The sequence below is a fragment of the Trachemys scripta genome, chromosome 1, assembly GCF_013100865.1.
Source record: "Trachemys scripta elegans isolate TJP31775 chromosome 1, CAS_Tse_1.0, whole genome shotgun sequence".
In the NCBI taxonomy this organism is placed as follows: domain Eukaryota; kingdom Metazoa; phylum Chordata; order Testudines; family Emydidae; genus Trachemys; species Trachemys scripta.
The window spans coordinates 48,374,279-48,509,401 of record NC_048298.1 but is presented as its reverse complement, the minus strand read 5'-3'; the positions used below and the strand labels follow the sequence as shown (position 1 = coordinate 48,509,401).

The 135,123-nt window shown below is 41.8% G+C and overlaps 2 protein-coding genes and 1 long non-coding RNA gene across 4 annotated transcripts; 1 reads left to right on the top strand and 2 right to left on the bottom strand.

Annotated features, from left to right (window-relative positions):
* Positions 1-23,022: 23,022 nt before the first annotated feature.
* LOC117876786 lies at positions 23,023-27,213 on the top strand. Its single transcript, XR_004645545.1, has 3 exons — positions 23,023-23,255; positions 26,202-26,321; positions 27,193-27,213. It is a non-coding gene; the product is annotated as an uncharacterized LOC117876786 (long non-coding RNA).
* Positions 27,214-43,511: 16,298 nt separating this feature from the next.
* Positions 43,512-73,532, bottom strand: TMEM168 (transmembrane protein 168). 2 transcript variants are annotated; one of them, XM_034769142.1, is made up of 5 exons: positions 73,383-73,532; positions 67,224-68,491; positions 56,943-57,085; positions 53,967-54,241; positions 43,512-49,618 (listed from the first exon to the last, which is right to left on the bottom strand). In XM_034769142.1, exons 2-5 carry the CDS (start codon positions 68,358-68,360, stop codon positions 49,071-49,073), a joined length of 2,103 nt encoding a protein of 700 aa, XP_034625033.1. In that variant the 5' UTR covers positions 68,361-68,491; positions 73,383-73,532; the 3' UTR covers positions 43,512-49,070. The 2 variants fall into 2 exon arrangements, with proteins under 2 accessions (XP_034625033.1, XP_034625042.1); XM_034769151.1 differs by lacking the exon at positions 73,383-73,532 and adding an exon at positions 72,753-72,885.
* Positions 73,533-76,722: 3,190 nt separating this feature from the next.
* On the bottom strand, positions 76,723-124,173 carry BMT2 (base methyltransferase of 25S rRNA 2 homolog). Its single transcript, XM_034758274.1, has 6 exons — positions 124,032-124,173; positions 120,395-120,454; positions 117,245-117,386; positions 109,285-109,458; positions 84,053-84,167; positions 76,723-80,098 (listed from the first exon to the last, which is right to left on the bottom strand). Exons 1-6 carry the CDS (start codon positions 124,171-124,173, stop codon positions 79,469-79,471), a joined length of 1,263 nt encoding a protein of 420 aa, XP_034614165.1. The 3' UTR covers positions 76,723-79,468.
* Positions 124,174-135,123: the final 10,950 nt, after the last annotated feature.

Here is a 135,123-nt window from a genome sequence, read left to right as displayed (position 1 = left end):
ATGCAGGCCAATGCCATTGGTTAAATGTTAGTCTGAATGTTCCCAGGAAAGCTCAGATGTGGATTGGCATCTCCCAAAGTCCATTGTCAGTTAAGTGATTCTTAATTGGGCACTTACTGAGAATAGTCCTTTCCCAAGAAGCTGACCAAATGCTTCATTGAGACTACTTAGAATCAAACACCTTGAGATACAAGTACATAGCCAATATTTATAACTTCAAATACAAAAATGATACACACATACAGACTGCATAATCATAACCAGCAAACTACAACCTTTCCATAAACACCCCACTTGATCTCCCCTGTACAAGACCTGGTGTAACCATAAAACCCTGGTTGCAACAATGATCTCTATGGTCACAGTTCATGTCACTAACGTCACAAGGCATGGTGAGGGGAATAACTAGAATGATGAAAGGAAGAAGCACAGATTAGATGTGTCCAATTTTTTTCCACCTCACTGACATGTGCAACCTGATATGAGCTTCATTTCCCTAGCACTACAAATCTGAATTCTGCTGTCACAGCGTGGGAGAATAAACCCAGCAGGCCTTGCAGAATGAACAGACTGTAGCTCTGGGTGGGAGGAACAAGTTCCAAAGTAGAGAGCCACTCATCATAAATCTCCTATTGCCACCCTCTTCCTATTTAAATTAAGGAGCTGTTGGCTTGGGCACCTCAGCTGAGATCAGTGACCAAGCTATTACAGAAGAAGAAAGGCAGTCTTTAAGGCCACACCCTTTAGAGCAGAGGTTCCCAAAATGAACTATGGACCACCAGTAGTGGACAGTGATGTAATAACTACCCATCGGGGAAGTTTCCTTCTAATCCCCATCAGTTAGTGGCCAATTTATGCCCTGAAGGATGAGGGCTTATAGTTCTTATCATTTTTTTAGCCTTTCTAAAGTAAATGCAGATGTTCTCATTATCCATATAAATATATAATCCTTCTTTAAAACCTACGAAGCTCTTGGTTTCAGTGTTATAGTGTGGCAATGAGTTCCACAGGTGAAATATGCCCTGGGTAAAATAACATTTCTTTTTATCAGTTGTAATTTGTTCCCTTTCAGTTTTTATGAGGCTATTATCAACCCTGCCTAAGAGATTTGGGTGCTCAATTCCCATTAAAATTATTTTGAAAATCCCACCCAGAATGTCTGCTAGTTCTTCTTTGAAAGATTATCCATGTGGATTCCACTTCTGGTGCGCACGAGCCCCAGGCATGCAAGATTGGATTATTTTGGCCATCCATGTCTGTTGCAGTCAGGAATGAGAGCCAAGGGAGGCGCAGCACCCCCGTGTTGAACACTCACAAGGCTGCTGTGTTTGGATTCAAGCACTAGATCTGTGAGCTTTTCCACTCCCTTGGTTCTGGTCTAGGATTGCCAGGCATTCGGTTTTCGTCTGGAACATCCGGTTGAAAAGGGACCCTGGCAGGTCTTGTTAAAATCTGTTAAAAGCTGCGATCTGTGGCAGCAATTGGAAAAAAAAAAAAGCCGCAATCGGCGGTGGCGGCAGTTCAGCGGCAGGTCCTTGGCTCCTAGAGGGAGTGAGGGACCTGCCGCCCCCGAATTGCCACACATGCCGCCTTTCTCCGTTGGCCGCCCCAAGCACATGCTTGTTAAGCTGGTGCCTGGAGCCGGCCCTGGTCTCCTCATCTGAGCATTCTTTGAGATTTGGTCAGTGTCCTTTCAGGATCTCATATCTCTTTTGAACCTTACTCCTCCAACTCGGGGTTCTTGTCCAGATCATGGAGTCTGGTCTCACACCTGCCCTAAGCGCCGTTTGTGTTTCTAACCCTCCCACACTTTGTGTTCTTAAAAGCTAGCACTAACATCTTGGTTCATTGTTCCTTCTCTTGTTTTTTGTTTCCTTTTGTTTTTTCTTTCTCTGAAGACAAGTTGGAGATAACTGGTTTGATCTAGATAGATTGCAGCCGCCCCATTGTTCTGCTAGGGCAAGGCTTATTCAGTTGTTGTTGGTACTTAAGGCCATCCATTCTGAGGCTAACCCCCAGGGGCCACACTCCCTCTCTTTAACACAAGAAATGTGATGCAAGACTACAGTACAGGCAGCCCATAAGGGCATAAACATACACGTAGTTCATAACATCAAACAGATTCCCCAACTCCTCACAGATTCCCCAACTCCTCCTAGTTCTTTGGGTCCACCCATTGGCAATAAATAAATATGTACATAGAATAAATCAAAATTAGAAAAGTTTAGGTGGGGAGGGATAGCTCAGTGGTTTGAGCATTGGCCTGTAAGACCAAGCATTATGAGTTTAATCCTTGAGAGGGCCATTTAGGGATCTGGGGCAACAAAAACTAACTGTCAGGGACAGTACTTGGTCCTTCTAGTGAAGGCAGGGGACTGGACTTGATCACCTTTCAAGGTCCCTTCCAGTTCTATTAAATAGGTATATCTCCATATATTATTTTGTATTATTTTGTTAGGGGATACACCATGGTACCAGGCCACTAGCCGCTCTTGCTAAAATAAAATTCCTGAGATTTAAAACTTTCCCCTTTTGTGAGGCTGCTATCCTGATCAATGATGGGAACTCTAGATGCCTCTTTCACCTCAGCAGGAGACCCATCCCTGAGAGATGCTCCATCTGTTGCTCCTTCTACAAAAGGACACAGAAAATGAGGAAGGCCCACCTCAACTTTTCTCTACTGGAGCTCTCAAATGAGGGCTCTTCAGAGCTGGAGACAAAAGATCCCAAGCCTGAAAAGTCAGTTTTGACTAGTGCTCCTGTGAGTTGCAGCTCAACACTGGACTCCTAGGTTCATTTTTCTTCAAAGAGATCAAACCTCTAGACTACTTAGTCCAGTAGAACAGTCAAGACTTTCTCTGCTCAGTCATCATCAGAAGGTGCTAAGAAGGAACATTGCTCCCAGAGCGAACGCAGACTTTCTTTGGTGCCTAGTAAAACAAGACAAAAGACCCATCATGTCTCTGTTCAGTTGGAAGGCAGCACATGACTCTCTGATGCCATAGAACAGGCTGCTCACCAAGTACTCATGATGATACTGCCAGAAATTGTACAGTTCTCTCAGTATTAACTCCTCAGTACCTGTGCTCTAGGTACCAAAAACCTCAGTGCCTGCATAAGCCTCCATAGTATAGGTGTTTCTTGTGCTGACTTTCTTAGTATCAAAGATGCTCTTGGTACTCTGAGTGATCACTCGGTGACTGCACCATCAGTCACCCTTGCGTCCTTATCTGCTGTTCTAACCTGCCCTTCTAGAAATGCTACTAACTTGGTACTTCTCACTAATACTGCCCTGGTACAGAGGAGCTTTCCTGTTTAGGCCATGAATGGTATGTGAGAGCTCCCTAGCACATCTGGTAGAGTATCTACCCCATGAAATAAGTATATATATTTTTTCACCTCCCCTTCCAAACATAGGAGGGAGATATCCTTCATTCATACACCTCACGCTCCTTCATATGAGCCGTACTGGTCTACTGGGGTATCCAGCAATCCCCCTTACAAACCAGACCTCAGGGATCTAATGGAGAATAATCATTCTGGTTTCCACTGCTATGATCCCCATCCACTTACACTTACAACATACAGTCTTGAACAAATGGACTCCTTGGAGTGTGAAACCTACTAGGAATCCTTCCTTCACTACCTCTGCTCCAGAGTTAGAGCTCCCTCCCCTACAAGGTATCATAGGTCTACTCAAGAGGGTTTATTCGTACTGTATCATGGTCTGTTCCAGCAGGAGCATCAGAGCAATGAAGAGTGTCAGGAGAGGGCAGAAGATCAGTTGATTCCAACAGCAATATCTTCCTTCCCTGCCTGAAGAGGCAGTTCTCTCTTTTACGAGCCAGGTGGATGATTTTAGGATCTTCCAAGACCTCTTGTGATGCATGGCAGACACCTTGGAGATTCTGGTGGAGTTAGTGCAATAAAAATCCCTCAAATTACTGCTACTAAATTATTTTGCATGCCCACCTCCGACCCACGGTCGCCTGATAGGCTTGCCATGCCTATCAACGTGGGGTTGCTGGAACTAGCTAAGGTTCTGTGTCAGACTCCAGCATCCATGGCACAGTTCAAGTTCCCTCTAAAGTATTTCAATATTTCTACTTCCACCCAGTCCCAAGGTAACTGGTGATGGTAGTAGTGCATGAAAGATCTAAACAGCAAAAGCCTTCAAACATGATCCAAGGGAGAAGGACTCTAAAAAACTTGAATTGTTCAGCAGAAAGATCTACTCCTCCATTAGTTTTCAGATGTGCATTTTGAATGATCAGGCCCTTCTGTCAAAATAGTGACTATCTGAAGTGGAACAAAGTGTCGCAATTCATAGAGGAGCTTTCAGAGGAACATAGAGAGGAGTTGAAGTCTCTAGCATCTAAAGGACAGTTAGTGGCCTGAACATCTCTCCGCTGTTATATGCAGGGCTTCGTAGCTCCCATCTTCTAGAATACTCAGTGAGGTCCAAATGACCATTGTGAATCGGCCACTTGTAAGTTGTGAACCACTTAATGCACAAACCAATGAAGCCCTTCACAAGATTCAAGAGATATCCTCCACTTGTTGAGTGTATACCAGGGATCTCAAATTCAAATGACCACGAGGGCCACATGAGGACCAGTACATTGGCCTGAGGGCCACATCACTGACACCCCCCCGCACTGCCCCCCGCCCCACCCCAACTCCACCCCTTCCATGAGGCCCCACCCCTGCCCCACCTCTTCCCACCCCTTCCCCACCCCCATTCCAACCCCTTCCCCAAAGTCCCCACCCCAACTCTGCCCCCTCCCTGCCCCTATTTCAACCCCTTCCCCAAATCCCCGCCCCTGCCCCACCTCTTCTCTGCCTCGTCCCCTGAGTGCATGGCTCCCTGCTCCTCCCCCTCCCTCCTGGAAAGCACTAAACACTGCCAAACAGCTGTTTGGTGGCGGGAAGCGCCTGGAGGTAGGCAGAGGAGCGGGGATGCGGTGCGCTGGGGGCAAGGGGGGGGCGGCAGGTGAGGGAGCTTGGCAGCCACAGGAAATAACTCAGGGCAGGGGGTTTGACCTGTTTCCTCCTCAGGGCTGAAGTGTATACACTAGGGGTCTCAAACACGCGGGATGCATGCGGCCCAGGGAGTTATTTGCTGCGGCCCGCGGGCCACGTATTTGAGACCCCTGGTGTATACATTCCAGCCCTGAAGAGGAAACAGGCCAAACCCCAAAGCTAGAGGCCTCTGCTTAATATTATTATAACCCCCAGAAGACAGTTGGAACCACCAAAGAAGAAAGTTCCAGTGCAAAAGGCTTTCTGCCTCTTCCTCCTCCATCAGCTTGGAGGGTAAAGGGAAATTCAGGCCTTTACGGCTGGTCCACCTTACACAGTATTTCCATAAAGATAAGGTGACTCTTAGGGCTTGTCCCACGTTCTTTCCTAGGTTGTTTCTGATTTTCATTTAAATCAGTTGAGTTGCCTCCCAATGTTCTTTCCCAAGCCCCATTCAAAAGGGAAAGCCAAACTGCACACACTTGATGTGGACAAGGCTCTTTCATACTCCTGGACAAGACAAAACTCTTCAGGAGCTCCCCATGACTGTTATGGGTCAAAACAGTTCTATTAAAATAACTCTATAGTTCTTGAAGGATAATGTGCACTGAGAACACTGATATATACCTGTAGCCATAACTTCACCATAACAAAGTGTTATGCTTGGAATTATGCAGTATGTTAAACATTTTGTATCTTCTCTGTGAATATTACTAAGTTAGAAAAATCCTGTCCTTATTCTTACTCAGAAAAAATGGGCTTTGAGATTTTATGGCTTCCATGCTAAATCAGCCCCTGTAGATGCCTATTCTAAATAATTCTGCTAATACAACATCCAGCCTTCCAGTCTCAGATGAATGATTTGAAATTCAGTGTCTGTAAGTGTCTCTATTAAAATATCATTATTGACTCAGTAAACAATATTATCAAAGGAAGCTTTGCTTCATTCAAATTCATTTATATATAATTGTAAGGTGGAACAAATTGAATCTGGAGTTTGGTAACCAAATGCTGATGCTCCATTTCCCCTATTCCAGCATAAGACCCTGATCTAGGGTGACCAGATGTCCATATTTTATAGGGTCAGTCCCGATATTTGGGGCTTTTTCTTATATAGCCGCCTATTACCCCCCACCCCTGTCCCGATTTTTTACTCTTGCTGTCTGGTCACCCTACCCTGATCTTGCACAGACTAATGCTCAAAAGCAGTATTTACATTCTTAAAGTTAACCATGTACATATTGTGACAGTGTACCCCATAAGGCTTTATGGGGAGGGGGTGCTTATAAATGTAGGTATGACATAACTGGAATATGTTTTGTGCTGCCTGTGCCATGTAACATATCTCCGTAAGGGTTATGGTCTACTATATCTATTTATCTTATTTGTACATATATATCATTTTTTACTCGAGGTTAAGAATATGGGCTGTATGCTTGCCTGATTTCTAAGTAAGCTTTGTGAGGCATTTGGTCAGCTTCTTTAGGAAGGAATTTGCCAGGTTAAGTACCTGATCAGGAGACACTTAGGGAACAATGCATCTTGGAATGCTCCAATCCACATGAGAAGTCTTCCTGGAGACATGCAAGATGCCATGTGGACAATGGCGTTGGCCTGCAAAGTCTGAGTCACGCAGGGGCATGTGACTTGCCCAGGTGACTCCAAAACTCCATCTTGGAGCTGGGCTTTGCATAGGAGGGAGGTCTCCACCCACAAGAGAGAGTCTACTTAAACCTGTGGGAGACCCCTCCATTTTGTTTTCAGCTGGCTAAAGAAGGAGCCTCTCCACCCCCCCCAGGATACTTGAAGGAGACTGAAACAAAGGACAGTAACTGCAGGGGGTGTGAGTGATTGCTGGACCCAGGCTAAAAGGAGATTAGCCTGTAAAAGGGAGCACTCTGGAACTGGTGAGGAAATTATTTGTATTCAGTTTGATTAGGCATAGATTCGCGCATTTTATTTTATTTTGCTTGGTGACTTACTTTGTTCTGTCTGTTACTACTTTGAACCACTTAAATCCTACTGTTTGTATTTAATAAAATCGCTTTTTATTTAGTAATTTACTCAGAGTATGTATTAATACCTGGGGGAGCAAACAACTGTGCATATCTCTCTATCAGTGTTATAGAGGGCGAACAATTTATGAGTTTGCCCTGCATAAGTTTTATGCAGGGCAAAACGGATTTATTTGGGTTTGGACCCCATTGGGAGTTGGGCATCTGAGTGCTAAAGACAAGCACGCTACTGCGAGCTGTTTTCAGGTAAACTTGCAGCTTTGGGACAAGTGATTCAGACCCTGGGTCTGTGTCTGGAGCCAGACGAAAGTGTCTGGCTCAGCAAGACAGGGTGCTGGAGTCCTGAGCTGGCAGGAAAAACAGAAGCAGGGGTAGTCTTTGCACATTGGGTGGCAGCTCCCAAGGGGGTTTCTGTGATCCAACCCGTCACACATATGTTCTTGCAGGATGAGGCCAAAGAGTGCCCTTCATACTGTAAATGTACTGTCCACAGTTACTCTTTGTGTAAATATTTACTTGGAAGATTTGTGTTTTCTCTTTTAGCTCAAGTATGTGGTTAATCAGCATTAGACATTTTGATCCCTCAAATAAATTTTACAATGAAGACATTTATTGCAGATCGAAGCACTTTGAAACACTGCACATTTAGGTCCAATTGGGTTCCCATTTAAATCAGCAGCAAAACTCCATTTGACTTCTATAGATACAGGATTTGGCTCAGATGCTCTGTTTGTGTTACGCAAACGTTGGTCTCTATGTTTGCACCTTTTTTGGAGAGCAAATAACATTAAAGAGAACTAATAAGCCTGGTAGCTTTCCAAACTGTGGTTCAAGGTACTCATTGAATGGTTAATGGAATTATCTTTAGGAAATGTCATCTATTAAGAGGAAATCTTTCCTCCATTATCATTGCATAGATTTAGTATTATATGCCCTCATTTTCACAATTAGATAATGCTCTTGGAAACTCATTAAGTCTATTTATGTTTGGTTTAGATAGACCTGATTTGTTTTGTAGGTGAAGTACAGAATTTATGAACACTTGTGAGATATGAAATCAATAGCCAACAAAGTAATATTGGTTAATTGGTCATGTAACTTTTCAAGATAACCCACTAGCAGGGTGGTGCGGATGATTTGGTGAGCAAAAGGTTTTGTGGAAGTTATGTTATTTTATATTTTAAGGTTCAGTCTCATACACAGTAAAACTGTCACTTGTCCTTAATGATAAAATAAAACATTGTTTATATATTAACCTTTGCTGATCAATTAATTCGCTGTATAACAAAGGAGGCTGTTTTGTCATATTTTTATTCTCAGTGGACCCAAATGATCCTAACTTCCCCAAAGGCTGAGGGTTGTTATTGTATTTCTGGTCTCTATCTTTATAGTACCCAAAACATGGATTGGAACACATCCACTTTGTGGCAGTTAGGATCTGAACTTTGTGGTTGAGGGTGATCTGGAGTCCTGAACCTGTGAGATGTGGAGCACCTTCAACTAAGTACAGTTAAGGGCACTCAATGCCTTGCAGAACTAGACCCCCAGGTTTGTGTCTATATATTTAGAAGTCAGATTGTTTCCCCCACATATGACATAGTGGCTTATTATCATGTAGCTAAGTGAGTATTGCTATATATTTTTTTAAAGTATTACCCCTTCTCTTTCACGAAGTTCAGTAGCAGAATGTCTCTTATTTAGTCTAGTCTAATACTGTTGGTGATTTAGAACTTCTCCATCTTGACAGTAATTTTCATTTAAAACTTCAGACAGTTATGCATTTCAGAATGATTATCCGATATGTAAATCCTGCAGGACTGGGCTCCTTCTTAATTGAATAGTTTACCAGATTGATGCGATATATGAACCCAATCCTGCAAATTGCTGCATTCCTCTTGCAAGCTGCTGAGATACTCAACTTCTGCATGCAGCAAGTTGTATCACTCCAATAAATACTAAAATGAGAAAATGGATTGCAAGAAGAAACATCATTGAAAAAGGACCCAATCTAGGGGAATTCAGGGCACTTAGCATCTTGTAGGATGTGCTAGTGCTGTCCAGGATTGGGTTCAAATTTTCCCTTTGTGTGAATCATCTCCTTAAAGGGGCATGACTGCCCTCAACTCCAGCGGACTGAGGGTGGCCAAGATCTAGCAGAACTGGTTCCTTATAGGCTGTTTACAAGTCACATGCTCTCATTTCAAATTGATTCCGATTGTGGCTGTATAGAAAGTATTTAAAATGACAGCTAAATTTAAAAATTAATAAAGAATTTAGGTTTCTAAGCAGAAAAAATACCCATTGTGCTTGCATTTCACTAATCCTTGGGCAGCACATCCACCTGTGATGACACAAAACAAGAAAAAACCAACTCAATAGCTAATCTTCTATCAGTCCCTGATCACATGTATCTTGTTTTACTAGGTGTGGTTGCAGCATAATGCACTAAAGTCTAGCGATGATCAGTTCTGCACCTGCAGAAAATAATCAATGGAAAATAATATGGTGGGGATGAAAAACAGGGGCCATATAAATAAAATGAACTTGTTTTGTATTTTTATTTTGGCTGCTTTGCTGATTCAGATGACACCTGGTTACTGATTTTTTTTTTTTAATCATCGCTTTCCTTCATTCCAGCACATGCACCAGTTTCATATAACTACCCACATCACAGAGCCATAATAGGTAGGGGAAAAGAGGGTTGAATTGAAGATATGACATACTACACTCTGAATATTTTGGTTTTTGTAAGTACCTCAACATTGGCAGACCCATAAAATCATTTTAATGCATTTTTAGTGTTTAGTTTCTTTTTTTTATTTTAGCAGCAGGAAAGCTTTACCTTGAATTTTTATTTTGCTATATTTAAAGGATTCTCAGACTTCAATCCAAATTTCTGTAGCATCATGATTTTATATCATAACACCATTCTGAAGAGCCCTATACAGACTTGCATTGGAATGCCTTTTATATTTAATAGTACTTCTTAGCCAGTAATGCCAAGTTTTTCCAAACTGAGGGCATCTAAAGATAAGCACCGATGTAAATGGCCTGATTCTCAATGGTGCTGAACAGCTGCAGTGCCCATTGCAGTCCAGGACCACAAAGTTTGCAGCAGGTATTCAGAACCTGGATTTAACAGACTTATCAGACCAGGAAGTTTCCAGAACTCTTCAGGCAAAGCTATGCTTATTACACATTAAAGAAAAGTAGATGTGAAGCTAGGGGCAGCGAATGTCATGCTAACGTCTGGGCATCTACAAGATATCAGGTGACTCATTTGACCAATTTCTTTAGCTGGCCTGGAGTGTTAGTCTTACTGGTCATTTTTGCAACATTATTTTATTTTCTAATACAAGGATTTACTGTACTTTGGTTTGAAAACTGAAAGCCTGTTTCTCCCAGTAGTGGTAATGACAGCCTATGACTGGAGAAGGGCATACCTTTTGAGTTGGGACGGCTCAGGGCAACACAAATATTTTACTCACAGAACTGTAAGCTGGGGAACGTGCTGCTTTATTCACCTGCATCATAGACAAACTGAGTATGTGTAGGGGGGAAACTCCCGGTAACAAACAGGGAAATAGTGAGGGATGGAGCATGGCATGATCCCCTAATACTCTGAGTAATCCAGTTAACCCCATGATGACCACTTTACTATAATACCCACAAGGTCAAATTTTCTAACATGGCCTCTTGTTTTGTAATCCTCCAGAACTGTTTATATCACACCTGCCGGTTTGTTTAAAAAGCAATGTTTTCCACCTCTGGTTGGTGCAAATGCAGAAATAAAAAGTAGTGAATGAAAATGTAGGTGTATAATCTAAACCTAAATTAGACAGTAGAGGCCTGTCAATTTAATGAGACACTACTGTGAGAAATCACATAAAGGGTGACATCTTGGTCTCGTTAAAGTCGATGGAAATGTTGCCATTTGTTTCCAGGCAGCTAGTGACATCACAGGAATTGTACACTGGCACTGCACTCATAATGGCTTCAGGCACAGCTGCTGCTATGTAGAAACGTTGTTTTTAAAGAAAGTATCGTTGAATACTAATGGGGATTTCTAAATACTCAAATATATTTATATATAAATATAAACACACACTAAGATGCCTTCTTTCCTATGGCCTCCTATGAACCATGTGACCTCACTGAGTTCATCCACTAGGCCCCTACCCTGCCAACTGTAAGTCCCTCTTAAAAACCCACTTACTGTCAGATTGCCTACAGTGAGTCTTGTTAACCTGTATAAAATTCCTTATTTTCCTCTTCCCTTAACCCTTGTTTACTTGTGTGTTTGTCCTTAAACCATGAGCTTCTTGGAGTAAGGACTGTCCTCTTCTGAATGCCTGGAAAGCACTTAGTGCATGGTTGGCACTGCCATAAATCATAATGATAGTAAGAGCTCTGCCACATGGGTCACTTTTTATATGTCACAGGCTGGAGAACCCTTGGTTCCAAAAAGTGGCCATTTCCAAAATGGTGGTATTGAAAAGCAGAAAACAGGCCGATATTCAGCTTTCTCCAACAAACCATTCTGATGTCTCTGCATGGGATAGGAGTGGCTTATGGAAGGAGCTTAGCGGTACTATGGTTCCTCCTGCTATGCGCAGTTTGAAAGTGACTCACTTTAAAGATACAATTTTGTTCATGCCTACCTACATAATGTCTATCGTATACTTACAGTGCATAGCAGGGCCATTGGCTAGAAAACCAGACAACTTTCTATCGCCAATGTAACATAAGCTCATCTTAGGCAATACAAGAGTGAATCCATCACTCAAAAACTGGCCTTTTAATACTAGCAAATGACAGCATAGTTTGGGAAAGAAGCCAAGCAGAGATGAGAACCAGATGATTTCCTTTTCCTTTCCCTGCCCCACGAGGCTCACTTACTTAGGATCCTTTGGGAGCCAGGTTGTTGTTGCCACAAGCTGATTTGGGGAGGTTGGCGGTGTTGCCAGCTTGCCAGCTTACAGATGGATGAACCCTAAGAATGACTGTGCTTTTAATAGAGATCTAGTGTCCGTAGGCCTACCTGCATTTCGTTGGGAGATTTTTGATTGAGTGGGTCGAGGTGTTGACTTGCTTACACCTGTTGTCTGCAGGATACTTTGTGTAAGCAGAGTCAGGATGAGCTCTACCCTGACATCTGGTGGTGAATTGTGGCGAGTGTGGAAAAGAACTTCAGGGGCTGATCTTGTTTGCATAGGCACACCCACGCTGCCTAGCATGAACCCAGGGCAGCCCAAAATGGTCACTTTGGCTGCTGTGTGATCCCCAGTTTCTCTGTTATTGGGGCAGGAGCAATAAAGTGTTGTTACACTGATTATGTGAATCAAGGACAATGAAACTGTTTTATGACAGAGGGTCTCACCATCAACTAAGTAGCACTCCTTAGACAAGGGACATGGGTTCCAAAACCCAGTGAATTGAGAGAGGTTGGGGGATAGGTGTGTATACCTGATGGGATGGGTCCCCTTTGAGGGCCTGGAACACCAATTGCACTGCCCTCTCTCTCTCTCCACTGTTGAATAGCAGAGCTAATTTTGATTCTATTAAGAGTCTAGCTAGAGACTGCTGAGCTGAATTCACTTTGGGCCAATGGTGCACCAGCACTGGGGCTCCCCTACTACAAGCTGAAATCACTAAAAGAGCTAAAGTTACTGAGCTGAGATCACTGAGTGCTGTGTTAACTAGTGGGGGAGCCGGAAGATATATTGCTAAGCAGCTGGCAGAGCGGAGCAGTTTGTGGGACGGTTGGCGTGGAATGTGGAGCCGAGCAATTTGCAGGGACAGCTAGAGCGGGACAGCTGGTGGAGTGGAGCGGCTGGCAGTGCGGAGCAGTTTGTGGGACGGTTGGAGTGGCCCATGGAACAGCGAGTGGAGCGGAGCAGTTTGCGGGGACGGCTGGAGCGGCTGGTGGAATGGAGCCGTTCGTGGTGAAGGCTGCAGCAGAACTCCACGGAGAGGCGGGGCAGTCGGCCCCAGACCACGTAAGGTGCCCCTTAACATCCCGTGTGTGCCCCCTCCCCATTTCCACCCAGGTTGGGGGGATAAAACTCTGCAGATAAACTTTTGAACTCTGGGGCGGCACTGACCAGGGACAGAGACTTTTGGGTTGTTGGACTTTGGGGTGATTGGATTTAAGACCCTAAGGGGAAAAGGACACTGCCAAACTTACTTGGAGGTGGGTCTTTTGCTCATGGTTTGTGTTATGAATCCTGTTTGTGGTGTTTCCCCAACATAATGCCGCATTGTTTCCCTCCTTTATTAAAAGGCTTTTTGCTACACTCAGACTCCGTGCTTGCGAGAGGGGAAGTATTGCCTCTCAGAGGCGCCCGGGGGTGGTATGTAATTGTCCCAGGTCACTGGGTGGGGGCTCAAGCCAGTGTTGCATTGAGTTATTGAAACGGAACCCCCTAGATACTGAACCCGGCCCTTGTTGCTGCCAACTCAGAGGGGCAGAAGGGTTACATTTGCATTGTGGGATGTGTTTGATCCTGGCAGAGACCAGCACCTTGTCTGCTTTTCTTATTAATTGGACTGAAACACAGTCTTTTTTTAAAACAAGCTGAGCATGACTGAGAATCTAGTTTTTTTCCTTCTTCTGATTGTCATGCGTAAGCAGCTCAAAAATTAAAAGTGGAGACTGTCTAGAAATTACATTAAAAATTGTATCACCTATAGAGAAATGAGAGCTTTACTGAAGCTTTAAGATGTTGTTTTTAGCCCTTCAGCAGAGCTATGGTAGACAACTAGAGAGAGAGAAACCTATATAAACAATAATATTAACTATATGCTGGGAAGGTGATACCAAAAAGGCAGATTAAATCCAATTTGGGTCAGTAACTACACTGGCAAAAATAACACATCTTTACGTGCTGGCGGACTCCAAAGCTATGGGGCCTTCTGAGGAAAAAGAGTTGGGAGTCATTGTCATGGAGAGGTTACTGCACAGTACAAGGTAACCTCCACCTTGCTCTCAGAGAGTGTCCTTCATATTTTTTCTATGGGAAAGAAAGGAGAAGGCTGGAGATACTTGCAAGATTTTTTGTGTTGTCAGGGATTTCCTTGTCAGCTGTGGCCATAGGACACACTCCAGAGGTTGGGGAGGAAATGGGAAATGAAAATGGGCACATTCATACTGATTATAGAGATATTCAGTATTGCACTCATAATATCCCAACCCTCCCCTCCCCCCAGACTAAGTAAGATCTATGTTAGCGGATAGCAATGAACTAAGGTCATCGTTTTCAAACCTAAAGCCAGACAGCAGTTTTGCAGTGCAATGTAGAAAAAATATAGATGAAACTGACTCTGACTAGTACAGTATTACCTGAACTACTTTCTATGCTGATCCGAAGAGCAGAGAGGATATCAAAGTCAATCCATTTTATGACTGTCTAGGATGATGAGCTAAAACTCTGCAACTTATTTAAGCCTAAATTATAACATTTGTGTGCTACAAGGCACTTAAATATGTGGCTTGATTTTTGGACATTCTACAGCGCCCATTGATTGAGAAAGTACTGGTTACATTTGTAAATTGAGAGACAGTTAAAGAAATACTAATGGCATCTAGTGTTTCATCTATTCATTATACTGCATAATATCTGTCTGAACATAGACAGATGCAAATGTCCTACTTAACCATAAAACTAGCTTTCCCTCATTCTTATACACATACAACGGTGTCCTAACAAGACAGCTTTGTGTTAAAAGGTTTGGGAGATCTTGCTAGTAGCACAATCTATTCAGAGCATATACAGAAGAGAACAGCAAAATCCCATTTAAGTCTGACATGGCAGGGAAAGATAAACAGACCCCCCTCTGACTAATGAATTCAGGAGCAGCTTTGACTCAGTGCAATTACTAAAGACTCATTTTTAGCCAAGGTATTGAAGACTTAATCGCAGTGCAATTTACCTTATCAGCTTTACCAGATGGTGTCATTTACTTCGGGAAGGTCCGTATCTGTGACTGAGCTTTATTTACCTCACTGCAGTGAATTGTTGTACCTTTAAAGAGGAAAAACTGTAGAATGCCGTAAAGACAAGCAGGGTCACTCTCTAGACACTGCACCGGCTTACTAGAACACCTCTTTGAAATGTATGGATTCTCTGGGTCAGCCTAATCTGCTTCGCTTGACAACACAGAACAATTGTCAGATCCCTACCTTCAGGTAGCTATATATTGGTTTGGACTGTAGTTCAAGTGTCAGTGCTATATTTTGTGTCTAATGGTCAAAAAAGATACAGGTTTTGTAGGCAATTTAAACCGCTGTCAGATACTGAGGCAATGTGTTTTAGTAGATTAGACAAGGGACTGGAAGTTGGGAATCCTGGGTCCTACGCCTTCTGCTACTAAGTCACTTGACTGTCAATCTCTCCATCTTTAAAATGGTGATAATAAAACTACAATGAGGTGTCGCTTCCTGGGCCCCTTCACAGGCGCTCAGGTTGCTTGGGAGATAGAAAAGGGAGAATGGCTCTGGGAAAGCAGGAATCCAGAACCAGGCCAAGGAGTTTCTGTTATTCTTTGCTTATGTGAACCTGTTTTTGATTTCCGGTACTGTATTATCTATTGAGTGAAATCCCTAGCTGACATACACCCATTTTGTTTCTGCTGCGGCATTTCACAGGGTTACATTTCCTACCTCACAAAGGTGCTTTGAAGATTACTTAACTTTGCAAAACATGTCAAGCATGCAATACGCTATATAACTGCTTAAAAGTGCCATTTCTATTAGCATTTTACAACAGCTAATTTCCTTCAGCATAGCTGTAATTTGACTATGACAATCCTGGATTAAACTCTTTCCTCTGGGTTATTTTTAGGGTTACCATATTTCCACAATCAAAAAAGAGGACACGGGAGTGGGGGGGAGCCCCGCTGTAGCCCCGTCCCTGCCCCGCCCCATCCACTCCCTCCCACTTCCCACCTCCTGACTGCCCCCCTCAGAACCCCCAACCCCCCTTGCTTCTTGTCCCCTGACTGCCCCCTCCTGAGACCCCCCCACCCTAACTGCTCCCCTAGGATCCTACCTGTCCCCTGACTGCCCCGACCCTTATGGGTGGCAGGTTTGTAGAAATTTTGGTGGTGCCCAGAACCCTCCCCCCAACTCTGTCCCCCCACCTGCCTAAGGCTCTGGGAGGGGGGTTGGGTGGGGGGAGGAGATCTGGGGTGCAGGTCCTGGGCTGGGGATTAGGGTGCAGGAGGGGTGCAGGGTGCAGGCTCTGGGATGGAGTTTGGGTGCTGGGTGCAGGCTCTGGGCTGGGGTAGGGGGTGGGTGTGCAGGAGGGGGTGAGGGGTGCAGGCTCTGGGATGGAGTTTGGGGGTGGGAGGCAGTGCAAAGGGAGGGGGTGCAGGCTTTGGGAGGGAGTTTGAGGGCAGGAGGGGGTGTGTGGGAAGGGGAGGGAATTTGGGGATAGGAGGGAGTGCAGGGGTGAGGGCTGTGGGTCTGAGGATGAGGGGTTCATGATGCAGGAGGGGGCTCAGGGATGGAGCAGAGGATTAGGGTGCGGGGGGCTGAGGGTTGGGGCTGAGGATGAGGGGTTCATGATGCAGGAGGAGGCTCAGGGCTGGGCAGAGGATTAGGGTGCGGGGGGATGACAGCTCTGGCTGAGGATGAGGGGTTTGTGATGCAGGAGGAGGCTCAGGGCTGGGGCAGAGGATTAGGGTGCGAGGGGATGAGGGGTTTGGGGCATTGGAGAGGCTCAGAGCTAGGGTGGAAGGGCAGGGTAAGGGCAGCCTGCCTTGCCATTGGTGGATGGGGGGCACTAGGACCCTGGGGCAGCAGACAGCAGTTGCTGCCGGGAGCAGGGCTACTCCGGCAGCACAAGCAGGCACGGGAGAGGCGCGCACTGCTTTCTTTCGGGCAGGGACGGGGAGGACCCACAGTGGGGGAACGCCTGGGGGTTGGGGTGGCAGGTGGAGGCTGGAGCCCGCTCCAGGCAGGGCCGGGGGAGAGACCCAGCTCCAAATATTGCTGGAGCAGGGCCCCCGGCCCTGGATATTACTGGAGCTCGGGCACCACAAAAGAGTATAACCCGCCGCCCCTCCCACCCCATATTCACACCCCCACCCCCAGAACTCCCGACCCATCCAACCCTCCCCCTGCTCCCTGACTGCCCCCCGGGACTCCCCTTACCATGCCCATGACGGTCAGATGCTGGTGCCTCCATGTGGAGGCAAAACACGCCTCCCCCACAGAGTGCTGAGGCAGCAGGGGGGGGGAGCAGGGGAGGGGCTCTGGCTGCTGGAGGCCAATGGGAGCCGCTCAATCAGGCCCAGCCGCCCAATCAGCCACGCTGCACTCTGCATGGAAGGGAGGGAGGGGAGGGGGAAAAATCCTGAACCTTTTAACCTTGTTACCAATTCCTCCCAGATGGCTATTTAAAGACGAAAAAGCCGGACATGTCCGGGGAAATATGAACGGATGGTAACCCTATTATTTTCTCTGCTGATTTTTTTTTCAAAATCTCTTTATATACTGTGCTCCCATGACACACTGTTTGTGCCAGGCAGGATGGTAAATGTGTAACTAATTCTGAATGTCATTCTAATCACACAGTGCTAAGTCAGTAAGAGAGTCAGGTTTGCCAGTAAGAGGAAGCATTACATTTTCCTAGATACTTTAGGGATGACTCTTGGAGGTCCTTACTGAGTTTGCTCAGTCCTTACTCAGGAAATCTCCCTCTGTAGGTGTTTGCTTGATGAATAGTCTCAGGATTTGGCTTATAGTGAGGGGAAGAAGCATCGACTTTCAAATTTCCCCAGGAGTGCTCGACACCCCCGCTCTGCCCCAGACCCTGCCCCCACTCCACTCCTTCCCCCAAGGCTCCATTCCTGCCTCTTCCCACCCCCGCTCCACCCCCAACATGCCTCTTCCCACCCCATTCCGCCCCCTCCCCCTCACGTGCCCTGCCCTTGCTCCACCCCCTACCCCCAGCACCTCTTGCCCGCTGCTAAATAGCTGATCTGCTGGTGGGCGAGAGGCACTGGGGGAGGGAGGAGGAGCTGATCGGGGGGGCTGCTGCTGGGTGCTGAGCCGCCACTATTTTTTTCCCATGGGTGCTCCAACCCATGGTGAGGGGCACAACAGATGGAAGATAGTGGTGTGGTTTGTCATCTTTTTTTGGTGTTTCCTGATAGGAGGGGGGCCTTTCCCAGCCTGGTGAGGTGTCCAAGTGTCTCCTTCAAAGGGCTGAAGACCCTCAATTCTCAATGGGCCAAAGAGTGTGGTCCTCAGCTTTTCCTAAGGCAATGGAAGTTTGGCTAACAACTGAGTAAGGACCTCAGGATTTGGCTGGGTCACTGACATTAATGGCTGTGGAAGGTGCTCAGCACCTTGAGGAATCAAGCCCACATAATTCCAGGCACTGTTAGGTTTTCACTCTTTCTTTTATAGACTTTATCCTGCACCAGTAAAATGAGTGGGAGTTTTGTCATTGATTTCTGTGGTGCAGAATTGAGTCTACATTGCCTGCCATTTCCCTCTCAGTGGAAAATGGTGGGCCATATAGCTGTAACATACATATTTTATAGTAACAACACTATCTTTCTGGGCATAATTGAGCTGAGGAAGATGTATGGGAAGGACCTTGGGTTTCTAACAGTGGTGATATGTCTGTTTGAGGCGAGAAGAAAGTGTAATCCTCACTTTTGGAAAAAGTTAGGAATACCTGGGCTGCTATTTAAAAACAGTGTAGTCCCAAGGTAATGCTGACGAATCACTGCCGCTCACAAGATGTCCCTGTGAAGTCATTTTACAACACTGATTAGAGGGTTTCAGTGAGGGTGGTTGGTGCAAATTAGATTTTATTTAGAATTAGACACCGTACAGCTCTTGGCAAGAAATGAACTTGCAGATTAAACTGTCTTGTAATGTAATTACATGGCTTCGTACTATGAATCAGTTTAGAAATCGAAACGCTTATTTGAATAAAGAATAAAGGTGGTTTTTTTTTTTTTAAAGAAATGCGCCATTCAGGGAATAGCATCAGTGTACAAATAAGGGGCAGTAGTGATGTTTTGGTTTCATCTAAAGAGGTATTTCATTCTAAGCCCATTTTCAGGTGCATAAATCTTCCATTGCCAGGTTTCCAGTTATTTGAGTATTGGAAGATATTTTTCAGGCTTAAATGTTTTTTGTTTTAACCCTTCTTCATGTGGGAAAATCAAATGACTTCATATTAAATATTCATACTTGCCACGGGCTTAGTCCTCAGTTATATCGTTTGAAAAGTGTAGCTTAGATGGCACAAAGTTGTAATTTTTGGAGTCCTGTGGGTTGTGCATGAGATTCTCCTCTAAATGTTTAATGACGCACAGGGCATAGCTGTCATTATACTCTCTCTCCACACACAGTGAAATAAACACACGGCCAGTAGTGCATTTGCTGATGTAAACTACCCACTCTAGATTTGGCTTGTTTCCTAAAGTGACTGTCATGCTCTTGAAAAGAGATGCATTGACAGCCCTGGAGACTAAAGTCCTGGATTTAACCACAGAACAGCAATGATAGTGTAAGTTTACCCAGACTGTCCCCAGATTGGGCCTCCACTCAGACTTGAAGGGGCAACCTCTAGGCATGGGCAAGAATCTCCATGCCTCTTCAGTCTGCGGCCTTTGACACGTAGGCCAGCTACACCTAGTTTGCCGGGACAGGGGAAGCTGCATATAGCAGAGTTCTGAAAAATCAAGCCTCATATGTCTACCTCTAGCCAGGAAACTCTGGCTATGCATTGAACTATTCCTAGAGAATCTGGTCCACTTGAATTAGCATTTTACTTGTCTTTTAGTGGAGAGGATTAGCTTAGCCAATGAGCTGATGGGTTGGACAACAGCAAGTCATGCGCTATACTAGAAATTAAAGGACAGTGATTCACTTAGATTGTTGTCCTAACCCCCATCAGGGTATGTCTACACCCAGCCGCTAATTCGGCGGCTGGCAATCGAAGTTCTGGGTTCGACTTATCGCGTCTTGTCTGGACGTGATAAGTCGAACCAGGAAGTGCTCGCCGTCGACTGCGGTACTCCAGCTAGACGAGAGGAGTACCGCGGAGTCGACGGGGGAGCCTGCCTGCCGCGTGTGGACCGAGGTAAGTTCGAACTAAGGTACTTCGAACTTCAGCTACGTTATTCACGGAGCTGAAGTTGCGTACCTTAGTTCGATGTGGGGGTTTAGTGTAGACCAAGCCTCAGTTAAACGTGATACAGATAGATAGGTGATGGCACGTTGTCTAGAGAAACAAACAGGGAACCAGGAATTGACAAGTTCTAAGCATGGCTCTAAAATTGGCATTGAGCTACACACTTAAACTACCTGGGCCAAACTCAGGCCTGGCTTAAGCAGGTTTAAGTTCAGTAAACTGAATGGCATTGCACCCACTTACACCAGGCCTGTGTTTGCTTCTCTGCACCCTCTTTCCTCCTCCATACACTGGGCATAAGACTTCACAAGGGGGTTATGAGCGTTAACTAATGTCTCTCAAGTGCTTCAGTGGAGCACTATACAGTAAGTGCTAAGCACTCTTATAACCCCAAGTAGCCAGCTATAACTCTGAACCTGCATAGAATTGGGAAATAAAATGGTAACTTGTTTATAACATGCCATAATTTGTGAGGGTGGGCCAGATTCAGACGAGTGGCTGTCCCATGGCTTTTAGTTACAGTCCAAGGTTGTGGAAGTGCAGGGAAGGAAACCAATTGGCCTTGCTAAGATAATGTGGGGGGGGGGAGGAGTGTGTGGATGGAATTATGTTACAGCTTTAATTATGTGTAATATAAACAAATATTCACATCATTTCAGAACTGGGCTAACGTCATCTTTGGTGTAACATTAGTGAAGTCAACAGAGCAGTTACAGCAGTTACGGATTTGTCCAAGCGCCTTTGCACGCTGATTACTCTGAAGGTGTTGTTTGCACAGATCAGCATACTGTACTGTCAGTCCCCAAAGCAACACCAGCTGGCAGCTGCTAGGAACACACATGCTGTGTCACACTAGAGAGGATGATGAGTGTCAATTGTGTAGTACCATTAATCAGATGAAATGGATTTGATTAATTAAAATGTTAATTCAATCTAAAATGATGGGCTTTTCATAGCGTGTATCTGTAAAATGTCAGTGGAGAGGCAGGCATTAGTATTTTGGTGCTTGACTTGAAGTGTGTGGTTCGGGAAAGGGAGAAAGAAATACCAGCAGTAATTTAATATCTTCTGAAATTAGATTATTCTTGATGCTGGGGGCTCTTTCTGGGCTGGAAAATCTCATCATCAACAGCCTGTTAAAGCTAATTGTGATATTTAACCCCCCACTTGCTGCCCTGGCGCACATGCATGGTTTCCCGAGATGAAAGGAAGGTAAGTAAACATTCATGTACTCCTACCTACAACAGGAGGACGTACAGGACAGAATTGACTGTACAGAGACAATCTGTTTCAAACACTGTTCCCTGCCCTGAATACTGGTGAATTTAGTGCTTCCCTTGACTGAACTTAGAAGACATACTGTGAAAAGGGGCAAGAAGCCTCCTAGTGTTCAGCTACTACAGGGAGGAGTGCAGTGGAAATGCCTAGATAAGTAGACGGTGCATGGCTGAGCCAACTCACTTCGTCCAGAGCGGATACTGGTAAACTGGAAGATCTAGCCAGGTTATCGCCCCTTTTGGTGTTTGCCTGTCAGCTGTCACTCAGGTGCCCATCCTGGGGACACTGTAGGGGCCCCATTTGCTGTTGGATGGTCACACAGCAGCAGTATCCAGGAAGGCTTTTCCTACTTGTGCCTGGCCAGAAGATTGTGACTGTTTCTGAAGGGCAGGACTTAGGGCTCAGAGCCTCAAAGGTATTTAGGCACCTAGCTCCCATTGATTTCAGCTTTGGGTGCCTGACTGGCAGGCCGGAGGGAGGCACCTATCTCCACTCAGGATTCACATACATGAACCCACGCCTGGAGTTAGGCACTCGGGTCAGGTCAGCCCTTTCTCATGAGCAAGAGAGCTACCCACCCTGCTTATAGCCAATGGCTCAATTAGTACTCCCACCTGGGACGTAAGAGAGTCAGGTTTAAGTCCCTGCTCCAATCAATATTTATTTATACAATGTAGAACATCAACACCCACACCTGCCAGCCTAGAATAACCAATAGTTTGATAGTTGGAAACTCTGCTGGAATATAGGAGACTTAGGTTCAAGTTCCTGCTATGAATCCAGCAGAAAAAAGATTTGAATCTGGGTGTCCCAGGTGAGTGCCCTAACCCCTGGGCTCTTGCTCAGATCATGCCTACCATATTGGACCCTTCAGGTAAGATAGGCAGGGAACACCTAGTTTGTGAATCCCACCAGGAGTTAGGTGCCGAGCTGCTTGGTGGTGGCAGAACTTAGGTGGCTGTGTGCATGGCCAGGGGCAGAAATTGAGGTGTCCAGGGGACTTTAGGCACCTACAGAGTTAGGTGGCAGCTGAGAGGTGGTTTTGGGAATGCCACTAAATGCTGGACTTAGTGGCAGTTAGGCACCTAGGCCCCCTTTGTGACTCTAACCCTTAGTGGGTGGGTTTTAAGCTACAGTGACTGGTGATCAAATGATGTGTAGCAGGAAAAGACAGCTACCTTTTCCGTAACTGGTGTTCTTCAAGATGTGTTGTTCATGTCTATTCCACAGTAAGTGTGCGTGCTTGCCACGTGCACCGATGCTGGAAGTTTTTCCCCTAGCAGGACCTGTAGGGGAGCGCCCCAGCAACCCCTGGAATGGCACCCCCATGGTATGGTATAAGGGGTGCTGCGCACTCCCTCCCACCCCCACCCCAGTTCTTCTTGGCAGACAACTCCGACAGAGGGGAAAGCGGGCAGGATGTGGAATAGACATGAGCAACACATCTCAGAGAACACCAGTTATGGAAAACATAACTGTCTTTTCTTCTTCGAGTGATTGCTCATGTGTATTCCACAGTAGGTGATTCCAAGCTATATCTGTTGGAGGTGGGTAGGAATTCACAAATTCTCGGGATGGAGCACAGCCCTGCCGAACCGAGCATCATCCCTGGTCTGGGAGACGATCACATAATGCGAGGTGAAAGTGTGAACAGAAGACGACGTAGCAGCCCTACAAATGTCCTGGATGGGGACATGGGCCAAAAAGGCAGCCGACAAGGCCTTGAGTCGAGTGCGCCTTCACAATTGGTGGCGGAGGGATTCCCGCCAGGCCATAATAGGTAAGGATGCCCAAGGTGATCCAGTTGGAGAGCCGCCGACCTTTCATGCGCTCGGCCAAGGAGATGAACAGTTGCGAGGACTTTCTGAATGGCTTAGTCCGCTCCAGGTAGAAAGCCAGAACCCGTCTCACATCCAGCGTGTGGAGGTGGCGCTCTTCACTGGACGCATGGGGCTTGGGGCAGAGGACCGGCAAAAAAAGGTCCTGACCCATCTGATAGGCAGAGGAGGAATGAAGGGTGTGGGCGGAGCTGGACCTTATCTTTATGAAACACCATGTACGGGGGCTCGGAGGTCAGGGCCCTGAGTTCCGAGACCCGCCTAACTGATGTGATCGCAACCAGGAAGGCCACCTTCCATGAGAGGTGTGACCAGGAGCATGTGGCTAGTGGCTCAAACGGGCTCATGAGACGGGCCAACACCAGGTTTAGGTCCCACTGTGGAACAGGGGGCCTAACATAAGGGAAGAGACTTAAGGAATCCCTTAAGGAATCGGCCAGTCATAGCATGGGAGAATACGGTGTGGCCCTGCACCGGCGGATGGAAGGCTGATATGGCCGCCAGGTGCACCTTGACTGATGAGGGCACCAGGTCCTGGGCTCTAAGGTGAAGGGGGTAGTCCAGAATAAGCTGGATCGGGCGGCCACCGGGGAAACGCCCCATTCGTCCGCCATCTGGAAAACCAAGACCACTTTGCCAAGTAGGCTCGGCATGTGGGGGGCAGCCTGCTTTCTAGGAGGACGCGCTGAACCCCTTCTGAGCACCGCGAGGCTCGTGAGGGTCCAGTACCAATGCTGTCTGGGCCATGCTGGGGCAATTAGAAGGACCCAGGCCTTGTCCAGCCTTATCTTAACCAGGACCTTGCCGATCAGTGGGAACAGGGGAAAGGCATAGAGAAACTGGCTTGATCAGGACAGGAGGAAGACATCGGAGATTCCGCCCTGTCCCAGCCCCCCCGGAGCAGAACCAGGGACAGCGACGGTTCTGCCGAGTCGCGAACAGTCCACCTGGAGAGTTCCTCACACTTGGAAAAGTCTGTGTACCACCTCTGGGTGGAGAGACCACTCGTGCTGAGAGAAGTCCCTGCTCAAGCAATCTGCCCACGCATTCTGGGTGCCCGGCAGATGGAAGGCCTATAGGCAGATGTTGTGTGCTATCCAAAAGTCCCACAGCCTGAGGGCTTCGTGGCAGAGGGCAGAGGATTGGGCCCCGCCCTGCCTATTCATATAGAACATCGAGGCCGTGTTGTCCATGAGGACCCTGACCACTTGGCCCTCCAGGTGTAAGCGGAAGGCCATGCGCCGCCAGCCATACCGCCCTGAGCTCCTTGACATTTATGTGGAGGGTCAGATCCTGAGCCGACCACAGACCTTGGGTCTGAACGTTCCCCACATGGGCCCCCCATCCCAGGTCCGACGCGTTGGACACCAGTTCCAGTGATGGGAACCTGCCTCTGAACGGGACCCGTTGGAGCATGTTCCTCGGGGAGGACCACCACCGTGGGAGGTGATCACTGGCTCGGGTACCGTGAGGACTTTGTCCATCCTTTCCCTGGCCTGGGAGAACTCCGAGGCCAACCAGAGCTGGAGGGGCCTCATCCTGAGTCTGGCATGACAGACCACATACGTGCACACCGACATGTAACCCAAGAGCTGGAGGCACACTCGGGCTGTTGTCAATGGAAACCTTGTGACCATGTGTGACAATGCGGTTCTGGCGGAACCCAACTGAGAGTGCCAACTCAGGACAAATTGCTCAAATAGGGTAGTTACAGCCCAAGGCTGGGGTTTTTTCCACCTCTAAGGCAAACCAAACCAGCCAGACTAGGAGGACTTCGGTCTCACCCCACTGGCTAACCGCAAGTCTCACAAGCAATCTCCTTAGACACTCCAGTTTCCCAGTACTCCCACCAGTGCCACTCGTTATGGGGACAAATGGTTATGAAAACCAATATCCCAGTAAAAGAAAAAGGTTCTCCTGATCCCAAAGGACCAAGCCCCAGACCCAGGTCAATATACAAATCAGGTATTACCCACAAATCACGCTGCTGCCAATCCTTTAGAATCTAAAATCTAAAGGTTTATTCGTAAAAGGAAAAAGATAGAGATGAGAGTTAGGATTGGTTAAATGGAATCAATTACATACAGTAATGGCAAAGTTCTTGGTTCAGGCTTGCAGCAGCGATGGAATAAACTGCAGGTTCAAATCAAGTCTCTGGAATACATCCCCCGCTGGGATGGGTCCTCAGTCCTTTGTTCAAAGCTTCAGCTTGTAGCAAAGTTCCTCCAGAGGTGTGAAGCAAGATTGAAGACAAGATGGAGATGAGGCATCAGCCTTATATAGTCTTTTCCAGGTGTAAGAACACCTCTTTGTTCTTACTGTGGAAAATTACAGCAAAATGGAGTCTGGAGTCACATGGGCCAGTCCCCGCATACTTTGCTGAGTTACAAGGCTTATCTGCCTTCTCTCAATGGGTCCATTGTATAGCTGATGGTCCTTAATGGGCCATCAAGCAGGCTAGGCAGAGCTAATCTCAGCTTGTCTGGGATGTCACCCAGAAGCATAGCATAAGTTTGCCATACAGACAGTATAGAGCCAATATTCGCCATACAGACAGTATAGAGCCAATATTCATAACTTCAACTACAAAACTGATACACACATATAGACAGCATAATCATAACCATTAAACCGTAACCTTGTCCTAGACACCCCATTTGACCCCCTTTATACAAGATTTGGGTGCCACTACAGGACCTTGGTTGCAACAATGATCTATACGGTCCCAGTTTATGTCAATAACGTCACACCATGTCGATGAGTCCCTTCAGGGTCTCAAACCTGTATGGCGGGAGGGAGGCTTTGGCTGATGAGGCGTCCAGGACCACCCCAATAAACTCTATGCGTTGTACCGGAACTAACGTGGACTTGGTGTTGTTTACCAACAGGTCCAAAGTGGTGCACATGGACAGAAGGAGTACCATGTGATCCTGCACCTGCAACCAAGAGCTGCCCTTGACCAACCAGTCATCCAGATTGGGGAAGATCTGGACCCCCCGGCGCCTGAGGTAGGCTACCACCACTGACATACATTTTGTGAATACGTTGGGGGCAGTGGACAGGCCAAACGGGAGGACCGTAAATTGGTAGTGTTCCTGCCCCACCATGAAACGGAGGAAGCGTCTGTGCCCCTTGAATATATGAATGTGAAAGTACGCGTCCTGCAGATCGAGGGCGGTGTACCAGTCCCCAGGATCCAGGGAGGGGATGATGGAGGCCAGGGAGACCATGCAGAACTTGAGCTTCACCATGTACTGATTGGGCCTGAGCCCCCCTTTGGCATTCAAGATAAGGAAATAGCGGGAGTAGCATCCTTGCCTTTGAACTCCCCCAGTACCACTTCCACCGCTCCTAGGCCCAGGAGCTGCCCCACCTCCTGCTCGAGCAGAGTCTCATGCGAGGGGTCCCCGCAGAGGGCCGGTGGTGGGGGGTGGTTGGTGGTTGGGCAGGAAGGAAGTAAACTGGAGGGTGTAGCCCCGGGAGATGGTGTTGAGGACCCATCGGTCTGAGGTCAGCCGCGACCACTCCGGGAGGAAAGCACACAACCGATTGGAGAAAGGAAGTTTTATTGAGGGTAGATCCCTGATGAGAACTGGCAAGGCTCCCCTGGGCATCCCATCAATACTGCCTTTTCCCTGCTTGCTTGCCCTTGGAGGACCCAGACTGGTGGGCAGGCCGAGACTGCCTCTGTGGGCACCTCTTATACTCCCACAACTTCTTATAAGCGGTCTCGTATTTTGACTGGGTGGCCTGAACAGGAGTCTGTTGCGGCTTGAACTTAGGTTTAGCCAGAGCCAGAACATAGAGACGCAGAGTCTGGAGAGTTGTGCGGGAGTCTTTCAGGCCATGCAGCTTTGTATCCGTTTGTTCCGCAAACAGAGCTTTGCCGTCAAACGGGAGGTCCTGCAGGGAGGTCTGCACCTCACTGGACAGCCCAGAGAGCAGGAGCCATGATGCCCTTCTCATGGATACCGCGGAGGCCATGGATTGCGCGGCCGTGTCCAGTGCATCCAACGCTGCCTGTAGGGTTGCCCTGGCAGCCGCTGTGCCCTCCTCCACCAGCGCTTTGAACTCCTTCCTGTCGTGCTCCTGGAGGGAGTCCTTGAACTTGGGCAGAAAACCCCTCAGATTAAACTCATACTGGCCCAGGAGAGCCTGGTGGTTCGCCACCCATAACTGGGAGCTCAAGAATGAATAAATTTTCCTTCCAAATGAGTCCAGTCTCCTTGAATCTTTATTTTTTGGGGTAGCGGCTGATTGGCCCTGCCATTCCCTGTGGTTGACTGACTTGACCACCAGGGAGTTAGGAGCAGGGTGGGTGTATAAGTATTCATGCCCCTTGCTGGGTAAACAATATTTGTGTTCCGCTCTCTTAGAGATGGGGCCAATGAGGCCAGGATTTGCCACAGGGCATTTGAAATTTTGGCCACCCCTTTGGCCACCCCAGAGAGGCAAGGCTACCCTGCCTGATGCCGAGGAGGACAATACATTAAACATGGAGGCCGAGGCCTCCTCCATCTCCTCTGCTTGGAGGTGGAGGCTTGATGCCACCCTTTGTGGGCCCTCAAGTCTTCCTGTGGGACGGAGGGAGGAGGGGCCATAATCGTCTCATCCAGGGAGGGGGAGGAGGCTGCGCGGTACTTTGGGTGTCCACTGGTATCGGAGGGTCCACCACCTGGTCGGTCTCCGGGCACAGTGCCGAGGATGTACGTCCCACCTACTCCTTCCTCGGAGGTCTGGAGAGGGAGGCCGATGGTCCTTCTGAGGCTCTGACCACCGAGTGAGCCCCCACTGGGGGCTGTGTCGGGGACCACGGTGCCCACTGGTACCATTGGGCTGGCCACGGGGCCCAGTGCCACTGCACCTTCTGTGGCACCGGCAGAGCCGGCTGTTCGGCCTGGCCCATCGATGGATGACTACGAAGGGAGGCCGGGCTGATATACGACCTGCTGCTGTCCCTGGACTGGGACGAGCAGTTGCGCCATGGGACCGTGATCCTGACGTGGAGGACTGGTACCATCGGTAACAGCTGCTCCGCGATCAGCTCCAGTGGGTGACCCGCGACAGCGAGACGCTGGCGATTGATGCCCGGGGCTGCGGAGGCGGTGACATGGCGGGGTCCTGGAATGGGATGCCGAACAGGAACAACATTGACGTTCGTGCTGTGACTGGCTGCGTTAGCCCCTCCGAGACGAGGACCTTTGATGTCATCTGCCTCGGTCCCATCGCTCCTCGAGGTGGAGTGGTGCCGAGCCGAGTGTCTTGGTCAGACGGATCCCAACCAGACAGCCTGGTGGGCGTCGAGAGCGATCCATGTGGACTTTGCCCTGAACAGTCACTGGGCGGCGAACGGGCGTCGAGAACGTTCCCTCGACCGAGACCGGTACCAAGCTGGGGGTGACTGTGGAGATCCCAGCGGCTGCTTGCCTCTGGAGCACGGGGCTGACATTGGCCGTGCTCCTGATACTGGCATGGACATAACATCCCGGGCTGTCTGCAGGGCCTCTGGTGTGGAGGGCATCCGGACATCCAGGGAGGCCTGCTCTGAAAGGGCCGGGCTACTCCACTCGACTTGAGTTGGAGGCCTAGAGGATGGTGGGAATTGAGGACTGCCCGACATGGGTCTAGCCTCTGTCCCGGGTTTACTCTGGTGCTGCGGCGAAACAGGCCTCTTTCTAGCCTTCTTGGCATGCCCCATGGACAGGGAGCGGTGCCGACTAGGTGATGGTGCTGAAAGGTCACCATGCACCGATATTGCGGTGCCCGGTGTCGACTTGGAGCGGAGCACCGGAGTCGGGGTCAGCGCCGACTCCATCAGAGCCTAACGTCCCTCTATCTTGGTCCAAGGCTTAAACAACTTGCAAATCTTGCAGCGATCGCTGAGATGGGTTTTCCCCAAACAGTGCAGACAGTCCGCCTGCAAATCACTCACTGGCATAGATTGCCTACAAGTGTCAGATGACTTAAAACCCGGGACACAGGGCATAGCCCTGCCCAGGCGCTCTAGCTAAACTAAACTAACTACAGGTACCATACACTGAATGAACAAGCAGTTTGGGGATGAACTACAGCAAAGCTGGAGCAGAGCGGTTCCGAAGCACCTTCACTGGTGGCAAGAAGGACCTGAGGGTGGGGGGAGCGTGCTGCACCCCTTATACCATGCCATGGAGACGCCACTCCAGGGGTCACTAGGGTGCTCCCCTATAGGTACTGCTAGGGGAAAAACTTCTGACACCGGTGCACGTGGCGAGCACGCACACCTACAGTGGAATAAACATGAGCAATCACTCGAAGAAGAAGAAATGCTGCTGTTCTGGTTTATTTTATTTTTGTTTTGCATTGCCTAACTTTGTGTGTTTTTAAATGTATGTCTTGAGTGCCCTTTGGAGTGAAGTTTGCATAAAGCTGAAACAGAAATAAACCAATGACTGGTATCATGGAGCAGGTTGGTTGACAAAAATGCTTCATAGGCTGTCAAAGCAGATATCCTGAATTTTATGGCTATGGCATGAAAACTATAGTTCATTCTGCTATACACTTGCTGTTGAATTAGACCTTTGCTAATTTGCTAGACCCTAATGACTTGTTCATTACTACTGAATATCAATGGTCCTATACATTAGATAATATCATCCTGACAATCAGTATCATTCTGAACATGTTACAGTGGTAAAACCTAACAGCCAGAACTAGGGATTGTATTGTTATGTGAAACCTGACATGTAGAACTAAGATTTTTACTCAGCAGAAATAAAAGCATAAATGAAAGATGGATGAGCCAGAATGATCTAAGACAGGGGCGGGCAAACTTTTTGGCCCGAGGGCCACATTGGGGTTGCAAAACTGTATGGAGAGCCGGGTAGGGAAGGTTGTGCCTCCCCAAACAGCCTGGCCCCCGCCCCCTCCCTCTTCCCGCCCCCTGACTGCCCCCCTCAGAACCCCTGACCTATCCAACCCCCCCTGCTCCTTGTCCCCTAACTGCCCCCTCCCAGGGCCCCCTACCCCTAACCGCCCCCTGCCCCCCCCCATCCAACCCTCCTGCTCCCAGTCTCCTGACTACCCCGACTCCATCCACACCCCCGACCCCTGACAGGCCCCCTGGAACCCCACGCCTATCCAACCACCCCTGTTCCCCGTCCCCTCCGCCCCATTCAACCATCCCCTCCTCCCTGTCCCTTGACTGCCCCCTGGAGCCCTCCGCCCCTTATACAACCCCCCGGCCACGGCCCACTTACCATGCCATGCAGAGCAGCATGTCTGGCTGACACACCAGCCAGAGCCAGACACGCTGCCACTCTACTCAGCAGGAGTGCGCAGCTCCACCGCCCAGACCGCTGCCCGCGCGGCGGCGTAGCTCTGCAGGGGCCGGGGGGACAGTGGGGGAGAGGCCGGGGGCTAGCCTCCCCCGCCGGGAGCTCAAGGGCCGGGCACAACAGTCCCGTGGGCCGTAGTTTGCCCACCTTCTGATCTAAGAACTGACAGCCCAATGACTAGTGATAGAACGACTTTTCTATTTGTGATTTAAGCATGTGTCTGATATAAAGACAGAGCATGAATCACTAACATAGGCCTGTAAATATCCTAAAACCTTGGGAAATTATAAAGGACAGGAGCTGCAACTGCCAAACAAAAGAAGTGATAACAAACATGGTGAGAGTGTTAAAGTACTGACTCATCAGAGAATAAAACGCATTCTTGGTTACCCAGGATAATTCTGATGTAGTAGATTAAACCAGCATTATGGGTGCAATTTTGAAGATTTCTCTGTTAATAGAGTGATTGTCTCTTCAGGTCTAATGTGGGCTTGCAACCGTAATTTTCACATTGGGCAAAATAAGAGTATCATCAATAATAACTTGACAGTCTATGATACTGAGACTTTTTTAACTGGTTGGCAGATATCTTAAAGGAAATTGACCTTAAATGCGTAAGAAATAATACTCTATTATGCTTTCAAAAATGAAGGCAAAGATATTAGATGCTATTGAGTCAGCAGCCTGCTAATTGGCACTCCTCACTATGGACCGCCTCCTACTTTCAGAGAAGTCAATAATTTCCAGGGACCAGACTGACTGTTCCACCCTGTAATATCTTATGTCTCTAGCTGATTTCATTATACACATCAATAATGACTCTCCATTCGCTCAGTCCCTTTGTCTTCATAACAACCACGGAACTTTCACGCGTCGGTTAAAGGGTCTGAAATTTGGGAGTTTGAAGAGAACCCGGCAAACAGGTCGATTGCAGTCTTTTTAGTGGAGATACTACAGCTCTGCTCCTCTCGGCTTAGTGTGGCTGACTGCTGGGAACTCTGATGGCAGCAGGTTGCCGAGCTATCACACAGCAACAGAGTTACTTTCTTATTGCTATTTTCTCCTTTATTTTTTTGCCTCACCCATGCCTTACTACCCGCTTCCTACTTTTACTTGGCTGGCTACGGGCACAATAATAACCCAGCAAATACTTTAGAAATTTAGAAAACCACCAACCACCATGAATTGTTTTTTGTTACATCCCTTAGCAATCTGTCCCTTGCTGCAGCTGTTCCTTTGGGTCTGCAAATACAGGATCGTGTGTCCTGTATTTGCAACATTCATGAAAATAGGGCAGAGCTCTAGTCTTCTGTCAGAGACAGGGGACACAAAAAAGTGCAGTGCAGATTTGTGGGACTTTTTTTAAAAAAAAGATAAAAAATTATGGGCTATAGAGGGCATGAGATGGAGAAACTTGCATGCCGGGAACATGACCCTTTGCTCCCAGAGATCCCTGGGTGAGTCATTTTTATTCCACAACAAATTGCAGACGTCTTAGTAAATTTATATTGAAACTGAACTTTTTAAAAAAAGTAGATTGAGACTTCTTCAAGCTTTAACTGCAGCTGAGGAAACAGAGGAAAAGGATCAATAACAAATTATAATGAATGACATTCAAATCTCGGCAGTTGGCATTCCATAGGGCATCACTCCGGTTACTATCTCCTACGTTTGGAAAGTTAGCATGGTTTCAAGGTAAAGGCTGAATTTGTAAGGGTGTCCACTGTATAGTGAGAGACTTTATACCTACTCTGCATTTCAAAAAAACAAAACAAAAAACAGAAGCCCAAGACACCAAAGCTTTGGGGCAACATTGATTTGCTTCAGTTAGAGAAGCGAAAACAAAAAAGAGCGGAGGGTGTTGCTGCAGATAGAAAAGGTAGTAGGTGAACGTACATCAGAAGCTAGCGATGAAGCAGCTGGGAGACAAATACCACCCAGGCATATTATCTGATGGAGAGGTGGGGGGTACCAGAAGAGGGCTTTTAAGTCATTGAAAGCATTTTAGTGAGGACGTATGGTTAGGGGAAGTATACTGCCGCACAATTGTACAACAGCCCCATTAATTGCTGGGCTTTGCTACTATTGTTCAAGCAGGTTAATGTAAAACAGAGAATACACAAGACTATTTGGCACAGACCTAACTTACATCACTCTAAAAGTCTGGCATATATGAACTTGTCTATAGCTTTGAAATATTGCCATCCAATGTTTTCCTAAACAACACTGAGTCCTCACTTCGCCCTGGCAAGAGGCCTGACATAAACTGGCCTACATAACCACAGGTGCTAAATTTCTCCTCACTTAAACTCTTCACTAGATATCTCTTGCCTTAGGGCTTGTCTACACCGTCAGTTTATGAGCAGTGAGCTAGGGTGTAAACCTACAGTGTAGTAGCCTGCTGTGTGGCCGTGTGGACCCTGCCAATGTGCACTAATAGTACAACAGTGCATTGTAACATACTACTGTTTTGAACCCTACTGCACACTGTAAGTTCCATAGTGTTTCAGAGAAGTAGGTCAAAGCACTCTATGGTACTATTAGTACATAGTAGCAGGGTCCATATGGTGAGTTAGTGTGTTACCAGGCTAGTGCACCGAACATTCACACACTGGCTTGCCGTGCACTAAGTCTCTGTCTGGACAAGCCATTTGTCACTTAGAAGACAACAATTACATCTAAACATCATGGCAAAGCTTGGAACTAAATTACATTCTAGCCCCAGTGGTACTGAGATACCAAATGAGATAGTTGGCGCATTGTGCAGGGCTTTGTGTTTAAGCTTGTAAAACATCATTTTATTAGTAGCACAATTAATTCTGAATGAATAAATGTATTGTCCCTAGTTATTGGAATACATGCCAGCAGCAAGCAGTCATTTTTGTTTTCTCTTTACTGTGTAGTGTGGTCCAGAATGCGTGGAGCAGAGGTGGGAGCGAAGACTTGCGTTCTGGTTCTGCCATCAACTCATTGTGTGACCTTTGGAAGGTCCTTAACCAATCTGTGCCTCAATTTATCCTTCTATAAAATGGGTATCATTTACCTACCTTACAGCTATGTTCTGAGGCTTGATTTTATATATGGAAAGTACTATACAGATCACTTTAAAAGCCATTTGCCCAAGTAATGTTAGAAAGTAGAGGCTAGAGCCTCAAATGTTTGAGGGCAAGATGTGTCCCCCTTTGCTGGCACAAAGCAGCCTCTGGAGGATTTCCCAGAGTAAGGGAAACCTCAGGTGTTATAGAGCCATCTGTGGCAGGATGGCTTAGGGGACTGGGAAGGGGCTCCATGGCCATTTGCCTGGGGGCTTGTCTGCAGGAAGTGTCTTGTGAGTAAGAGGCTGGACTGCAACGCGGGAGACCCAAGTTCAATAGGGGGAAGGGATAGCTCAGTGGTTTGAGCATTGGTCTGCTAAACCCAGGGTTGTGAGTTCAATCCTTGAGGGGGCCACTTAGGGATCTGGGGCAAAATCAGTATTTGGTCCTGCTAGTGAAGGCAGGGGGCTGGACTCAATGACCTTTCAAGGTCCCTTCCAGTTCTAGGAGATAGGATATCTCAATTAATTAATTAAGCAGATCCTGTCTCCTCCCTCAACAGCCAGCACAGAGGTGTGGACAGGATGTCTTTATATGCCATGGATCACTAGCCTGGGGGACCTCAGGAGCAGAGAGGAAGAGATGGGACAGGACACACTGGCTGAGTACGGATGGAGCTAGGATTAGGAGAACACAAAGATAGCTTAAATCCACATTTGCATCCCCCTCCCACACTGTATCGATCTCTTTTTGGCCTTTGATTACATTTCTTTTTCTACTTCCTATTCCTAGATTTCCTGCCCCCCTCCCTCTGGCTGAAAAACTTGGTAACCTTTATCTAAGGATAAGCTCTTCAGCCTCTTTTTGTAAAGGAGAAGGAAGTGTTAGGGCTTTCAGCCATATAAATGTAGTTTGCCACCCCCACCCACTTTCATCTCTTAATGCATCTGTCTTATGCATTTATAATGCACCCAGCATCATTGTATCTAGGGCCCTATACATAATTTATAAAGCAGCATTCATCCAAAAAGTTTATTCTCCTTCTGCTTCCATAGGTGTTGCCACTCTAAACAGGGCCATTCTTTTGTTTGCAGGGGAGGCATGTTCCATTGTTGCCCCTAGTGCAAGGAAGTTTGTACAAAAGCTGGAGCCTTGCAGCCTCACAGGGACAGAAGTCAGGCTCACCCTGAGCACTGGCTGTAGAACGCCCTGCCATCTCCAGTGCCTGTCTGTCTCTCCCAACAGTTTGGTGGAGCTGTGAGCTTCAGCATTGTCATGGATCACAGCTGTCTGGGCAAGCTCAGAGATGTGGTTTGAGGGAACAAACCAGGACATTGATGTCTTCAAGATCCTGAAGCTAATCTCTGAAGTGGATTCTTCACTGGTTGGGATAGCAATATAGCACACTGGAGGATGCATTCCTCGCTGTAGGCTAATATTGTCTAATAGATAGGAAGGCGCTTCTCCCTTCATTTCAGAGAGAGAATGCTATAGTAGTCTAGCCTAGAATTGAGGAATACTTGATTACCATGCCTATGTCCGCATCTGCTAAGGGAGTACAGCCTCTCAGCCAGCTGAACGGGACAAGGATCACTGAACGATTGAGTCATTTCTCACCTGTTTGCTTGTTAAGCACTTACCTTACCCTTGTCTCTGCAATTGTTCACTACTTTTGCTTGCCTTACTCACTTTTTTAAATGTCTTTTGAGCCCTTCATGCTGGGAGTAGATTTTCCGTCTATGTTATCAAGAAGATGACCAATGTTATCAGCGAGGCAATTGGATGGTACAAGTACTAGCCCCGCAGTCAGTTCCTGCATTGCTGCAGCCATTCTATGAGACCTTAGGCAAGTCGCTTAGTCTCTTTACCTGCAACACAGGAACAATAATACTTCCCTACTGCCCAGAGGTGTTGTGAGCATAAATTATTAAAGATCATCAGTTTCAGAGGGGTAGCCGTGTTAGTCTGGATCAGCAAAAACAACAAGGAGTCCTTGTGGCACCTTAGAGACTAACAACATTTATTTGGGCATAAGCTTTTGTTGGCTAAAACCCACTTCATCAGATGAATGAAGTGAAAAATACAGGAGCAGGTACAAATACATGAAAGGATGGGGGTTGCTTTACCAAGTGTGAGGCCACTCTAATGAGATAAATCAATTAACAGCTGGATACCAAGGGAGGAAAAATAACTTTTGAAGTGGTAAGAGAGTGGCCCATTACAGACAGTTGACAAGGTGTGAGTAACAGTAGGGAGAAATTAAGTTTAGGTTTTGTAATGACCCAACCACTCCCAGTATTTATTCAGGCCTAATCTGAGGGTATCCAGTTTGCAAATTAATTCCAGTTCTACAGCTTCACGTTGGAGACTGTTTTTGAAGTTTTTTTGTTGAAGAATTGCCACTTTGAGGTCTGTTATTGAGTGACCAGAGAGATTGAAGTGTTCTCCTACTGGTTTTTGAATGTTATGATTCCTGGTGTCAGATTTGTGTCCATTTATTCTTTTGTATAGATCCAGAATTCTTCATTGCCCTTCTATTATTCTATATATTGTTTGGTTTTATGCATCTTGCATTTTATCTAGGTGTTATCAAATATGGCTGTTTCTGAAAAACTTATGAGAGAGAGTTTTGCATGCTTCCTCTGTATTTTTTCAGTCTCTTAACTTCCTAATCAAAGGCTGGATTATTTTTTCAACTGCCTTTTCTGAAATACAAGGGTAGAGCTATTTTAACCTGCTGTTCAAATTGAATGCTCTCCCTGAAAGTCATTTCTGTTTACATTACTGTGCTATTAGCTAGGTATGCTTTTATGTGAAGGATACATTTGCTTTCCAATTGCATAATATATTTAACAACATCTAAGGAAAAAAAAGAGAGAGTTACCTTTTCCGTAACTGGTGTTCTTCGAGATGTGTTGCTCATGTCCATTCCATATTAGGTGCGTGCGCTCGCCACATGCACCGGTGCCAGAAGCATTTCCCTTAGCAATATCCATAGGGAACCGGCTCTGGCGTCCTCTGGAGTGGTTCCTGCATGGCGTGGTATAAGGGGCCCCCCCACCCTCAGTTCCTTCTTGCCAAAAACTCCGACAGTGGGGAAGGAGGGCGGGTTATGGAACGGACATGAGCAACACAACCAGAACAGTAGTTATGGAAAAGGTAACAGTCTTTTCTTCTTCGAGTGCTTGCTCATGTCCATTCCATATTAGGTGACTCCCAACCGGTACTCCTGGAGGTGGGTAGGAATTCATGGACGTGTAGATTATAATGTTTAAGAAAAGTTTTGTAAATGAGTTCCAATAGTTCATGGATTAGGGATCCAATTTTATGGGGTTCCAGGGGCTTCTGTATAGATTATTTAGGTTAATCTTTCTATCTACCCAATGGGACTCAGTACTCAGTCTAGAAGATACCATCAGAGATGCTTAGTTTTGCAGTTCTCAAACTGTGGATTTGTGTCTTCAGAGATAACATGCTTGTTAACAAAAATGTTTTTAAATACATAAATAAATAAATAAATGAAATATAGAGGTGAGAAATAACAGACCTCAACCCTACTTTCCCTCTGCAAATTTGTGTACACAGAGTCAATCCCTTACCTCTCTCTGTGAAAAGTGAAAAGTTTCAGAAAGTTCAATGAATAGAAGATTGTTGGGGGCGGAATAGATCTGGACAAGGAGAAGAAGTCTGGAGATAAATGTGAGAAGGGAGGGACAGGCAGTAACAAAAGTGAAACTGTTTGAGCAGCATATTCCAGAAGTCTTGAGGTCTTTCTGAGTGTAGCCTTCACTGATTTGAGATCTGCCACACCATTCTCTCACTAGAAGGGAAAACCTATCATGGCAGCAGGCCATAAAAGAGACCTAGTTTGGGAATATTTTAATGAAGTTCCTCTACCTGTAGGTAAGACAGGCATGCGTGCAAAATGCAAACAGCGCAACAAAGAAATGTAAGACCTGGTTGCTCGAATGAAACAAAATAATCAGAAGTGTTTCTTCTCAGGAGAAAGCTGCGTTGAAGATGATGAAAGGATCTTATGTGAACATGCAGGATCTTCAGGCTGGTAAACTTTTTTATTTCATACTTCTTTCTTAAGGACTGCCTGTCTTCCTTCTGGACTATTCTTGAATTCTCATGTTTGAGCAAAAAATATAATTGTTACTCTATGGCAGTGTTTCTCAAACTGGGGTCGCCGCTTGTGTAGGGAAAGCCCTTGGTGGGCCAGGCCGATTTGTTTACCTGCCCCGTCTGCAGGTCCAGCCAATTGCAGCTCCCATGGGCTGCGGTTCGCCGCTGCAGGCCAATGAGAGCTGCTGGAAGCAGCAGCCAGTATGTCCCTTGGCCCACGCCGCTTCCAGTAGCTCCAATTGGCCCGGAGCAGCGAACTGTGGCAAGTGAGAGCTGTGATCAGCCGGACCTGTGGACAGGGCAGGTAAACAAACTGGCCTGGCCCGCCACGGGCTTTCCCTACACAAGTGGTGACCCCAGTTTGAGAAACACTGCTGTATGGGACTATCATTTTAGATGCAGTTGAGATAAAAAAATAAATAGCTGAAATAGGCAGATCTTCCTTTTACAATTTAATCTTTAAAATAGTACTGAGTGTCAGTAAATGCAATGAGTAATACTAAATGAACAGTATGGTGGTAATTAAATAACTGCATTGACTTATTTTGTTTAGGAGAATCCATCCTCAACATACAGGATTCTGAAGACTATCCACCTTCAAGATCACCATCATTTGCTATAGTTTTAGAGTTATCTGCCAATGATAGTGTTTCAGTCACTTCATGTACGTCACATAGCCACAGTATATCACTTGTAGCAAAAAGAAAAAAAACCTTTATCATCCAGAAACAACCATAAATAAAATAAGATAAGAACCAGCAGATTACAAAAAGCGGTAATTGATGAAAAAATTGCCCGGTTTGTTTATGCAACAAAAACTCTCCTTTCCGTATGATTGAAAACCCACACTTCATTAACATGGTTCAGTCATTAAGGCCAGGATACAGTCCACCCAATAGAGCAGATGTCACAAGAAAGTTGCTGGATAAAGTGTATGAAAGAGAAATTGAGCAGTGTGCAAAAGGTCTAGAGGGTAAAACTGTTAACCTGAGTCTTGATGGGTGGAGCAATGTCCACAATGATCTTGTTGTATGTGCTTGTGTGACAACAGAAGAAGGGAATGTCTTCCTTACGAAACAATTGATACATCAGGAAATGCCCACATAGCAGAATACCTACAAGAAGTAGCAGTAAAAGTTATAACAAACTGTGAAAAAAAATTTAAAATGTCTAGTATGCAGATTGGTCACAGACAATGCTACAAATGTATCCAAGATGAGAAGAAATTATTTAGAAGAGAGTCCCAAGCTAACAACATACAGTTACAGTGGTCATTTGATGCACTTCGTAGCCAAAGACTTCAGTGTTCCAGAAATAAAGGCTAATGTTGTTGAAATTGCAAAATACTTCTGTAACAACCACTTTGCAACAGCTGCTCTGAAAAATGTGGGTGGAACCAAGCTAACTCTCCCACAAGACATGCGATGGAAGTCAGTAGTGGACTGTTTTGAGCCCTATATCAAGAACTGGCCTAATCTGGTGACAGTTTGTGAACAGAATCGTGAAAGAATAGATGGCACTGTCACAGCCAAAGTTCTCAACATTGGGCTTAAGAGAAATGTTGAACACATGCTGAGTACCCTGAAGCCTATTTCTGTAGGCTTGAACAAAATGCAGGGAAATAGCTGTTTTATTGCTGATGCTGTTGAAACTTGGAAGGAACTGAGTGAGATCTTAAAAAGAGAAATATGCAATGACAGACAGAGTTTAATTACAAACATTAAAAAAAACAAATGGAACAAGCACTATCTCCAGCTCATTTTCTTGCAAATATTCTCAATGCTTGGTACCAGGGTCAAACCTTAACTGCTGAAGAAGAGGAGTTGGGTATGACATGGACATCCAGCAATCATCCCTCCATAATGCCAACTATAATAAACTTCAGAGCGAAGGGTGAACCATTCAAGAAATATATGTTTGCTGATGATGTTTTAAAGAAAGTGTCACCAGTGAACTGGAGGAAGTCACTTAAGCACTAGGATTCAGAGACTGTTGAAGTGTTAATCTCACTTTTAACAGCAGTAGTTTCTTCTGCCGGTACAGAAAGCTTGTTTTTCTTTTCCAGATTATGAACAAACAGGAAAATGANGCAGGGAAATAGCTGTTTTATTGCTGACGCTGTTGAAACTTGGAAGGAACTGAGTGAGATCTTAAAAAGAGAAATATGCAATGACAGACAGAGTTTAATTACAAACATTAAAAAAACAAATGGGACAAGCACTATCTCCAGCTCATTTTCTTGCAAATGATAAATATTCTCAATGCTTGGTACCAGGGTACCTTAACTGCTGAAGAAGAGGAGTTGGCTATGACATGGACATCCAGCAATCATCCCTCCATAATGTCAACTATAATAAACTTCAGAGCGAAGAAATATATGTTTGCTGATGATGTTTTAAAGAAAGTGTCACCAGTGAACTGGTGGAAGTCACTTAAGCACTAGGATTCAGAGACTGTTGAAGTGATAATCTCACTTTTAACAGCAGTAGTTTCTTCTGCCGGTGCAGAAAGCTTGTTTTTCTTTCCAGATTATGAACAAACAGGAAAATGAAGGTGAAGACGACTGAGTTAGCCGCAGCAGCCAATATTTTAAGTTTCTCATGTTGACCTGGCTACCATAGTTGATTTAATTTGGTGTTTTTTTTTTAAATTCATTTAACTATTTTAGTTAAAAACAATGTTAACAAAAATAAACCTGATTTTAAAAAACTTGAATGTTTAACTAAATTCAAAAAATTAATATGTTTGTTTTGTTAAAATATTTTATGTTGAAGAAAAAATCCAGAATACATAATGTTGTTTTATTTAACTAAAACAATTTAAATGTCTGGTGATATTCTCCTCCTAATACAGCATGGCAAGAAAATCCTCCAAATATTAATCTGTTGAATAGTTCACCTCTCAATGACTTCATAAATATCTGCTTCAATTACCTTTGGTAAATGAAATAACCAATCATTCATTTTCTGATATAGCTGTAAAACTAATCTGAAAAGTTTTAAAAATAAATCACTTTAAAATGTATAGTGTACACCTTCTAAAAATGAAACCTACATCTATCTCTGAGTTGTGAAGAATATGTATTAAGGTTATAACAACCAACAAGAATGTGCTTTTATGTAGAAATCCATGATTATATCGAGCCTTCCTGACTAGTGATTTAAATAATGATTTAAATCAAATCCACCCTGGGCCGAGGCCATGGTGCGAGCCATGGAGTCTGCTGTGTCCGAAGCTGCTTGGAGGGCCGCTGTCACTGCAGCAGTGCCCTCCTTGAGGATCACCAGGAATTCCTTCCTGGACCCTTTGGGCACCGAGAGCTCGAATTTGGCCATAGACTGCTACATATTGTAGTCATAGCAGCCAAGGAGGGTTTGGCAGTTGGCCACTCCCAACTGAAGGCTTGAAGATGAATAAACTATTCACCCAAACAGATCCAGTCTCTTCGAGTCTTTATTCTTGGGCGTAGCCCCGGACTGACCCTGCCTCTTCTGGTTAATGGCCTCAACTACGAGGGAGTTTGGGGCTGGGTGAATATACTCATGGCCTTTAGCTGGCACAAAATATTTGCGCTCAGCACTTTTTGAGATGGGTGGCAGGGAAGAGGGGGTTTGCCATAGGGCATTAATTATTAATTAGTGGGGTAAAGCCACCCTAGCGGGTGCTGTGGAGCAAAGTTTGTCGAACAGTGAGTCCAGTGGCCCCTCAAGTTCCTTTGCCTGGAGCCCCAGGTTAGAGGCGACTCTCTTCAAGAGCTCCTGATGAGCCTTGGCATTATCTTGTGGAACTGGGTGACCCGTAATAGCTTCGTCCGGTGATGATGAGGATGAAGCCAGTGTCAAGGGATCCATCACATCCCCTGGTGGTCCAACTGGCTGCTCCCCTAGGTCCACATGGGCCTGGGGGGTCTTCCCCTGTGGGGCCTCCACCTCTGGAGGAGGGTGGGATACTGCAGCCAATAGCCTGAGGCCCCCGCCACTGATTGGGAGGCCTGGAAAGACTGGGTGAACCCCCCTGGGTTCCAGGGGTACCATGCTGCCAACCATTGGGGTCAGCTGCGGTGTCAATGAGGTTGATGGTACCACTGGTGCTGGCACCTGGCCTGCTACCAGGGACCCCTGATCAGCACCAGGGTTGTAAGCGAAGCGGATGCTGCGGAGTGACCATGACCAGCTGGCCCAGCGGCCCTCCTCCCCCCCTCCCCCGTGTCGGCTGCTGTGCCTTGACATCGACCTGTCCGACTGGGATGTGTTCCTCCCATGGGACCCCGGGGATCTTTGGTGTTCAGCGGATCTGCGTCGGTAGACCGGCGATCTATGCCTCATGCAATTTGACCTGTACTGGGATCTAGAGCAGGACCGGGACAGTCATAGGTAGAATCTCCTTGATCGAGGGGATTCGCATCTCGGCGATGGCGGGCTGGTGACTGATGACCCCCTTTCGCCAATCGGCCACAGGACCAGTGTCGAGGTATTGGAGACATGATGGGTCAGTCTCAAAGCTCATACCGGGGGGCATGTGCCTCCGGAGGTCTGTGCCAGGTTACCAGCGAGCAGGAGACTGAAGAGGGCTTCTTTGAGCCTGCCTTCCAAAGTCCGAGTAATGACAGCTCCATGTGGGCAAGCGCTGGTGGGATGTTCCCCATGATAGGGAGCGGTGCTGCTGAGGCAGGGACACTCAGATCGGTCCCAAGGCAGGTTTACCCCTGGGCTCGGGTACTGATGGGAGTCGGTGTGGGCAGCACCGGTAGCTTCAGGATCTCCTGTGCTGCCTGCAGGGCCTCGGGCATCGACAGGACTTTGAGCTGATGAAGGCCCTCATCACTGTCTGGTGTGGCAGGCATAGTACAGAAGGGGCTCGACATTAGCTGAAGCCCGACTCTCTGATGGAGGTGTTGAGCTGCCCAGCACGGGTCTTGGCTCTCCTCCAGTCCTCTCCTTTCCCTTACGGGAAGTGGGAGATCTTCCCCTCGCAGACCTCTTGGGCTTCTTGGCAGGGGATAAGTGCTGGCTCGTAGACGGCACCAGCGGGGCACTCTGTACCGAAGCTGCGGTGCTCGGGGCCAAATCGGACCTCTGCTCCGGTGCCAGGGTCAGCGCTGACTCCATCAGGAATGCCCTGAGACGGATGTCTCTCTCCTTTTTCGTTCTGGGTTTGGACGTCTTACAGATGTGACACTTATCGCTTAAGTGTCCTTCTCCTAGACACCTTAAACAGCTAACGTGCAGGTCGCTGATGGGCATGGGGTGCTTAGATTGCATGGTTTAAAGCCTGGGGACCGGGGCCATGCCCTGTCCCTAGGCTGAGTCTGTCCGGGACCAACTAACTAAAGCTAACCCTAAGGGTTATACTAAACTATATACAACTATTTTACAAGAAACGTTCATGGGACACACTGAACTAAGCGAAAGCTAACCAAAGCAGCAGAAGTTCCAGCACCATCACTGGTGGAAAGAAGGAAATGAGGGTGGGGGGAGCTGGTGGCACCCCTTATACCGCGCCAGGCGGGTGCCACTCCAGAGGGCGCCAGAACCAGTCCCCTATGGATACTGCTAAGGGAAAAACTTCCGGCACCGGTGCATGTGGCGAGTGCACACACCTAATATGGAATGGACATGAGCAAGCACTTGAAGAAGAACATACAATTTTAAAGTTCAAATAAGAATTAAGGAGGGTTAAATATGTGCCATTTCCTACTAGAATCATGATCAGAAGACTTGAGTTAGGTTATACTATTTTCTTTTTATTACATTGATGTAGGATCTCTCATTCCAAAGTTCTTTAATAAATGTAAAAGCCTAAAATACAAACTGTAGAGATTGTGTCACCATTGAAATGCAGTAATCAGCAATACTAAACAGAAATTTAGAATAAGAAGCGCAGGATAATTAAATGAAATTACAAAGCAATGTAAGGATTGCAGAATGTGATTACCTGAGTTAGAATTTAGTCATGACACCTACATTAACATCTTTATTTTTGCAAGAAATGCCATTGGATCTTTAACAACACAAATAGTCAGGGTCTTAGCTATAGGTGTCTCTGAAGCATGGCACTTCCAGCAGCTGGGGATTGTTTTAGTATTAGTTCAGAAGGTAGAGTGCTGTGCAATCTGCCAAATCACCAGAAATACATCCTGCAGAACTTACATGTTCCACAGAAGTCTCCCATCCAAGCAGAGCCCGGTTCAACTCTGTTATTTTGTCAACGAGCAATGTGGTATGATCTTTGTTACAAAAAAGTACTGTCGGAATCTCGTCAGTAGATATTGAGAGACTAGTACGTACACGGTTTTGATTTCTTCAGCATTCTGTAGTGCCACTGTCTCATGATTTCTACACAGTCTCCTAGGCTTGATCCAACTCAAATAGGAGTCTCTCTATTGACTTTAATTGAGAGATGGGGTAGGCTGTTAGTGAAGTAGAGGTGGAATAATCAATCAGGCTAAATAAAATTGCTCATGCAGATGTAGCCTTTGAGCATTCATATTAGGCTGTCTACTGAGAGATAAGGAGGGGAAAAAATAGCCCAAGATAAAAAGATTCTTGTGTCAATGTTTAATCTAGTAATATTACTTTTAAAGTATCAAATTTCAGAGCATCCTTGGGTGATATATTTTCAGTCAGTTCTGCTGTGATTTTTATCTACAGTGCACTGAAACAAGCCATGTTTAAAACCATGTAAATCGAGAAATTACAGTAAATGGAAGATTAATGCATGACAACAAAACTAGAGTGTCAAACCACAAACAAAACAAAAGTGAAAAAAAATTAAATGGAGATGAGCATCCAAAACAGCAAAATATATTTCAGCAATAATATTACAACACACAAATATTCATTTACAGAATCTAAAACCAACTATGTAAAAAATCTCCCCAAACAAAAATTCTAACACTTATAAACAAGGCATTTCACCCAATTACACTATCAAGCGCAGGCAACAAACTGAAAATGCCATCTAACCACTCAAGTGTAGCACCCCGTTAGATTATCACCTTGCAAACTGAAGGGAAGAAGAATTTGTAAATTAAAAAAAAATCCTAGGAAATGTTTTATCTGAAGACAAGAGAACAAAACCAAAACTCCGAAAGCACAAACAAAAAAGTGGAGATACAGAAGTGATACTGCAAACATTTTAAAAAAGGAAATGGATTCATCCTGTGTTTAGTCAGAGAAAAACATCAATGTATATTTTCAATATGCAGTCCATTTCAAGACAATTGTTTTCAGGAGTCAGTGCATCTGTATGTTTCAGCAAGGATGTTCCTGTAAAGGAGGTAACTGAAATGTAAACCAAGCCAACAAAGTGAGCCCACAGCTGTGGTAAAAATACATACCTTTGAACGAGTGGCTGAATGTACAGCGCAGAAGTCAAATACCTGCAAAATAAGCTCAAATCTTGAGTCACCTGCTGACTCCATACTGCTCATTCCTAAGCATTTGCTCAAATGAGATACTCTTTGGAATCAGATTTAAATAGCACCTTATGGCACTGAGATTCAAATATGCCCCCAACCCTGCACCAGGATCAATTTAGGCAGAGTTCCATTGAAGTCAGTCTCACTGAGGTTTGCCTGCATGGACCCTGTAAGCAGGGCTGGAGCTTGCAACTGCAAATGTTCCTAAAATCACTTCTGCTTAATACTAGGCAGGTCACAGTTCCACAGGAGTGTCATCATGCCGTCTATGCTCCAGTATCTGTCAACAAAATCAATAACTTGAGGTACCGTTAAATGTTGTCTGTTCAATCCTGACCAACCTTAGGGATAAGTCATTGCCTCAAGCAGTTTCTGATGTATTACCCCCTCCAGAGGGGTTTGCAGCCACATGAAGTTGGGGCATGGCCCTATAATTGCTTGGATGCCACAACACCTCTAGAGAATTCCAGCTGCATCCCCGCTGATCTTGTGGCACCTGTACAGAGAGCCAGCCACAGAGGTATGGAGTTCTGCAGTCATTGGTGCTGCTGGATAATGGGGGGTAGAAGTTAGTGCCACTCAGAATTAATGTGTTTGAGTTCTGTAGGCTCCCAACCCCTGTGGTTCTTTTTTTGATTAAAAACAGATGGACAGCATGTTCTTTTGGACAATGGGAAAGGAAGATTCCAGACAAAAAGCCCAGTTAGTATGGCTATAAACAGATCTTTACATTTAAAATAGTATTATTAGAATACTATCGTTATTCTTAAAAAGTCTGAAAGTGAGGGACTTTTGAGTTCAGGTTAAAAACACAAGTATTTGAAACTCAGGAAATTAGAATGTTGTAGTTAAAACAAACACATGGGAAAATATAGAGATACTCAGTTAAGTTTCCAAACACCAACTTTACCTCTGCCTTCTTAATCAATGGCAATATCCCCCATCCATCTTTCAACTACAGGCTAAAGACCATCCCCACTATCCTAGAGATAACGCAGCAGGCCAGTAGATAAACTGTAAACCCATCCACTAAATAGAGGCTATAGGATCAGCCCCTTCCTTGCCTTCCAGGTACATGCCACAGCAGACATTATTTGACATATTACCCTCTGTCCCTGCCCATCATTGTACTATGGACTGGCTGCCCCACACTAGGCCATTCACGCTCCCAGCATAGGTCAGAGATCTCACACTTTCATATGCAGGCACAATATCAACATTTCTATATCTTCTCACAACATATAGGCCACAGACTTCTAATATACTCTCCAATGATGGGCTCCCTCTGTAACCAATACTGGCTACAAGGATGAAAGCCAGTTATATCATTGGACAACAGCAGAATATACTGATGTAGTTCATATAAACACAAGATTTCTCCAGTTGCAACTAGAGAGTAAAGGATCGTCCACCAGTCCATAGTGAATAAGCAAGAGGCAGAGATAAGGCTGGTGATGAAATCAACAGTATTTCCAGATTCATGTTTATGTTTTTTTGAATTACAATGTTCTAATTTCTTGACTTATAAAGTTTGTGTTGTAACTATTATGTCCTAATAATGGGGCTTTACAGAGACATAGTTAACTATTTAAATCTGTCATTACACATTTACATTACATTACACCCACATTTGTCTGGGTACTATGAGCCATCTAGATGGAGCCGTCTATTATTGCAACTAAATTGTTACCAAAACTGCAGCCAAAATAATGATCATTTTACTAAGACAAATAACTGTCTGTGTGAAGATCCCTCCCATCCAGACCCAAGGTTTGTCACTCAGAAATAGCTGAAAAATACTTTTGTAGACCAGCTCGGTAAGATCAAGAGAGTGCTTCCCTTTTGGGAACACAGTGTTCTCTCTTCCTCTATTGCTTTCTCTTTGGAATGTCTTAGCTACCATTAGTGCAGTAGTTATTTTGAAATAGTTGAATGGAATGAAACTTGACAGTTTATTTGATTTGATTTGTCCCTCACCCACCGTAGCTCCCATCCCTTTTTGTGGCAGGGAGGGAATGGTGATTTTCTTGCTAAACTAACTTGCACAACACAGGATAATAAAGGAAATTTAGGAAGGTGCCCTAATTTGCCAGTGAATTTAACACGTTGGAAGTGATAGTTTGAAGGAACAATGGAGTTATTGGGATTGCTGGTGTGCCCAGCAATTACTAATAGAATATTTTCTCTCTTGTAGCGTTTACAAATTAATATGTACCAGGATTGGCAAATTATCTAAATGAGTTGACCATTAAGTTAAAAAACCCAGCAGGCTACGAACCCTCAGAAGTCAAAGAGTTACAGAGTGCATAACAATCTTTTTCAGATGTTTAAATCACAGCTACATTTCAGGCAACTTCCTCAGCTAATGTCTTATTTATAAAGTGACTTGCATTTTTACTAAAATGCTGGTGAACAAATGATGTAAATCCCAAATCTTATAAATTATACACACACACACACACACACACACACACACTTATTCTGAAACAACATTAAGTGGATCCACCCAGCAGCCTACAACTCTTGGTTTCCGGCACTTCAGGTGAACAAGGGCTAAGAGTACATACTGTGGTGCCAGAGAGTTCTTCCCTTGGAGGGAGTGTTACCTCATATTAACTGACAAACATCTCTGACTGAAGGAGCAATGCTGACAGGTCCCCCAAAAAGAGGGATACTCAGGGCTGAGAGGACTCATTTCCCCAACAAAGGGAAAACCCAACTCTCCCTGTCAAACTGTTTGGTTTCAGTTTGAAAAAAAGAGAGAATCAGCCCCCTGGATCCAATCCTATACTCAGCATTCCACAGGCCTGGGGTCCTAGGCACAGCAGAGATTTCAGATAATAAACCTGGGGGCAAGGTTACCTCTGAACTTCCCGTTTTGTTATTCATACATATGTAAACTTTGCATCATTTCTTTCTAAGTAGCTTCCTTTATTTTGAGTTTTTCTGCAGAGGGAATAATTCAAAAGCCAAACTAATGGAAGTCCAGGAGATCTGATGGGACAGCCACTCCCCTCCCTTCCCACCCCCCAACCTTTTAGCACATTTAATATGCCTTATATCTATTAACTCTTTTTAAAAAGAAAATATCACCTGAGAAATTGAATTTTTTTTTTTGAAAAAATATGGAACATTTTAAAAATCACATTTGAAAACCTCTCTTTGTTGGCTGTCAAGAAGAACATGGTTGGAACCACAAAATGTTCTAACGAAGACCCATTTCATTCCCTCCCTCTGTGTGGGCAACTCCTATTGTTGTCAATGGGAGCCTCAGGCGGGGACTGAGAATGCTAATGTAAATGAATCTAAATACCCTTGCAGCTACCTACCTACAGTGCTTTTTGAGTTTTTTATTTTTTGACTCTGTGTTTTAGAATACTCTGAAACCCATCATAGAAGTGTGAGGGCATAATAAAGTGATCTGAACACTGGCTTGTTTCCTTTCCCGTATTTGATGTTTGAGAGGGATATAATTGCCACCTATCATCATATGAGCCATAGCTATTAAAGCCTGTAATTTGTTGGTTCTGAACACAGGCAGCTTTCTGTTTAGCACATATGAACATGCAAACTGTCTCCAAAGTGCATGGTCATATTTAATAAATCTTTTACATGTTTATATACAACTCAGTAACAAAATTCAAATAGTATAATCTTCTCCTCCTCATTTTAGAATGAAGTTCCCAACCCTTTGCATATACTGTAATTGCTCAAAAAGATGAACACAGTGAGTATAGCTACTGAAGTAGCAAGATTTCTTCAACAGAGAAAACTGTTACATATAAAAAATTGCAAGTCAATCAAATTTGAGAGTGGGAAAGTTCCCAGAGCTCCCACTTCTACTCATCTTTGGTTTTTAAATTATGATTTGACAAGTTTGAAACCTTGTCCTGTGTCCAGCACTGTGGGAAGAAACCAATTCATTTTTAATCTTTTCAAGCATCTAAAACAAGCCTTACAGACCCAGAACAGATTGAGACCACAAAACCAGTTTGCCAAATGCACCAATGGATAGGTAACACGAGGGAAGTACATCATCCAGTGTTTGGCAACATCACTTTCTGTTGGCAAATGTAGAGTATAGTCACTCCAGCGTTTTGATACACCGTACACTGCTTTCACCACACGGCCCTTTTCAGACCAGCTGATGCTATTGTCAGGGTTACAATTGTATTCGACCCATTCTCTGGTAAAGTCACCAAGTTGCGGAGGGTCTGCTTCCTCAATGTCTACCACTCTGGCAAATTCTGCTCCTTGTACTGCAATATATAGATCATTTACTTTTCTTACTTCTTTAACCCAAGGCTGGGAGTTCTCACAGTCTAACACAATTATAAGTCGTGAACAAAAAGAACCATTCTTCTCTCTCCACCATTCCAAAAGCGTGTCAAGCCGTAATGCATCACCACCTGCAGGAAAGCAGAAAAATATACACATTAGTATAGTTAAATTTGCAGTTTCCAATAGTAAGCCTGTTTTAGCACCTTTTATGAAGGTGACAGGGTTTTTCCACTGCAGGGAGATGCTAACTAATCCAGCCAACTCAATGCTGCAGATGCGGTCATTAACTCACCCTTGTATTAAGGCAGGTAGGAGCAAAACCCTACCCTATTGTGAAATAAATTAAGCTGAGCAGCCTTTAGGAGGAGCTCTCTGCACTGAGGATGTGGTGCTCAATGCCAAGACTAAGCACGGCTTCAAGGCTTAAGGCTGCCTCCATGAGGAATGTGAGGCACCGGAGAGAGCTGGAGCCGACCCAACGGATACCGCTAGGGGAAAGAATTCTGGCAACTGTGCTCGGGGCATGCACACACCTACAATGGAATGGACACGTGCAAGCACTTGAAGAAGAACAGCTAAGCAGGGGCAGAAAGCGTGAGCTGGAGTTTACATTATTTGCTTTATGTTAACAAGTTCAAACCTCAGAATGGGGTATGTTTTAAACCTACATAACATGCCCTGCCTATTTTAGAGCAGAATTAGTAAGCCACCTGCTCATACACCACCATAACCTTTGCCTTGGAAGAGTCATTTGGCCTGAACGTTGATAGATTTACTCTAATGGCAGAAGAGAATGTTTCTGTGAAGTTTAAAGAAAATTTAAATGGTTTTTTAAGTTACAAGTAATCAAAAAGTTACCATGATTTGAAACTTTGATTTGTATCTAATGTTTGTCTCCGTCTAGCTCAAAAACTACTTCTGATTAGTGCTTCAAACTTTCAGTAGTTTCATCTCCTTGAAAACTCAAACTATATTTGAAGAAAACAGACTGTAATTAGATGAAGAAACTTTATTGTAGCCTCTGAATAAATGTTTATAGACTGACTCAAACCAGACACTCAAGAGTGTTTAATTTGTGGCAACTTTATAGCAAAACGAATCCTGTCTTTTGTTCACTTCCATACGACAATAAGCAATCCAGGCTGTTATCTGAGTAGCATTTCCTTTTAATGCTTTAATGATTACTATCAACATATAGACTCATCATACCCTAACTTGGAGAGGGTTGCATTTGAAATCAAGAATTTCTAGTGACAATATAAATCATGCATATGAAGCTCAAGTGACTGTAAATAAGACTTACTATAACTACAAATCTGAACATATTTTACTTTATAATATTTGCTTGATTCTATTCAATATTTTAATTACTTACTGTCTTCATACAGCTGGATCAATTTCTACCAAAAAAATTCTGCTCAGATACTTGATTTAGAATATTTTTAAACACATTTTGCTGCAAATAGCAAGTTCTTCTGCACCCATGTATTTATTTCATCCATTTGTAAGGTGACTGATGCAAAGAGTCCAAAGTGCATCCAATAAAAAGAAACAAATCCAGTAAGAACCACCACCAGCCAGAATATGTGGCTATGAGTCCAGATCGTACATCTCCCATATCTTTGGTCAACTAAACTCCAACCAGTCTTGTCAGAAGGTAGCAGTTTATTATTAGTCATGGGGATGTGTAGCCAGAAGAGGTGTTCTTTTAAAACAGTGAATGTCAAGTGATACCCAAGAGTATATGGGATATCATCGCTGTCTGCAGATTCTTATCTTTGATAGATGGCAAAAATGCATTTGTAATCTGTTACTTCCAGAGAAAAACTACATTAAAAATAGAGTTAACGTTCAGAGTACATATTCTAAGTACAAACTTACAGGGATGGAATCATCTCCAAAACAAAGAAGATAAATCCATGAAATTCAGCGTCAGGTTCATCTTATAAAAACCAGAAACCTATAGTGTATACACACTAGTTTGGTGGGAAGTGGTGTAATTTACCCAGTAAATTATACCTCTTTTAGTCCCACTTTGCTCCAGTGTAGTGTGTCTGATGTTGGGATTTGCACTGGTGAAAATTTCCCTAATTTAGACAAGCCCTAAATGTAAATTAGGAAAAAGTATTTCCTTACTTTTTCACATTTGCAAAGCCCGCATTAATGACTTTCCTACATTTCCGCATGATCATGTGGGGGTATAGATAATTCAGAAGAGACAGTACTGTGAACCTAACCAAAAGAGAGCAACTTACCGGTAAGTCTTTCTCCTATACATACAAGTGCTAACCCCTCAAACATATGTCAAGATCAGCCAACACCAGAGCTAGACACCAAGCTGTGGAAGAGACCTATGGATATGTAGCAACATCTGATTCCTTTGGCAAGTTTCACAGGCAGTTAAACTGACAGCTCCAGTAATACAGACAAAGCTTTATAGCCCGATTCTTGCCTTTTGAATTCAGTCAGTAAACATGACCTCCAAGGCTGTTTTATAGCTCATACTTTATGCATGGCCAATTAACAGTTTCTTTTATACACCACTGTGCTACTTCCAAGCTTCCAACAATGAAGAAACATTGTTAGTGAGCTAATAAATACAGTAAGCCTATCTTAAAGATGTCATTACAGCACAAAGACTACAGTGCTACTGCTGTGCTACATCATTGCTTAAGCCCCCAGAAGATACTATTTTCTCTACTATATCTGAATGTTAACATTTCATTGTTGTCATCTCTATGAATCTGCTCCAGAGGTCAGAGGATGGTACAGATTAGAGGAGCTAATGACGGTCTGTTCCATCTGTCACAAAACATCACTGTCAGATAAACTATGCACAATTATATTATCAAATACCCTTCAGCTTTTCAGCTTATACAGCTGGATGCATTCAGAAGAAGTTCTATCAGGCAGGAAAATCAAGCTACACACCATGGGTTACCTAGATCTCACAATGGGAAACTGACCATGAAAGTGATTCATGACAAATACTGATTGCTCCTTTTCTTTGTGTGGCTTTAGATTATCTCTGTGAGAAAAAACTGGCGGTGTACCAACATGCAAACCATTCACGGGTAACCCAGGAGGAACTTCCTCTCAAGAAAATTCAAATCCACTAAAAAATGTTGTCATGGCTTTTAAATCCTTCATTCTTTCTATATTTTATTTTTTATCATGTTTCCTCTCTATTTTTTATAAAAGCGGCACGCTCACTATATTGGCCTTTATTGTAATTTGAAGACAGAGCTTCCCTATGGGAGGTCCTATGGCACAAATTGACATAGGTGTAAAAAATTAAGTGGCAATGCCTGCCAAGAAAAAACAAACAAACAAACCTTTAAAAACTTAAAAAAATACTTAGGGTATATCTATACCACTTGTGCTACAGCAGCACAGCTGCGGCGCTGCAGCTACGCCACCGTGTACACATGCTTGAGCAACAGAAGTGGTTTTTCTGTCGCTGTAGGAAGTCCACTCCCTCAGAGATGGAAGCTAGGTTGATGGGAAGAATTCTTCTGTCGACCTAGCATGTCTACACTGGAGCTTAGGTCAGCTTAACTACATTTCTCAGGGTGTGGGTTTTTCACATCCCTGAGTGATGCAGCTAGGTTGACCTAAGTTTTAGGTATAGACCAAACCTCAATGTTACAGGGATCCAAATTCTGCACCAAAAATTGAGTCACCAACTCAGCACAGCAATTTCAGTAGCCTACTTCCATGACACTAATGGCTGCCATCAAACAGTTCTTGGATCTATAATTAGAAAGGTGCTGGAAGATGTCTTTCTGCTAAAACAGATGGCAGAGGTATCACGTGTTCCCATTTTCCCCCTTCCATTGCTCCAATTTTCCCCGAAATCAATAGGGTTCTGGCCACTCCCTGAAATTTTGGAATTGATTGGATGTGGCATTCAAAAGTTATCCACACAAATGCCACCAACTTGAGCATATGTAGGGCTTTGCAAGCTTGGCCAACAAAACCTGTATTAAATGCTTCATAAATAATGTTGAACAAAATAATCTTCCCAGGACATTATTGAATTGAATTAGATCAGATTACTACTTTATTCTAAGACTTCTGAATTCATTAAGTTTCATATAGCTTCTTGATGAACTCTGAACATTCCATTTAATTACATATATTTCACTTTGTTATTGCTATCATAAGCATTTTATTTTTCATTTTTATTGTGGTTATTAAAACTGTAAATTCATAAGTACTCTCAAGTTTGTAGATGACTAAGCAACACGGAATTCAATTTATTTGGAAGCTTGATATGGTTAACTTTAGCCATTTGTTTTACACCTCCTGTTCTTAGAACTATAATGTTTGCATGTACATGAGTAGCTGTCACATATGAAACTTCTGAGTTTTAATAATAGTATGGTATGATTTCATAAGAATAAAGCAATAGTCATCTACTTGTAGGTTCTATCAATGAAAAAAGTATTATTAAAAGCTCCAAATGCTGATTACCTGCTAGTGCCCATTCACCAGTGCCATGGGAGTGACCACTATAATATAAAACATAGGTATCATGTCTGGGTCCATCTGCAGTCCGAAGTTCAAGAAAAGATTTCAGCTTAGAATGAAGTGTATCAAAAGAAAGTCCACTTGTAGAATAGTCACAGCCATATGTTTCAATCATGTGATATGCAAAAAACCTCTGGATGGTATTGAGCATGCCTGTAGACCTCAAATTTAACTCTTGCACATGCTCAGGTGGAAGAAGCGTGGGTTGACCATCAGGACTAAACAGAAGAAAAAATATATAGTTATGTTTTATTATTGTATTCATCACATACTTGTAGCAACTGGTGAAATCAGTTCTCTCAGTGTGGAATATTTTGTTCACTATTGATATTTAAGTGTTTAACTGCTTTGGTGAAATACCTACTGCAAGGATTGAAATCTAAATGCTGGATTGCAAACTGCATATAAAAGGGATTTTGTAAATCATTCGGGCTTATATGTCAGTAAATAACACATCAAAAAAGGGACTCAGATTCTGTCTCCCAAGCCTGCAAGGGTTGGGAGCGCTCCAGAGGCTGTGCTCAGCCTCTAGGTGAGAAAAAGCATCAGTCATCACTTTCCAGCAATGCCTTTCAACCACTTCAATAAGTGGTATTGGAGGGTTTGAGAGAGCTGTATCAAAACTTTTCACTTGAGTAAGACTGTAGCAATGCACTGACTCTGCAGGGTGAAAATGTGAGGTGTTCTGTCCCAGAGAATCCCGCCATAACAGAACAAGCAAAAGAAAAGTGATTTTGGTGAACATTTTTCCCATTGCTTTTGTTTGAAAGAAGTTTTTTTATATAATATTATACCCGTTTCCTGTTTTTGGCCAAACTGCTTTGGTTCACATCTCCTCACTCTTATAGGACCTAAATAGGTTTACATTGCACTGACATAATTGTATTACAGTAAATACAATATTAATATTGTCTCTACTTTATCTGAACAATTAGAGAATGGGTTTATTAACTGACCTTTATTATTATTATTATTAAGAAAGGGTAACATTGCCAGTGCCTCACACTGTTTTTCAAGACCTCACTACAATTTCTCCATGGATAAACTGCCAGTGACAGAATAATTTAGCACAATGCAGGAATTGGATTATTGCCAAGGACAAGAAAGGCAATATTATTTATACTGTAATCTAAGTTTATTAAACCTGCTTTTTAAACCCTCACAATAATGGACCTTGTGGGATATTATGCCCTCAATTTGGTTGCTGCAGAAAGTGGGCAGCTAAGGACATTACAAGAACAAAGCTCAGGAAGTTGATGTGACACCGATAATTTTATTGTGGATAAAATATAAACTCTTCTGCTTTCTAAATGGAAAAGATGCAACAATGTACTAGAGGGACAAATTCATTCCTATCAGGATCATTCTGTCACTGGAGTTCTTGCAGTTTTAACCCACTTATTGTCCTGGTAATTCTCTTGGTGTTAAAGTTTTCACTTGGGAATAGAGGACTAAACCACTGGACCATCTCTTTCATCTAGACTGTAGAACAATTGTCATTTAATCCTCAGTGGTTTCATCACTAAGCCCACAGACCTGTGCATCTCTACTGGCCATTAGTGGCATCCATGGAGAAATATCTTTTTTCAAGCCCCCACAGTCTTCTGGACAGCATAGCTCGTGTTTCTCAGATCACAGCTGCCTCAGACACCACCTTGGACAGGAGTCTTCCAAATGGGGGAAGCAGCATAAATCACTCACTTCTGAAATTAGGCAACCACTTGTCCCTTCCAAACTCACAAAGTCCCAACCAAGGGGCTTCTGTGGAGTCAGAGCTACAGTAGATCATTTTCCCTACCCTCAGCCATAATCCATGGATGCAGGCTCCCTTTATATAGTTAAACAGATGGGGGGGCATGATGGCCCTCATACTACCCAGAATTTTGTTTAACGGGTAAACACTTCCATTAAAAACTTATTTATATCAACAGAAATAACCAGTTGAACAGTGGAAATCTTAATTTGTTCAAGGCTACAGCATTTTCAAATGATTTACATGACATCTAACAACTGAACATCAGCACACAATCTTTTTTTATTTTGGCTCCCCCTTTAAAACACCCCCCCCACACACACACACACACCCAAAAATAAACAAAAAAACCCTGGATCTTTTCCTTGCCCATTAAATCCATAGTTATAGCAAGGTGGATGGTTTTCATACACATTTCAACTTGCAATCCCATTTCCATGGAAACTCAGGAAGATATGAATTTCATGAGTTCTCTTGTGTCATTTACAATATAATGTCCTTATGAAGGATTTAAATGATAAGAATAAAATGGGATTAAAATAGGATATTTCACTTTAGAAGCTATTTTTTGTAGCTGGATGAGCAGGTAAATAATTAGCATAAAAGACAATTTTTTTTTACTGCAACCTTTATTTTGAAAATAGGAATTGCCGTAAATACATAGATAATATGTAGTTTATAAGTAATCCAAAATCATTCTCACACCTACATATTTTTAGCGCTGCCACTTAGTTAAATCATTTAATACAGTTTATAAAGTTGTTCTGAACATGAGTTCATTGCCTGCTTAGATTATTAAGTTATTTTACATAAAATATCTGCACTGACTCCAGAATCTAAGGCCCTGATCCTGCAACATATATCACATGGAATCAGCAGTTTCTTTCATGCAGTACATTTTGCAGGACTGGGGCCTAACATATTTATTGGCTTGTTAAAAGCAAGTCAAATGCATACAGAATTTGAAGTTGTATTGTAAGTACCTAAATATTATTTTTGGAAGGTGAGACTAGGTAAGGAGAATGCTCATTCAAACACAGCCATCTAATATCTAAACTAGTATTTAATAGTTGAAAAGCTACACCACTGAATTGCCTCTCATGTAATAGCTGCACTAATTCCAATATGAAGTTACAATGTGCATACATTTACCATGGTAACTATACCTGCAGAAGTTGGTGGGAATCACAACAGCATATCCAACACATGTTCCTCCCAAGCAGTTCCCTAGTTCATGGAAAAGCCCATGAGCCATTGACTCCAGAGGTAAAACAATCAGAAACACACTCATGAAGATCCCATTCTTTGGCTAAAAAGAAAATAGATATATTTATGTCTGATGATATCCACTTGCAAATTAAATGAAAAAAGTTATGTTCAAATTTCAGTTATGATTTTCTTTAAAACTTACCTCAGTGATTTGTGAAAAAATTATTTGAGCAAATCTAATTTGGTGCTGAAACATGAGGTGCAAATTATTATATGCTATAGACAGCCAAAGATAAACCTAATTACACAGTGTAGCATTCTAAAAACAGACTTTGGGCCAATTTCATTGGTAGCATAGGTAGGAGCAACTCCACAGAAATAAATGCATTTGTACCACTTAGGCGAGCACTGATTTTGACCCTAAAGCCCTGATCCTGCAAATATTTAGATACATGCTTAGCTTTAAGTTCTTGGCTAGTGCCACTGACTTCCATGGGGCTAATCATGTGTGTTAAGTTAAGCATGCATATAAGTGCCTGCAGGATTTGGGGCCTAGGTAAACACGATGGAGAATATTAGATACCAAATATTAGATGACAGTATACTGTATCATGCAGTAGGAATATAAAATTCAACTATTATTTTTCTTCTTCCTTGCTTTAATCCCATCAAATGGGGTCTGCTCCAAAAGTCCTCTCCCTTCAAAGTGTTCTGTTCAATGCCATATCCTTTATCACAGTGGTTCTCAAACTTGTGTACTGGAGACCCCTTTCACAGAGCAAGCCGCTGAGTGCGACCCCCACTTATAAATTAAAAACACTTTTTTATATATTTAACACCATTATAAATGCTGGAGGCAAAAGTAGGGTTTGGGGTGGAGGCTGAGAGCTCGCGACCCCCCCGCCCTCGCCCGTAATAACCTTACGATCCCCTGAGGGGTCTCGACCTCCAGTTTGAGAACCCCTGCTCTATCACAACACATGCTAACACATCTTCCTTTATGACGTCCCACTACTTCTTCCTGGGTCAGCCTATCTATCTTTTTCCTTCAATCTTGATCTGTTGGACTCTTTTACTTGCATAGTTGTCTGGACTGTGCTTAATGTGCCCAACCCATAAAATTCAACTATTCATCAGCCTAGTTCATTGATATTTTAAAAGCTCCTTTGGTATTAATATCTCAGTATCATATTCTACAATACAATTGTACTAAACAGAAGATTTAGGGGTACTTTCAAAGCACTTTACTTGAAAATGATAATTATTTATCAGATGCAGAAAAGCAATATCTGGCCCTTAAAACTGACTGGAATCCTATAGCACCCACACTGCAGATCTCCAGAAGGTGGTTTTATGCCTTTTAGGGGCTGAGTGCAGCCCCTGCACATATTACTTCAATAATGTTCATTATTTTAAAATATATTTGTTCCCATATTCATCAGAAACTCCACTCTGACATTTCAAAAGTTAAGCAACAGCCGTTAACATGAATAAATCAACACTGATTCCTGAAAATTGAGGTTTCTGAGATAAAGAAATCTCTGCATGTTTTATGTAATTGTTTTAATATGATGTAGACTGAGTTTAACAAGGTATTAAGGGCTTCTGCACAGTGAGTCAGCATGCAATACAGAGCCATTATAAGCAATCTGAAATCTATCATTAATTTTAGGTAGGTCAGTGAAGTGAGAAGCTTTTCAGCTGTGGCCTTCTACTATCAGGTAGCCAAAATGCACGTGTGAAATGCATCTTAAGTGTCACAGGGTATATGGCACAAAATTATTCACTTCCCACTGCGTAATGCTGCAATACTAGTTATTTAATAACTGACCAGGATATTCCATTACTAACTAATCTTTCAAGTAATCAATTGGGACCCTGATCTTTCAGCTTAACAAATATTTCAGATAATGCTACGCATAGTTTGGAAGATAAGGTTTTAAGACAGTTATTTGTAACGTAACACCGATTAGGCCTGTTCTCCATTTATGCACTCTCCTTGGATATGTCTAAGCCAGAACTGTCTTTCAGAACTGCACTTATGCTGAATTTATTTTTTTAAAATAATTTGTTATTTTTGTATTATTTAAAACTTAACATTTTAAAAATTATTTTTGGCTTACGGTAAACACTCTTTCTTCCAAAAGGCAACATCTGGTGGTGAAAATTCAGTATCTACCAGACCATAATGTAGCAATTGTATTTGATGTGGATTTCTATTAAAGCAATTCAGGTCAGGCTGAATATTGGGGAAATTTTTTTATTTTTTTTTAAACACTTCCCTCCTCATTTCTTCAAAACACCCAAAACACACGCACTATTGTAGTGTTTTGGGAGGCAGTGATCCAACGGAGAATCTACAATTTACCATGCTGCTTCCCAGGCTTACATAGGAATTATTACTTATTATTTGTATTACTATGGACCTAAGAGCCTGGTCAAGAACCAGGACCTAATCATATTAGGTGCTGTACAAACACAAAACAAAAAGATGATCCTTGCTGTTTTGGATCAGGCAAGTGATCCATTCTGTCCTGTATCCTGTTTAGCCAGTACCTGATACTTCAGAGGAAAGGGTAAGAAACCCTTAGGGAACTATTATGAAACAACTTGACTACAGGGGAACTTTCTTCCTCACCCCCATCTATCAGTGGTCAGCTTATGCTCTGACGCACAAAGGTATATATTATCCCCTTAAAAAGATATATCTAAGATACCTATTATAATGTAATCAAGGATATTCTCATTATCCATTTAAATGTCTAATCCTCTTCTGAATTCTATCTGCTGTGTAAAAGCACTGAGATCTATGGATGAAAAGTTTCCATAAGTGCTAAGTGGTATTATTACTACTAATCTCTTTGTTTCAATGATGTTCTATGGCAATAACTTCCACAGGTTAATTATACTTGGTGTAAAAAAGTATTTCCTTTTCTCAGTTTTACAGCCTTGTTTTTTTATTATGAGAAGGGGTGAATGTGGCCACTTGAGTTATCTTTTCTAAATTAATCATTATTTTGTAAGCCCATATCATGTCCTCTCTTATTCATCTCCTCTTGAAATTTAACAATCCCAGTCTTTTCACTCTGTCTCTAAATGGAAGCTTTTCCATGCCTCTGACCATTTTCATCACTCCTCACTGAACCCCTTTTGTTTCTGCTATACCATTGGGTTTCAGTATGTTGATTTATACTATGCATTATAACAATGTCAGTAGTATTTTCCTTTCCATTCCTTAACCACCCTAACGTTTGCCATTCCAACCCCAGCTGCAGCAAGCAGAGATATTTCACTGAACTGTACAACTTGCCAGTTCTTCCTAGAAGCAATCACTTAAGGTATCATAAAATTGCTTCTCTAAACCTTACAGCATGTGACATTTGACTAGTACACATTGCAAGTTGCAACAGTCACTCATTATTACTGGCTTATTAGATTTGGGTTATTCCTTTGATTTCCCTCAACACTATACACTCCAAGCTGATCAAAGGCCCGATAACTCTACTGGTATGCTATTTGGAATTTGTATCCTTAAAAATTATACTGTGAATTTTTTCTCCCACTAGAATTTATGGATTCTTTCTGGTACAGTGTCACTCCCTAATCTCTATGATCTGATGGCATTTTAATATGTATATATGTGATAATTTGAAAGAACATAAAATAACATCTGATTAGCTTAATAATGACAGTAAAAATCTTAGACAGGAACACCTTCAATAAGATGCAGCTGGAGTGTGTCATTGCATCACTAAATTCAAAAGACTTCACGATTGTGGCGCCCAGAAGAACAGATGGCATACACATATAAGTGGAGCCAGAAACGATTTATGTTCTTGCATCTGCTCTACCCATTTTCACTGTTTGGAGTGTAGTGGCACAAAGTCTTGCAGCCTGACCCCTCAGTATATCTGTGACCTTGAAGTGCTCATTTCCTTTTAAATAGAGTAACTCCTCACTTAATGCTGTAGTTATGTTCCTGAAAAATGTGACTAAGTGAAATGATGTTAAGCAAATCCAATTTCCCCATAAGAATGAATGTAAATGGGTGGGTTAGGTTCCAAGGAAATTTTTTTTTGCCATACAGTACAGTACTATAGTTGGGAGGTGCCCCCGCCTTATCCCATACAGGCACAGTCCACTGGCACTGGAAACAATGAGGCAGGCCAGGAGGCTGAAGGTGCTGTAGGCTGGGAGAAGTGCATTGCGCAGCAGCAGCGGCTGCTTCCCCTACTCTGCAAGCACCAGGGGCAGAGGGCTCAACCCTCGGTCCGCCCACGCCACCCCTTCCCCCAAACCCCCCCACCCGCCTCTTCTTTCCCCCCTTCTCCCCTTTACTCCACATGCTGCGTCCTGGCTCCTCCCCCCTCCTTCCCCTGCCTCCTGCTCACGGCAATCAGCTGGCTTGCGAAGTTCAGGGGGCAGGAGAGAGGGGGGAGGAGCGGGGACTCAGCGCGCAGGCTCCCCCCTCCCTCCGGCAATCAGCTGGTGTGCGGCGTTCTGGAGGCAGGGGAGGGAGGCGGAGCCTGCGCGCCGAGTCCTCGCTCCTCCCCCCTCCCTCCTGAACGCTGCAAGCCAGCTGATTGCCGCGGGCGGGGGGAGGAGGAGGAGGAGGAAGGTGCTGATCTGCGGCGTCTGCCAGCATACGGGAGACGCTATGTGGGGGGCATAGGGGAGCTGATAGGGGGCTGCCAGCTATTGACAAAGCAGGCAGCCAAATGACATTTTAGTGAAGCATTGCACAACTTTAAATGGAGCATGTTCTGTAATTGAGCAGGGATGTAAGATCGAAACAACGTTAAGTGAGAGGACTTTAAGTGGGGAGTTACTATAACTACTCTGGAAGCAAACAGAGTGCAGAGGGACCGGCTGAGACTACTGAAATCAATGGACATTTTCTCTTGTTGCCTTTCTTTTTTATGTTGATAGTCTCTCCTAAACATTTAGGATGCATATAATTTTTGTGTGCTCATTTCAAGCAATGTGCGAACTGGGTAAAAATTGCCACTTGCTTTTCTCTTGAGTAACTGCTGATATGTTAGACAATAAGACATTTGTGATGTTTCTTAATAACATGATCTTTCTACTTTAAAATATTCTAAATCTTTTCAGGTGACATTGTTAATGATAAGCAAGGGATTTGTTAACAGCAAATGTCATTTTACATACATGGTTGATATTTATTGATGGGGACATTCTAGTTCTAAGGGAGCAATGCAATTATTGAAAGTGCCAGAGGAGTAATCAGAACATTACTCTACACCAGAGTATTAGCAGGAAAAGATAAAGATAACAGGAAGAAAGAAGAGAGTTTGAAAGTATTAACTGATGGAAATAAGTTAAACAGAAAGTATGTCACAAAGAACTAGGGTGACAATATTTCCCTATGCTGAATACGGGACACCTGATAAAATTACTCATATTCAAGTTCAATGGCAATCAGAACTATGCAGTACAAACGTTCAAATTAACATCAAATTGACTGAGTCCCTATTAAAAAGAAATACTGCGTAGTTGGATTCTATTTATTTACCTTCTTATCTTTAAGGCTTTAGGGTTCATATGAGGAGAGGTGACACACACACTCTCGTACACCTCTCTCACACACAAAGGGTGACTAACCAACCCAACTCTTCCTGCCAGGCACTCTATACCCTACATGCCTGGCTGGGCCCCCGGATGGACCCACCTCTCTTGGTACCCCATTTTCCTGAGGCAACATGTGGTGGGGCATGCAGTGTCACATGTCCCCCCTCCCCAGATTCCACAGCCTTGCACACCCATCCCCATCGTTGGCCACTGGACCCCCCACTCACTACTGGTGGGCAGGAAGTTGGCGAGCAGGGAACTGGCCAACAGCAGGACCCGCCAGTACTGATAGGGGGAGACAGAAAATATGGGACAATTTGCCCATTTTTAAAAAAAAGTCAGGACACCTGCAGGAAGGCTTAAATATGGGATTGTCCCTTTAAAAACAGGACATCTGGTCACCCTACAAAAAACTATACACAGAACTACCATTTAAGGAAAAGAAATGCATGGATAGATTAAAGAAATAACACACCACACAACATGTAACAACACTGCGGACTAAGACATATGAGCCAAATTCTGCCCTCAGTTACACCCATGCAACCCAGAAGCTAGATTCTGACCCTATATGCCTGCAAAAGAAAAGACAGAGCTTGACACTATTGAAACCAGAAACTGCTGTGGACCCATGACACAGGAAGAAAGTTAAGGAATTAGAAGATGGTCACAAAGAAAGAGAGGGAGACAGATAACTAGCTACAAATATGTGAAGGGTGTTAACTCCAAGGAGGGAAATTATATACTGTGGTACATGGGGGTCTAGGCAGAAGATAAAGGACAAAACTAAGAAAGGGAAAATTTAGGCTGAATATCAAGAAAAACATATTTTAGTCTAAAGGAAATAGACAAATACTTTTGTCTAATATTCAAAACATGGCAATTTAGTTCTGCTTTTTAGTTGCCAATCATTTCCCTTTTTGTTTCTAAGGCACCAGGGCTAATTATAGCTCCCATGTGGTTAGAGTAATAGACGGTAGAGATGGGATAGTGAGAAATTAAGAGAGACTGAGTGGATAGGTTACAAAAGAAATAGTGAGATAGAGCACATGAGTCAAGTCAGGAAGGAGAGTGACACAGAGAATGAGAAAGAGAAAGGACAGGTGATGGGGTGAAAGGGTAAAAGAATAGGAAGGAGAGGCAGAGAGACTGGATTTCCGAGTGAGTGCATGGAGTAAGAGTTTGGCAAAATGTGTGTGTGGGAGGGAGATCAGAATGCAAGGGGAAAAGAGGGCAAGAAATATGAGGGAATGGAAAGAAATAAGGAACCAATGACTAAAAAAGCCAGAGGGAAAGCTATACTAAAATACATAATAGGAAGAAAGTGAAGTTGACAGTTTAATGCAAAATACCTATAAATACTTGTATAGACTAGCTTTGCAAACTCAACAACTTAGTCCAACAGAGTAATGTGTTTTGAAGGATAAGTAAAATATCACAATATTTTCATGCCAAGCTTTCATGACAGTTTTGCAAGGCTGGTAGAACGAATGAATGAATGAATGCATGTGTACGCACACACACAGTACAACCTTGCTAATTCACACTAGCAAGTAGAAGATATACTGCAAATTAGTGAATTTTGTAAATTAATAAATACTTAAACAAGAATAATATATCACCAGCAAAGAGTCTGAATTGCTGGATCAGGTGTAAGTGGTGTGTTTATACAGGTGTACTTTTGCAGCTTTTAATTACTCTGAAAATGTGTAAACCTCAAAAACTACAGAAATCACTGGAAACTACTGCAATAAGTGATATTTTATCGTACCTTGCTGTAACACAAATTAGCGAACAGAAGCACATATTTGACCTCTTGGGGACAGCTCATGCTGATCTATCAAGAAACATTCACACTACCAAGGTAGAAATATTTCTAGTAGGTGATACATGCATTTATAATCTTAGACTAATTTACTGGTTACTTTAATTTCTCCTGATAATTTCTCCTTGCTCCGATTCATGACTAGAATTAATTAACTGGATTTTCTAAAAGGGAAAATTATTACTTGATTCAAATACCTTTCCCTTTGATATTGCAGTTATTCCTTTCTTCCCCAACTGAATAACAAGTATACATTTCTTCTACCAGATACAAGTGATGTGCATCTGATTAATTGATCCATACTGAAATAAATACCCTCCAATTTCTACTAACTTAACTGAAAATAAATACAAAGATCTTAAGAGAAATAGGCCTGTTTGGTTCTCAAGAACTTTCGCAAGCACAAATTATTATGAGGATAAAAGTGTAAAGCATGTCTCTTCTGAATTACAAGTATCTGAAAATGTGCAACTGCAGATGCAAATGTGTTGTAATTATTTTCAAGAATAAATACAACATAGATAGCTATCTCAGATTAACTTTAAACACAAACTGTTATAACACTCAAATGAAAAAAACAAGATACTTTAAAGAAGCATCACATTTACCATGTAGTGCTCCTAAGATTTTAAGAAAGGTTAGGACAAAAGTTGTCTTAGCACTCTACGAAATACATAGATGGCTAGGTGGGAACAGAAAGAATTATTCAGCAGTGATGAATAACTTGTTTGATCATATAATAGTTTATAAAAATTCAAACTTTGGACTGGCCACCTCTAAACTTTGGTGCCTTGCATAATCCTCAATAGAAAAGTTATATGGGTATCCAGTGTTTGAGCTGCTGGTGTTATTTATCTCTTCCTAAACACCATCTCATGTTTGTCAGTGCATTTGTTTCTCCTTTCTTTAGTTGTCTTTTTAAATTGACACTTTTCCCATTCTCTATCTTTTTTAATCCCTTCCCAATCACTCTCCTCCGCCCTTCTTCTCTACAAAGTCTGCAGCTGTAGCCATATACAATGATTTATAGAAGGAAGTGCTTCAGAGGAAAACTAACCAGGATTCTAGCCAGCTTCCCTCTGCAAACCACAAATGTGCTTGATACAGAGGAAAACTGATTCTCCGATAAAAAAAATCAGTTTCCCTCTCCATCAAGCATTTCACATGAGTCAGCAGCAAGAGGTAATCTAGGATCACAAGGTCCTTCTGAATGGATGGCAAAATGATTTTGAAAGTATTGCAGGGGCATTTCTGCAGACTGGACTTGCTATTCATAAGCTCTTTTGGGGTGGAACTGAAGACATATAAAAAACAACTGCCATTTTAAGACCACTTTAAAAAATATCTACCTTAAACCAGCTCCCAAATTGCTGTGGTACCAGTAACACTCAGCATGCCTCAGTTTGGGACCTGGCTAAATATTTCAGACAAACGTACATTGGCTCAGCCTGCTAAGGAAAAAGGCATGTTCCTCCATTCAGGAAAGTCAAATGGGAAGAAAAGAACAAAACTGAAAAGTTTGTGGGTACTTTGTGGAAATAATTAGAAGATATATTTTATCTTCAAATATATTTGCACATGGGGCAGATGCAAGGGATATATTTGCAAAGTAGTTTGTAAGGATTTAGAAGTTTGTCCTCGACTGAGATTAATAATAGTCATATGGTTAAATTCTTGAAAAATGTATACATAAATGTTATCTTTTATTGGTTTCATTAAAACTACCCCATATAAAAGATGTTCCCAGACCAGTGCACCAACATATTTCAATTCATATTATAGGGCTACAGAAATGTGCGTGTTGTCTGCTGTGAAAATACTGGCAATATAGACAGTGGGTTTGTAAATTAAATAAATTCAGATTTTAAATTATTTTAATGTTTCTTCCAGCCTTGAATTAGTATCTCCTGTCAGTTTAATCATACCAGATTAGGTTGGTAGATTCAGTGGCCTCACTAAGCCACAGTCAGACAGAACAAAGTGCCAGAGTAAAAGAATCTGCTTCTGAAGCCATCAGTTTCACTTTAAAATTTGGATTGCTCAATTGTGTCTTGGCCCTAATACAGTATTAGTACGGCCCTACCAAATTCATGGTCCATTTTGATCAATTTCACAGCCAAAAGGTTTAAAATTGTTTACATGTTCCTAGCTGTTAGGCCAGGCCGGGCTGGGAAGAGACAGGACTTTCTCTTCCCCTATATGGCCCCTGCGGGGAGATCAGACCCAACTCCGGGTACCTCTCCCGGGGGCAGGAAGCTGTGCAGCCTTCAATGCTGGCTGATTTCCCACTGACCTCACCCCGAGCAGCCATGCAGGGGAAGAGGATGTCCTGTCCCTCTCCAGCCCAGCCTGGACTAGCAGCTAGGAGCCCCTGGCTGGGGCACTCCCAGCAGCACGGAGGAGATCAGACCCACCTCTGGAACCTCCTACGGCTGCAGGAAGCTCCGTGACTGCTGCCTTCAGAGTCCAGCTCTGAAGGCAGTGCAGCCACAGAGCTTCCAGCAGCTGGGAGAGGAACCCGGAAGTGGGTCTCATCTCCCCCTACATGGTCGTTCTCAGAGGAAGAGGAAGTCCTGTCCCATCCTAGCCCAGTGGACTAGCAGCTGGACTCAGTGAATGGGAGGAGCCCACAGCTGGGGTACCCCCAGCCCTGCTCATTCCCTCCAATAGCCGGATTTCACATGGGAGGTCAAATTTCATGGTTCATGAAGGATTTTCAGGGCCGTCAATTTAGCAGGGCCCTAAGTATTGGATATCATAATTGTTAGAAAACAGTTCTTTATAATATCAGAGGAGTGAAAGAGATAAATATATTATAATTTACCTGCCAAGTTACTGCACCCAAAACTGCAGTTGCAAGGAGACTGAAAAATACTAGTTGCTCTGAAATTAAACAGAAATGACGCATTCCTTTAGAAGCCATGACTCGGTCAAGGCTATTATTCTCTGCCCTGTGGGTATAATAGACTTTGTGACAGTCATTTAATTTTGTATGAAACCCCCAAAGAGTTATAAGAAAAATAATGTGGCAGATCATCCAGAAAATTCCAAAAATAGAAAAACCAGGTATAACGAAGTACCAGAGACCCAAGTCACCTAATTTAAATGCTGCTAGAATGAAAAAGATAAATTCAATTACTCCAACAGAGATGACTGAAAGCCTTCTGCAAATTCTACCACGGTACAAGTAGGGCTTCCATCGTTCAGTAACTGAAAGTCCGCTGAAGTAGACATCAAGAAGAGGGTCTGAAATCAGGCAACTAAAGAAACAGGCCAAGGCAAATGGGTTTGTGGGAATGTTCAGGGAAGGAAAAAACAATAAAGATGCCAGAGCTCCAAAAATTGCCAAATTTGGAATTGCCAAGAAAGACTTCATCCGCAAGTCAATAATCAGCATGGCCAAAGCCACAACCAACAAGATGATACTCATGGATTTTTCAACCAGCATAGTTGTGCTGGCAATTGCAAATCCAACCAGCTCCAGAAATTCAACTGTTGTCAGCAGAGTTGGTCGGTGATGGACACAGCCGCAAATCCTCTCCACCAAAGCACACAATATCCTTATAACTATGGAGGTAAGGAGTAAGTATTTGGTTGTTTCTTCTTTCACGTCACTTTTAAAAGAGGAATTATCAAGAAAACAGAGGAGGCCAAGCAAGAATCCAAACCAAAGATTGGAGAGACTCAAACTTGCTGCTTCCATTGAAAAATAATAATAAAGTATGCTGGCAATTCCAAGAACAAAAAGGCCCAGAATAAATATTACCAGTATTAGTGCATCTGCAGACTTCTCCCACCTGACATAAAGGCCCAGACATATAGCAACCAATATGTTGATCCTGGCTAAATAGCCAAGGTATCGGACCGATGAATGCATGTTCACTTCTCTATTTGCTTCTTCCAGTCTTGTCATTGCTGCATAGAGACAGTGACTAACACAGTAACGCAGTGATCTACACATGTAAATAAGCAATTAGGGGGTTTTACCCACTGTACAGAAAGTAACTGTTTGGCTTTCATCCAAGAAATGCAGTGCAGCGATAACTTCCTGCAATGTCATGTCATCAGTAACATTCCTGGATTATAGAAGTCCTGAAAGAAGAATGAATAGAAATGTCAGTGCTAAATTACAAACTTTAAACTTATTTACTAACATATTAGATCAAAGAGTTTACAATCTAAATTAAAAATATACAATAAATATCAACTATATACAATGTGTAGGTTTTTTTAAGTATATGTTCTATAATTGGTGGATCATTGAAAGTTATTCAAAACCAATATGAAGTGAAATTCTCATAAGTCTCATCTCATAAAAACTACTCTATAATTTGAATAAAATAACGAGGAATGTTACATTAGCTAATCAAACCCTAATTGACAATACAATCTTTCCATGAATCACCTACACATTTCAGAATATTACTGTGACATTTCTGTTAAATTCTAACATCTGTTAATGGACAACTTCTTAATCTTCTTATTCCAGTAAAATATTAAAAATACAATTTTATGAAACCTGCTAAATCCCTAACCCAGATCTGTTGTTTCCAGTATGATCACTCCACATTATTTCAGGTAACAAAACTAAATTCCTAATTTTTGTTACATCTTTTTAGTATCCTTTGCAATATTTATGTATATAGGTACTTAATAGGTTTACTTGATTACTGAAGTATCTGGACGCTTCACAAACATTAGTAAGTTTATCCCCACAACACTCTGTGAGACAGGGAAATATCATTATCCTATTACACAGATGGAGAATTGAGGCACAGTGAAATTAATTGACTTGCTCAATGTCGCAGCCAGGAACAAACTCCAGATCTCCGGAGCATGAGCCCGAGCCCAAGCCCAGGGCCTTAATCACAAAACCATCCTTTTAACTCCTAAATTCCCTGAGAAAAGACCAACAACCACCAAATGTCTTTCAAACTGATTGAGTTCACAAAAATCAAAGTTCTACTTATCTGCCACCTTGAAATGAAAAATTTCACCAGAATAAAGATTGATATATTTAGAATCTGCTATTTCACCACTTTATAAACCATTGCATTATTGACCCAATGTCCAATATAATTTTGTCAAATCTTGTTGGGGAACAGGAATACGATATTTTAATGAGACATTTTGTGACAGAAACTTGTAAATATTTTTGGAATATACAGATTCTCAAAACTGAACAATGCTCCAGGTAGTCTGGACATCCTGTATCTGGCAGAGACCAGTACTATTCTATAGTGAAAATTTCTTCCTGACCTCAAGTGACAATCTACTTGTGGCTTGAAACAAGAGTATTAGTGTAACATTTTTAATTTTGAATCCTAGCTAGCTTAGGTAATATTATTATCTACAGTAAATATCAATTATATTTTAATACAACTATTAAAATACAGCTATTTATTGCAATATCTATTAATTTAATCATATTTTGAGTAAAAATGTATTTCTTTGTATTTTAAAACTGTCTTATTTTTGCTGCATTTATTTGTATTAAAAGGATATTATGGAGGTTCCATAGTTAAAGCTGAATTCCATTGTGCATTGTTGAGGCTGAATCGATGCTATATATGAAAATAGGTATTCTTTCCAAATTTACTGCACTTGCTCTGTGAGAATGAATTTTCTGAGAACTTACAAGCAAATTGATTAGTTTATGGGTTATAATTAATTATTTTATTGTACTGTCAAGAACCAGAGTGCCACTATAAAATAAGTATCAGACAAGAGACAACAGGTGGATACAGACAGACCGGGGAGCAAAAAGAACACAATATTGATCCGTGAGATAGACAGTGGTCTCAGTGTAAGATGCCCAATAGCTGTCATGGTGTTTTGTTTTGTTTTTTTAAAATAGGCATCATGGCAAAGGAGATTAATATTAAAAACTAGGTCCCTTGAGAAAGCCAACATCTGTCAGTCCTTTGTTGCAAATGATCTTAATAGAACAGACTCTTCCAATTTCCCATACAGTTAAAACTCGCAGAAAACTTGCATATAGGCTGCATATGAAGAAATTATGTCTAATTAAGTACAGCCAGTAAGTGCTGCTCTCAAGAAATGCCGGAACACAAGTATTGGAATTGCTACCCAAAACAAGAAGTATCCCAGAATGTTCTGGCAGGACTCAAGCTCTGAATTGTTATGACTATGTAAGTTATAAGCAGGAAAAGCTCAACAGATAAGTTAACTCTCATGTGGGACTTCAGAGACATCAGCGGTAATTAAACCAATCCGCACCCTTCCTCTATAGCTAATTAGCAACAATTCAAGAGTACTTAGTGGTAGGGGGGAGACTGGACATGTACCAAGAGTGCTTACTGGTATATGACTGGTCGAATTGCCACTACTCTTTAAAGGTTCCGTGGCTGCATGCTAGTTTGGGCATCAGGACTTGAATGGCTCTCCTGATCAACTAGGCAGCATTACCAGAAGAAATGTGGCAGTAGCATAAGAGGTAGCCCTTCAAAACCAAATTAGGCCTTTGCTAGGCAATGCTTTTAAGGTGTCTTGTTGGAAAGTTTGACACACGCTTCTTACTAGGTTTAACACAACCAGTTTAGCACACATTAAATCAAGTATGCATTGTCTACACCAGACTTCTAAAACATTTTAGTTAGAATACATACTAACCACCAATAGTTAATTTGTGCCAGGGCTTAGCCCTGGCACTTCTCGGCTTGGCAGTTCATAGACCTGGCACTCTGGGCTCGCTGCATCAGTTATGAACATGGATCGGCAACCTTTGGCACACGGCTCGCCAGGTTAAGCATCCTGGCGGGCCGGGACGGTTTGTTTACCTGCCGCGTCCGCAGGTTCGGCTGATCACAGCTCCCACTGGCCGGGGTTCACCACTCCAGGCCAATGGGGAAGATGGGAAGCGGCAGCCAGCACAACCCTTGGCCTGCCCCGCTTCCAGCAGCCCCCATTGCCCTGGGATGGCGGACCGCGGCCAGTGGGAGCTGCGATCGGCTGAACCTGCGGACGCGGAAGGTAAACAAACCGGCCCGGCCCGCCAGGGTGCTTACCCTGGCGAGTCACGTGCCAAAGATTGCCGATCTCTGAGTTAAAAATGTAAAACAATTGCTTGAGCCCTGGCACCCCTTTCAATAAAAATTAAACACCGCTAACAACATACCTATAACACCTCCACTATACAAAGCTTTAGTTAATCTGGTAAATACTCCTGTGTGAACACTCTTCTATTGATTTACTAATGAAAATTAAACCAACATAATCAAGGTTTAAATAAAATTAAGAGTCTGTTTAGGATTTTGCATGGGTTTAAAAGCACACCTTTAAACTGGTGTATTGTGTGTTGATTTTAGTCAGACATGGATGGATCAAAGACTTGATACAAGTATGTCTGAACAATACAGTACATTAACTTCCCACTTAACTTCCTCTCGCTTAATGTTGTATCGATCTTACGTCCCTGCTCAATTACAGAACATGCTCCATTTAAAGTTGTGCAATGCTTCGCTATAACGTCGTTTGGCTTCCTCCTTTGTCCACAGCTGGCAGCCCCCCAATCAGCTCCCCAACAGCGCCTCCCGCCCACCGGCAGACCCCGCAGCTCAGCGCTTTATCCCTCCCCCCCCCCCGTCTCCTGCCCACGGCAATCAGCTGGCTTGTGGTGTTCAGGAGGCAGGTGAGGGAGGGGGAGCCTGCGCGCCGGGTCCTCGCTCCTCCCCCCTGAACGCAACAAGCCAGCTGATTGCCGAGGGCAGGAGGAAGGGGGGAGGAGTGAAGACATGGCACACCTCTCCCCTCCCTCCCTGCCTGCACCAATCAGCTGGCTTGCGGTGTTCAGGAGGCAGGTGAGGGAGGGGGAGTGAGGACACGGTGTGCGGAATAAAGGGGGGGGGGGAGAAGAGGCGGGTTAAGGGTGGAGGCTTGGGGGAAGGGGTGGCGTGAGCGGGCCGAGGGTTGAGCCCCTCATCCCTGGTGCTTACAGAGATGGGGAAGCTGCCGCTGCACAACGTGCTTCTCCAACCCTACAGCATCTTCAGCCTCCTGGCCTGCCTCATTGTCTCCAGTGCCTGTGGGCTGTGCCTGTGTGGGATAAGACGAGGACATCTCCCAACTATAGTACTGTACTGTATGGCAAAAAAAAATTTCCCTGGAACCTAATCCCCCCTACTTACATTCATTCTTATGGGAAAATTGGATTGACTTAACATCGTTTCACTTAAAGTCGCATTTTTCAGGAACATAACTATAACGTTAAGTGAGGAGTTCCTGTATATTGAAGAACAACAGGGTGCAAGCATATCCTTCCTGGTATCCCTGAATAGCCATCAGGAGAATCTGTATGGTAATGACTAGTATCTTCAGGGAGGGAGACAGGCACCTTAGAAGTGGGCTTTTCCCCCAGGCAGCTCCCTCCGGCTCAGGAGTCGGGGTTAAGTGGTTCGCAACAGCTTGTCATACTGACGTGTCTCTCAGTTGTCAGCGGGGTTGTTTTTCTAACTTGGGCTTCACATGAGGCAGACAAGCCAAAGGGATCATCTGGCACTAGGTGTCACAGCCCCTTTTAACGGACACACCTGCGCGGGCAGCTCTCTGGCGCCTGCTGCTGAGGCGAACGCGGTGCTCCGGGGCTCGCTCCCGTGCCGCGTTCACACGCTGACAGCAGCAACGTCAAACCGAAAGGAAAACACGTCAGACAGGCCCGGGCCTCGCCTACCCTGAGAACAAACTTCCCCTAAAGTTTCCCGCCGTCGCTCGCCCAGGCTCAGCTCCATGGGCGAGGGCCCGCCACAGGCAAGGCGCCCACGGCCGCTGGCGTTTTCGCTGCGGTGTCACCCAGCGCTGCTCGGAACAGGGGTAACCAGTAACCCCGCGCCCCGGCCTCTCCCTAGCCCGCCGGCTCCCCCGGCCCCGCCCCGCGCCCCGGCCTCCTCCTCGCCAGCTCCGCACCACCCGGGCCAGCAGCAGGAGTCCCGTGGGACGGCTTAGCTCCCCCCTTCCCGGGACTCACCCTGCGCCGACTCCCCGGGAAGTTCTCCACCCCCACCAGGACTGCAGCGCGCCGCCGCCGCCATGTTAGCGCTCTGAGGCTACGGGGCGCGCGAGGGTTCAAACGGCGCAGTACGGTGGGGGCTAGAGGACCAGCATCAACTGGAAGGCGCGAGGGCGGCCCGAGAGGAGGAGGGCGGGTCCCGGCCGTTTCTCTGTGGGAGGGCGCCCCGGCCCCCAATGGGCGCAGCAGCCTCCCCGCCGCCCGCATCAGGGGCTCACTCCAGCCCCGCTCATTAGGACGGGACGAGAGGGGGGGGGGGGTGCGGCACGCTAGTGTCAGGGAGCGAGAAATCCCATCTCCCTCGCGCTGCGGGGGCCGGGCAGGGCCCTAGCACGCGGGCTGACGGGGTGAGCAGTGACCCCGTGCGCCAGTGGCGCCACCTCCCAGCCTGGGATACGGGTCGAACTGCTCGTGCAGCCCCCACTCACTGCTATGCAGTGTATTAATACTTTATTTTGTAAATCTCCCCCCTCTTTTTCTTTTAGGTATCTTACTACAGTCCTGTTAAGCATACAGCCCAGTCCCCCTTTACTCTGCCCACTAAAGCCTGGAGACAAGTGCAACCCTTCCTTCAAGGAGTAGACTGACATTTACTAGAAAGATGCATAACACTATACTACTACCTGAAGAGATGGATGTAGCTGGAAAGCTTCTCTCTCACCCACAGAAGTTGGTCCAATAAAACATATTACCTCACCCACCTTGTCTCTGTAATACCCTAGGACAGGGTGGGCAAACTTTTTGGCCTGAGGGCTATATCTAGGTATGGAAATTGTATAGTAGGCCATGAATGCTTAAGAAATTGGGGGTTGGGGGTGCAGGAGGGCTCCAGCTTGGGGTGGGGCTGAGGAGTTGGGGTGGAGGATGCTCTGGGCTGGGACCAAGGGGTTTGGAGAGCAAGAGGGGGATCAAGGATGGGGCAGGGGGTTGGGGCACAGGAGGGGTTCAGGGGACAGGATCTAGGCAGTGCTTACCTCAAACAGCTCCCAGAAACAGCATGTCCCCAACTCCGGCTCCTATGCAGAGGCATGGCCAGGCAGCTCTGCCCTGTGTGCAGGCACTGCCTCTGCAACTCCCGTTGGCTGTGGTTCCCAGCCAATGGGAGCTGAAGGGGTGGTGCTTGGGGTGGGGGCAGAGTGTGGACCCCCCTGGCTGCTTCTACATGTAGGAGCCAGAGTGGGGACTTGCCATTGCTTCTGGGAGCCATATGCAATGGGGCAAGACCCCACCCCTCCTCTGTGGCTGGAGCAGGGCAAGCCCCAGACCCTGCTTCCCGCTGAGAGCTCAAGGGCTGACTTAAAATATCAGGACCAGATTTGGCCCACCTCTGTCCTATTTAGTCTGAAGCTTATTTGCGTTGTATATCACTAGTTACAAAATAGTATATCAAGTTTTGAGCAAAGGAATACTGTTTTCTTTTAAAACTTCCATATAGCTTACATAGCCATGATTTCTCAATTCCATAAGGAATTTATGCAGTGGAGAGAAAGTGCATGGATCTTTAATACCTGGAGAGTGTAGGCAATAACTATTCCCTTTGAACAGAAAGCTGGTGTTTGAGGTTGTATTGAAAAAGGTGAATCTTAACAGTGGGAATGTGTAGAAGAAAGACTAGACTATTGGTAACCATTCCCACTAATAGCTAAAACTGGCAGAGCAGTTAAAAGAGTTCTCTGCTGAGTGCAAATCAGTTCCTAATAGAGATCTTGAGAGAAAGGACCTCCCTCTCCTTATTTTTGGCTCAGCTCCAGAAATACCCTTGAAATTTTTGGAGAAGACAGAAACTGATTACTGCGCAAGTGACTGAAATCTCTAAAAATTACTAGCTTGTCAAGAAATAAATCTCTTGCAACCTCTCCCTCTAGTATGTTATACTAGTAGACTATCATTCACAAGTAAAACAAACAAACCGAAGAAAGAAAATTGACCAGACTATTTAGATCAGGGGTTCTCAAACTGGGGGTTGAGACCCCTCAGGGGGTCATGAGCTGTCAGCCTCCACCCCAAACCTCGCTTTGCCTCCAGCATTTATAATGGTGTTAAATATATAAACAAGTGTTTTTAATTTACAAGGGGGTCACATTCAGAGGCTTGGTATGTGAAAGGGGTCACCAGTACAATAGTTTGAGAACCACTGATTTAGATGCATACTTTGGAGTGATCTGATCTCCAGAACTTAAAACAAGTTGTGTACGAGGCCCCCATAATAAAGAGCTATTCTGCTGATTCATGCAGATAAGACCCACGAGGTCTGTTTAACAGTTGCAACTGGAGATTTATTTGAAAAGGTTTAAGCCCCTCTTTCAGGTAGGGAGAAAAGCATGGAAAGTTTCTTGCAGGGAGTAACATTAAGAGCAGCCAAAGAACATTTGCTGCTGTTTAATAGCGAAGGAAAACCCAGTTACAGGTTAGCAGGGTGGGAACAGCATTTGCTTTCATATGGATTCTTAAATGACATCACTAGAAGTTTGTTTGTACTTCAGCTATGTATTATGCTTGGATAAAGCAGTATTAGCAGCTCATAATTCTTCCTTCTAAACTTCAAAAAAAAATCAAAAACCCAACAATGCATCCAATGCTTACAGTTTATTCCCTTCCAGTGGATTATGGGAGCCTATTTCCAAGTGGGCATGAGAAAGGAGATGTACACTCAAAACATTTTCTATGCACCTTTTAGCTTGAGAATTGCTAAAACTCCACAGAAAAATAAACTCAAGTGGAGTCCATTGTATTAACTGAGATAAGACTCATTAGATTTCTCCTAAAATGGCCTTGGAATCCTGCATTTTCAATCTTCTGGGTCTACATTCTGCTTTCTTCACTGTCATTCTTTCCCTTCTGCACTGTTAGCTGCAGTAGAAAACATCTCAGCAGTGCCTCTGATTGATAATGGCTGAGAGGAAACACTTATTGTAGGTGCTGCAAGGTTGTGCTCTGTAAAAGGGGCACAGTGGTGGAGGAAAGCAGAATGTGTTCTGGTCTACAGTGAGGAACAGATTAGAAGGGAGAAACCAAGGGGAGGTATGTAGCAGACAGGAAGGCAAAGGAAGTGAATTATGTTTGTTTCTGTTAACTATGAAGCAAAATTATAAAAAAAATTAGAGGTACCAAATTTTGCATTTTAGTTACTATTTTTTGCTTTATAAAATATTGTTACTCAATACTCTTCTCCAAAGTGTTTTATAAGTAATTATAACAATTTTGTGGTAATGTACACTAATGACAATCTAAATATAAACAGCTTGCAAGAAAAGACAACAGTTCCACTGAAACATAACACTTTACAAAAGGCTTTTAATTTTTTTTTTAATACATGTGCTTTGTTCACAAAAGTAGTGAAATAAAGACAACATAAATGCAAACAAATTTTGTGGTATGCCTGTTTCCCTCTCCCTGACACCTGGAGTATGGGGATCTTCTTTCACCATATTGTGTCCAGTCATAATTTTAAAGAGTTTCAAAACCTAGAGACATTCTTCTTCTAGAAATACAGTTTTGGAGGTTCAAGAAGACCATGACATCTCTCTCTTGTCTTGGGAGGCCCGAGTAGCAAGAAGTCACTTTTCCTCACACCAGCCCAAACCCTCCATTTCTGGAAAGCATTTAAAGGTATTTAGTTTGGGCAGCAAAAAGAACCACAGCTTCTATAATAATCTGGGGTCCTTGATTCACAACCACAATGTCACCAAGCTGTCAGGTAGGCTGAATTCAAACATTCAATGTTTAAAACTATTTCTGTTGAGTATACCTTGGTCTGAATTCCAAACCATCCCCATCTGAATGAATGGTAAATGGAGTGTAATTTACATTAACCAGTACAAATACATTTATGCTAGGTGGTAATAAATTTTGTATAGTTTTTTTTTGTTTGTTTCTTAAAAGGAGTACCAATTAAAATAGCTCATGCACACTTTGGAGTATAAGCAGAATCAGTAATTTCTGTAAACAACTGAGAATTTATAGCACCAACATTTAGCTTTAACATAACCACTGACTCCAGCAGTGCTCAACTGAGAAGAATGCAGTCTTGATTCCAAGCATCTTAGTTTAGCAAACGTGAATTTTTAAGCATTACATGTGAACATCAAGCTGTATTTAACTTAATTCAAAATACATGGTGGATTTCATTTAGATCAGTGGCTTTCTGTTAAATTTTTAATGTTCTCTTAATTTAGCATGAGTTCTAATTTAACACTTCCATCTAGTTTTAAAATGTTTACATTTTTAAATATAATTCTTGTTTTGTTTATAAATAAACTGTGCCATTCATTGTTAACTAGAGCACTTAAGTTTGGATGATAGGGAATTCTTTTAATCTGTGATGTGCAAGATGTACAAAAAGCTTATGTTGAAGAATAAAGCAACTTAATACAGTTTGTGAAATTTTTAGTGTAAGTAGGACCAATTGCCAAGAAAATATAGAATACAAAGAAAAAGCAATCAAGAAGTTGGAAATTGTGAAACGTCAGTGCAAAACTTCCATGGAAGTGTTTTAAAAACAAAACAAAAAATAACCTCCTAAAAATTCACACTAGAAATGGCAATTGGTAATTTCTGACTGATGAATACAAGATTAATTTTATATGGCCTAAAGATATTTATCATTTGTGAATCTACATTTATAACACTGGATAAAATTTTTCAAGCCTACTCTAAAGTTAGGGTCTTAAAACCCACACTTTGGATCCTAATTCAAGCTACTTCTAGTTAGGTAGAATAATTTAAGACTAACTTCAGGTACCCAGGTATGACATTTTTGGCAATTCTTTTTAAATGGAGAGCAAAAGTATTTTAAAAAAACCCACAAAAAACAACCACCATTGTTTCTACATCAGTACAGAAATTTGTCTGCAGAAGGATATAGGTTTACTATACACATTTGAAAAAATATTTCAGAATGGGTACAGATCAGATTTTGTCTGTGTCAAACTATAGAGCAATTCTTAGAGTGTCCAGCCAAATGCCTTATCTAGAATGGGGCCCAAATCTTGCAAACACTTAAGGGTGCCCTTAACTTCACTTATGAGAGTGGTCAGTGAGGTTACTCACTCACATGTATGTACATCCTTAAATGTGTAGAATTGGGTCCTAGTATTTACAAAATTGGCCTACTAGAGTTACCGTGAGGAAATTCTGAAATTAAGATCTACAGTTATAAAAGAATACTTAATCTTAGCATTTTTTCCCCACCCACAAGTATTTTGCTCTAAAACTGTATGCAAAATAGGATTTCAGGAGAATACAGAAAACTATCCAATGTGGGCAATACTGATATGTTAGTGCTACTATAATCATAAAATTGCAAACACTTTCCAGCTTTGAAGTAAAAAAAAAAAGGTATCTAAACCTATCGAACTATATCATTTGTCAGGGCTAGTCTCTCATCAACACACATCTAACTTCCGTTATGCCAGTGAGGTTTTACATGTGTATACAAATGGGAGAGTATGCCCCAATACAGTATTTTGTGATTACCTCAATTAACTGAAATAGAAAGATCAACAAGATCTTTAAGTTTCTTCAGCCCAATCTTACCCAGAATGAAACTGCTTTCTGCAACACAGAACAAACTTTGTTCAAATAAAAATAAAAAAAAAAGGACAAAATTTAACCAAACAGCTTACTCCAAACTTATTTGCACATTTACTATCAAAGTGCAAATTACTTCTCAGAAATCCACCAACTCCAGTCTCATAAGCTCAACTGTATTAAGAATTAAAAATATTGAAACAAGACATTTAGCAAAATTAAGTAGAATTCACATTTCACAGCACTGAAGAAAAGAATGGTACCTTTCTGAAAAGTCCTAAAGAAAGTAACAGCAATTTATGCTATGACATGAGTCATTTTGCATAAAATGTGTATTCTTCACTTTTTGTACAAGAATAAATTTTAAAATTCAGAAGTAGAAAAAAATAGCAAACTCTGTAAACCTTCGCATTTTCTCTATGCAAACCATTTTTATGTAACGAGCCCATGTTAGTATAGCAAAATTTGTTACGCAATAAAGTAGTTTGGACTTAAAGGGCATTTTAACTATTACATTAACTTGAAAGTAATATAGGATCTTCTAGCTCATAGAATGGGACTGAGCTAGCCTGGCTTTCTCCAGAGTCTGAATCATAAGGGGCATCAGGAAGCTCCATGAAGCTGTAAGCTAGCTGTTCATCTTCAATATCTGATCGGATGTAGCAGGAAGTGTTAGAATATTCCTCATCTTCTACACTGTTGAAATCCTGTGGAATATACAGCATCCCTGGGTAGTTCCTGCTAACTAAATCACTTTTAGTTTTCAGGGAGATTTTCCTAAATGCCATCAGGTGCATGTGAGAAAACTTTGAATACTTGAAACGTTTAAAGCCCAGGGATTCTATGGCAATTTTCCAGCTTTTCATCATCATAGCATGGCGATTCTGGTGGGAGGAGTCAGGAGTGATTATAAGCAACAAGCCATTCAGCACCAGAAGTTCATGGGCCTTCTTGCAGCATATCCATCGTTGATAAGGTGATGGAAAGTAAGACAGGAGAAGTGAGAAAACCACAACATGGAAGAGTTCTCCAGGTAGAGAATCAATGGGATTTTTCAGCTGTTTAAGAAAGGCATCTATAGCATCTTGCGCAAGCTGGAGAGGTTGCTGAATTTGAAGGTTTAAAAAGTCACATTTGTATACACTCTGGTGAGAGAAAAATATTAAAATAGATTAAGATTACGCTCAGTAACAAACAAACAGGCAAACGCATGTGATGTTTATGAAAAGGCTCCTAGATATTCAGCAGCCTTTTAAATCTGTCTCTTGCTACTAAATTGTGCTGTAGAATTTAAAGCTTAAAAAAAAAAAAAAAAAAAAAAAAAAAAAAAAGGTAAGAGTGCCAGCTATCATAGTTGCATAGAAAGCCTTCAAAATGTGAATTAATGCATTGAAACCCCAATAGCTCAGAAATGGGAACTACCCATTTTAATCTCAATTAATGTCATCTCTGAAACCATAAATTGCAGATTAAAATGTCACAACTATTTCACTGCTGATAATTTTGGTAGAAACACTCAGATAATGTACTCATTCCACATTGTCGTCTTGCATCTCCAAATGTTCAAATCCACAAATGTCTCATACTCAGTTGCCAAAATCCTCTTTCTCCCAGAGTAGCTGCATATTGTCATGCAAAAACTGTGGCATATTAGGCAAAATGTGGGACAGTATAAAATGAGCAATACAATCCTAAAAACAATGCTGGGGCAGCTCCTGTATGGGTTTATACTTTTCATTTTTACACTTAAGCACCCATTAAAAAAAATTAATGAAGACAAACATTCCAGTTGTCTAAAGAATCCAGGAAACTCGGAATAACTTTAGTCCAAATTGCTGCGGAGTGCAACCCTATGGTAATTCAGTACACACAGAGAATCAAGCTCTTATTTCCTCTAAACACTGAATGCTGTAAAAAAATAATTTAGATGTTAAAATGTTGTTCAATGTAACATATGCCAATTTATGACACTTTGAATATAATCTATTCACCAATTACCTGACCTCCTTCAGAAATGATGGCATTCCTAGAACAAAACATTTTAACACTGTAGAGTCTCACTAATTTACATTGTTGACTGGACCATCTACTGTGAAATACTGAACTGCAAGTTAATAATTAAATGAAGATGAAATACAAGAATATAAATACATTTTGTAATGAACATTTGACAAATGGAGCTTAATCTGATGCTATTTTACAGCATAGTAAAGATTCTGCAGGATTATTTTGTATAATAACTCATTCATAGAGACCTCAACACTCACTGCTCATTTTTCAATGGTAAATACTATGTAAAAGTTACTAAAGTGTGAATTAGAGAGACCATACTATTATAAAGTTACTTGTCACTGTTTACATTAAGACTTTCTTCTGGTTTTCTGTGTGTTTGTCTGTATAGAATCATTTCTTCCTCAGAGAATGTATATAAAAAGTTGTAAGATGTCATCAGTGCTCCAGGAATCTTTCAACTGCTTTTCACAGGCTTGCACTGTGGCGTGAAGTGAACAGAGAATATACAGTAACTGGAATTAAAATCTCAGCTTTTAGCCACATTAAGGATCTGTGGTATCACATTCTCTACCACAGTATATTTAGAATAGGATGCAACTGTGGTAACTGCACAATATTTGTTGGTAAGTGTTAAAATAACCCCATTATGATTTTCAGTGTATTTCCATCTGAAAATTNCGGCCCTGGTGCTTTATCAGAAACTGGGATTTTTTTAAAAAAAGATAGCCAGTAACCACTGTGGTTTTCTTTATGCTGCTTGCCAGACTGGTGTGTGTACATATGATTTCCCACATTGGCTGCTGTTGTGCTGTGTTAAAACGAGAACTTCAGAATATACTGTGCTTTTATATGCTGGACAAAGATGAGAGAAAGCAAAAAGCTTCTCCCATCTCTTGCCCCTCCCCCCAATACAAAGACAACCAGTGCAAGCCTTGAATTTAGTGAATGGTTCATAGGCCTTGTCCTGGATTTCTGCACAGGGGTGGGTTTTACTCAGCAAGAATAGCAAGGCCACCTGTATATTATGTTTCGTCTTTCTGCCTTAAGGGTTTGTCTATACATGAAAATTAATCCAGTATAAAGTAGGGTGTGAATTGAAAGCAGATTAGCTATTCCTGTTTAACTCCATATGTGAATACTCATATTCCAGAAAGAGAGCATTCATAAATGGAGTTAATCAGAAATAACTATTTTGGAATAACTCCCCCATGCAGACAACCCTTAAGAGTCTGATATAATCAGACAGGGCAAATTTAACTTTGCAGTACTTTGGTTGGACGGGTTTGGCAAGCTAAAAGTGATTGTTGAGCTGCTAGTATGATCTCAGCGAAAAAAATCTGCCCCACAAAACAAGAGTAACACAAGAACATCCTGCACATTGTTGTTACATGGATGCTGCTGCTGCACACTAAAGTTCCTTAGTGCAACCTGACGTACTGCTGTAACAGACATCAGAGTTTACCAGCAACAGGTAAAAGCACACTGCAGAACTTTTAACATAGAGCAACAGGGTCCACACAGCGACTTAGTGTGGCAAGTTAGTGCACTATAGAATTAAACCCTGGCTTACCGAGCACCAAGTCTCTATGTGGGCAAGTCCTTACGAGTGAAGCATACCCCCCATTTCTCCCACACAAGCCGTGTTGTGTGGGGGTTAGGAGTGCTCGGAGCACACCAATCGGATCGGGCCCTACAGGCAAGATAAATGTGGAACGCCTAGTTTGAGGATCCCACTGGGGCTTAGGCATGAGATAGGCACCCAGACACCTACACTGAGGCAGCTATGCCCATACTCACTGGGATAACATAGTTTAAGCACCTACAGTTAGGCAGCAGCTGAGCATCTCAGTAGTGCTTAAATGTTGACTTAGGCACATAAATCCTTTTAGGGATCCAGCATCAGAGTCTGGTGATCACATCAACGTACATGGCATGCACTGCCTAAACACTGCTATACAGCAGCAAACAATGAGCCTTTATACAAAGCAGCAGCAAACAGAATGTACATCTTTGCTGAAAGACAGCATTATCTCAAGCTGTTAATATTACTGAATCCACATCTATCCTATATATTCCTGACTTAACACCCACTTTGAACTACTGTCTGAATTAGTATCAAAGAATACGAAAACTGAAATATTACTGTGTTCAAATATGACAACTCCCTCGGTTTTCAATCAAATTTGGTCATACTACTGATTTAACTGGCACTACTCACAATGGCTGCTTTTACATTTTTACTTTGTCTTTTCAAAGATTTATTGTCATATTTATTAGCTTCCAATTACATTTTTAATATAAAAGATATGAAATTGCTCATTTGCTTCAGGATTCTTGGAGTCAGTGGATGCGGTTGAAGATTTAAAATAAAAATCTATGCTTTTCTGTATCTTCTCATCTCCCTCCCACTCTCTTGTTGAGGGCACTGTTGTTCTGTTAGAGTCTGCTTAATCCTCACTAACATAAATAAGACCAAGATGGGGAGACAAAAGCAGTACATAATGATTACAGCAAGTTAAAAACATTTCAGGACTTTTCCAAAACACAGAGGTTGCCCTGGTTTAACTAAGGATATTATGTGTTGCACAGATTTAATTAAGCCAGTGCAATTTTGTCTGGGGACACAAATGTTAACTTCAGCCATAAATTCTGTGGTGTTTGTTGCATCCAGCCAACAGCTCTGATTATAGTATATTTACCATATTATAAATTGAAAAAAAGTAATTTGTCTTCTCTTCCTTATTCTTAGCTAATGAAAAATGAAACAACCTTTAAAAATATACTGCATGTCTATGGGATTTGCCAGTTTTTTACCTTGTTTCTTTTAACACTAAAAATTCATATTATAGAGGCTTGACCAATGTGATAAACTTAGATTGTTTCAACAAACTTATCAATCTTAAAAGATATTTCCATTGATATGAAGCTTGTTGGTGGCCTTGTTCACTCCCCCCCCCCATCCTCCAGAAGCCATACAGAATATCTGCTTTTAAAACAGACCCACGTTCCCTTAAGTCTTTTACTATAGAAAGTACCCCTAAAATATATAATTCAAATTAAAAATAAATTCAGCAAACATTACATACCTCAACAGCTGGGACAATGTCTATGCCGACAGTCAAGAATTCTTCAAACTTCAGAAATGGATTAAAGCAGCTGCCAACATCAAGTAATCTAATTTTTCCTGAGGGGGGCAGCAACCTAAGAAAGTAGAAATTCAGTTTTATCAAATGCTATTTATTAAAGGTATATTCTGAATTAGACAATTGGAGCAAAAGAAGGTTATGTAGAACATTAAGTGCTGACTAAATAATAGAGGGGGAAATTATTTATTATTTGTACTCTGAAGTTGCCTAGTGGAGGTCCATTGTGCTAAGAAGATGGCCCCTGCCCTAAAGACAGTACAACTAACAACAAGGTGAGAGACAATAGCTGAACACAACAGAGACCAGGTGGGGAGCACAAGGCAACAATGAAACTATTCAGATCAGCATGATAAATACAGAGTTTTCTGGTTTTGGTGCTACGAGTCAATTTTTCAAACATAAATTCTACTGAGGCCAGTGGTTGAACCAGAATTACCAAAATGAAAAGGCTGAGGATGATATTACACCAACATGTTACAATAAGTAAAAAGAGATTTAGGAATACGGTGTATGTTTTGAATAACCTTGTTTTTGTTAGTCTGATTTCAATAGTTGCACTAGTTTCATACTATAGTTAAAAATACCTCTAAAACAAACAGGAGACTATAAATAAAACCTCTAGTCAATACATAAAGGTTTAAATATTATTTCATGTATAACATTTTTGTTCTCTTTGTAAAGAACCATGCACACGACACTAATAATTTTACACACACACACACACACACACACACACACACACACACACACACACAAAGAAAAAATGTATAGTGTTTCAGGAAAAAAGCATCCTCACAGTGAGATTTATTATTTGTGTTGTCTCAATGTCTACAGACACAAATCATGCCACTGTAAATGTCCAATGTTAGCTTCATTGTCAATACTGTATATATAGCAAAATAACAGTGCTCTTAATTGCAGAATTTAAATGTTTATTTCACATAATTTGGATAATTATCAGAATACACTGCTGTTTTATCAGAATACACAGCATTAGACTTGCATTTAAAACTATTTTTGCTAAGTACATTACTATCAATTTAAATAAACTATTCGGATTCAGAAGAATCTTTGCACTTCAGATTACAGAATCCGCCAATGTGTGTGTATCATCCTTACAAGATTCAAGGTGTTTTTTTAAAGTTAATTTAATGTTTAGAAAGGACTTAAATTTGTAACCTGAATCCAAGGAAAAATAGCAAACAGGTGATAACTAAAGTTACTACCTGACGGTAATCCAAAATCTTATTCTAAACTAGAGATGAAAATTTTTACTATTGACTACAGTTGTTCACAAGATTTTGAAGAGAAATTTAACACAGTTAGTACTAATTACCCTGATAAGTGACTGGGGTTGGGCTTTTTGTCATACTTATTGTTTTAAAATATTAGATAGTAAACTTTTGGGGGCCTGGACCATCTGTTTCATATCTTCATACTTGGAGCCCAGCCTGAACCTGTAATATAAACAATTAATTAATGTACTTGTAATTTATGAAGCATCAGCCCAGGTATCATACCTTCATCACCGTGCAGGTGTCTTATTTTTAAATGAGTTTGGCTTTGGCACTCTTTCGGCTGGTATGATAAGGAGGACTTTGAGAGGTATAAAGAAAGCAGAGCAGCCACGTTTACAAATTAGATAATTAGAGAAACACATCACTCTTAATGATTCCACAGTCTGACAAATTTGTAGTTAAGAAAAATGAGTTTAGTGTGATCAAACGATTATGCAAGGACTAAAAAGACAACTGGCCTCACAGCTTGAGGCAGAGGAAAAAAAAACAACAACATCCTTTTCGCAGAGAGCTCTTGCAGGAAAAATCAAAATTTTAATAAAGAGTCGTGCAGTGCTTTCACTTCCTTCCACATCAAAAGAAAAACACCACTTTGAAATAAACTGGAGTACAAAAGAAGTAGCTACTCACCACAATGGTTCTTCAAGATGTCCCCGCCTATGGGTGCTCCACTGTAGGTGTGTGCACGGCCCTGCGCCGCTGATCGGAGAACTTCAATAGCAGTACGTCCGGCGCGCCACAAGGCCAGCCAGCGTGCACAGGCATTCCCTCCTCAGTTCTCTCTCTCTACTGCAGAGTCAACTAGTGGAACTCCAAAGTAGAGGGGAGGAGAGAGGGTCGTGGAGCTCCCATAGGGGGACACATCTCAAAAAACCATTACTATTGAACAAGATGAATAACAACTTCTTAGAGTAGTGTCCCTATGGTTGCTCCACTGTAAGTGACTCCCGAGCAGTAACCACCACTGGAGGATGGGACTTTGGAGTCGAGGCCGATAGAGATGACAGTACTATGGCACCAAATTGGGCATCTGTAGCCAAATCCCCTAGAATAGCACTGTGTTCTGCAAAGGTATGCACAGATGCCCAGGTAGCTGCTCCGCAGATCTCAAATACAGGGATACCCTTTGAAAAGGCGATCGAGGAGACTTGTAGAATGTGTGCATATTGAAAATGGGCGTTTTACCCCACCTAATTGGTAGCAAAGTTTAATATAGCCAGAGACCCACATGGAGAACCTCTGAGCTGAGATCACTGCATCTTTCAATCGATCCACAACAGAGAGGAAGATTCTCAGAAATTTTTCTAAATGCCTTTGTCCTGTCCAAATAGAAGGCCAAGGCTCTTCTCACAGTGAGCATATGGAGGATGGCTTCCCTATTGTCCTCATGAGGTTTGGGATAAAATGTTGAAAACTGAATAAGTTGATTCATGTGAAATGCAGAAGTCACTTTAGGGGTGAACTTCACATGTGGTCTGAGTGTGACCTATCAGAGACGAACACAATAAAAGGGGGTGGGATGCGCCATCAAGGCTCTCTCATCTCCCCTATCCTTAAGGCTGAAGTGATGACAATGAGGAACACTCTCTTCATGGAAAGGTGAGTTAGTGAACAAGTAGCCATGGTTCAAATGGCAGTCTAGTCAGTCATTTTAACACTAGACTGAGGTCCCATTGGGAGTGAGGCCTGGGTTGTGGGAAGAGGTTTGCTATGCCTTTAAGAAACCTCTTTGTAGTTGTGTGGGAAAAGGTTGAATAGCCTTCTACCTGCTGGTGGAAGGTTGAGATTGCTACTAAATGAACCTTCAGCAAGTTAATAGAGAGACTTGATTTCTTTAAGGTTAACAGGTAGTCTAGGACCAGCAGTAGGGCCGCTGTATTAGATGTGACACCCTTGGGTTGGCACCAGATCTGGAACCTCTTCCATTCCTGGAAGTAGGTACAAAGAGTAGTGCTCTTTCTATTGTGTAATAGCACCTCCTGTACCTCCTCAGAGCGAGAGGTCTCTATGTGCTAGATCTATGAAGGAGCCACGCTTTGAGTCGCAGAATCCACAGATTGGGTGGAGGGTTTGTCCCTCATTCTGCGACAGAAGGTAAGGAGTGACTGGTAGAGTCACTGGTTGACAAAATGCCAGTTGCTACAGTTTGCGTAGCCCAGGTGTGGGTGATAAGAATGATATTTTTCCCTTTTTATCTTGAACAGGACCTTCAGTAATAGAGGGAATGGGGAAAAGGCGTAAAGAAGGCCCTTGTCCCAAGGAAGGAGAGTGTCTCCCAAGAAGCGTCGTCCAATTCCCGCCCTGGAGCAGTACTGTGGACATTTTTTGTTCTGATAAATAACAAATTTATTACTGGTGTCCCCCACTGTTGGACTAGGTCATGTAGAATCATCAACTGTCTCCCATTCATGTAGGAATTTGTGGCTGATGCTGTCAGCCATCGTGTTGTGTATTCCTGGTAGTAGGCCACCGATATTAAGATGTTGTGGGAGATGCAAGTTCTCATCCTCTGTGCATAGAAGCTATGGAACTAGTGCACCTTCCTGTCGGTTTATATAGTGCATGCAGGCCATGTTGCCCATCATGACCTTTGTATGCATGTCCTTGATCAGTGGGAGAAAGTGAGTGCATGCGTTTCTGACTGCTCAAGCAGGTTGATATGGAGGCCTGTCTCCACAAGAGACCATTTGCCCTGTATTTTGTGACCATTGAAATGTGAACCATATCCTATGAGGGATGCATCGCTAATCAGGAGTACAGATGGGAAGGACTGAGTAAACGGGATTCCTGTAAAGATGTTTATTGGGTTCTTCCACCAGTTATGGGATAGTTTGACCCTGGTGGGCATTGATATAAGTTTGTTTATGTTGTCTCTGTTTGGCTTGTAAACTGAACTGAACCATGCTTGGAGGCATCTCATTCACAGTCTGGCATGAGCAATAACTGATGTGTCTGTGGCCATGTGTCCCAGAAGTTGGAGGCAATGCTTGGCCAAAATTTGTGGGCTGTCTCTATCAAAGAGGTGAGATTGAGAAATCTGATGTGGGAGGAGGGCCTTTGCCTGAATGGAGTCTAGATCGGCTCCTATGAAGTCTAGTCTCTGCACTGGTATTAAAGATCAATTTGTGTTTGTTGATCTGTAGACCCAGATTCAGAAATAGGTCCCTTGTGACCCGAGTGACCCGTTGGGCCTCTGTGTAGGACCATGCCCTGAGAAGGCAATCGTCCGGGTAAGGATAAAACATTATGTCCTGAGAGGATAAGTGGGCTGCTACTACCGAGAGAGAGAACACTCTGGGGGCTGATGAGAAGCCAAAAGTGAGTGGTCCTGGCCCAGTGTGAATCTGAGGTAATACCTATGACTTGGTATGAAAGAAATGTGGAAGAATGTATCTTGAAGGTTGAGAGCCAAGAACACCCATTGTATTCATGCTTATGAACATGTAATCAATTAATGTAAGGAATCAGTGAGATAGTGTGAGTGACAGCCAATGGCAAAGCAAAGAAGCAAATAATACTATGTTTTCATCTCAGTGAAGGTATAAATCTTGAGACAGGCAGCCAGGAAGATTACCAACAAGGAAATGTAACAGCATGCTAAACTCGGGACCGGACCGGAAGCAGTAGAGCCCTCCTGTGGATCCAAAGGGACTCCGGGGACTCACATTGCCCTGCTGCCGATCTCCGGGCAGCTGTCGTCTGGCCAGCCTCAGCCACCTGCAAAATCAAAACCAAAACCCAGGCCTGCAGTCTGTCAGCATGAATGTGTTGTGCGTGTGAGAATTATTGCACAAATAAGGGAATACCCTCAGTACTGCTTTAGTTCGACCTTTGTTTGTGGTTATTTCATGGCTGGTTCCAAGAACGGGTAACAAGATGTACCGGCACAGGCTCTATAGTGCCTATGCTGAAGAGATGGTTTACCTCTTGACTTAGTCAGACTCTTGTGAGAAGGGTCTCTGAAGAGGCACAAAGAAGGAAGAAGTGAATGGCATATCCATTCTGGATGATTTCCAACACCCATTTGTTGGAGATTATCCATTCACAGGTGCTGCGGAACAGGGTAAAGCAGTCTCCGAAAGGAGGAGTGGGGTTTCCCCTAAGGTACCAAAGTATTTCTACAGGCACCTCCACCAACACATAAAACTACTGCTTCAAGGTTGAGGGCTGAGAAGTCAGTTGTGGTCCCGATTCCTTTCGTTTGGGGAACTTAAGATTTCTTTCTCTGTGGCTCATAAGAGCTCTGTGATGAGCATTAAGATGTGTACTGTGATCACAGGTTTAAACTGCGACTGAGGGCTGTATTTTCTCTTGTAGGCCAGCATGTATATCCTTAGTGATTAAAGAGTCACCCAAGAATCCTTCAACATGTGACGGGATGCATCTGTCTTTTTGGTGAACAGCTTCTTTCCCTCAAAGGGAAGGTCCTCCATCATGCTTTAGATCTCTTTAGGGAAGCTGTACAACTGCAGCCACGAAGCCCTTCTCATAACCACAGCCATGGAAATTGAACATGTGGCCATGTCTGCTGAATCTAATGTGGATTGGAGAGATGTTTTCACGACCCCTTGTCCCTTGTTAATTAGTGCCATAAATTGGTCTTTGTGGGAGTCTGAGAACTGATCACAGAATCATAGAATATCAGGGTTGGAAGGGACCTCAGGAGGTCATCTAGTCCAACCCCCTGCTCAAAGCAGGACCAATCCCCAACTAAATCATCCCAGCCACGGCTTTGTCAAGCCTGACCTTAAAAACCTCTAAGGAAGGAGATTCCATCACCTCCCTAGGTAACCCATTCCAGTGCTTCACCACCCTCCTAGTGAAAAAGTTTTTCCTAATATCCAACCTAAACCTCCCTCACTGCAACTTGAGACCATTACTCCTTGCTCTGTCATCTGGTACCACTGAGAACAGTCTAGATCCATTCTCTTTGGAACCCCCTTTCAGGTAGCTGAAAGCAGCTATCAAATCCCCCCTCATTCTTCTCTTCTGCAGACTAAATAATCCCAGTTCCCTCAGCCTCTGCTCATAAGTCATGTGCTCCAGCCCCCTAATCATTTTTGTTGCCTTCCACTGGACTCTTTCCAATTTTTCCACATCCTTCCTGTAGCTTGAGGCCCAAAACTGGACACGGTACTCCAGATGAGGCCTCACCAATGCCGATTAATCCAAGTCCCTCGATCAATAAAGGCACGTAGTTTCCACATAGTTCTGGTAGTCATATGTGGCTGACAAGGTAATTTGCTTCCTGGAACTGAAGAGTGGCTGATATATGGTCCTGTTTGGCAGAAAAACACATTCGTTTCCCATCTCTGTAATACAGGTTGGATTTAAACTGGCATTGACAGCCCGTCCAATTAATTACATCTGCAATGATGGATTTTGGAGGTAGGTGAGAAAATAAAAATTCAGTGCCCTTCACCGGCACATAATACTTTTTGTCCATCCGCTTGCATGTTGGCAGGACGGACAGGGGTCTGCCGTATAACTCTGGCAGAGGTGGAAGAGTGTAGAATGTGCACAAGTTTGTGGTGAGGCTCTGCCACTTCATGCAGCTGTATTTGCAGGGCTTCTGCCACCCTCTGAGTTAAGTCCTGGAATGATTTAAAATCATCCACCATGGATGGCGGAGAGGGCACACCGCCTCCTCAGGTGAGGATGACGAAAGACAAGTTGAAGGGTGTCTTCCTTTTCTGCCTCAGCTTCAACTTCCTCCATCAGTTGTTCAGGAGGTTCCAACCCCTTTGACGCTGCAGCTGAAGAAGGATGCCTCCTTGCCTGTGGATATGCTACACTAGGGGCCTGGGAGACTTCTTGTCTCTTGGCCCTCCTTGGGATCTCAATCTGGCCATTAAGGGTGGGGGGCTGGCAGCTGATACAATGGCTGTCCAAACCATGGAGGCTGAGGGTCAGACGGACGGTACATCTGGTGTCCATGATGAAATTGGGACTCATAGGGTGGGTAAGACAAGTGGTGGAAACCCAAATCCCCTCCCTCACTAGCTGACTCTGATGAAGAGAAAGGAGGTACGCAAAATGGAGATATCATGGAGTCTAATGCTCTGGGAGAACTCTTTACCCCAGCCCCGGTACCGAGTAGGGATGAATCCAGTGCATTTGATACTGAGAGAGCCCTTGCGCACCGGAAATCTGCCGGTGCGGATGGCAGTTGTGCCGCTGGTTGTCGGTGCCAAGAGGCTCGTACTTACAGAGTTGAAGATGAAGACCCAATCATATGGTCCGTCAGTGCCAAGCACAGCAGGGTCAAGGTCTGTACCGATGACTGCATCAATGTAGCCTTCCCCAGGGCAGATTTTCCATGCTTTTCACACCCCCGCAGTACTGATACTTCTTCGCCTCTGCCCCTCAGGTCTTTGGGCAGACCAACTTGCTCTGTCAGCTCAGTACTGGGCGTGCATTGGATAACAACTCTAGTTGGCTTTGGTGCCGTTGGTACCAATGATACAGATGGAGCTGAAGATCATTTCTGGCTTGATTGGGGCTCGTTACGGGGATTTGCAGACCTTTTTTTAGTGGATTTGAGTGAATGACATCTCTTTGGAATCACCCGCTTTTGTAGTAGAAGGTTGCGGTGACAGCTCTCGCTGGGACTCCGGGGGTTGAAGGGCCAACTCCATGAGCAGCAGTTTAAGCCTTCCTGGACCTGGGTTTTAGCTGTTAGCACCAACCACGCTTTTGTGGATTGTGCTTTTCCTCCAGGCAGCGAACGCACTGCAAGTGTCCATCCATCACTGGGATGGATTCTTTGCAGATAAGGCACTTTTTGAAGCCTGGAGAGTCAGGAATAGCCTTTTCTAGGGGGGGTTCTCTTCCACTGGAGTTGGTGGGAAGCAAACCCTTTCTTCTCTTCTTTTTTTTGGCATGGCCAACTAAAAACAAACAAGGTACTAAAAGGAAAAGGCTTCAAGCGAAGCTAAAAATTTGCAAAACTATAGGGAGTTAACGATCCATGAACGGTCAGCTCTTACCTCAGTCTCCAGCCAGGGATGGTTGAGAAAGAACTGAGGAGGAAATGCCTGCGCATGCTGGCTGGCCTTGTGGTGGGTGGGGAGCCGTGCGTGAGGGCGGGATGGACTGCTGTTGAACTTCTCTGATCAGTGGCGTAGGGGCGCATACTCACCTACAGTGGAGCACCCACAGGGAAACTATTCAAAGAAGAAAAGGGACGTCCCCATAGACTATTCCGTTGGTACAGTCTGCCTGACAAGGGATGCAAGATAAGGGCAGAAGAAAATAAATGACTAAAATAGCAGGAACCCAAAAGCTGCTCCCTGAAAATGGCCTCTTGGAAAAACTTCTTTACTGCTTTTGTCCTGTTCCAGAGGATTAATTTTCCCTTTGATCTCAGGATTTGAGGTTGTGTGCACTCTCTTCTAGATCTTGAAGAACTGTAAAGTTTTCCTCAATTGCTGGACTTCCTCTTTTCTCCACTAGACTATTTATCTAGCACGGACAAAGAAGGATTTACTAGTTTCTAAGGGCTTGTCTATACTTACGCGCTGGTTCGGCAGCAGACAATCGAACTTCTGGGTTCAATTTATTGCGTCCAGACAAGACGCGATAAATTGAACCCAGAAGTGCTCGCCGTCAACTCCGGTAATCCTGCTCGGCGAGAGGAATACGCGGAGTCGATGGGGGAGCCTGCCTGCCTGCCGCGTCTGGACCACGGTAAGTTCGAACTAAGGTACGTCGACTTCAGCTGCGTTATTCACGTAGCTGAAGTTGCATACCTTAGTTCGAATTGGGGGGTTAGTGTAGACCAGGCCTAAGGTTCAATTTACACAGGAATCTGGCTTTTTGGTCACACTGCTCCATCATCTTCTTGATTAAGGCAGTTTTCAGTATTGACAGTGGGGCTCTATTCTGTTGCCAGTCTTAAAACATTAATTACTGAAGTACAGTAATTTGCTTTGTTCTCATGGTGGGGTTGTGCTGTGTGCAACACAAAGAGGAAGCTACTTCTTTGCAAAAGCCTACTTTAATATGCAGTGCTTAAAGTGATCTCATTTCTTGCTGAGGAAAGTGAAGTTGCAAGTGAAATCCCTGGACAGTTCCTACACCTTGCCTTAAAATTCTGAATACACAAACTTTATAGGTTGGCGTATATTGCATAATTAAGAGAGCCATTAAAGTGGAGATTTTCAAAAGTTGCCTAAGGGATCTGGACATCCAAATCCCTCAATTTTGACAATCTTATCCTACATTTATCCTCTTGTGGATTGGGAAGGAAAGATGATTGCCCAAGCCCTGATCGCAATTTCACATTCACACACCTTTCACTATGCAAACTGCTAGAGCCCTACATTATAGTTTTATCTTCTGGCAAAGGGTAGCTGGGAAGAAAAAAAAAAAAGCTTTCAGTGCCATTGTGAGTTAGCATGAAGGTCAACTGAGTAACGCAAGCTGTTCCCTCCCATTCTATAGTATTCAGCACCCAAGTTTATATTAGCTGCTCTTTTTTTCAGGTGGTGTAACCATACAATTGACACCCATACTGAACTGCGTATAAGGTGCATCTGCTGGTGACAAAGGCTCATTTAAGTATTCTTGTCATTTAGACATTTTATTTCAAAATTGCTTTCTGGAACCTCTTGAACCCAAAGGATGTTTACCAGAAAGTAGTACTTAAAAGACAATATTTAGACTGTTTCTTTGACTGCAGAAGGAGCATAGTAAATGTCAGTAAGACATTCTCCTTACATTTTAAATTTCCTGTTTGTTTTTCATAAATGAGTTAAGAATTCTAACCAAGACTGGCTACATTTTTTGCCTTCTCAACTTTGACTAAAAAGGTCCTAGCAACAACGGTGGAAGTTTTGACAGGATCAGGAAGGCGATGGCAGGACCTTCCACAGAGATAGATCCCTTGAGAAAGCTCTATAGAGATAAGACTATTCCACAGGTCTTCTGCATGAAGGATTTGAGTCACCTGGACAGAGATGGCCCCATCATCCTGAGAGGACGTGAACAGCTTGAATCCAAAGAAGCCCTACAGCTGCTGTTTATGCCAGGTCATAATTAGAACCAACCTTTGGATCCAATCTCTGACTGACTGAGAAGACTAATGCACACTATTGGATTCTTGTTTGTCCCTATACTTCTTGGATCTACCTGGTTCTATTTAAAACAACAACAAGGAGTGCTACAAACTAAAGAACTGGCTGCTCCGCTAACAAGAAAAGAATCCCAAGGCCTCCTGTCCTGATGGATTCAAGAATTTCCTTATAACTAGACGAGAAAAGCTACTTAACATCAAGAGGGGATCCTCCTTTGGTGGATTTAAGACTTTTTCTTAAGCAAAAACCCAAAGAGCTATTTCACACAACATTACTTGTGTTCCTCTTGAATCAGAGTCCTTCCCTTCTAAAAACATTCAGTTCCCCAAGATTTCCTCTATGACAACAACTTTGGAGGAATATTTTGTCAGGACGATGAGTCTTGGATCAGACTTATTTCCCCCATCTTCCTAAATGGAAGGAACTTAATAGTCAAAGTCAAACTACACAACCTTCCCCCTCGTCCCACCTATAAACTATAAGCTTGGTATTAGACAAATACTTTAAACTACCCTAACAAATTCTGATGACGGGAGAGAATTGGGTTCATCACCCACCCAAGCTGTCAGAGAGAGACTGAGGGATTGTTGGAGTAAAAGCTTTTATATCCTGGGCTCCAGAATACTGAGCCAGACAAGCATTTGTATACCCTCCCAAAAAGAGTGCTATTAGGAGAAAAATTTGGAGGGGTAATGTTGGGGATGGGGGGAATTAAACTTTAGAATAAAGTTGTGCCACAACCCTATTGGAATTGTACTTGTTGCCCTCTCTAAACTACACAGATTGTGCCCAGAATTCCAACTGAAGTCAGTGGAAGATATGGGTACTGAGCATCTCTTGAGGGGCTGGGGGTGGAAGGAGAGAAATCAGGCCCTGTTAATATGTATCAAGTTGTTTTATATAAATGGAAGAATACTCCATTCATCCTGCCATATGATTGCTTGTCAAAGAGCTGAAACAAGACATGAATGCTTTACTGCCCTGCCAGAAGACAATGGTTTACGTTAACCACAACCTTATCTAAGAAAAAGATGCATCACCAAAACAGAATGGTGCATTTAATATTCTGATTTTGAGCTGAAAAGCACCTTGGAGGAAAACCTATCCTATAGATCATAATTCTGAAGCACCAGTGGAGACTGGCAGGGGATTTTTGTCTGCACTTGCATTCTTGTGCAGTAACATTTATTGTACTCCACGTTAGGTAAAATTTACTACACTCTTGGTTCACTATATGTTTAATAATTGTATCCATAACTTCTTAAGGAAAAATGGAAAATATCAGCTTATTTTTTAGTCAAGGTACCACTATCTGTTCTCCCCTCTGAAGGATGATTATCTTACAGGATTGATTTAACAAGGGACTTCCAAAGAATGTAATGGAAACTGTTATTCTAATAAAGTTGTACATATAACAGTCTAGAATTTTACCCTACAGAAGTGTGTGGTGAAGCTGCCTGCTATTCAGTATAAAGAGAAATTTATGTTCCAGTAATTTCTCATAGTCCATTTTCCTCTCTCCTACAAAACAAGAGTTCATTCATCAAGCAATACAGGTCTACTTACCATGAAGCAGAAGAATACACTGGCAAAAACAGTAAATATAGTTGGGCTCCATACTCTTTCCTGTCAGTCTTTTAAAAGTCACACTATCACCGCAATTAGAGAACTGTATAACTATACATAAAAAAGTAAAGAAAATAGAAGGGAGCAAGATTCAAGGGGGAAGAGGTTAGGCTGCAACAAAATTACCAGCATGCTGATTTCCCCTTTTCATAGGTCTCCTCTTCTATGATAAATAAAGAATAGACATTGCATTCAGCAACATTGGACTAACAATGCAAAAACAGTAAGTTGGGCTTTCCTGAAATGACTGTGTTGAATAGTTCTGAACCAAAAATCAACCTCTGAAAAAATATAGGTTTAGGTGTCACACAGTAGTGCAGCAGGAACTATGTAGCACCCTTACTGTTAACAACAAATATCAACTGATGCCTCAGCTATCTTCAAAAGTTGGCAGAAACTGTAATGAAGTAGGAGAAGATGCACAATTATTTTCAAGCGGAAGACAAGGTGACAGGTTTTGAACCCTAGCTTCCTAGTAGGTGCAGCTGTAATGCAATCTATGTGGATATTAATTTATTTATTGTAGAATGGGAGAGAAAAGAGTGGACTGGATGTATTTATTTCCACCTGCAGTGAAACAATATAACTTATCCAGTGGAAAAGAATGGGGAGGAAGAGTGTTAAAAGAAAGATTTTATTTACTTTAACACCTAAAATGAATGAAACCTCTTTAAAGAGGCCAGTTTGTAATTCATATTTTAGCCACAAGGATGAAAATAGGTGGTTGAAATCAGTAGCCCTCAATTGGCCAAAAAGGGTACTAAGGCTCCATAACCCACTGCCAACTTTTGAGTGACAGTTGACAGAAGAATACAAGAGACTTACATTTTCTTGATCTGTGGGTAAATCAGTCAAGATGCATACAGATTCTAATTTATCAACTGTAAGTATTAATCTTTGTTATAAGGCATCCATACATATACATTACTGTTATAACATGGCAAAAACATTTCCAAGCATGGGGTATTGGAGGAGACTTGGGGCAGGGAGAAGAGAGAAAGTTAAAGTTAAATTAAGCTCTGTAAGGCAGTCTTGCACAATTTTAATTCCATGTTCTGCAACACTATCAACTAATTTCTGCCTACTTTCGCAGTATAGTAGGTAGTCCAATAGTCTGCATTTATCAAATTATTATCGGTAGTCAAAACCTTAGAATAATTGCTTCTTGAAATAAACCATAGTAATTAAAGTTTGTGACTTATCACACTACATAAAAGATAATTGAACAAAAAACCATTAGAATGCACTCTGGAACTATACTAAACATTACCACTAATCTTTTTTGAAGGATAACTAGCTGAAGTATCATAACCAATTTATTTTCTATGTGCATCCCACACCTTATTCATTTGCATCTCAAGCTGATACAGCATCTTTCCCTCTTTGTACTTCCATTATATAAAACTAGAAATAATTAAAAACGGATTACCTTTTTGCTATATGAAGAAAATTTGCACCAGCATTGCCAAATTTAACACAATCGCATGCTTACAAATAGTAATTTGATTGTTAACTATTACATTATTTTCTTCTGTTTATATAATTAATGCAAATGCTACATTAATAGAGTTAATATCAAGATTTTAAATTCAGAGGTATGTGTTCTACTGCATACACACATTATGGAAGGTGTTTTGTTATAGGAGGATGAAACACAAAAAGTGAGACCCTGTTTGGCAAACAGTTTACACATTGGTGAAATAAATATGGAGATCTAGACAGAAGGATACCAGAGGTAGTCTTACAAAATAGTGTAGTCTTACAGTAATAAAACTGAGACAAGCATTCCTCAAACTTAATTTGATCAGGCTCCCCCTGCTTTGTGTCTGTAGTCGTTTACGTTTCACCCCACCACACACACACACTCCGCCACCCAGCTCTGAAGGCAAAGCGGAGAGCAGCAGCTGCTGACTGGACACCCAGCTCTGACAGCAACACCGCGCCAGCACAGAAGTAAGGGTGGCAATGTGAAAAGTGATATTCATCAATACCACTTTTTACAACAGACTCAGCACCTTATTGCCACCCTTACTTCTGTGCTGCTGCTGCCACCCGGGGCTGACAGCCGGAGCCCTGCTGCCTACAAGTGAGGGATTGGGGGGGGTGAAGGGAAGGAGATCCTGAGCAGCGGGATTCGAGCTATCAGCCCCAGGGCGGTGGGACTCTGGCTGTCCCCTTTATTCCTGCCTCCTGGGTGTGCAGGGCCCTTCTGCATGAACCCCAGCCACCTGGGGCTGACAGCCAGAGCTCATTTTTTTTTTTTTTTAATTAATAAAGAGTACACAGCTTGCACCTACTATAGTTTGAGAACCCCGCCTTAGACCAGTGGTTCAAACTTTAACAACCTGTGAACCCCTTTTACTAAAAAGTCAAGTCTCACAAACCCCCTCCTAAAAATACATATTTCCAGGGAGAAAATCTCCTTTACCTGAGTATAAACTATAAAAGCAGTGATCTTGGAAATATAAAATGTGTTTTTATGACATGCTTATTACACACTATTATTAATCATTATAGTATTTTTATTACATTATGAAAATGGCAACACTCTTCCAAGATCTCACTTTCACAGCTTGTATCACTTTGAATAAGCCTGTTATAAGACAAGGCCCCTATGTTTCATCCAGGAGTATCAGATGTGAAACAGCATGAAGGTATTTAAGAAGCCAACTCAAAGAGTTCCTCCTACACAAGCATTCAGGTCTTGAGCAGTCCAGGCAAACAACACACGTTACAACAAAGCTTAAACTTGTTCTTCATAATAATTTAAAAAACAATACTAGCTGCCTATTTAATTTTAAAAACAGCAAAAAATATCCATCTCCCTTTCTATTTCTTATAAGGGGTCTCAAAGTATAAATCTCTTCAGTATGATAGATATGCTTGCTTTGATCTGCTTAGTTCTTGGAAGTCCAGAGGCTCCGGACTGCTGGCCCCGTGCTGCCTGGGGTCCTTAGGGACACCTCTGTATGCCATTAAGGCATTTTAACCTGAGAACCCCCTATAACATTTCACAAACCCCCAGAGGTTCACAAACTCCAGTTTGGGAACCATTGCCTTAGACCAATGGTCTAAGACCACTGCTGAGTTTACAAAGGAATGGTTAAACTCTGTTGATCTCCATTATACTTTGGAAAGTACTGAAATTACGTCTCATGCACTAAAATGGACCAAGTATAAAACCAATAGTTTAAAATTTAAATTTCTGGAACAGTAAGATAAAAAGTAGTTCTGTCTGGAGTTATTTTCCTAATTATTGCGTCATAGTAGCAAATTTATAGTTATGGATGAGAAGTAGGTTTTATTCTAAACCTAGATGTTGTGGCAATAAGTGCAAATGCCTGTAAATACAGTGTGTCAAAATATTATTCTTAAGAAAGAACAATTTTTTGTCCAATTCTGAACCAAGGTGAATTATTTTGTTCAAAAATCTTGGTAAAATTCCATTTGATCATTCTGAAGTTATTGGAGCATGAAAACTGATGTTTTATATATGTAAAGAAAATTGCTCAAGTACTACATGAGCCCAAAACTGTAGGATGATTTTAAAACTAAGCTTTCCAGGTACAGTACAGTACTTAATTCTCAGTGAGAAAAGTCTTAACATGTTTGAAGAAATTTGATTTGGTAATAAAGTTATGGTTTCAAAAAGTACATACTACGCACACTATGATTTTCCATTACCATTTTTAATACTGTACCCAGGTGCACTGGGGATGCCACACATGAAAAGAACCACTGCAGCACCATATAATGCTTCATGCCTGTATGTGATGTTATCTGCATCAGATCCAGATTGAAATTTAAGCTGTTTTTAAAGCAGAATTTTAACAAGTTCAGTATTTTTACTAGTGTTGAAATAAGCTCCCTTGGGCACTAGTTCATAAGTTTACTTCCAAAACTACAAAATACAAAACATGAGGTACAGATAAACTGTACTAGTTGCATATTAATGAAATTATGGAATGTAAACTACTGTTTATTTTTAGACTATGCATACATGCCTTAAAAATGCCTGTAAAAAATCTGAGAAATGAAATACAGCAAATCAGTTTTAATATTAGTTGCATCCCAGCGGACTAAAATCATGATGAATTCTCAGTCATTTAAAAGTATTTTCTATCTATCTGGCATGTCAATAAGAATCATATAGCATCTGTCAGCCTTTTTCCCTGCAAGTATGTACAATACAAGAAGTGTTCAATTCTGTAACAGCAGCAACTTTAGCCACATCACAACAGCACGTCAGTTACTAATCCTACAGAACTGTGAATTTATCAAGAGCCCCTAGACCTTAATTTTATTTTATTTTTTGGCTGCAACTGTTGCCAGTATGATTAGTAGTGCAGGACTCCAAGAACAACATGTCAAAACAGAATTAATACTACACATAATCCCATCAGTTAAGATCCTATGAAACTTTCCATTGGCTTCTATGTCTAGATGATAAAAAATTCACTCTAAAATGAAAGTGACAAATTCTCAGTTAGTAAGAAATTTCCACAAAAATAAAGTGCTCGCCCACAAAATATTGATAGTTAGACGTGCAGAAACAAAAACACCTCTGATATTAAGATACTTTGTTGTTCTCCTATATAACAAAACTGATTAAATTTAAAAACAAATACTAATAAATGATACAAAATCTGTTTTTAATTTAAATACATTTTCTAAAAATAAACTATTTAAAATTAAATTTGAAGTTATAGTAAGGCATCAAGTTTCTAGAATCTAGTAAAATCATTTAAATAAAAAGTATGTTGCATCAATGAGTTCTCCTCAAATTTTAATGAGTTAAAGGGTGCTGCTTTTTTAAAATTATATACAGAATCAGAGGGAAAACTGTCTTATCTTCTGAGGTCAACTCAAGCTTTATAAATATGTCACAATGTCAGGTACTGCATTAAGTATCTAAGTTATTTACATTCTTTACAATGGAGTAAATGCTGGTATTTATATTTGTCCAAATTTAATTACTTTCAGATTCTGTTGTGCAGAAAAGCTCTCTTTGGTTTTAGTTTAGGCAGCAGGTAGACAGAGGACATTTTCTTCATCTGGATTAGTTCAAAGTTGAGAAACTGACTGGGAGTTGAAAAAGCTGTAAAGCTTACTTCCTTTTCCAATAAAAACCAGGTGGAAGAGGATGAGATCTACTAATTCTAAAAATTTGAAGGAAACTGGGTCAGATTTTTAAAGATATTTAGGCACCTGAAGATGCAGATAGCTACCTAATCTGCATAGGTGGGGTTGTTTTTTTTTTTTGGGGGGGGGGGGAAATCAAACTAAAAACCTACCTTTAAGTATCTTTAGGTATGTAAAGACCCTTGAAAATCTGTCCCATGATGACCAGAAAGTCAATTAATCAACTACTGTTAATATTTCCTTTGTTTAATAAATCAGTTTTAAATGCAAAATATATTTTGATTAAATTAATTTTTTCTTATGTATCCAGCACATTTTAAAAGGTACTTTTGTTTAACTAACAAGAAGCCATTTAAAAAACAAAATCTGCTTTTGTATATTTAATTTAATTCTAATTTCCATCCAAATGCAGCTTGACACAAATCCAGGAGTAAAAAAAAAACCTGGAAAAAATGTTAAACAAAACACATTTATTCAGGATCTTGATTTTCATGTTAAACTATATAATTACTTAAATAAATGCATGGAGATATAGTGTATCCTCCTGGTTATCACAAAAGACTAGTGTAAAGGCTGTATCTGGTTGCAAATCAACAAGAATTAACCTATCTTTAGGAAAGTAAAAGTACAAATGCAAATCAATAATTTAAATCAAGGTTTCTAACTTGCTGATTCAAGTAATGATTACAATTCCGAATTCAAAGCACTGATTTAAATCAATCCACCCTGTTAAAACAATTTTTTGTTAATGTCAGTGTATCTGAAAATTTTGTAATCCTCAAGAAGCCATCTGCAAAAATCATTTTATCCCAATTAAATGTATTTACCTTACAGCCTACATTTGTTTATTGTATGTATATTTAAATATACATAAAAGTAATGTATAAATCCAAGTGCTGAGTCTACACAAGATTCCTTCCTCCCACTCAAACCTAGCTGCAAATCCATCTGACTTATTTTATATAGCTCATGCATTCACGCACCTTTAACATTCTATGACAGAATCAAAGGTGAAATTATTCAAGTTATATTTTCACATTTTTAAGCTTAGTCTTTAGGGGCAGAGATACCATTAAATAATTTGTTTGTTCCCCTTTTCTTAAGAACCCCTGCAGAACCCCCCTTGGCTATTTCAGTATAATAACTGGCTAGTAGTTAGTATCAATGCATCATCTTTCAAAGCCTTATACAGATTAAGGGCTGAGCACATAGCATTCTCTCTAGGCAGAAAAGGAGAACGATGTACAGTTGATATGCAACATATGTTGCTTAGTGAGAAGGGAAACTGCTCCTGGGTATGGAGAAGTTGGTGGATTGGTGACAATTTTGCTGAATACAGCAACTCATCCTCCAAGTGTTCTGTAGAATTTTCAAGTCAAAACTTACAGGCTCTACTGTGAGACTGAGAATGATGGTTCTTCACAATCTTTCGTATCATGGGACTACTTAAGATTCTCACATGGGGCAGAGGCCTGATGGAGACACAACATTTTTTAAAAAATGAAAGCGTTGCTTGTAATATAAGCCTTCAGAATGTAGACTGATTATTGGTCATTGTGATCTTTCACAATCCTCCTCCATCTCATCTATTACAAGGTCAGAGATCCAATCTTAATATTTTTGCTTCTAATGATCATCTCTCTCTCTCCCCTCCCCACCATATAGTCTGTGAAAATCTTCATCCTCTTCAACACTTATCTCAAGATTTTGTTCCTAGTTTCAATGTCATTAATATGATACATCAGCACTACCATTAAGGAGGAACTGTCAGGGCTCTCCTTCCATCTCCCACTCCTCCCTACAGACATGCAAGTCAAACTGATAGAAGAGCACTGCTTCCTGCAGGATCTCCTTGAGATATATACCTCCTTAAAAGGTGTGGATGAGGAAGCTGTTCTCTTCTACTTCATGACCCAGTGCACCAAGCCTCCTCAGCATCTGACCAAGAGCAGACCAGTTGACTGAGTTTTCAAAGAGGCTGCAAACAGCTACATTTGTAAACTATCAGCTGAACAACTTGGTGATCAAAGGAGATCACGGACTCTACTTTATAGTTATTGAAATATAAAAAACAATTATCTTCAGCCATGTCATTACAGTGAAAAATATTCTGTATTAGAAGGAAATGCTTTCTAAAAACTAAAAGAACTTGCCAAAGAACTTGGTTATAGGGGACCTGCAAAGCAGGGCCGGCTCCAGCCTTTTTGCCGCCCCAAGCAGCAAAGAAGGTAAAAAAAGAAAAGAAAAAAGCCATGATAGGCGGTACTTTGGCGGCTGCTCTACCGCGCCGCTTCATTCTTCGGCAGCAATTCAGTGGCCGGTCCTTCCATCCGAGAGGGACTGAGGGACCCGCCGAAGACCCAGACGTGCCGTCCCCTTCGGTCAATATCCTATTCAGTTTGAAGTGAAAAGTATGCTTTTAAACATATTCAAGTCAGTTGAGGATTTTTGTCATTAAGGTGGAATTCCAGGGGATGGTTGGAGGTTCATGAAACCTTTCAGTTTGCACTGTGAATATATTACTTGTCAGGTGGCTAATTGTCTTGCTGCATGTGAAGCCTTTGAGAGCAATGGGAGTGCCTCAAAATGAAGTGCCTCCTCAGTGCAACAATACTAGCGTAAACATGATAAATATGAAAAAAAGAAATATGGAGGAGAAAGGGGAAATTGTGTTTTAAGGAACTCAACTGTGCAGTACACCTCTACCTCGATATAACACTACCCGATATAACACGAATTTGGATATAAACGTGGTAAAGCAGTGCTCCAGGGGGGCGGGGCTGCGCACTCCAGTGGATCAAAGCAAGTTCAATATAACGCAGTAAGATTTTTTTGGCTCCCGAGGACAGCGTTACATCGAGGTAGAGGTGTACTTTTACTTTCTTGTTTAGCCCTGGTTGCTCTTTTTTTTGGTTTTCTTACTATGTTTTTTTAATCTAGTGTATACATTTAAGTTGAGCCTCTATTATGGTGTCTTTAAAAAGATTCCATGCAGCTTGCAGGTATTTTACTTTTGGTGCTGTACCTTTTAATTTCTGTTTAACTAACCTCCTCATTTTTGTGTAGTCCTCTTTTTTAAAATTAAATGCTACAGTGTTGGGCCGCTGTGGTGTTTTCCCCGCCACAGGGATGTTAATTTTAATTATATTATGGTCACTATTACCAAGTGGTCCAGCTATATTCACCTCTTGGTCCAGATCCTGTGCTCCACTTAGGACTAAATCAAGAATTGCCTCTCCTCTTGGGGGTTCCAGGACTAATTGCTCCAAGAAGCAGTCATTTAAGGTGTCAAGAAATTTTATCTCGGTATCCCATTCTGAGGTGATACATACCAGTCAACATGGAGCTAGCTGAAATCCCCCCACTATTATTGAGGTTTTTTTTATTTTTACAACCTCTCTAATCTCCCTGAGCATTTCACAGTCACTATCACCATCCTGGTCAGGTGGTTAGTAATATATTCCTACTGCTATATTTTTATTATTCAAGCATGGAATTAGTATCCATAGAGATTCTATGGTACAGTTTGGTTCATTTAAGGTTTTTGACTTAATTTGATTCTATGCTTTCTTTCACATATAGTGCCACTCCCCCACCAGCATGACCTGTTCTGTCTTTCCAATATATTTTATACCCCGGTATTACTGTGTCCCATTGATTATCCTCATTGCACCAAGTTTCTGTGATGCCTATTATATCAATATCCTCATTTAATATGAGGCACTAGTTCACCCATCTTATTGTTTAGACTTCTAGCATTAGTATATAAGCACTTTAAAAACTTGCCACATTTTAGCTGTCTTCCATTAAAAGGTGTAATTGAAGAGACTTTTTTTCATTTTACTGTTTCTCATCAGACCCTACCTATATTTTATCATCTTCCATACTTTCCTCCTCACTAGGACAGACAATCTCCATTAGTAGATCCTCCTCTAATGGATGTCTCTGTCCGAACCATGTATTCCTCCGCACCTGGTGGCTTTCCCCCAGCCCAGTCCATGACTTTTACTAAAAATACCTGTCACTAAAACGTAGCCTTAAACATAACTAAGGAGAAGTTAATCACAAGCCACCACCTAAGACAAAAGGAGTCTTTTTCCTTGTTATCCTTTAATAATGTTAGATCGAATCCTCTGGGTGAGAGTGAATGGGTTGTAAAAGGAGGTGAAGAGCTTGTACGTTTCTGCAACTGTGGGGTTGGCAGAGTAAAGATGCGTTAAATAGGGCATACTGGGGCATTGATGAAAAAGTGCCGAGTGTTAAGGTTGCAGGGCATACACCAAGCAACCTTGACACTGTTATTGAAGTGTTTTGCCATTGAACATACAAATAAAAGCAGAAAAGCATTTAACATCCTTTAAGTGCTATATACATAAATATCAAATCTATGTGGAAGCAGGAAAGTAGTTTTCCCTTCCACTTTACTTGTTGCTACTTGACTTCTAGGTGTGTCAATTAATGTGGTCATCTCAGTGTTACCTACCTTCCTCCCTACCCCCTACATCTTCCTTCAGTTTGCAAGGGAGAAGAGACTTTGAACATGGAATCTTAGCCAAACTCTTTCCAACACATTCATCACCAATAATAAAAATTTTAGAGTGGGAACTTTGTTGATTCATGAAGCATAACAGAATCCCTCCCACTCTTCCCTAGCCTTAGTGGGTCTGCAGAGCTAACAGCTGTAAAAAGTAAGTAGCAAAACCCTGAAGCAGCAGGCCTAACTCAATATGCAGGGCCTGTTTAGTTAGATGACATTTTTATTTTCATAGCTCAGAACCATATTTTAATCCCAGAATACAGTGCTGGTACTTAAGTTCCTTCATTTTTTTAAAGAACCTCCAAAACTGAGACTCTTATATTTCCTATACTTATAACTGCTACTCTCTCTAATCAGTAGAAACCTTAAATGTACCCACTGTACACATACATTCAGCCTTAATTCGCTCTGCAGTTACCTGCTTAGTTTGTCACATCAAGGTCACGTAACTGCAAAGCTGACAATCACAGAGTATATACAACTTTCTACTCAGCTTAATAGTGTCATGGACCATTGATTCAGACTGGTGCCTCTTGTTCCCATTATCCCACCAAACTGCCTGTTCAGATAAGTTGTACTGGCTGGCTTAGTATGCTGGGTGTTCAAAAACCGCATGCTGGATCTGTGTACACTCATCTATTGTGCATAATTACAGGAAGTTGATATTTTGTTGTGACCACATACTTGAAGTACTTTGTCTAGCTGAATTCCCACTGTTCTTAGGTTTGCCTCTACTATTGCCCCTCTTTCCAGCATCTTGAGTGACTTTCCCTGGTAAAGTGCTTTTCTTATCATTTACAAGCCACATGATCTCAAGCACTGAATCCTGAATACTTATGAATTAACTACTTGCAGCTCTGATGGACAAAGACAGGAGCACCTCATATAGTATCCTCGCAAATGGAAATGCAATTGTGTGCGATATGAAGACAGAAAAAAAATCACTCCATAATGTTGGGGTTACTAGGCCTGCCTGAGAGTTCTTCCATGTTTAACTCTGATCGACCTTAACAGCCAAGGACAGGTATTGGAATGTGTAAATAGCTAGTTAGCAATTACGACCTTGCTCATTTCAGGTACCAAACAATAATGATGAGGTTTGCATGTTTCTAGCTGAGGAAGGGGTAATAAACTAAGGGTAAACATGACCAAATAACTCTTTAGAGAGAAGTTACTAACAAGCTAGATTTATAGCCCTAGAATGATTTAGTTGCTTAAATGTATAAACATGTCTTTGGTAGAAAGGGGAGGGGGAGTGGGGGGGGTGGTAGAGAGGGGGAGGGGGGGCTTAGTTGTAAAATGTATAAAGAAGAGAGAAACTGTTTTTGCTGGTGTGCTCGATTTGAGACTTGCCTGTCTCCTTGCACCACTTTGAGATCTCAAATAAACTTTGATTGTTTCTCCACCCCGGTATGTTTATTGGCGTGAAGCACTCCGGGCACCGAACCTCACTGTTGCTATCCTCGGGCCCCTGTGCCGGCAACAATAAGAAACAAGTAATGACAAACAACTATGCATCTAGCTAGATATAGGGAGCATCAAGGAGATGATGAAAGTAGGTATCATCTCATTTAGCATCCACATTATAAAACAGCCTTTAATTCAGATACTAAATCAAGCCTCCTGTTCTTTCTAGCACCTCAACCCCAAGAAAACCTCTTAAGATATGCAAGATTCCATTCTTACAGACCTTAAATATTGTGCATGCACACACTGCTGCACAATAGGAGACAGAACAGAGCAGGGGCCATGGGAAGAGTGGAGTAGAGCAGGGGTTCACACCTCTTCCATCACAAAACCTATGCAGGAAAACTGGAGATGAACCCATCTCCTCCTCCTTCCTAGCTGTTTCTGGAGCTGATAAAGAGTCAATAGTTAACTTGTTCACCCCCCCACCCCCAAAAAATCTGCCAATATTACTATTTAAACGGTTAAGTATCTAATCTTTGGCCCTGTTCACTGAATTTAATAGATAAATACAATGAACCATGCTTCATTTCTACTTGATTTTTCTTTTCTTAAGTTAGGTGAACATCTATTCAGTTTATATTCTATAATTTATTAACCCCCTGGACTAACTGATTTTCTATTGATGAGCAAGTGTAACTCCAACAGAGTAAACAAAATTTTGAAGAGAATAATTCTTAGTTTGATGTTTTGGGGAGGAGGGAAGAAGCGGAGAGAAATCAGGGTTCTGATGCGAACTCAGGTTGCAACCTCAATTATGTAGTGGATACTGCGCATCTCCATAATACAAAATAGTATTAGAGAACAAATTGTCTGTTTTCTGTTTTGTTTCTAACCACTTTGTATAGGGACACTTATGGCATTTACAAGTTATTCTAACAGAGTTAAAGGCACAAAGATACTAACTGATGTGGGCATAAAGATATTCATTAATAACATTACTAACCTGCCCTTCATTTCCCTAATGAATAATACATACAACTTGTTCATAGGAGATATGACACAGAAGCAAGATCTAGAAACGCTCCTGAAACTGCTAACAAAATACTGTGGCAGCTAAGCAGTCATAAGAGTTGACCCATGAATTTAAGAGCATAAATTAAATTTACTAATTCTATTTTTTAAAAGAATATTAAAATTTAATGAATATATATTTATGTAGTCTCATTACTCTACTATACTTGTACAGTATGAATCTCTTCCCATTATAATAAGGTGGCAGAAATTTTAAACTATAGTAAAAGGTACAAAAGTTAGTGTTATTCCACGACCAAAAGTAAAAAAAAAAAAATAGATTGTTAATTTGAATTAAAGATGAAAACAAGTCAGAACCATGAGAGAAAAATACCTTAGAAGAGTACTGCATCTGTTATTTATGTACTAATAAACAAACAAAAAAAACCAATCATCAGAAAACCAAGTAGTTCAAAAGAGTTTGTACTTCCAAATGACTTCTTGAAGCCTAAGGTAATGTCAAAGAATTTTACCCATGTTTTTTTTTTTTTTGGGGGGGGGGGGGGGGGGGGGGGAGGGGTAAAAGGAGTATAATCATAGGTACCCAATCCATATTTAGGCAAAGTGGATTGAGTTTCAAAAGTGCTGAATACTCAGTTTCCTACTGAAGCACTTTCCTCTTAAATGTTCCCTTTGTCCAAACCCAAATTGTATTATAAATCACACACCAAGAACACTAACAAGACAGAATTGTTCCACAAGTGGTTATGCGAGTTTTTGGCTTAAATTAAAAAAAAAGACTATTGTCAATTTCAGAATAAGTTCTAGGCCACTATTTTTGTAACATTAGCTTCCAAAAAATGTGATGATACAACTTTTCGTGAAGCATATTAATATATACTTACTTTTTTTTTTTTTTTTTTTTTTAAACTTTCTTTCCTTTTTTAAAACTATAAAAAGTTGCATTGGAAATACATTAGGGCAATGCAATTTCACAGAAGTCAATGTTACAAGATTGGGAAAAACTTCTTTTGCAAACTTTTTTTACTATAGCAAAAAGTTACAACTTACTCCTCTGATATAGTTTCATGATTTGTAAAGCTGAAGTTGGGTAAGGGTTCTTCAATTTTGGGAGTCTGGTGAACATTTAAGGCTGAAGTGGTCTTAGATGCAACAACTGCTCTTTTCTCATCTTTTTCAAGTGCTTTTCTCTTTCCGCCATTTTGAAAATATTCTCGGCACACACTAAAAAAGAAAATATCCAAAGTAATATTTCAGCAGACCAGTGGTAATGAGGTTTAGCAATACTTATAACTATAGGTACTTTGAGTCTACATGTTATCTAAAACTTGCAGTTAAATTTATTATTAAAAACGGATTATACCAAGCCTTGAGATGATCAAGACTTTTGTAAAAGTAAATATTATTGGGGTTTACCTATATTAATTTGAACTCAGCAGCAGCATGACAAACTGAGAATGAAGGAAAAACAGTTTTAAATGGAATTCAATAAAGGATATAAACACTTAATAACTAGAGTTTCATAACAAAGTCCCATATTAAAGCTACAATACATATTCAAAGAGACAAACCCACAATGTTACCTGTAGAAAGCATTGTTTCCAATAGTATCCAAAAGGCACTCATTATCCTCACTTCTCTGGCCATTTATTGCCCATACAGATCACATATGAAATGAGAAGTGGCTTAATTGCTTCCAGATGTTTTGATCCAGAGGCAGCAGTCAAAAGCTGGACTAAGTTAAAATGAGGTATATGGATTTCTCTCTCTTTTGGATAAGTTCCGTATTATCTATACATAAATACAGTAGATCCTAACTTTCAAGGAGAGGAAATGTGGACCTAGTGAAGATACCCTTATCAGAGCTACAATTAGAAGTATATTCAACCTTCTCCCCCACTTACATACTAGCTCTGTAGTCTCCAGAAATGGGGAGGGTTAGCAAATAATTGTAAGACACTTATTGGAAAGGAGGAATATAACCCAGTCATAAGGACTGGTGTAGGTAAACTAGACAGAAAGCAGAGAAGACTTAATTATAAGCATCAAGCCCAACCTTGAAAGCCACTCCAATCTCACTCTAGAACCATGGAGCGCAAGAATACACCTGTTTATAAGCATATATTAGTAATATCAACCAGAGCATAGAAGGGATTCACCTTTGGATTACAGAGCTTTTCCCCTTATTATATAGTTTTACTATTGTTGACTGTAATGGGTCATTGTAGGCTCCCAGTTTAAGACTAGAAAGGCTGGAATTGTCTCAGCATATATGAGAATATAAAGCCTTGTTTGTACTATGAATCTTGTTTTAAAACATTGTAAACGTTTAGCTGCCTTTTTTATTTTGTTTATATCACGTGAAACTTGAAGTTGAAAAAAAATCTTCAGTTTTTCCATAGTAAGAAGAGATGCAAAGCCTCTGATCTGAGAGGGATATTGGTTTTGCTATAGGGATCTAATTTCAGGTTCTTAGACAGTTATAATGTTTAAAACAGATTTTGAACTGAGACAGATGTCAGAGATGTTTTGGAAGAACATCTTTGGATGCAGTTTCTCCCATTGAGGATTCCAAGGTCTGCACTAGAACAGAGAGATCTTGAGACAATTCTATCAATTACCACAAGTTCAATGTTCTGCTTCTGTTCAAGCATTAGAAAAGCAATTTAGGATTTTATTAGGATAGAAGAATTTTTAGATAGTTTTGGTGATCACCACCTTACAAGTGAGAAAATCCAGACTGGCATTTAAAATGAATGAATAAATAAATAAATGAAAAACATAACATGGAATTCCATCTGTATCTAATTTAGGGCCCACTTCACCCCTTCCTTCTTGAAGGAACATAACTAAATTTTAGAACCACATAGCTAAGCTAGCGAAAGCCCTAGTGTAGATGCAGTTATACCAGTAAAAGAGAGTGCTTTTGCCATAACTTATTTTGCTTGCAGAACCAGAATAGCTAGACCAGCTAAAGCACTCTTTTGCCAGTAGATACTATATACACAAGGAGAATTTTGCTACCACCAAAACCTCTATGTGGAGACATAACCTTTGATTTGGAGTTATTTTCCAAAATATGTCTTTCTGCTTCCCTTTATATTACAAAGCTATAGTCTTCAATACAAAAGGGAAGTGGGAAGACAAAAAAAGTAGAGTTTGAGGAAAGCACAGGCAGGGTATATGATTAATTTATTGTTCAAGCTTATTGCAATAGCACTCTAAGGTCATGTGGGGTCCAGAAATAATTCTGGAATTCAGCAGACAAATCTTGTATCAATCCTATAACTAAAGGTTTCCAAGGTATTCCCTGAAACAATCACACATACAGGGTGAGGCAGTCTCCTTATTTTAAGGCTGCAAATGGTCAGTATTGATCAAAATATACTGAATTTTTACAAACCACGAAGAAATATTTCAATTAAGCAATAAAAACATTATATAATCAAAAATGAAAGACACACAGAATCTAGTTTATGAATTAATCTCAAAATATTTTTCAGCCTCCCCAACTAGGCAGCAGAAAAAATTTAAAAAATAATCCGCATAACTGTGACTCTTAATACCAAAGAAGGGTATAGATGGTTTCTCTAATGATTGTACTGTGTTATATAGGCTAGCCCTCTAAATAATTTGCAGACAGTTGCTTTCTCAGGTATTCAGTTAGAAAAGATTGCATGGAGAAAAGAGAAAATGATGGTAGAGGGGCTATACAAGTTTTTTTTCTAGCTTTCCTCATTACAGATGCCCAAGATCTGCCTCCAAAAGCCATCCTGTCCTCAAAATAAGGCTCTTCAATATTTTCAGAGTGTTCCGTTTTTGAAGAGAAACTTATGATCACATAACTGTACCAACTACAATTTATTTTTCTATGTAATCCAAGTATTTATTTTTAAAACTGTATTTTCATTCAGTTAAGCAGCAGGACATAAAGAAGGGCCACAGCACCATGTGACCCCGTCATCTCTCTGCAGATCATCAATGATACATAGAACAAAAGTTTGAGAACTCCTGGCCTTTAGAGATGAAGTAAGGAATTGCAAAATATTTTCTCAGCTCTATTTATTAAAAAGTTGACAAACACCTGTCAGAGGATCAGTCTGCCCTGTCATCTGGCCTTCTAGGCACCAGTTTGTCCCCTGAATTTCCAAAGAATGCACATACACTACATTCAAATTAAGGTCCTTTTCTTAGGATTTTGTTTCAGTAAACCAAAGAAGTTCACTAAAACTGCTTTCCCCTTCCAAGGCAAAGCAGTTCCTTTTCCTCATCAGCCGGGTTCCACAAATAATCTCTCTTTTAGCCTTCAAGGCTTAGTCCCCCTCTATCCCTGGGTCACAGAAACTTCGCAGATTCCTCCCTTTGTTCATGCCATCCCTTAGTTTGCGCCACGCCTAATATTGTCTCTATTCAGGAGACTTACTGTGGGAAAATGTCCTGGTATTTTCTGTTCCCTTTCACTATGAGAAAGGCAGCCCCTCTTACGTGATGGCAGTCCAAAAGTGGTTCCTCTGCTCAACTGATTTGGCCACAGACCAGAGCTGGGGACTAAACCCCAAAGGCAAGCACACCCTGAAATAGCACTGTTATGTATTGTTTGATGTTTGGAATTATGTGGACAAACAGAAAAAGGAGTACCTTTCCCAAACCTGAGAAAAAGTTCTGTGTAGCTCAAAAGCTTGTCTCTCTCACCAACAGAAGTTGCTCCAGTAAAAGATATTACCTCATCCACCTTGTGTCTCTGACAAAAAGAAAGTAATTTCTGCAAGAGAAACTTTATATACGGAACACTGGGTATGAGAAGTAACACAGGGATGGATTTTCATACTCTACATCTTTAATTAAATCCAGGTGCAAAACTTGATATGCTTATAAAGCCACCGGGAAGTCATTAGAACATGTGACTATTACATAGCAAAGATCTGTATTTAAAAAAAAAAAAAAATCAGTACAGCTATAAAAAGCAGAAAGCAAGCAACTAACTTTTAAAAATCCTCTGCAAATAAAACATTATGAATTTTTTCATAAGAGTGCATTACTATTACGAGGGTATAAGGGAGGAGATGTTGCCTTATATATTAAAAATGTATACACTTGGACTGAGGTTGAGATAGAAATAAGAGACAGGCTTGTTGAAAGTCTCTGGGTAAAGATAAAAGGGGTAAAAAAACAAGGGTGATGTCCTGGCAGGGGTCTACTACTGACCACCAAACCAAGAAGAAGAAGAAGTGGAGGCGGCTTTTTTTAAGACAACTAACAAAATCATCCAAATCACAGAAGTTGGTGGTGATGGGGGACTTAAACTACCCAGACATCTGTTGGGAAAACAACACAGCGGGGCACAGATTATCCAACAAGTTCTTGAAATGTACTGGAGACAATATTTTATTTCAGAAGGTGGAGAAAGCTACTAGCGGGGAGGCTGTTCTAGATTTGATTTTGGCAAATAAGGAGGAACTGGTTGAGAATTTGAAAGTGGAAGGCAACTTCGGTGAAAGGGATCGTGAAATGGTAGAGTTCATGATTCTAAGGAATGGTAGGAGGGAGAATAGCACAATAAAGACAATGGATTTCAAGAAGGCAGACTTCAGCAAACTCTGAGTCGGTAGGTAAAATCCCACGGGAAGCAAGTCTGAGGGGAAAAACAATGGAAGACTGTTGGCAGTTTTTCAAAGAGACATTATTAAGGGCACAAGAGCAAACTATCCCACTGCATAAAAAAGATGAGAAGTACGGCAAGAGACCACCCTGGCTTAACCAAGAGATCTTCAATGATCTAAAACTCAAAAGAGAGGAAAAAGTACAAAAAGTGGAAACTCTGTCAAATTACAAAAGAAGAATATAAACAAATATGTAGGGACAAAATTAGAAAAGCCAAGGCACAAAACAAGATTAAACTAGCTAGGAACATAAAAGGAAACAGGAAAACATTCTACAAATACATTAGAAGCAAGAGCAAGACCAAGGATAGGGTAGGTCCGTTACTCAATGGGGGAAGAGGAGAGAGAAGAAGATAACAGAAAATGTGGAAATGGCAGAGGTGCTTAATGACTTCTTTGTTTCGGTTTTCACCAAGAAAGTTGGTGACAATTGGATGTCTAACATAGTGAATGCCAGTGAAAATGAGGTAGTATCAGAGTCTAAAATAGGGAAAGAACAAGTCATTACTTAGATAAGTTAGAGGTCTTCAAATCACCAGGGTCTGATGAAAGACTACCCAAGGAGATGACTGAAGAGATATCTGAGCCATTAGCAATTATCTTTGAAAAGTCATGGAAGACTGGAGACATTCCAGAAGACTGGAAAAGGGCAAATATAGTGCCCATCTATAAAAAGGGAAATAAGGACAACCTGCGGAATTACAGACCAGTCAGTTTAACTTCTGTAACCGGAAAGATAATGGAGCAATCGATTTGCAAACACTTAGGAGATAATAAGGTGATAAACAACAGTCAGCATGGATTTGTCAAGAAAAAATCATGTCAAACCCCGATAGCTTTCTTTGACAGGGTAACAAGCCTTGTAGATGGGGGGGAAGCAGTAGATGGGATATATCTTGACTTTAGTAAGGCTTTTGATACGGTCTCGCATAACCTTCTCATAAACTAGATTTAGATAATGGCATAGACAGTACATCTAGAAAGTTTGTGGACGATACCAAGCTGGGAGGGGTTGCAAGTGCTTTGGAGGATAGGATTAAAATTCAAAATGATCTGGAGAAATGGTGTGAAGTAAATATGATGAAATTCAATAAGGACAAATGCAAAGTATTCCACTTCGGAAGGAACAATCATTTGCACACATACAAAACGGGAAATGACTGCCTAGGAAGGAGTACTGTGGAAAGGGATCTGGGGCTCATAGGGGATCATAGACTATTAGGGTTGGAAGAGACCTCAGGAGGTCATCTAGTCCAATCCCCTGCTCAAAGCAGGACCAACACCAACTAAATCACCCCAGCCAGGGATTTGTCAAGCCAGGCCTTAAAAACCTCAAAGGATGGAGATTCCACCACCTCCCTAGGTAACCCATTCCAGTGCTTCACCACATACCTAGTGAAATAGGGTTTCCTAATATCCAACCTAGACTTCCCCCACTGCAACTTGAGACCATTGCTTCTTGTTCTGTCATCTGCCACCACTAAGAACAGCCTAGCTCCATCCTCTTTGGACCCCCCCCCCTTCAGGTAGTTGAAGGCTGCTATCAAATCCCCCCTCATTCTTCTCTTCTGCAGACAAAAATAACCAGAGTTCCCTCAGCCTCTCCTCATAAGTCATGTGCCCCAGCCCCCTAATCATTTTTGTTGCCCTCCCCTAGACTCTCTCCAATTTGTCCACATCCCTTCTGTAGTGGGGGGACCAAAACTGGATGCAATACTCCAGGTGTGGCCTCACCAGTGCCAAATAGAGAGGAATAATCACTTCCCTTGATCTGCTGGGAATGATACTACTAAAACAGCCCAATATGCTGTTGGCCTTCTTGGCAACAAGGGCACACTGCTGACTCATATCCAGCTTCTCATCCACTGTAATCCCCAGGACCTTTTCTGCAGAACTACCGCTTAGCCAATCGGTCCCCAGCCTGTAGTTGTGCATGGGATTCTTCCTTCCTAAATGCAGGACTCTGCATTTGTCCTTGTTGAACCTCATCAGATTTCTTTTGGCCCAATCCTCCAATTTGTCTAGGTCACTCTGGACCCTATCCCTACCCTCCAGAGTACCTACCTCTCTCCCCACCTTAGTGTCATCTGCAAACTTGCTGAGGGTGTAATTCAGCCCATCATCCAGATTAATAAATATCTTGAACAAAACCAGCCCCAGGACCGACCCCTGGGGCACTCCGCTTGATACCGGCTGCCAACAAGACTTCGAGCCATTGATCATTAGCCGTTGAGCCCGAAAATCTAGCCAGCTTTATCCACCTTATAGTACATTCATCCAATCCATACTACTTTAACTTGCTGGCAAGAATATTGTGGGAGACCGTATCAAAATAACAAGCTAAATATGAGTCAACAGTGTAATGCTGTTGCAAATAATAAATAATAATAATAAATAATAATAATAATAATAATAATAAAAGCAAACATTCTGGGATGTATTAGCAGGAGTATTGTAAGCAAGACACAAGAAGTAATTCTTCTGCTCTACTCTGCGCTGATTAGGGCTCAACTGGAGTATTGTGTCCAGTTCTGGTCGCCATATTTCAGGAAAGATGTGGACAAATTCCAGAGGAGAGCAACAAAAATGATTAAAGGTCTAGAAAACATGACCTATGAGGGAAGATTGAAAAAAATTGGGTTTGTTTAGTCTGGAGAAGAGAAGACAGAGGGGACATGATAACAGTTTTCAAGTACATAAAAGGTTGTTACAAAGAGGAGGGAGAAAAATTGTTCTTCTTAACCTCTGAGGATAGGACAAGAATCAATGGACTTAAATTGCAGCAAGGGTGGTTTAGGTTGGACATTAGGAAAAACTTCCTAACTGTCAGAGTGGTTAAGCACTGGAATAAATTGCCTAGGGAGGTTGTGAAATCTCCATCATTTGGGATTTTTAAGAGCAGGTGGGACAAACACTTGTCAGGGATAGTCTAGATAAACTTAGTCCTGCCTTGAATGCAGGGGACTGGACTAAATGACCTCTCGAGGTCCCTTCCAATTTTAGGATTACCTCAATTTGAGGAGTCTAGATTTAGAACCAAGTACTAATCATGTTCTTTATAACAAGTTTAGCTGCTAACCGTTTCAACACATTGAAGTTTTGCTAAAGCTAGTTGGGAATGCTTTAATCTGGATTTAAAATAAAAATTTAGAACATCACATGCTAAAATTCTAAGAATAGTGAGATGGAACAATGGGAAATCTGATGCTTACTTAAAAATAACCACACAAGAAAACAGGAGTGTTGGAGATAAGTACAGAAGGCAAGAATATGTTCTGCACTGAAGACTCAGATTGCCAGTTTGAGACAGAGTTTACAATCCTATCTTATTAAACCATACAAAGATTTACCTGCAACACCATTCAATTCGACCTTCCCCTTCACAAGATTTTGTCCAGTGATTATCTGCAAGGTTTTTCATTGCCACAGCATATTCACAAAGAGTTTCCTCATCCTCACAGTGTTCACGCCAGATCTTGTCAAAGTCTCCCACTAAACAAAAACAAAAACAGAGCGTGAGCAAAATAATATATGTGTTTAATGTTTGACACTAGAAAGCAGCATCTCGGTCTAAATGTCTTCTTCACAATCTTTAAAGTGTGAGCCAAGCAAATTGATTCAGTGATATCTCCTTAAGTCTAAAGGCACCCTAAAAACAGAGCAACAAAATTGCTCCCATTCATATCAATAGGAGTGTTAACTTATTAAATCTACTTATGACAACTTACATGTCAACATGCTTAGCTAACTACTGCTAATCAAAGCCAACAAGGAAGAAGAGGGATGATTATGAAGAACTGCATAATCTACCTTAAATAGCAATTTATTTTGGTGTCATGAATGGGCAAAGCATTACTATTGCTCTTCCTCCCCCATTTGACCTCTGATTGCAGTAGGTGTAGGTAAACAAAAATTTGCTAACTTGCATAACTGAGGAAATCTAAGGGAAGCAGCTTAACTCCTTGTTTAGTTGGACTGCCTGTCCAAGTGTGGTTCAGGGATATTAAGCCAATTTCCTTTACTTGGAAAAGTTTCAGAAGGTATAAAATGCAGATATCAACAGAATAAGGCATATTTCCAATCAGGTATTTGCATTCTCTCATCTGAGATGGCATTCATGCCGTAAGGCCAAGAAGCAAACCACATACAGTTTAAATCCAACAGAGAGTGACTGGGGAAAAAGGGCAAACAAAAAAAGCTCTAGCACAGATCTGTCTGTCTGCTTTATGACTAGTACAAGGCAGAAAAGTTACTCTGCCCCTATTAGTAAATTGACTGGCTGATCAGAACACTCGAAAGCATACATATGACACCTTTCATTCTCATTATTTCCCAAAAGCACTGAATTAAGAGAGGTGTGTGTTAAAATGTGTAGTTGGCAATAAAAGACATCAGCGCTTACACAGACATCAGCCTGGGAGCATGCCTGAGTAGGGTGAGACACAGGAGCACTCTGTTCCCCCTGCTGGGTTTCCTTGGAAAAGATGTTTCATGCAGCACCAACATAGGACTGAACAAACATTGGAGGATAGAAAGAAACTGTGTAGGGCTGTGGCTACACTAGAGAGCTTACAGTGGTGCAGCAAGCTCTTTAGCGTAGCCGCTCTAAGTGGACGGGAGAGAGCTTCCCGTCAGCTTAATTACTCCAGCCCCCGTGAGCGGATGTAGCTCTCCCGCCGACACAGCACGCTGTCCACACCGGCACTTAAGCCGACATAAGTTATGTAGCTCAGGGGGCTGGCTAATTCAAACCTATGAGTGACATAACTTATGTCAACTTATGCTGTAGTGCAGCCATAGCCTAGATTTCTTCACCCTCCGCTGTCTGGTAAGACACTAATACAACTCCTGTAATTTCTCTCTCCTGGTTAGTGGGTTAATGAAGCATGTTTGTGGCTATGCAAAATCAATTTAGGAAATACCAACCACTGATCAGTCCAAGCTTGGATATAAATAAACTTGGTAGTTAATAAATTCTAACACAACCTTAACTGTGATCTTGCAACTGTTCCACCACAATACTCTGAATCTTGCTAAGTTGGGCTCCTGTTAATAGGCCGCACACGATAACTACAAGACTCCTGGATGAAGCTTATCTAAAAGTTACTGGTGCTTTGATTAGTTGCTCTAGTTTATTATTTGTTTACAGAGCATTCAGAAGTGTGTTAGACACCTTACACACAAACACAGGACAGGCAGTCCCTGCCCTGAAATGCTTACAGTCTAAGTAGAAACAGGACCATAAGATGAGACAAGATAAAAAAAAAAAAAAAAAGGGAGCAGTATAAGGAAAAAAAGATTACAAATAAAAGATAAATTAACTTTGTGGTACTACACTCAATTTTACTCTCTACTATTATTAGGCCAATGCCTAGTAACTACTTATCACTGTCTTCCAACCACATTCCTAGCTGCCATTTCCCACCCACCCCTTACTAGTTAGCCTTGTCATACTGCTTTTCCCACCTTTTAAAGTTTTAACTCTAGGAATTCCGTTTCTCCCCTCCCCCCCCCCCCCCATCATAATAATGCCTCTTCAAACCCTTTCCTACTATTGGTGATCCTTTCACTTTCTCCCTCACCTAAAAAAACACTTGTCTAGAGTAGATGTAGAACGTTCAAATGGATTAGATTAGGCAGCGTCAGAGGAAGTCTGAGCTGTGTTTGTGGTTTTCTTTAAGTGTCTAGCCCAAAGGTCACAAGGAAGCTGGGTCTGTGAAGTTGTTACTGTCACCAGTTCTTGGGACTGTCAAAGCAGGACTGGCATAACCACTTTCACCTGTCCTGGGAGCCCTTCTGCTACTCCAGGGACTGGGCTTCCTTGTGTTAAAAGAAGAAAAAAAAAAAAAAAAGGACATAGGAGAAAACATTACTTAAATTTTAAGGAAATGAGAAATTATATTTCTGCCCATTTCAAGAATAGCAAAAACTAAACTAACCTTTTAAAGTCTGCCTTATTGCCATGCTTATTTCCCTACCTCCCTGGTAGCATAAATTTAAGATGTGATTTAAGTGAAATATTTAATACCTCAATATAACGCTGTCCTCAGGAGCCAAGAAAAAAAAGAAATCTTACTGCGTTATAGGTGAAACCACGTTATATTGAACTTGCTTTGATCCGCGGGAGTGCGCAGCCCCGCCCCCCTGGAGCACTGCTTTACCGCGTTATATCCAAATTCGTGTTATATCGGGTAGTGTTATATCGAGGTAGAGGTGTGCTGCACAGTTGAGCTCCTTAAAACACAATTTCCCCTTTCTCCTCCATATTTTTTTTTCATATTTATCATGTTTACGCTAGTACTGTTGCACTGAGGCGGCACTTCATTTTGAGGCACTCCCATTGCTCTCAAAGGCTTCACACGCAGCAAGACAATTAGCCACCTGACAAGTAATATATTCACAGTGCAAACTGAAAGATTTCATGAACCTCCAACCATCCCCTGGAATTCCACCTTAATGACAAAAATCCTCAATTGACTTGAATATGTTTAAAAGCATACTTTTCACTTCAAACTGAATAGGATATTGACGGAACAAGCACATTCGCATGTCCTTTGAATCTAAAAGAAAGTGTTGAAAAGACTCACTATTTGTGGACAGACTCCAAAAAGGTGTTTGCCACATCTGGATTTCAAGTCAGAACTAATGGTGAATTAATATATTCTAACTTTGTACCTAATTGGGCTTGCCATTTAAGTTTCAGAATTACAATGGAAATGCAGACTGCAGTACATTGATTAGAGAACATAAGCTAATGAACCTTCAGAACTAGATGGGATAGAAACTGTTTTATGAATCAAAGCTTAGGTAATGGTAAATGCAGTTTACAGGAAGGACTTTGCATAGCAAATTTGGGCTGCATGGATCTCTGGAAATAAAAAATACAATATGCAAATGTCTCTGACTATTTCAAAAGAATGTACTAAAGACTGATCATGATGTGTCAAAGCTTATGTTCCAGAATAACCTAGAATTAATCAGGAATTCTTATATAAAATCAGAAGGGCTTCCTTGAAGAATATTTTTTCATGTCCCTTATATTAAGCTCTGCACTTCAGATAATCATTGCCCCCAGCTGATCTTTACTATAGGGTTTCCTTAATTTCATTAACAGTGTGTCAAGTACAGCTGTGAGTGTTGTCTCCATCTCTCCCCTCTCATGCAACTTAAATCCTATTTGAGCATGGATTCCATAGAACAGCCTTTTTTTTTTTAAATGCCCCATTCCTCCCATAAAAGAAATCAGTCATGTAAGCGTCAGACCGCAGAGATTCTGATTGATAACAATTGCTCATAACATGAGAGTTTTACAAACCTTGCAGGTCCCTGCTGCAGCTTTACTTAAAAAAACATTTATGTTTCTGTTTGGTTCCTTCTCTCCAAGGTTGTTAAAAATAACATATCACCAGTTCTGTACGTCCTGGAAGATTAATTCTTTAAGCAGTTACTTGGTTACCTGTCCTTGCAATTCTGTCACTGACTGCAGATGCAACTGATGATCAAAGAGAGATTCCTTATAGCAGTATATTCTTGGATATGATGCTGAAGTCCAATCCCATGTATCTATCTAGCTAAGATGAATTCCCCAGACTATGCTCTCCATCCACGTAAGCCTTCTTCAGGCTTAACAAAACAAAATCTAGTTTGTTGTCCTACACTGCTCCCCACCCCATTTTTTCCCCTAAAGGAAGTCCTTCACACATACACTTAAGTAGTGCTAAATGGGATTTACATAAAAGGTAATTTTATCATCAATTAAATGGGTAATTTCTTAGAAGAGATTACTTTAAGTTTAATTAGAAAAAAATTCCTGACAGGACAAAGTTAAAGAAGCCCAGTCAAAGACAAAACTTATTTATATTTAAAGGGGGCAGTGAGGCTACAGTCTAAAGAGAGTTGCATTCCCACTTCCCGTTTCTGAAATTGAAACAGAAATAAGTGATTTATTTGAACAACTTTAAATTTAGATGAATAAGTGACTTAATACCTGAGTTCTGACTATACACAGCACCATAAAGAATGAGGAACAGAATCCCTGCAGCAAATGTGATAGGATAAAAGGACTTCTATAAAAGTCTTTTTCCTCAGTTTCTTCTGCATTTTAGTTCTGGATGTGTCACTGTCCAGCCCTCTGTCTCCAACACTGGGTAGCACCAGATGCTTCAAAAGAAGATCCAAGGACTATCGCAGAAAGCAGCTGTGAGATAATCTGTCCCTGATACAAGCCTCAGCCTTACGCCTACGAATTGCTGATACTATACATCTGAGCACAAGACTCTAATGGCATTGATTCTGGTGATTAATCAGAGCTTTATTGTTGCACAGAAAAATAAGACCAACAGTTTTAAACATATGGATCAGGAAATCTGTGATATTTTTAATCAAAGCCCAAATTTATGCATTATTTCCTTTCAGAAGGGTGCAGAGATTTAATTTGTGCTTCAAGAGTCAATGGGAAGAGTGACAACGTTAAACTTTTTTTAAAAAAAGCAATGGCACTATCCGGGCACAACTGAGAATAAAAGTAGTTCACTATAACAACTTCCATAAGAAAAACAAAAATCCTGACTATGGTTTCTAGTCTTTGTCATCCATCTCCTGAACATAGCTGTCAGGTGGTGATAGATTCTATAGGTGAACTCACAAGTACATACCGTTCTTCCCACTGTAGTGCTTACAACTACATTTCACAAGCGGATCATAGCTAATAGTAAACAAGAAAACTCACAGATCTGACCAAGTATTACAGAGTCAATAGACAGCACTTCATTTCATAGTCTGTGAGTTTCCTATACTAGGTCTTCATAACACACCACATGTAGTGATATTTCTTACCCCCTTTTGTAAAGTGCTTTGAGAACCTTAGATGAAAAGGTGTCATCTATGTGCAAATTATAATGCAAGTCCCAACTCATAGAAGACTCCACTGGGGCACATCAGCTCTTTGTACGAAGTATGCGTGTAGTCATTACCATCAATCATGCTTCCTTTGCCATTCACCATATTTAAAATGGAACCAAAGACTCAGTTCTGGTCTGACCTATAATTACTACAGAGTTACCTTGCTAGTTGACAACTGAAACAGCAGAGTTCACTCAAAAAAATGCTACACACTACAACTCTTTCCATTCACAATGGAATGACTTATTGCCTGACGCTGGGTGGGTGCGGTGGGGGAATAGAGAACAGAAAAAAAAAAAAAAAAAAAGAGGCGTTGATTACCCAAATATACAATATCAGTTTCCTCACGTTAAAAATTATAAAAAAACTGCATTCTTAAATTATGACTATCAATGGCTATTAAGAAAAATGATTACTTTAATTTTGACCTCAGCTGTTTGTTTTTCACTTCACCAGTACATACTGAGTGCATTGGCATGTCACATTACATATGCAGCTTTTTTATTCACAATTTAAATATACATAACTGAAATGTCATTTAAAAAAGGACCTGCACTATTTTATTAATGCATTTAAGAAATCGCATCAGCTGTTCTACTCTCAGAAGGTTCAAGTGCTGTAAGCTGCAGAGTAAACTAAAAAGTTAAGCAGCTTGAAATAAAGACAGTAAAAGCTGATACTCAGGCAATAACCTTTTAGATACAGCACTGTAACATTACTCTATCAAACACAAAACAGACCATTCAAATGCAAAAACTCTGAAGTATACATGTTGGGTAAAATCTGTTTCTGGCCTGTTTTATGTAATGTCCATCTTGGATTTGTAAAAGGACAACTAAGCCTTCATCTTGGATACCCTTCTCCTCAGATGATTTAGTGCCCTTTCAGCCTTTTTCAAATCAAGGAGGGGAAAGGTCAGGGCAGTCAGAGTCATGTGACGGCCATAATCTGCCTAGCAGCTGCAGGTAATTTAGTGAGAGGCAGGCCTGTCACCCAGGGCTGTCCATCTGAGTGGCAGCCAGTGTCCCACACAGTTCAGCTGCCAGGAGCCCCAGAGGGACCAGGACTCTCAGGACTTTGGATTCTTGGTCTCTATTAACATACTTGCACTCAACTGCTACACACCATTAGTGAGCACATACTTGCACTGGACTATGAAGTCAAGCAGAGACTGTATGGGCAAGCACTGAAGACCTATCTGAGGAAGAAGATCTGCCCAAGATGGAGAAGACCTACCCAGAGGACCTGTCCACAGGGAGAAGAATATCCAGTTCCTGTTTGGTGTCCAGTGCCCCTGATTTTCACCACTATCCCTGTCGGTATCTTGAGTTTTTGTCATTGTGTCCCTGTCTCCAGGATATGGTATTGTAATACCCATTGTGGTTTTCCTCTGTTTTACATCCACAGGTTAAGGGGGTTTAAGGGCTCTGAGCTTCATGCTCTGGTAACTGTTAACAACCGAGTGTGTCTTCCTTGTGTTTATTGTCTGAAGGGGGTCCTGGTCTAGTTTACTGACTAGTGGCATAATAAATATTTGTGTTACATCTTATTCCACCTGTGTCTTAATAAATCACCTGATGATAGATGCAGGAGGGGGAGGGATCTGCAAACTGCCCATCTTCTGATCTGTGTAGACCATAGTTAAACTGTTTGGGGCTAACATACACGGACCATAACTTAAAAGAAATTGAAAGAAAGAAGTTGTCACAAGCAATTTTAGAGTGCCTTAAAGTCCTTAGTACAAAACACATAGCTTTTTTTTTTTTAACTCTTGTAATTTAAGAGTGTTTTGGTAATTAAACTGATTTATTTCACTAGAAATATATTACTTATTCACAACACCAAGAATTTTCTTAACTTATGGTAAACCTTCTTTGTTACCCTTGTGCATAAAAGATGTGAGTTGGGCAAAACTGAGGATAGCAACTCTGGTAAAGGTTTTGTTAGTAGAGTTTATTAAATTTTTGTTATATTCATGTTGCCGCCAGGATAGTGTTCTATCAACACTATGCCAGTGTTTGCTTATTGAAGTATTTTTAACAGTTTGTTATGGCAATCCAGAACTATAGACAGGGGCCTATATGTAGGGTAGTACATATTTATTTCAATTTATATGTCATGTTACTAGCTTATACTTTTGTTTTAATTTTAGTAAAAGGGATGCAAACCCTAGAGCAATGGTAAAAAAGACCGATTTGGATATAATCTGGAGTGACATTGTCCTCAAGAATCTCATCTTTTTAAAAAAAAATCCATAAATGTGTCACTCAGAAATATAAAGTGACAATTAAGCTGATTCAGAACACAATGTGTGTGCTTCTCCCTGCTGTTCCTCATTATTTAGCAAAAAAAATTCCTAGAACTGTGCATCTCTTTGCTGGTCCCAGAGAGAAAAATCAAGCATAGCATGTTGCCTACTGCTGCATTAAAAACAAAAACATTTTCATGTTTCTACAAAGATGTTTAAAGGGGTGCATCTATAATCTTCCATTTTAAAGGAAAGCAACATCTGTAAGTTACAAGGATACAATGACACTGCTGGAAGATTCCAAATTTCAAACGCCTAACTATGGCAACATCCCATTTATACCTTAAAGCTTCTGCTTAGATTTTAACTAGAATATGTTGCCATCAACAGTCTAATTTTTAACATGCCCCCAGTGTTCCACACAAGGATTATAATTTAAAGTGTATGTAAAAATACCTCTGGTTCCTCACTGAAACAGTACATCAGTTTACACAACATGCTGAACATCAATAAATGGCAACAAACATTGTCAACTAGGGCAGCGGTTCTCAGCTGGGAGATCTCAGACTATGTTTAAGGGGTTTTCAACCTGTGGTCCGTGGACTCTTGGGGGTCCACAGACTATGTTTAAGATTTTCAAAGGGATCCGCACCTCCGGTAGAAATTTTTTAGGGGTCTGCAAATGAAAAAAGGTTGAGAACCACTGAGCTAAGGCAATGTTAGGTTAAAAAATTCCTAGGGAAACTCAACATGACAAATTCCACACTGTTCTTAAAGTCTGAGCTGACAACTCATTTTATTATTTTCAAAACTATCAAATCAGACTCTAGACTTCAGATGTATCTACCTACTGTACCAACACTCTTTTATACAATTTAAATGATTGAAATGGAATATATTCTTACATTATAGTCCACTAATTGACTCTCTCTCATCCTATCCCCATTATCAGAGGAAGTTAAACAACTTAGCCAGTTCTCTGCTGTAAGTCTCTGGTATGCGATGATGGAAAAATACCCAGTGCTGCATTATGTAACAAATATGCCCTTTTGGTGCTACAGTACAGGAAAACGTAGCTGTGGCTAAGCAGAGAAAAAGTTAATTAAAATTAGGAATGCTACTCACTATCTTATTCCACTTAAAACATTCAGCATGTTCAAAATTCTAGAAGTTTACTAATCATCTGCCCTCTTCTTACATAACATACTCACTATTTCAATGGAGCTCAAACTATTTTGCAAGACTAGTTTGTCTAATTTTATACCTGTCCAAAATGGAATATACTTGAAGAATTATTTACAAGAAAAGTAAGAGTAATTAGATATTTCTTATTTCACTTACTAGAAATAATATTTGCTTTACGAACTTTAATTTACACTTTGTGATCTAATCTGAAAAAAGGATGACACTGCTAACAATGGCAATGAAATATGAGCAAGCTTTCATTTAGCTATACGTTCCTCTGTCAGTCAACACAAAACTCTTTTGAGGCTATGCAGTAAATGTTGGTGTCAATTTGCTGTCCCATAACTTTCAGAAGAAAATTCATAGCTGATATGACTACATTAGTTAACTCCCTCACTTAATTTTGATGTAATATTATAATCACTGATTTATTTTTAATTTGATCTTCATAGAAAATTGCAGTACAACAGTTCATTAAACATACAATTAGGGATGTAAAAGGTTAACCCTTAACCCTGGCGGCCGGAGTGGGCCTCCAGCCCCAGCCGGAGTGACCCCATCCCCAGCTGTGCCAGGCCTGTCAGAGCTACCTTGGTTCATGGTTGAACGATTAAATATAATTTTAACCGTTTAACTGGTTAACTTTTTAAACCACTATTTACATCCCTACATACAATAGCTCTGCTATTGCTACAGCAATGCTAATAAAACTTTGCACAGCTTATGTTATCCAAGGCTGATGCAAATTCTAGTTTATAATATCTCATAATCAGATCATTTAGACTACTTATATAAGCTCAAATGGAAGATATTTTAACAAGAGACCCAGTCAGACTACTTTATGCTGGGCCTCAAATGCATATTCAGCACACACTCAAATAGATGTACAGTACAGACCCAAGAATACAAAAGCAAATGAAGACATTTGTTAAACTGATATCATACACTGACCTGCAATATCAGTTTCGGAAATACTATATATGAAACACAATACAAATATACCAGAAAATACTAGTCTTGGAATAATTTTGTTATTTGAAAGTAATGCCTGAAAATTACATAAAGGATCAAAAGACCACTTGTTGCCTATTTTTGGAGTCTTTAACAGGAGGTATGGGGATTTTTTAGAATTGTTTGAATCACAGATACATGCGTTTTTTAATAAAAAATCCCAATTTATAATACATTTCTCTACCAAACGTACTTTGACAGTTACAGATGTACTTTCCCTCTGTTTTCAAAGAGGCTTTTTGTTTGGTCACTTCCTTTTTTGTGCAGTTATATCTGTGATGCCACTGTTCAGGTTGGTAGAAACCCAATATATAGTTTGTTACTTAACTTCTGCAGATACAGAAAAGGGAGTACAAGCAGAGCAGGAACTATGGTAGAGTATAACAACCACAAACAACAACTTGTTTCTTAGGAAAGCACCTTCCAGCTCTCAAACATTTATTGTTGTAAGGTCAGTCACATTTTGGAGCTTATTAACATGAAATCATTACTAAAAAATTAAAGCCTTAATGCACTTCTGAATCTGATGGCTATTGTTTGAAAATGTAACTGCTGGTATCTACAAGTATTTTCCTCTTTCTAGAGGGAGATTAAAACAAATGATGAATGGCACTGGCTCTATAATGATATTTAAATCTAAGTTTTTTAAAAGAATCTAGAAGCAGTAATGCTCATTAGACTGATGTGTTATCTATAGAAAAATTAAGTGGCTTTGGTATTGGTGGTCTCTACAGACATTCTTCTTTCTTTTTAAAGAAAGTCAGACAGTCCAGTATTTTAGTGCAATATCCTGTTTTGCTTTTTACCCATGGTCAAATATCTTTTTAACTCTTCATAGAGTATCTAGGGGGAGTTTTTCAAAGGCACTCAACTCCATTGGATTTCAATGGAAGTAAGGCACTTAACTGGCCTCTGTAAATTTCCCGTCTAAACTATGTATAAAACCTGCTTGTCCATGGATAATGTTGCACAGAAGACACTTACTCAAGAAGCTGTCACATGACTGTACTGCTACAAAAGGAAGAGTTCACTTAGAGGAGATCTGCCAACAGTTATTTTTGTGAAGATAGGGAAAGAACTACCCGTATTGCAAAAGTGATGTTTGTTTGGGATTGGTTTTTTGGGGGGAAGTCAGCTTCTCACGGCTGTGGTGCCAGATACCAGAAAAGAGAACAGGAAAAAAGGCTCTTGTGTACTCACACTGTCCCCTCCTTCTTTGCTGTGGAAAAAGAAGTAGGTGAGCATGTGATTTAAGATCAGAATGCATAATCAGGAAGGGGCAGAATTAGAGTGGCATGGGCAACCTTAATTCTATTTCCTAACTTTTGAGTGCTTGACTTAGCATTCTTTTAATATAGTTTTTGGGGTTGCAGTTAATTAAATTGTACCTTAAATTTCACACTTCAGAGTTTTTAGTTATCAGTTTTATTTATTCATTGTTATTTACTTATTTGAACCATAGAAGTCTATGATAGTTGCATGTAGAGGTTACCTTTTAATTAACAGGTAAATTGGTCAGGCGTGGACTCAAGTGCCAGCAATATGCAGATAATGACACAGCTCCACCTATCCTTCATCACATACAACCACATCACCACCATCAAGATGGCCCAGTGCTTGGATGAGATCAGCTCATGAATGAAAGACAACTGGCTCAAGCTGAACCTCAACAAAACAGAGCTGATGGTGGTGGGTAGAGGAAAGTATTTTGAGGAATTTGCAGCCACAGTGTCGCCTCATTTGATTGAAAATTCACATCCACAATTGGTCAATTAGTCTGTAGTCTAGGAATACTTTTGGGTTCCTCACTGACCCTTAAACTCTCACAAAGCAATGGACAAGAGTAATGCTTTCCATCATCTCTGGTTAGCTAGGAGACACCATCCCTTCCTGGTAGACAAAGACCTGGCCTCAGTTAATCATGCCTTCGTCACCTTTCAGCTGGACTACAGCAATCCAATATACCTGGGGGTGAAACCTTCAGGACTTAGGAAACTCTAACCGATACAAAATGCTGCAGTGCGTCAAACAGCAACACAGGCTATCATAAGCAAATCACATCAGTCCCCGGCTCTCTATGCTGGCTTCCCATAGAATTACGAATCAAGTTCGAGGTCTTAGTTGTTATCTTCAAAGTGCTTTCTGGCCTGGGCCTAGGATAACTAAAAGACCATTTAAAGCTCCAGGATAAAGATGCTGGTCAACAACTTTGTTCCTCTGGCATTGCTGAGAGTTCTATTATAAGAGTAAAGCTCATCTGGGCAGAAGACAGAATCTTCTCCGGGTTGGTCCAAGACTGTGGAATCAACTCCCCCAGGAACTAAAGACTATCATAAACCTCACCACTTTCACCTCCAAGTGCAAGGTGCATTTCTTTGACCTTGCTTTCTCAAATATAAACACATAGCAACAGGTATATTGAACAACCACCACCCAACCATAACGAGAAACTCCATTCCATGTTTCTCCCTCTGGTAAGAGAATGAGAGAGCAAACAGTGCGTGACAGATGTGTAAGCACATTGTTTACTGCACTGCAAGGTGCTCAAACACTACAGTGAAGAGCATGGTATTAAAACCTGAATACAACAAAATACATTCCTACTCTGAGGACCTTATAGTCTAAGACAGCGGTTCTCAACCAGGGGGTACTCAGAGGTTTTCCAGAGGATACGCTACTCATCTAGATAGTGTTTCTCAACCTGGGGGTTGCAGCACCCGAGGAGGGGGTCGTCGAGAGATTGGTTTGGAGGGGGGGTCACAAGTGCAGGGCTGGCATTAGGGGTGATCAGCAGGGCAGCTAACCAGGGCCCCCGCAAAGCTAAGTTACATGCTTTAGCCCCAGGCGGCAGGGCTCGGGCTTCAGACAAAGGCTCACAAGTGAAAAACAGGCTCAAGTATCACACTGAAATGTAAGTACAATATTTATATTCCAATCAATGTATTTTATAATGATATAGTAAAAATAAGAAAGTAAGCAATTTTTCAGTAAGTGTGTGCTGTGACATTCCTGTATTTTTATGTCTGATTGTATAAGCAAGTAGTTTAAGTGAGGTGAAACTTGGGGTACGCAAGACAAATCAGACTCCTGAAATGGATACAGTAGTCTAGAAAGGTTGAGAACCACTGATCTAAAATAAACAGTTCAGATGGGGAATGGAAGTAGAGTTTAAAGGCAAGATTACATTAATACAAAATGAAATTATGAAATAGTTGAAGTTTATGCATATATAATGTTCATTCCTAATTTTCTATTTTATTTATATTGCTTTTTGAAAGCATGTGTTTTGTATCCAATTTTATTTTTCCTTTTTTTGTGGGAGAAGACACGTTAGATGTTTATTATTATTTAAGGCCAGATCAGGTAGTCTCACCTCCTGTATTTCACAGGTCACCAACATCATCCAGCACCTGTACATTAAATCCAATAACCGATAGACCGAAGTATCACAACCCAGAGACTAGACTATTATGTGCCCCAGGCAAGAATTGGAGGGACGGAGATGAACCAGTGCCCGAAGCTGCTGCAATGTCAGGAAAATGATTAAGTGAGATAAACCCAGATAATCCTGGCAAGTGATCCAACCCACACACTGCAGAAAAAGGCGAATACCTCGCCAATCCAGGTCACTGCCAATGTGATCTGTGGGAAAAATTCCTTCCTGACCCCATATAGGTTAACGGTCCGGCTCTGAACACATGAGCAAGAACCAGCCAGCCAGCCAAGCACCTGGCAGAAAATGCTCGGTGCCACCTAAGAACCCTGGCCCTCCTGATCCCATCTCCAGCCATGGCCATGCCTGATGTTTCAGAAGAAGGAGATTTCCTCAATCAGCCCTTTCATCTAATAACTTCAGAAAATTTGTCTACACTTGTGCAGAAGTCACTCGCCTGAAATAGTTTAAAACAGTTTATTAATAATTTAGGATAATTTGGTTGAAGCGTTTAACCACTGTTAATAGGACTCAACCACGTAACAACTGTTAAAAAGAGATTTTTAAATAAGAGACTAATACACACCGATTAGCTAACCCATATTAAAGCCATTTTATACTAAAGCTATTTTAAGCTTTGCTTAATAATGAATCAGAAAATATGGTTCAGAGATGAGTGTGGACAGGGCTGAAGGATAGTATAATCACAAAACAGACTGTTATATGACCATTTTCGCTTATCCATTTTTCTGAAACAACTTTTCCCTCTCATTTACCAACTAAAAGCCAAAGGCAAACCCAACACTTGCACTAGAAGTGGATCAGACTGACCCTGCCCTGCAAACAGAAAAGGGAAGTATTGGTTAAGAGATGCAAAGTAAAGATCTGGAAATAAAAATAAAATGCACTTTTTGTGGTGAGCGTTTCCAGTATCATTTCCAGATTAAAGTGACAGGCTTTAACACTGGGGTTAGGTAATGAGAGGTTGACATGGTTGCCACAAAGAAAATTAAATAAATTACAACTAATATGGTAATCCATCCTAGAGATTAGTCACATTACAAATAAAATAGCCAATATGTGGGCCATCTAACATGCAACAACAGTGCTGTTGAAAATGGGAGAAGCCTAGGCAAACATGGAAATGAGCCAAGATGCAACATTGAGCAAAGCGACTTCATAGAACAGCATCAACTTTTGAAAGAACTGCCTGGCTCTCCGGATGACGTGTCGTTAAATAAGCCTTTCTTCAGTTACATACATTTTATTAGACAAGATTATCTTTTAACTAGGAACTGCACATTAAAACAAACATTGCTTTCACATTTAAACACAAACATTTAAACCTGGTTGAGACCTGCATTAGCCTGTAGTATTAAAGGATGCCAATGTCATTTTTATACTGATTCATTTTTTTAAAAAAGAAAGGGTAGTTATGGTCGGCAATAAATCAATGTGAGGTCAGTGATGCCAGCTGTAAACAAGTCAGGTAAGGCATGAACTTGCCTTTTAAATTCACTCAATAGTAAGTTGTTTCAGTAATGGTCTCATTCACATCAGCACTGAAATCTGCTTATCAGAAATAAGTCTGTATAACTGCAAAAAATTTCATCTAAACACCTTGAGGAAGGGACTACTTCACTTTTCTCAGAACAAAGTAATTATTAAAATCCCAATGACAGTATGAAAGTGCAGTCTCTGAGAATCATCTGTATGATGTCAAGTAATTATACAGTTCTCACTGAGGAAGTTGAGCATGCTCCCTTTTTCACTGGTAGCTCATTGTACATAGTACAGCGCCACTTGTGATTTCATATATTAAAAGTAAAGTTCTGCTGGAAAGTCCATGAAACAGCAACTTTGGTGTGGCCTGCTAGATAGCATTCATGAGATGGAAATTAGCTTTACAGAACAAGGCTTGACAAATGGGGAAGTAAAAAAATACAGAAAAAAGCCTAGTCGCCCTTAGATCTTAATGTCTTTATCAAAGATTTTTGAAGAAGATTAGCAGCTTCATTATTACTTGCATAAAGCCAGCTGGGTGCACTGCCTTGTGTCTACCTGTTGGATGTACATGTTTAAGTATTTAACTTTTGCCTTGTTTTCTGAATGTTCCACACTCACACGGAAATTGAAATGCTGGTGTACTACCAAATGAATGTAGCCTTTTGCTTGTTTAGTAAGCTGCCATTTTGGATTTCATCAAGATAGTTATACAGAATAAAATGTATATTAAGAAGGCAACACAGAATTCTGAAAGCAAGCATTTTCAGGTACTGTAAGTTCAATAAGATGTTAAAGCTCTAGAGAGGGAGATTCCCAAGCATGTTTTTGGAAGGTTAGGGTGTAGTGGAGAAGATAACTGAACAGAAGATAATTATTTCAACTTCAATGTGAAAAACTAATGGTACTGATAGCTAGTAACTCATGAGGATTACAATTGATTAGATTATAATGGTGGAAAGTGCCATGCTGTAGAAGTATGATTTGTTGAACAGTTTTGTTATTCGCCCTCTACCCCACCCCCCAAAATACAAGAAACTGAAGTTCTCTCTAATGTGTAAGATGCAGTACATGCAGTAAATGAGGAAAATCAAACAATAACTGTGCATTCTGAATAAGATGACTAGTATCCCTACATATTCACTTGCTAATGGCAAGTAAGAATCTTTTCCTGGGCAGAGGGAGGCTTACCCCCATTTCTGCAGAATTTAAGCTTTCATAAAAAAAATCATTTTATGACAATTAAAAATGTTAGCAGAGGGCTTTTCCATATAAGGGGAAAGGCCCAGAATAATTATTGTAGAATAGCTACTGCCTATTTCACCTAATTCACAAAAAGGCACTTTTAGTACAGAGTAAGAGTGTCCACACAGGGAGTTAGTGCCAAATAACTATTGCACTTGGGCTTTGGAGCTGTGCTCCGGCTCCGCTCCAGCTCCAGGCTCTGCTCCAAAGCCCTGCTTTAAATTCACACCCTAGCTATTTTATGCTAACTTCCGCATAACAGTTCTGTATAGAAAAACCCTAAATGTGACCTGGTGTTGTCTTTCTGAATCTGCAGACAGGCTGAAATAACAGAAAGGTGTGAAATGCCAAAAGCACAAGTCCTGGCAACAGAACAATTTGAGCAGCTAAGGGCTAGTCTACACTGACAATGCTTTAATGTGACGCTCTCCCAGTGCTTTAAAAACACCACCTCAAAGAGAGGCGTGGCTCCTAGCGCTGGTGCACTGTTTACACTGGCGCTTTACAGCACTGAAACTTGCTGTGCTCAGGGGGGTGTTTTTTCACACCCTGAGCAAGAAAGTTGCAGTGCTGTAAACTGCCAGTGTAGACAAGCCCTAAGCGGTGTGTGCTGGTAATGGTTCCTCAGCCTGGAAGATGAGAGAAATCCTTCCTTTCAAGCTTGTGTGGCCATTATGCATATGCCTACACTGTATCTGGGAATGAGCTTCCCAGCCCAGTTGACAGACTTATGGTAATGGGGCTCATGCTAGTGTACTAACAATAGCTATATACCCTGCAGCTTGGACTGGGGCTTGGGTTTTCAAGACTGAGGGGAATAAGGGTGGGCTTGAGAGCCCGAGTGCCAGCCTGAGCCTCAATGTCAAAGCAACATTTACACAGCTATTCTTACTCTGTGGACTCAGACAGAGAGGCTCACTCCCAGATGTAGTGTAGATATGCCCAGAAGGGTTGGAGTAACCAGTGCTCCTTGGTCTCCAGCATGAAAGAGCTGACAGATCTATCCACTGGATAGCTAAGACCAAATCACATGCAAATTTGGGCTAGGAAGCAAAAGAAACACGTGTTCTCAGAATTTGGGGAGTACCCACAGAGAGCAGCATAGTATCAGTTCTATAGCAAGATAGACTTCAAGCAGCCACAGACTAAGAGGCAGGAATTAGTTTGAAATGTAAAGCACTTTGAGACCTAAAGATTAGAAATGCTATATAAAAGCTAAGTATTAGTATTATTAGAACAGTTTCCGTTCCAAGAATATTTTTGTAAAATATATAGGCTATAGCTCAACCAGAAATTATGGCCTTGATGTAAGAATTACTGGATGAACTAGTATGGCCCCCGTTTTGCAGGAAGTCAGACTAGAGAATAATAGTTCTTTTTGTTCTAAAGACCTATTAATCTCAACTTTACAGTGTGCCTTATTTTAAATCTTCAAAACTGCTAGGTCTAATTTCTAGGATGCTTCTGCTATCCCAATCCCACACAATAATGTGCACACATTTGAAGCGCTCATGGAGGAGGGTAAAGCAAGCATTTTTACTAATGACCTACCTCCTCGATCATATGTAAAGGGCTATTGGTCAAGTGTGATAATATACTTCATAATGTAAAAGTTTGTTGCAAGAGCTCACTACAACATCAGCAATTAAGTCTTCTGATGAGTGGGACTGATGATATGCAGATTAGACCGGTTATATTGCACT

What these genes read in the sequence shown, in the direction of transcription:
- TMEM168 (XM_034769142.1), bottom strand. Translation starts at nt 68,360, where the DNA reads ATGTGTAGATCACTGCGTTACTGTGTTAGTCACTGTCTCTATGCAGCA. An exon ending in TGGGTGCAGTAACTTGGCAG is followed by an intron (nt 57,086 to 67,223) that starts GTAAATTATAAT and finishes TTTTCTTTTTAG; the next exon opens with CCAAAGAATGGGATCTTCAT. An exon ending in TGGTGAATGGGCACTAGCAG is followed by an intron (nt 49,619 to 53,966) that starts GTAATCAGCATT and finishes GCTTTCCTGCAG; the next exon opens with GTGGTGATGCATTACGGCTT.
- BMT2 (XM_034758274.1), bottom strand. Translation starts at nt 124,173, where the DNA reads ATGGGTATTACAATACCATATCCTGGAGACAGGGACACAATGACAAAA. An exon ending in CCTGTGGACAGGTCCTCTGG is followed by an intron (nt 120,455 to 124,031) that starts GTAGGTCTTCTC and finishes ACTTTCTTTTAG; the next exon opens with ATTCAAAGGACATGCGAATG. An exon ending in CGAATTGAATGGTGTTGCAG is followed by an intron (nt 109,459 to 117,244) that starts GTAAATCTTTGT and finishes TTTCTTTTTTAG; the next exon opens with TGTGTGCCGAGAATATTTTC.